The following is a 121,896-nucleotide window of genomic DNA, read 5'->3' on the forward strand; positions in this document are numbered from 1 at the left end:
GAAGTATGACACACACATACAGCCGGTTAAAAAGTAATTGCTAGAACAGGAGGTAAATGGTAAATGAATAGAATAGGTTAACTAAGGGTGAAGAAGACAAAATTAATATGACAACAGAGAGTACAGAATCCTCCAGGTTTTATAATTAAATCGGAACTCCCTCCCCACAGAGGTGTGCCAAGCACCTTCATTGTACAGCTTCCAATGAATGTTGAAGACACACCTCTTTAACCTGGATTTTGACCCTTGCGGTGTACATTTTTAGGGTCAGCTAAAAACTGAACTCTTTTCAACATTGTGTTTTAATGCTGCAACCTGCCCTGTGAACTTAAGGTGAAAGGGGGGCAGGGTGATGAATAAATCACTAATGATTGGCTGGCATATCTACCAGCGGGGATGGTCAAATCCATCAATCACAGTGACATGTGACGGCTGATTAGATTATCTGTCTGGAAATTGTAGAAACGGCTCCCTTTCCTTTCCTAAAGAAGCTGCAGAACTGTGAGTTGAACCCCATAAAAACAGGATTTTTTTCCCTTTGCAAAGTAAGCTCCACAACTTTGAGCTGATCCTCAAAAAACCGGGGCTTTTTCCCTTTGCAAAAGAAGCTGCACAACTGTGAGCTGACCCCCCCCCCATGGGGCTTTCCCCCTTTCCTCCTCTAAAAACTAGGTGCATGTTGTGGTCAGGTGCGTCTTATGGAGCGAAAAATACGGTAAATGGCCCTGCTTCTTTGTTTTCCTCTTTCTCTGATTTCCTCCATGCTAATAGTAAATAGCAAAACTTGAAAGCCTTGTTATCACTTCATTCACTTGCCAGATCAAGGTGGTGTGTGTGTGACCAGGAATCATCCTGGTACTCCAGTTTATGATGTCCTTGCTCCGGCTACGCTTCCCCATATCACCCACTCCCAGCATTCCTGGTTCACTACTCTATTGCTTTCGGCATCACAGTGGGGCAGTCAATATGTACCATGCACAGCCAGCTTCTGCTCCGAGCTTGCTTTTGTTCCAGAGCTCAGCTTGGGAAAGGAAAGTTGTGCTTGATCTGAGCACACCAAGGTTGCTTTCAAAGTGTCCTCAGCTGCTCTAGAAATGTCACATTTGTCTTTGCCCTAAAGTTCCAGTATTGAATTCCCTTCTCGCACAGCATGACAAAAGCCAGACAGGAACATTAGCCAAACATGCGCTGCATATTTTCTGCAAGATTCACATTACAAAGCGCACGACAGCTTCTTGTAAGAGCACGATCTGAGCAACTGTAATTTGCATCTTTAAACAAACACTGAAACCGCAGGAAAAAAGGAGGTCTCTAATTCCAGTTATCATGTAGACAAGGGGCCTGATTTATATTGGAGGGTGACATTTGGTTTCACCCAGCAGTGCTGAAAGGCTCTTCATCCATGCACTGTCCCTCTCATAGCTCTAATCATAATTCCAACGTACCAGACCCTAAAAAGAAAATTTGTAGGAGTATTGTTGCAATACATACACACTCATATTCAAGCACAGATCTAAGTGTATAGAAATTAGGAGGTGGGGAGGATTTATCTCCTAAATTCTGCCACATAGTTTATTTCCATTAAAAGGAATAAAACAGATTGAGCACAACTTCACCTGAGAGGGAATAATGCAGTCAGCAGTTAAATAAACTTTGTGAACCAAACCCCATGAAGTCCTTATAGGTAATGGCATAAATGCAACCGTGGATCAAGACTGCTTCAACTCACTGGCTAGACTGTAGCCAAAATCGTACAAGGCACAGAAGCTCTATCCACTGTCTGCTGGGAATGTGCCCCTTCTGGTTTCTGATAGTTCACCAGGTCCCTTTCAATCTTAATTCCATAAGGACTAGACGCTTGGAGTGGCATTCAATAGAGGGCTCACCCAGACTTGCCCTTGCCCCACTGCTAAACATGGATAAACCTGACCACAATGACTAAACTTTGCCCCTCACCTTGAACAACCTTACATCTTGCCATTATTTGCTCTAGATTTGAAGTGCAAAGGTTTGCCTGGCTAGAAGCTACTTAAGGCTGGGTTTGCATGCATCCTTTTACCAATATGAAACTTCAAGAAACTCTCTCTGAGGTGCGCTCCGTTGTCCAGAGAAGCTGATACCATAGTTTCCAGCTTGGAATTTCCAGCAGAAATTCCCAAAGACCATGAAGGAGGCCTACGTAACAGATGCCAAAGAATTGGTCTTGTTTGTTTATTTCTCAGATGGCCTGTCCGAAGACTCCAACTTAGTCAGCATTAACCGTGTGAAAGGAAGCCTTATGCAGTGAAGGGTTACTTTAAGTACATTGGCTTGGATCCTAAAATAGGTTAACTTAAAGGAAGTTCATTGTAGGAAACTTTCCCGTCTCCTTCTTTCCCTTCAGCCCCCTGTGCCCCAGACTCACGTTGTTTAGGAAAGACCCTGACCCATTGAAGAGGCTTGTGGGGTGCTATTTTATTTACCTCTAAAAACAGCAGGATAATCATGGGCAGGACTAGGCAGCCCAACATGGTCTGATCCTGCTACATTTTGACAGCTCTGCATTCCAGGTGGAGAGGTTTTTTGTGCATGTCCAGGTCAACAAGCTCAGCTGGAAAGCAGAGATGGGGACCTGTGGCTCTTCAGATGTACTAGACTACAACTCCCATCTTCCCTGACCACTGGCTGATGGGAACTGGAGTCCAACCACATCCGGAGAGCCCCAAGTTCCTCACCCCAACTGTAATGTATGCTTAGCTGTAAATTGAGGCTCTGTGGGTCCTGATTTGGCCAGGAACTGTGATACATGAAATGTAGGGTTTGTGATCCATTCCGGAAGCTGGGTCGAAAGACCGCTGCATACAGCTATTCCATGAGGACAGAGCTCAAGCCATCTGCTGCCCATCTCAGCGTCGCTCTGTGCTGTGAAATGAGAAATGTAAACATGAAGTGGCAGCTTAAAAACTGTATTTCTGGAATTTAAAAACATCTCCTGGTGAGTCAGTGGCCCAGCAAAGGCAGCCACAAAGTATGAGCAGAGTCTACCCAGGAATCTTAATGTTAGTGCTCACTGGTTTTGAAAGTTCAGGCTTCTATGGGAGCAGGTCCAATGAGCAGCAATGAAATGTGCATATAACAGTGCAATTTCTTAGCTTTCTACGTGGCTGTGTATTGAGTTCAAGACACATGACTGAGCCTAAGTACATGTAATCATGTAATTGAAAATAAAACTAAATGCTGCTTCCGAGCTGACCCCTTCCCCATTTAACTCTTCACTTTGTCTGTTGTTTCCCGTGTCAAATTTTAGACCTGGCCACTTGTATTCAACAAAACACCGCACACACTGTAATAAGAATTCTAAGGTCCCTAATATAAAATAATGTTCATAAATGTACAAGGCAAACACATACTTAAGCATATATACCATGTGTCTGAAATAGTACAGGAGAGCAATCCTGAAGCCATTTTGTCTCTCCCAAACTAACCTCAAATATTTCTCTGCAAGGAGGAAGGAAACGGGAAAGCCTCTCCATTGTCTTTTGCTCACCTGTCTTAAGGGCAATTTTGTGTATGAATAGGGTGAGCCTGTGACCTGGATTCAGGAAGTATTAACCATCACAAAAGAATGGCCAGGCTGCCCAGGTAAAGCAATCAGTGACCATTAACAGATATCCTTGCAAACAGGATTTCTGCTGTAGATTGCCCCCTTCTGTGATGTATGTATGATTTTTTTGGGGGGGGGGGTTGAGCTACAGAGTGGGCAATTTCAAAAGTCTATATAAGGGGCTTGTGCACTGTTGTTCGGGGTTCCTTCTGCCTCCTGCATATGGTGAGTTAGGACCCTGTTGCAACAGTTTAATAAAGACCAGGCTTACTAGCTGCTTTGCTTCTCAATATTATCTTGTTGGCCTCTTATTTTCTCCTACTGATAGGGAACCCACTTAAGGACTCCATAAGGGAAAAGGAGCAGTTTTTTTTTCTATAACAGTACACATATCTGGTCCCAGCAGCTTTTTCCAGGCTAGCACTGGGGCTCTTGAGCTGGAGCTGCTAGAACCCTGACCTCACTTGACTCTTTGCCCTCAAGAGGAGGATCTTACTCCTGAGGAGGCCTTGACTTCCAGTGATTCCTTGCCTACAGCCAGGCACATCTCCAGATGGGGCAGGTTTCTGTTTGGCATTTCAGGTGCCATCTCCCCTGCATCAAAGTCATGTCCTGATGGTATCTCCAATGGAAAATTGGAGGTTGCACATTCCTACCTTTGACACAGTCTTATGTTGTGATGGGGGCGAGGGGAGACTTTCAGTGGCAGCCAAATCTGAAAACAGGACAAGTTATTCTATTCCCTTTGTGGATATATACCAACAATTTGCCAGGGTGGTTTTCCTCCCCCAATGACAGTAAATGCATTGCAAAATTCGAGATGCATATTCTCCTATCGCACAAATAAGCAAAAATAAAAAATAAAAAATCAAAGGGAACCAACAGAACTAGTCAGACAATCAATGTAGGGGAAGAAGCTACTTATAAAAGTCATTTATTGTTTACACTTCATCGAGGGTCCTGTTTGCCAGAACATGTTTTTAGCGCCAACTTGCTATTTTCCTGTAAAAGCTCTTATGGTTTGTTGATATGGACTCTTGTTAATATTTTATACAACTGCAGATGACATAGATAAGAATCAGTTTGTTGATCTAATTCTTATTGATTGGAAAAAATAAATGATACAGTTTTGTACGGGGCGGGCATGGCCCCAATCAATGCTAAAAACATTTAAGGTCCCATTTAGGAGGAACATTTAAGCACATGCTAAACTGGTCCAGCGAAATCCAGCAAGGTTTTAAAAGTGACTTGTACTGGATTGTACCTTGAAAATGTGCTGGATTCAACTAAGCCATTCTGCTAGTGGAAGCCAATGCCAGGACTCCTGCTAGCATAGGTGCCAACTCCCTGGGGCCCGAGCACCCACAAAATTCCCCATGAAGGGGCTGGGTGTCCACTAATTTCCGCACCAGGGTCATACACGCAGCATGGCACTCACAGCCCTAAGCACCCACGGTCGCAGAGCCAAGTTGGCACTCCGACCTGCTAGCACAGTGTTTCCCAACCACTGTTCCGTGGCACACTAGTGTGCCGCGAGATGTTGCCTGGTGTGCCGCGGGAAAAATTTAAAAATTCGAAAGATTTTTTTTTTAAGTCAAATTTTCGATTGGGGCGCCGTCACTAGATGACCCCTGGGGTTCCCTCCCTCCCTCCCGCTCTGCGCCTCCCTCCTCCTCCGGGGAGGCCCTTCCTGGCTCTCGGCCAAGGCTTGGCGGCTGCCACTCACTCACTCGCTCGCCCACCCGTCCCTCCATCCCTGCACCCGGCCTCTCCCCCGCCGTCCCCGGCGCGGGGGCTGCCGAGATCCGTAGTCCCCTCGCCCTTGGGCTCCGCGCCCGCGCGGGGTGCGTAAACTACGTTTCCCAGCGTGGCCTGGTGGGCCGGGCGTTTTGTTTGAAGCGCTCTTCTCCCAGCCATTGAATGAGCGCAGCGGCGGCGGCCGGGCGGGCAGGGGCTCTTCCGCGCAGACCCCGCGCAGCCTGCCTGCGCCCCCGCGGAGATCGGGTGGCAGGATGGAGCCCGGGGATCCCCGCGGAGGCGGAGCGGCGGAGGCGGAGGCTGCCCCCAGGTCGGGGGGGGTTATTTTTGCAATGCTGCATCCGCGCCGGAGGGGACGCATCGGACCGCGGGGAGACCCCTTGGCGGGCGTGCAAGGCAATGCATGCGTGCAGGCGTTGCATGGAGTGCAGTGCAATGCAATGGCAACGCGGCGCCCTGCATGCATGCATGCAACTTCCACCGGCGCTCCGGACTTGGCAGGTGAGGGGGGTCCCCAGTGGGCGGCAGAAAGAGCCGGGAGGGCGAAGGGGAGCCGGGGGGGAGCAGCGCTGCTCCCCGAGCCGAGCCCGGGGGGAAACTTCGGCGTCGTTGCGCCGGGTGTTGGAAGCGGAGGCTGGCGGGGGCCCCTCACCTGCAAAACCTGGTCGCCTCTCATATATTTCGTGCATTGCATTCATCGCCCGCTTTCTCCTCCAAGGAGCTCCCGGGGGCGCGCGTGGTTCTCCCCGTGTTATCCTCGCAACAACAGCCCTGCGAGGTGGGTCAGGTGAGTGGCCCAAGGGAGCACCCAGGGATTGTCCTGGCCAGGTGGGGTGATTTGAACCCTGCTCTCTGCCCGGTCTTCGTCCTTATTTAGCCCCCACATGTGCATGACTGTGCATGACTGAGGTTTTCCCCCCTCGTCTTGGCTATGGTGTGAGTCTGTGCTGTTAATTAATGGGGTTTTGCCTTCGGAGAAGATGAGCCAGCCCTCAAGGAGGTGATTATGTAATTTGCTAGCAATTCATGTCCCTCCCGGCGTGACGCTGCGCGCTGACGTCACGGGGCTGTAATGGTGGTGTGCCTCGAGATTTTTTTCATGAAACAAGTGTGCCTTTGCCCAAAAAAGGTTGGGAAACACTGTGCTAGCACAATGGGGCTTCCCCCCCCTCACCTCATCTGACCCCACCCCCAGTCTGCTCTGAAGGGTTGGGGAAAAGCACACGACAGCATTCATGGGGAGGAGAAGGTAAATGTTTCCACTGAGCAAGCAGAAATACTTGCGCTGAAAGAACAATCTCCTTGGTGCTGCAATGAATGCCACCTAGAGTCAATGGATTATGGGTATCCAATTGTTATCTTAAGTAGTAATAATATTATTTATACCCCGCCCATCTGGCTGAGTTTCCCCAGCCACTCTGGGCAGCTTCCAGTCAAGTGTTAAAAACAATACAGCATCAAGTATTAAAAACTTCCCTAAACAGGGCTGCCTTCAGATGTCTTTTAAAGAGAAGATAGCTGCCACTACCGAGAAGGCCTTTGGTCTGGTTCCCTGTACCTCATTCTTGCAATGAGGGAACTGCCAGAAGGCCCTTGGCGGTGGATCTCAGTGTCTGGGCTGAACGATAATACAAAGCAGCTACATTTCCCAGAGTTCCCTGGGAAGAGGGATTGATTGTTAAAGCACCCTGGGAATTGTAGCTCTGTGAAGAGAATAGGGTTCTTCTAAGAAGAAGAAGAAGAAGAGTTTGGATTTGATATCCCACTTTATCACTACCCGAAGGAGTCTCAAAGCGGCTAACATTCTCCTTTCCCTTCCTCCCCCACAACAAACACTCTGTGAGGTGAGTGGGGCTGAGAGACTTCAAAGAAGTGTGACTAGCCCAAGGTCACCCAGCAACTGCATGTGGAGGAGCGGAGACGCGAACCCGGTTCCCCAGATTACGAGACTACCACTCTTAGCCACTACACCACACTGGCTCTCCTTACCCTGAGCTAACAGTTCCAAGGGTTCTTCTGGGGAAGCCATGGTTGTTTAAAGTGGTATAACACTGTTTGGGTTTTTGGGACAGGGCAGATGAGACCATACACATATGCTTATGCGTACTAAGACTCAATGAAATGCACACTGTGCCATTTCTCAGATTGCTGGTATGTTTTAATTTGCAGATAGGACCGTTATGCTTTGAACAAAAACAAACACTCTTGGGGGAGGTTGAAATCTCCCCACCTAGGATCCAGATATCCGTTTCCACTGGTAAGCTTACCAGGACACTTACACCTAGCTGCAAACTGACTGCAAGGAGATGTGGGTTGTTGTGGCACCAATCCAACACTGCCATTAGAAAAGGAATTTTTAACAAGATATCTCTGTCCTTACCAAAAACCGCACACACAGGGAAGCAACAACGAAGCAATTCAGCATTTCTCCCCAAATCCAATTGCCATGATGAGAGTGATTTATTGAATTAATGTATCACTTACCCAAAATCAACTTACAGTTCAAAACAAAACAATTAGGGATGGAGGAGAAATTAATTTGTGCATTGGGAGAAGTGGGCAGAATTGCAGATGACTTTCCGTGCAGATTTCCAAAATAAAAAATAGCCAACGTATACCAAAACGTATACAGCATCTTAAAAAGTAGAGACATCACCTTGCCAACAAAGGTCCGTATACTTAAAGCTATGGTTTTCCCAGTAGTGATGTATGGAAGTGAGAGCTGGACCATAAAGAAGGCTGAATACCGAAGAATTGATGCTTTTGAATTATGGTGCTGGAGGAGACTCTTGAGAGTCCCATGGACTGCAAGGAGATCAAACCTCTCCATTCTGAAGGAAATCAGCCCTGAGTGCTCACTGGAAGGACAGATCCTGAAGCTGAGGCTCCAATACTTTGGCCACCTCATGAGAAGAGAAGACTCCCTGGAAAAGACCCTGATGTTGGGAAAGATGGAGGGCACAAGGAGAAGGGGACGACAGAGGACGAGATGGTTGGACAGTGTTCTCGAAGCTACCAGCATGAGTTTGACCAAACTGCGGGAGGCAGTGGAAGACAGAAGTGCCTGGTGTGCTCTGGTCCATGGGGTCAGGAAGAGTCGGACACGGCTAAACGACTAAACAACAACAACAACATACCAAAATGGGGCAAACTGAACTTAGGATGAGAGAGAGGGAGGGAAGGAGGGAGGGAGGGAGGGAGGGAGGGAGAGAGAGAGAGAGAGAAAGAGAGAAAGAGAGAGAGAGACCAAAATTACAGATTCATTCATCTTTAAATCAGCCCATACTGATACAGGACTCTATGTGCCAAAATTGCACACATGGGTTGCACAATGTTGTGGGGAAACTGCTTCTGCAGTGCAAAAATGGCAAATGTTCATGAGCAGGTCTAACTGGGATTTTTTTCTCTTTCCCAATAAAATGGCTTCTAAACCAACAAAAAGTTGCTTGTTTAATGGAGAAATGGTTCTATGTTATCTAGAAACTGTCCTACCATTATGTTAAGACCAGAGATGTGGGTTTATCACCTGCATACTTAGCAATTGTGCAAGTTAAAAATTACCCAGAGAATATCTGAGATGCCTCCAATTATTAACACAGTTTCAAGCACAAAACTATCTTATCTGTTTAAATCAGGGGTTGTGCTAATTGTGAAAGGCTACAGGATGTAGCAGACACAGTAGATCTGGGGGCACAGAGCTACTTACCAAGTACGGTCGCAAAGTTTGCTGGTCTGCACATTGACAACGGAGTTTCATTCAACATGAAGTTCAGATTGAGCCCAAATTTCTCAAATGTCTCAAGAGACTCTTGTGGTAGGCCTGTACAAAGGGAAGCACATTTTGGGAGGAGGGGGTTCAGAGAAATCAAAGTAATAGCAGGGGAAAATGTTATCCAGAGTTGGCCTTAAAGGTAAAGGGAACCCTGACCATTAGGTCCAGTCGTGACCGACTCTGGAGTTGCGGCACTCATCTCACTTTATTGACCAAGGGAGCCGGTGTACAGCTTCCGGGTCATGTACCCAGCATGACTAAGCCACTTCTGGTGAGCCAGAGCAGCACACGGAAACGCCGTTTTCCTTCCCGCCAGAGCGGTACCTATTTATCTACTTGCACTTTGACATGGTTTCGAACTGCTAGGTTGGCAGCAGCAGGGACCAAGCAATGGGAGCTCACCCCGTCACGGGGATTCAAACCGCTGACCTTCTGATCGGCAAGTCCTAGGCTCTGTGGTTTAACCCACAGCACCACCTGCGTCCCTACACATATAGTATGTACTTTTCAGCATTTACACATTTCTGTTCTTGTATTTCTTAGCCAGCCTGCACCATGAGTTCTCAGAGCAGGTTACAGTAATTTTTAAAATGCAATATTAAAATCAGTTAAAACAAATTACAGTCAAGAGAACATGGTGAGTATTGTTGTTGTTGTTGTTGTTGTTGTTGTTGTTGTTGTTTCATTTCATCTTCAGAGTCAATTTATCCTCTTTAGGTCTGACTTTCTCAGTTTCCCGTCGGATGTAAAAGTTGTGCTGAAATAAATGGCTTCATATTTCCTCAAGAGAAGGTAGCATTCTGCTGATCTAGTAAATGATATTAAATGTAAAATGAGCCATTGATAGCAGAGCTAATGACTGCCTAAACTGAGTGTTAATTGCTAATGCATCGTCTGTATGCTCTTGGTTTGTGTCAGATTACACAAATTAACTGTGTTTCCAGGACCAGATGTTGAAGCATCATCTTTAAAACAAACTAATTGGCTTTTAGGATCTATCTGAATTGCAATAAAGAGATGGGGAAGACGGCAAGAAGGACTGGCAATGACTCAGGGTGGGAAAGAACGCAATTGCCTTTTTTCTAAAGTAAAGCTCTCTAATTTCAGTTCCATTTATCTTTTTGCACAATGGGGTTTTGAAGAATGAAAGCTGTGTTTCTTCTGGTCCCAGACCTTGAAAATCCTAATTAGTCCCTCCCACCCACAACTCTATTATCCTTAGACTTGTTCACTTATTCTATTGAACACAGGTACAAGCTGTCTCTACACACACACAAGTGATTGTGTGGAAGTGTATATACTGCAGCTCAATGTCAGGAGTGGGTCAGTGATAAATCACATGGAGTAAGTGAAATTAACTCTTTATTCGAAGAAACAGGCTGCTCAGTAGTGCCAGGCCTAGTGAGCACAGCAACTGTTCCTGATAGGTCTTGCCTTCCCATAGCTGCCTAAGCCTCCTCCTCTCCCGAGTCTCTCCTAGGCAATCTGAGACACTGACGGCACAGCTGTCTCTGCTCCACCCTCTTCATGCCTCTTTGGGTCCTGGGAGACCAGGGGAAAAGGGAGCTTGTCACTACATAAGGTGAGGACTCACTACCTCATCTTCAGCAGCCTGCCTCATCTCTGCCTCTTGGCCCCCCTCTTCTCCAACCTCCTCTTCTGCCTCTCAGCCTGAACTGATCACTGCCCCAGCCTCTTCCTGCTCACTAAACCCTGTTGCCCCTTTAGCTTCTGACAACTCCTCCTCCCATTCTGCTCTCTCTTCTCCCTCTGACCAGTCATCGTCGTTCTACTACCAATCCCCAGTCTCTGAGCCTTCATCACTTGGGGGTTCCCCAGCTGGTGCCTCCCACCATTCCTGTGTCCAGCCAGTCCATGGCACTCAACTATTGTGTACACAGTTTGTATACTCATTGAACATTACATGTGAATAACTGTATGAGTGTATAGCCCAGCTGTTTGTGCTCACTTGGAGTGTACAGTGGAGGAGGAGGATAAACCAACTACATTCGTACCTTGGAAGTCAAATGGAATCCATTCTGGAAGTCTGCCCAACTTCCAGAATGTTTGGAAACCAAAGAGTGGCTTCCCGTTGAACGTTTGGGTTCCAAAGAACGTCCACAAACCGGAACACTCACTTCCAGGTTTGTGGCATTCAGGAGCCGAAACGTCAGAGTACCAAGGCATTCGGAATCCAATGTATGATTGTACTTGGAGAAGCAAATGGAAATACAGTGGTACCTCGGGTTAAGTACTTAATTTGTTCCGGAGGTCCATTCTTAACCTGAAACTATTCTTAACCTGAGGAACCACTTTAGCTAATGGGGCCTGCTGCTGCTGCCGCGCCGTCAGAACACGATTTCTGTTCTCATCCTAAAGCAAAGTTCTTAAACCGAGGTACTATTTCTGGGTTAGTGGAGTCTGTAACCTGAAGCGTATGTAACCTGAAGCGTATGTAACCCGAGGTACCACTGTACTTTCTTCAGCAGAAAACCACAGCCTCCCATTTCAGTTCATAAGGAGTGATCCCATCCAAGCGCTTTCCATTCCAAGCCATTCCTCTGGGAAAGAATTACCGCATTTTTCGCTCTATAACACGCACCCAACCATAACACGCACGTAGTTTTTAGAGGAGGAAAATCCGTAGGCATGCCACCCATAGGCATTTCCTCCATAACACGCACAGACATTTCCCCTTACTTTCTAGGAGGAAAAAAGTGAGTGTTATGGTGCAAAAAATACGGTAAGTGCATGGATGTCAGCCAACCACAGTGGACATGCCATGCAGTTGGGAAAGTGGTGAGGAAAGCGGTGCTGTGAGTTGCTGGCAAACATGCAGAAAATGCTGGATACAATGCAAGAACAGATAAGCTGGTGGGAGAGGCAGAGCTGTCAAGCAATGGAAAGGTGAAGGCCTGAAATGAAGATGATAAATCAAGAGGACTCCATGGGAAGGACTTGAATGTTGCATTCTTCAGCATTTGAGCAAGGAGACTGCTACTTTGACAGCCATACATGAGTGATCGTCGGGTGGGGAAAAGTATATTATGACTATGACATCCTTGAATTGTTGAAAGCTCTCTGAATGCCTAGCTTTCTCACACAAGAGAGAACATGTTTTAACCTTTTTCACCTTGAAAAATAACACTGTGTTGATTTTTAGCAATCACAAATTAGATTCATCTGAAAATCTGCAATTCTAGAACTGAGAGAATAGTAACACTGTGGGTCATTAAACTGTAAAGCCTGTTTTGTCTCAGTTTTTAGCTTTGTATTCTTTAATAAACTAATGCCGCAATCCTATGCATGTTTTCTCAGAAGTAAGGTCCAGCACCAAGAGCCTTCTGGCGGTTCCCTCACTGTAAGAAGTGAAGTTACAGGGAACCAGGCAGAGGGCCTTATTGGTAGTGGCGCCCACAATGTGGAACGCCCTCCCATCAGATGTCAAGGCAATGAGCAACTATTTTACTTTTAAAAGACATCTGAAGGCAGCCCTGTTTAGGGAAGTTTTTAATGTTTAATTAAAACATTTAATTAATTAATATTCGGTGGCTGGGGTATAAATAATAAATTACTACTACTACTACTACTACTACTACTACTACTACTACTCCTAGGTAAGCATGAGTATGATCGCATGCTAACAGTGCAATCTTACACATGTCTGCTCAGAAGCAAGACCTGCCGACTAGGTAATGGGACTTACGGTACTCCCAGGCAAGTGTATATAGGATTGCAGCTCCAATGTGTTATTCTTAATGGATTTCATATTTTAAGCCACTCTGGGTGTCTTCGGATGGAAAGATAGGATGTAAATTTGATTGCATGAATAAATTAATAAACAGGTTAATGTGTAAGACTTGGATGTGTTGGAGTTTGGTAAATGTATTGCAGTGGCACGCAGAAAGAAATAGTTTGGCAAGGCTGATGGTTGAAAGGATAAGGAAATTTTTAGATTTATTACTCATATCGAAAAAGGCCATTCTAAGTACAGGTTTTACATGGGGCCGAGGTAGAGCCAAGAAGTTAAGACCGGCACATGTTGACTCATGCTTTAACTGACTTGCATTAACTAAGTAAAAGCCTGGAAGAAATCTACTCTACCAATGAACAGTTACCAAAAGGGAATGAACAAGTGAGGTTGAAGAACAAGTTGCCTTTCTGTCTATCCCCCACCCTCACACCCGGTTGAAGCAACTTATTACAAGAGTTGATGCTTAACTCAAAATAGGCTGAGGAGGACCTGTGTTTAAGTCTCTACTATGCAGTGTTGCTTTCAGCCAGAGCATGCTGCAGCGCAGTTCTGGCACCTCTCAGTTGGGCGCCATTGCGGGCCACCACTCCCCCTGCCCGCTTCTTGACTTTACATACCTCTGAGAAGCCCAAAACAAATATTTCATGTCAAAACAGAAGCTGGCCAGCATGTACGAGTCTACGATTTTCTTTAGAACTATAACTCTATTAGCTCCTAGCTGTGATGGGTGGGGCCAATTCATATTTCCTTTTCTTCAATCCATCTCCTGTGTAGGCTTTAAGTTTTTCAGCCAGGCCCCCTCAAAAATGGTGTGCCTGGGGCCACGGCACCCTATTACCCTTATGCGACAGCCCTGCCTATAGAAATAATGGGGGTGGCTGGATGCAAACAGGCAAGTAAGAGAAATGTCAGGCAACCTTTTCTGTTGTACTGTAAACATCAGGCTTGGAATGTATTCCTAGCATTTATTGCTACTGTGATTCATTTTGAGAACATCAGGCAAAGAGAGGGGTGGACTTTGGTCTTTAAATCTCAGCGCTGCCCAAATTTGGAGCCCTGCCCCCTTTCCGTTCTGCTCAATTCACTACATCCAACTTCCAAGAGACTGCAATCTACTCCCACTATTAAAAATCTGGCAGTGATGTACCCATTGGATTGACCAGAGTTGCTGAGCTTTTGGGGGAGAAGCTTTATCAAAGTTGCTAAGCTTTTTTGGGGGGAGGATCAGCCAGAGTTGTGGAGCTTTTTTTGTGAGGGGGGATAATCGACCAGGGTCCTGCAACCGACCAGGATCAACCAGGAACACCCCGCGACCGGTATATCACGATCAACCAGTTAGACATCCCTGCACTACGTCATAGTTGCAATGCCCTACGATGCCCCCTAGGCTGTGCTGCCATCAATCCGCCTCTGCAAAGAGCAGCTTGCAGGGTCACCAGATAAAAAGGTGGGGAAGAAACAATCCCTCTGAGATCTTGAAACTGGGTGGACTAGACATTAATAAGAAAGCACATAAAATAAAACTTCAGCGGATGTTATTGGCCCAGAGATGGAAAGAAGACAAAGTCCCGACCAGAGAAAAATGGAAGATTAAGTTGGCAGATTATGCCAAAATGGCAAAAATGACCAGAAGAATCAGAAATCAGGAAGACCAAAATTTTATAAATTACCTTAAAAACCATTGTAAACAGTTAAAACCATGAGTAGGATTGGAATAACACTTGTAGTTTAATGCTGAATTTTGGATATACAGTGGTACCTCGCAAGACGAATGCCTCGCAAGACAAAAAAACTCGCTAGACGAAAGGTTTTTCCGTTTTTGATTTGCCTCGCAAGACGAATTTCCCTATGGGCTTACTTCGCAAGACGAAAACGTCTCGCGACTTTGTTTCCTTTGTCTAAAAACAAAGACATGTTTTGTTTATAAAGTTAATTTATTTTCCCTTCAATTTTTGAACTGCTCTTTACAGTATGTGTGACTTTAAAGAGCAGTTAATAAACTGTTGTTGTACCAAATTTGGCTTTGTTTGGACTTTTTTTGACCATAGGAACGCATTAATTGATTTTCAATGCATTCCTATGGGATTTCGTGATTCGCAAGACGAAAAATTCGCTAGACGACAAAACTTGCGGAACGAATTAATTTCGTCTTGCGGGGCACCACTGTAATGCAGATGTAAAAGATTTGGATTATTATAAAAGATGCAGGAAGAAATTATTATCGGACCCACAAAGGGGAGGTGGGAAGCCCAGGAGATTCTTGGGAATCTTGTTTCTGTGTTGTAGGTTGGATATGTGATTGTAAAATTCTAATTTGAAAAACCAAATAAGTAATTTTATTTTTAAAAATATAATAAAATAAAACTTCAAGAAAAGTTCTTCTCTGCTCCCCCAACTCCGCCTGGTTTCTAATTAAGGAGCTTGTTGCCGTTTCCTTGAACATGCACATTTATTTCCAAAGGAAATTGTTTTACTTAGTAAGGAAGGAAATTATGGGGGGTGGGGCAGGGAACTGGAATGCTCCTTTAATCGCACTGGGCAATCGTATCACAATCTTTGGCAGAATAAGGTGACACCTGATGTACAATTTGTTCCCGGTCCTTGAAAAAAATGTTCACTTCAGTGCTAGAATCCCCTGGAGGTAAGAGCAATCTTGCAGAGGTTCCTTCTGGGCCCAGCCTGACAACACTTGTTGTTTCCAATACTTCTGCACCCCCTTGGGCAAAAGCTGTTTCCTTGTGAATGAAACACAACACATGCAGTCCATCCAGCGCAGGATTTGCTGAGCTGTAAACCTCCAGAATCGTAAGTCTGGCTTCAAATTGTCCTTCAACCACCGATAACATTGTGAAGAATTCATTTTAATGTCTCATTGCCAGGATTTCGTCACCATACATTTTTCTTCTGTGTGGGATGCCCTAATTGTATTAGAATATAACTTTGAAAATTTTTGTTACTTGCAGAGCTGTTCAGATGTAGACTCCAGAATATATGTTTTCAACATCACTCGTACATCTTCTTTCGTTACTGCCAGTCATTGGGAAACGTTTAAGGTTGAAAACTGATGCTTGAGTTTTAACATTTAAATGGATGATAAAATATTAAAGTGAAAAAGAATTTGAGGAAACTCTAGCCACTGCTTTTGCCTTTCCAGGGATTAGACGGCAATTCGAATAAAGGAGACAGTTCTAAAGTCTAAGGGAGCTGGGCATGTTTAGCCTGGAGAAGAGGAGGTTAAGGGGTGATATGATAGCCATGTTCAAATATATAAAAGGATGTCACATAGAGGAGGGAGAAAGGTTGTTTTCTGCTGCTCCAGAGAAGCGGACACAGAGCAACGGATCCAAACTACAAGAAAGAAGATTCCACCTAAACATTAGGAAGAACTTCCTGACAGTAAGAGCTGTTTGACAGTGGAATTTGCTGCCAAGGAGTGTGGTGGAGTCTCCTACTTTGGAGGTCTTTAAGCAGAGGCTTGACAACCATATGTCAGGAGTGCTCTGATGGTGTTTCCTGCTTGGCAGGGGGTTGGACTCGATGGCCCTGGTGGTCTCTTCCAACTCTATGATTCTATGATTCTATGATTCTAAAGTAGTTGGGACGATGTTCCAGGGGCTCTAGGATTTTACAAATCTCCTGAGAGGGCCTTTGGCACAGTGCCTGCCAGTGGCTCCCCTCCTAAATTTACTATTTCCCTGCTCCTTTCCAACACAGATTCATAGAATCATAGACCTGTAGAGTTGGAAGGGACCTCGAGGGTCATCTAGTCCAACCCCCAGAATTTCATCTAGAGCACCCAGGAGGAATGAAGTCACATAAGGCCATTGCTCTCATTAACGTGATTGCAGCTCTTCTTGTTGCAAAAAGCAAAAGTACAGGCAAGAGCTGAGAAAGAACAAGGCCATAGATTTTGTTTAAAAACAAAAAAACACCCTGCAGCTCCATTATTATTATTTTTTGGAAGGTTGAGATTTTGAAAAAGGGTTCTTGACCAGCTCAAGATGTTCCAGGTTTAACCGTTTTATGACTCCCACCCCCAGCCCAATGACATCCCACCAGAACTTTCTCCTGTGAAAGCCCTATGGAAATGAAAATATTTGTGTGGTTCTTCATCTCCTAGTCATTTATCTGGGTCTTGGGCAGAAAGACTTTTGAGCAAACCAGGCCCTTTGTGTCTTGAAAACGCTAACAGGAAACACAGAAGTGAGCTTGTGACAGGAGTGTTGCTGAAGAATAGGCTTCCCATATCCTTCGTTATCGCGCGGAAAGGAGGTACCAAGTAAAAATTGCGGAAATGGGAAACAATTACTTACAGTGGGGAGGTGGGGAGTCCCACACTCTGTGAAGGCATCCGCTCCCCCCCTTCCCCTCTTTAAATAAATCTCGAAATCCACATGCCTTTAAAAGCCAGGACAAAATGTCTCTGAGGAATCCTTGCAATGCCAAGTGCCCTGTGTTTCTCGCTTTCCTTTGAAATGACTGTACAACGGAGAAGGTTCCTCTGACTTACCACAGCAAAGTTCGGACCATCCAGATGTCATTGGGGACTCCCATCAGCCCCAGCTAGCATATGGTTACCAGATGTCCCCATTTCCCGGGGACAGACACCAGATTTACAAATCTGTCCCCGGACAAAATCCGTCCCTGGGATGTCCCTGGATTTCATTTAATGTCCCCGGATTCATATTTTAAGTGTTTATTAGATTTATTAGTAAGCAATGAATGTTGCGTGATTGGTTCAACGGCACAAGACACATCATATGGGGACTTCCGGCAAGGCAAAATGGCAGGGGCCACAGCAGCGAGCAGCTCCTGAAGCCAGCCAGAGCCAACTGCGCTACCAGGCTGGCTCTGCGCTGCTGAGACTGTCACTGCCGCCGCCACTGCCAAGGGAGAACTGGGGACACCCGGCGCATCAACTGGGGAAACCACTGACATACACACCATGACCCAAATCAAACTGGGAGCGAGAGCGTCCGGCCACCCACCCAGCGGCACTCCAGGAAAACCCTGGAGCTGACGCAGGGAGAAGGAGGAGAGGAGAAGAATAAGGAAGAGAAAGAGAAAGAAAGAGGAAGGAGAAAAAAGAGGGGGGCCTTGACCTTGTCGCTCCGCTGCTGCCGCTGTCACTGAAGAAAAGGTAGGAGAGCACTGGGAGGGCAAGGACACATGGCCGAGCCCAGGTCCAACCTGAGCCTACTCCATGGCAGCTAGCACTCCAAGAGAGCAGGCTGGGGCCCAGAGGAAGGCTGCACGACAGAGGAGACCACAGAAGAGAAGATATTACTTATATTTTTAAATAATTTTTTAAAAATAATTTTTTTTTCTCTTTACAAAAAAAAAGTGTCCCCGGATTCTTTGAAAAAAATCTGGTAACTTTAAGCTAGCATGGCCAGTGTTTTGCGATGATGGGAGTTGTAGTCCAGGGATATGTGGAGGACCACAAGTTCCCCATCCCTGTAGCAGAGCAACCAATCTTCAGCCAGCAAGAAGTATTGATGGCCACCGATTTGGGTGGCCTTTAAAGTGGATTAGACAAAATCATGGAGGCTCTTGAAGGCTACTAGCTATGTTCTGCCTCCACTATCTAAGGAAGTATGCCTCTGACTGCCAGCTTCTGGGAATCGCACGTGGGGGAGAGTGCTGTTGAGCTCAAGTCCTGCTTTCGTGATTCTCACGAGAGTCTGGTTATAGCCACTGTGAGGACAGGCTCCAGCAGGACAGGCTCCGTCCCTACGTTCTTTTCTGGCCCAGGAGGACCCACCTTTAACACTGGTCTTTAACCCATTTTAATGCTTTGATATCACTGCTTTCTTTGGATGTCATGGTGGCTCAGTTTGGGAATGAGCCTAGGCAACCTCCCCTCCTTCACCCTGGGCTTTTCTTTCCATTTTTTGATTAACCACAGTTCAGGTTTAAAAATAAAATAAAATAGTCACATTATAGGACTGCCTTTAGATGTCTTCTAAATGTCAGGTAGTTGTTTATCTCTTTGACATCTGATGGGAGAGCGTTCCACAGGGCGGGCGCCACCACTGAGAAGGCCCTCTGCCTGGTTCCCTGTAGCTTTGCTTCTTGCAATGAGGGAACCACCAGAAGGCCCTTGGCACTGGACCTCAGCGTCCGGGCAGAACAATGGGGGTGGAGAAGCTCCTTCAAGTATACTGGACCAAGGCTATTTAGGGCTTTAAAGGTCAGCACCAACATTTTGAATTGTGCTCAGAAACGTACTGGGAGCCAATGTTGGTCTTTCAAGACCGGTGTTATGTGGTCTCGGCGGCTGCCTCCAGTCACCAGTCTAGCTGCTGCATTCTGGATTAGTTGTAGTTTCTGGGTCACCTTCAAAGGTAGCCCCACATATCGCTTTGTTCTGCAGCAGCAGCAGCCCTGCATGTCTGTCTTTCTTTGAGAGCCAGTGTGGTGTAATGGTTAGAGTGTTGGACTCTGATGCAAGGAGACCAGGGTTCAAATCTCCACTCAGCCATGAGTTCACATGAGTGGATGACCTTAGATCAGTGATTCTCTCCCAGCATAACCTACTTCAGAGGGTTGTTGAGATGATAAAATCAGGAGAGGAGAGCCATGCAATGCCACAGTGGAATATCAATGTAATAAACAGTAAATATATAATTTTGGCTCTTTTCTTCTAACATCGACAGTACATCATCTTGGCAGGAAGTGCGGCAGTTGTGATGGGAGAGGTTGGACGATGCAAAGGGGAGAATAAAGGGAGAGCTTATTTGTTGCAGATCAGGAGGAGCAGGACGTAAGTGATAAGAAGAAACCCTTTTATTTGCCTGTTCTTGGTTCAGCACCAGAAGCCCATTTATACCATTATCGCAGCAATGTGTGTTGCAAACCAGACTTCTGATACACTGAGAAGGGACACTTCTATCAGAGGGCAAATCTATTTACCCTTGGCTAATTCAGTCACAGTCTGAGGGTTTTATTGTACTTATTACAATTCTATCCCACCTATCTTCCAAGGAGCTCAAGGCAACATATATGGTTCTCCCCACACCCTTCTCCATTTTTATCTTTAAAAATGACCCTGTGAGGCAGATTAGGTAAGCTGAGTGATAGATAGTAGCTGGCTCATGGTCACCCAGTGATCAGCTGCGTGGGGATTTGATTTTAAAGTTTCAGGTCCTGTTTAATTTTCTTCCGCCTATGAAAGTTCAAAAATAAGAAGAAAGGGCTGCAACCGAGTAAATACGTTTTAATCAATTCATCATAAGAGGTTTAATGGATTGAATCTATAAAATTTCACCTGGTTAAAATCTTATTTCTCAAAAATATTTCTATTGTTCTTAGCTAATGCAAACATGTGCCATTGCAGGCTATAAGATGGGTCCCACCACGTGCAGTTTTGATTAGATCATGTATTAAAATTATATTTCTTATTTTTAAAAAATCCACTGCCTGATTAACCAGGGCACCCCCCCCCATGACCAACAGTGCTCTCCTGTGCATATTTACTGGGAAGTAAACCCTACTGTGTTCAACAGAGCTTACTCCTGCTTTAATTGATTAAGCTAACTGACTGACTGATTGAACATTTCAGCTCTAAGAAAAACACAGAGCACATTTAAATAGCACATTTCTTTTTTTTAAAAAATATTATTAGGGATCCCAACATAACGTAAATAGCACATTTCAAGTATTCCTAACAGGAATATATGAAGCTGCTTAGGGGCCCCTCCGGATAAGCTATTTATTGAGAATACATCCTGATTTGCTTGCTCGAGGTTTATGTGGAGCTTAGATTACACCCAATCTTTATTGAGCATTTCTCCTGATTTCTTTATGGGGCTCTTGGATGACAATGAGCAGCCATCCTGGTCTGCGGAGGGGGCAGTATTTGCTCATCTTCGCATTAGTCATTCATTCATCCCACTTTCAGTGCTCTCCCCATTGCTTTTCCAAACCACAGAAAGTATTAAAAAAGCAGTCGTGTTGTGCTTGGACGACGCAGAGCTGTAATATATTTTAATTGCCCCAAACCTACAGTTTTGATATGTGATTGAATCATTCCCACAAAATAGCGGCAGCCTGAAGGAGGCCTTAGACATTGATCCATCTAACATCAGCAACGATTATCTAGGGTTTCTCAGAGAGGGAAGACTTTCCCAGCCCTGTCCGGAGATGCCAGAAATTGAACCCAGTACCTTCTGCATGCGGGTGGCGCTGTGGGTTAAACCACAGAGCCTAGGACTTGCCGATCAGAAGGTCGGTGGTTCGAATCCCCGCGATAGGGTGAGCTCCCGTTGCTCGGTCCCTGCTCCTGCCAACCTAGCAGTTCGAAAGCACGTCAAAGTGCAAGTAGATAAATAGGTATTCCGGCGAGAAGGTAAACAGCGTTTCCGTGTGCTGCTCTGGTTCGCCAGAAGTGGCTTAGTCATGTTGGCCACATGACTCGGAAAAACTGTCTGCGGAAGCAGACAAACGCCGGCTCCCTTGGCCAGTAAAGCGAGATGAGCACCGCAACCTCAGAGTCGGTCACGACTGGACCTAAGGGTGGGGGTTTCCTTTACCTTTACCTTACCTTCTGAATACAGGGCATGTGCCCTACCACTGAGATGTATCCCTTACTCTCCTGCAAGAAAGCCCCACGGGAAGCTGTCTTTCCTCGTCAGACCATGGATCCATCTAGCTCAGTGTTACATGACACTGGCTGGCAGTGACTGTCCAGTTGTTTTCGTTAGACTGCTTTGGGAACCGAACCTGCAGATCTGTGACATGCAAAGCTTGTGCTCAGCTAATGAGCTACAACCCTTCCCATGCTTGATGTACCTTATCCCAGCAATATTTACAACAACCCAGCAGGGCAGGCCACTCTTATGATCACCCCCCATATTTGCAGTGCAAAGCCTGGGAGCAGAATCACTTGCTCAGGAATTTGCCTATGGAGTTCCTGGTTAACCCCTTTGAACTAAAGACCTCCCATATTCTGCTGTTCAGCTACTTTGCAACACCGACTCTCCACTGGTGGTCACACTCACATACCCAGGATTAAGTCCCATTGAACTGGTGGAGCTTACTTCTGAGTAACCAGGCCAAGAGATTTCAGTATGGAGCAAGAAGTTTCTCCAAGTTCCAACTGTGGATCTGTGTTGTGATTATCTAAAGTTAAAGGTAAAGGGACCCCTGACCATTAGGTCCAGTTGTGACCGACTCTGGGGTTGCGGTGCTCATCTTGCTTTATTGGCCGAGGGAGCCGGCATACAGCTTCTGGGTCATGTGGCCAGCATGACTAAGCAGCTTCTGGCGAACCAGAGCAGTGCACCAAAATGCCGTTTACCTTCCCGCTTGAGCGGTACCTATTTATCTACTTGCACTTTGACGTGCTTTCAAACTGCTAGGTTGGCAGGAACAGGGACTGAACAATGGGAGCTCACCCCATCGCGGAGATTCGAACCGCTGACCTTCTGATCGGCAAGTCCTAGGCTCTGTGGTTTAATGCACAGCGCCACCTGCGTCCCTGTTGTGATTATCTACTTCCCCCCTAAATGAAGAAAATGTACAAATGCAAAAGAAGGCATGCCAGTCCAGAAGGGAGAAAATCCACAGTCAGGCAGTACCTTTATTTGGACCACCAAAATGCCACAAAATTGTTAGATATCGTGGGACAAAAGTGTGAAGGGATAAAGCTGGGGGAGCAATCTCCATGCTTGCTTGTAACACCCATTCAGTTCAGCAGAGCTTAAACCTGTTACTGTGTTTGCACAGTTACTGTAACTGGGAGCAAGACCTATTGAACGTAACTGCTCTGGAAAGTTGCAGTGAAACTTTTTAAGTACATGTAAAAGCATTTCAGCACATTGATTCCTCCTTTGTCCCTTATTTTAGCCAGTAGACTCCTTGAGGGCAGAGACCTATCTAATTTGCCTGTTTAACTGCAGGGCACTACCTGAATGTGGAAGGTATTGTATGATGTTTCCAGTTCACTGTAAGGTATTATGTGCTTTTCACACGCACGTGCATTATGATCACAAAGGGTTTTTTTAGTTTTACTCAGAAGTCCAGAAAATAAATGCAAGGAGTCTTACTCCCAATACGTACAACTCATGATAAGAACACAGCTTTTCTTGCCGCCCGTGGCTAGGTATCCAGACACGTGGGCGCTCCGGCGGAAAAAAGATGATCCGATATGAAATACGGGATTAGTTAGCCCTGTGGCGTTATCCCACAGTGGCGCAGCTTAAGTGGTAATTTTAGACTTTGCACTGCTTGGTCTGACAGCGGAGGAGGGGAAGCCTTTAGTTGTACTTCAAAATGTGCCCAGTTGAGTTTGGGGGTCCTACTGCGCCTTCTGCTGAGCGGACCCCTGGACTGGTTCTGCCCTCCAAGTCCTGCCCCTGAAGGCCCCACCACTGGGATCAAGGGGCGGCCAGGGGCAGCGCGACACTTGGCAGCTCGCAGACAGCCGCACAGAAGGCGCTTGTTGCTTGTCCCTCTCCAGCTCCTCCTCCCGCCGCTGGAGCCACAAGCCGAACCTTTTCCATAGGCTGCTGCTGCTGCTCTTCTGAACTGCGCTCGCCGCCTGCCAGGCCTCGGAGCCTCTCGCTCGGACCCATCCGCCGTCGCCACCTCTCCAAAAAGGCTCCCCAGCTCCAGGGCGCACGAGGCCCGGCGCCAAAGCGCACAGCCCGTCTTCTCGGTCCCCGCGCGCCCATCCCTCTCGGAGGGCGCCGGGCTGCTCCCGCTGCCTCCCCGCCAGTCTCCGGCTTCCTGTTGGGGCTGCGCAGGAGCCGAGCCCAGCGGAGGTGGGGCCGGCCCGGCCCAGCACGCCTGGCACCGCGGGTTATGGAGAAGCGCGCCGGCGGGGCGGAGGAGAGGCTGCGTGAGAAGGTGAGGGGCGCAACCGGGGGAGTTCTTTGGGGTGGGCGGGTGTGTTTCAAAGAGGGTGTCGGGCTTGGAAAGCCGTGGGAATGGCAGGGCGATCCCGGTCTCGCCGGCGCTGGCACAGCTTTCGGTTCTGAAGCGGCTTACTCGGGAGTAAGTGCCCAGGACTCCTATGGGATTTGCGTCCAGGGAAGCTTGGTGAGACCTGGGTTCGTGGGGAAGGACACTTCGGTCCGAAATTATTGGGCAGCGACTTCCATTGATTCGGATTCCACTTCTGGGACGGGAGGAATGCTTAGAGACGCAGCTTGACACTCCCCCCTCCCCACATCTCTCTCTTTCATTGCACCCCCCCCCCCAACATCTCTCCCTATTTGGGACGCTATTCCCAAAGTTGCTTGCTCACAGCTGAGTCCTTTTTGCCTCTTTTTGCCCTTTTTTCTGAACAGCGACTTCTCCCCCCCCCTTTCCCCGCCCCCAGCTGTGATTATTTTCCCAGAAGGGAAACCGATTCCCATTTTCCGCCCACCCCGGCTGTTGGATCAAAGCCTTTGGAGGGGAAGCCAGAGAGACGACCCAGTCTAAGCTGGGCTCTCCTAAAGGTCGAGACGCTGCTCAGAGACGCGGTCTAGAATTGACAGCCGCAGCTGGATAATCGATTTCTCCGTTTGAATTCCGGGATCCGCCAATCGGCGGTTCCCTAAGCACCCTCGATCCCACTGAGAGTTGCTTTTAAATTTGTATTTATTCAAAAAGCGCTTAGGACCGTGGGAGAGTAAATCAACACTTCAGTTTGCGAGTATAGTATGTTGGTTTCGGTTCTGATTAGTTGTTTTCAGTGTAATGGCAGCGAATGCAGAGAAAGATATTTGTGTTCTCTCTTGTCTGTACCTGTAGACCAGCCTTTCACAACCTTGGGTCCCCAGATATTGTTGGACTACAACTCCCATCAATCCCTAACCTGCTATTTTGATATGATAGGAATTGTAGTCCAACGACAACTGGGGACCCACCATCCCTAACCACTGGTGCTGCTAGCTAGGGTTGATGAAAGTTGTAGTCCTAAAAAATATGGGGACCCAAAGTTGGAAAAGGCTGCTGAAGACCCTTGCCTGGTGTGTCCCCCCATCTTTTTTTCCTTTCTTTCCCAAGTTAAGCCTTTGGGAATATTGGATTTTGAGTTATCACGGTTGTGGATTGCAGATGGCCTGTGATACATTGGAGAGAGTGAGAGGGCAAAGAGTGACTCAGAGCTATTCCTTTTCCTCTCTGGAGAGATCATCTGGAGGTGGTATTGGCAGAACATTCAGTGAAAGTAATCCAAGGTCACTGCCAGGAGTATCTGGCTCCAACAGAGTTGCTTGAAAGCAATTTTTGGACATTTCAGTGAACCAGTTTGTTTTAATTGCGCAGGAAGGGTTTCAGGTAAGAGAAAAAGGCAGTTAAGCCCTGTGCCCCCAAAAGGCATCCCAATTCCACCCCTGCAAAAGAGGTGTTGGGGTTTTCTAGAAATTGGGGGGGGGGGTTTCAATTCACTTTGCATTTAAAGGCAAACCAACCTAATTCTCACTTTTCAAAACAATAGGCGAACTGAAACCCAAAGGCATCCTTCGAAAATCAACACTTTTCTGAATTCTGCAGTGCAGCTCCCCAGCCGAGTAATGGGTGTAAAAATGGAGATATTAAATGAAATTGCAAACATGCATTTGCTTTGCTCTGCGGAAATGGGTATATCTAGCAAAGTTGCACCCATCCGTTAATAGCAAAGGACAGTAGCACTAAAATGCTGATGGATTTCCATGAGGACCTAAACAAAAAAATTGAAAACGGTTAACGGAACTGCAGAGAACTGAACTTAAAAGTGAGGGAATGAGAAATTGGCAGATTTGCCAAACTGCCTTCTCGGGGCAGTTTTGAACTTTGCATACTGTGTGTACAGTCTTGAGCAGACCTTATATTGTGAGAGGGCTGCAGGTGGTGCATGTTTTCTTTCTAGAAAAGGCTTCTCCGGTGCTCCATAGCCTCCCTAGCTTCAGAGTTCATGTGCCTTTCAGGAAGCATGGTCCCCTGGGAAGGCTGCAGAATTCTTACCTGATAAAGCCCCATGGGACTCTTCCCCTGGGCTTTAACTGAAGCCTGGAAACCTTGGGGAAGTTGGTACAGAGTGTCTGTACAGTTGGTACAGAGTGCCTAAGAGCAGTGGGTGAGCTGATTTTCTATTTAAAGCAAGTTGTTTTATATGCCGTATTTTTTGCACCATAACACTCACTTTTTTCCTCCTAGAAAGTAAGGGGAAATGTCTGTGCGTGTTATGGAGGGAATGCCTACGGGTGGCATGCCTACGGATTTTCCTCCTCTAAAAACTACATGCGTGTTATGGTCGGGTGCATGTTATAGAGCGAAAAATGCGGTACCTTTTCCATAGTGGTTTCTTTTTGAATAAAGTCTTAACTTAAAAGCAGCAACAGCAGACTGCCAAGTACATGAACTGTAGCTCCCCCACGTTCCCACACCTACAGGAAAGCCCAGCCTGGGACTTCATGAACTTTTCAGGAAGCGCAGGGCCCCTGAGAAGCCTACAGAAATTAGACCACTGAATTTAGACCACTGGCTTGTTGAATGAAAGAAATGAGACTTGCAAGCTCCCTCAAAAGATATTACTTTGCATGAAACCCCTGTCCCCCTGCACTGAGTACTTTGTGAAAAGCTTCTCTCCTTTCTGCTAATTTTTAATAAGGTTAATTGATGGTGAATGTTGTTTTTTTAAAATGGCACTAGGCAGCAATAAAGTTTGTAGGGAAATTCTGGGATCCTTCCCCTCAAATGGGCTTACTCTTAAAGTAAGCATGTGTAGGATCAGGCTGTAAAAAAAAGCATAATGAGCCCACTGAGCACATGTAAATAATGTTCATGAAAGGAGAACCGAACGTGTAGTCTCGCTGGCATAAGTTGTGTATTTGCACTTTATTTCGTTTGTACTTCACCTTTCAGTGCATTCCCCAGGCAATTTGGTTCAAGTGCCATTTTAAAACAAGAACATTAAGCAACATTAAATACACAGTATCAGGAGTGGCAGTTGAAAGGGTTTAAAAACAAAGCAGGGAACAGCATTATGGCAATGCACAGAGGTTAGAAGGGTTTGCTAAGTACTGAAATTGCATTAAGGTAGGCAGCCAGGGAAACCTCCTGGAGATGCCATTACAAAGTGGACCTTGTAATCATATCTTAGCTGGAGGGGCACCTGAAGATAGACCTTAGTATATGAGCAGGCCCGTGTGGAGAAAGAGACACCTTTAGGTGTCCTCGTTGCAAGCCATGAAGAACTTTAAATGTCAAAACAGCACTTTCAGTTGAGTGTGGATATCTTACTGGGAGCCAGTACAGCTGGCAAAACCCAGGTGTAATGCGATTGTAACATGTAGTTCCATTTAAGACCCTAGCAGCTGCATTTTGCATTGATTGAAGCTTCCAGGCCATCTGTGAAGGCAGCCCCATGTGTAATGAATTGCAGCAGTCTAATCTGGATAATGAGGCCAACCAGTTGGGGATGCCCTTGGTTGGTGTATCAGCAGAAGCTGGAATGCCATCATAACCAGGTAGGAAATGGTCTAGTCTATGGCAGTAACTTGCACCTCCAGTGATAAAGGTAGATCAATGAGCAGAGCACCCCCAGACTGGGAATGTCTTTCTTCAGGGGGCCTGCAACCCTCTCCAGTGCTGGGATGACCATTACAGATGTGAAGGTCTGGAAGAAAAACCAGAACAAATTGTTTCCCAAAATTTGGAGACCTTTCCGTTTCCATTGACTGGTCACTAAGCTGGTGAGATGAACTACCCAGCAACAGGATCTCCAACCTTGTCTGGATTGAGCTTATGTTGATCAGCCCTCACCCGTTGTACTAACACATACCTGAAGGTACATGATGCAACAGGTTTGCTGAATCAGAGCATGTTTGGGTCTCTGCTGCTTGAGTTGTATGGGTGAAAGGCAGGATATGTATGCATGTAATAAGCAAATGTGAAACCAAATTGAGGTTTGCATGTGAGAAGAGGCCGTTGAAAGTGGAAATGATTTAGCTGGTCGTGTGGTCATTTCATGATCTGTGTGGGCTTACTGTGGGGAGTTTCTCCCTCTCTGAATACAGAAGACACCTTAAGTTGAAATATTTGTGGATATGTTTTGATTGCAGATGAAATTCAGAATGATTACTCATGCAGCCTTTTCTTTTTTCCCTGATTACGTCTTGCTTAGATAAATACAACAAGGTTTATTTGGCTCAAAATACTAGTGTAGAGGTGTGAGCAATTGCCATGGAACTGCAGAGGTGTTTTGAATTTCTGGAAGGTTCCCCCGCCTTTCCTCTTGCCTGTGACAAAATGGAACAGAAAACCCTTAAGAACTTGTATTGAATGTTTAGAATTCAGAGTAGGGTATTGAAGAAGTGAAGGGCTTTGAAACCGTATGCACTTTTGGCCAACAAATGTGTATTAGATTTGAATTTAGGAGGAAGGAAATGTAGACAATGAGATCCTTCTTATGAAAATAGCCTTGGTTGTTAATATCTGTTTAAAGTCAATTGTAGCAGCAACTCAACTAAAGCATCCATTCATGCCAGTTCTGGAGCTGGAAGAAGGACTTCCAGAAGCTGAGTGGAATTTCCAGGCTGATTCATGCAGGATTAGGTGATTCCTGAGAAAACTCAGCAAATTGAAGGTGGAGATGGGGAACCACTGGCCTCCAACTCTCATCACTCCCAACATGTTTGACCAGTGGTAAGGAGTGATGGGGAGTTGTAGTTCACTTGTAACATCTGGAGGGCCACAGCCTTAGAGCTTTGGAGGTGACAGCTAGCACTTAGAATTGTGTCCGAAATGAAATTGTTCTTGTTCTCTTCGAACCCTGTGTTGATTCTTTGGTTCTGGGATGCTCCGCGTCTGGATTGTGGGGAAAAAGAGAGAAAGAAAGGAACGTTATAAAATGGTGTAACTGTATAGTGACAGGAGATGTTTCTATGCAAACAAGAGAAACATGATTCTGGCTGTGTATCGGTTTGGATGCTGGCTTTGTCCCTGCATTAAGCCGTGGCTCTCTAAATATAGTGCTGAAATTTGCCTAGGAGCTTAGTACTTTTTCCAGGGAAGCTTGCTGTGCTGTTGAAATGGATAGAATGTTAGGTATGGATTTGATTCAGTCTTTTTTCTGTGCCTTGAGCCTTTTTGGGTGACCTTGGGTCCCGGTGCCAGAAGTATGTATACTTCTCTCAGTTACTGCAGGAAAAGAAAACCTCTTGATTAAATAGAAATCTGTATTTTCATCCTTGGCAATGTAAGCAACCAAATAGGGTCAGAAGCCTCATATTGTTACCCTGCAACAGCAGACATTAACTTCAGAAATTAAATGCCTCTTGTACGGGAGAAAAGAGGAAAAGGAATAAAACTTTCTTTGTGTCCCAATTCCGTATTGAATATTCCCTCCCATATGAAATTGTGCAGAAAATTCCTGCATTGCAGGGAGTTGGACTAGATAACCCCCCCACCCCCTGTTGTCCCTTCCATATCTACAGTTCTCTGATTCTATGACTTTCTCGGGGAGATGCAACACTCTAGTTGTCTAGTTGCAAGGGTCTTAATTGTGATCATCTTCCTCACCTTGCCATGTTGCCACATTCCCTTTCTGGTTCAGTTGCCTCTGTGTCTGGAGAGAAACACCGTTTGGGTTAGGCTGACGTGGGTTTAGCAATGAGGCTGTTTATAAAAATGTATGATGATGGAATCAAAGTTTAGTCATTTTTCTCAGCTTCTTAAACGTGTAACTGAAAACTCCAGTGCACTGGTAAAAGCAATGGATGCAACAGAAATGTTGGTGTTTGGGGAGGATATTTTTCCAAGAGCATATGCAGATTGAACGTTTTCTCCTTCGAATTTATGAAGTTCTTTGGCACCTTTGTCTGTCATGATGCATTCCTCCAGACATTTTTAATACCATACGTCTGCACATTAGGCAGACCTCTGTGAACCAAAGTCAGTGATACTTCTCAGCGGAGACTGCTGCAGTCAGTGGCGTAGCATGGGTTGTCAGCACCCGGGGCAAGGCAAGTAATTTGCGCCCCCAACCCGTGGATTTTAGTAGGGGCAGAGAGCTGCGAGTGCGAGCGGGCCCCCCAGATGTTGCAGCCGGTGTGGCCGGCCCCCCCTGCACCCCCCACACTACGCCACTGGCTGCAGTAGAAATGTTAATGACATGCAGCACATGTAATGGTTGTAGCAGAAGCCAAGTCTGTTTTCTAACCATGTGTATACTTGAATCTGAGGAACAGAGGACTCTGCTTTAGGCAGATTATTGGTCCATCTAGCTCAGTACATGTCTACACTGATTGGGGTCTCAGGCAAGTCTTCCTAGCCCTTCCTGGTTAGAATCTTCTGCATGCAAAATGTACGTTCAGTCACTTCACTACTATGGCCATTTTCTAATCTTCTGGTATAAATCTTAAATAAGTATATTTGGTGAACTGGGTGGCAGCCAGCACCACTATTTTATGTGGTTTTATGGGAATTAATGAGGGAGTGCAAATATCACTTTGTTTTCTTGTTGATTTCAGTGAAAGATTTGGGCATCCTTCTGCTGCGGCTAACTCTGGTATGTTCAGTCCAATCAGATTCACCCCTGAACATCAGACTTCCTAAATCTCAGATGGGTTGGACCAGAGGTCGCAATTTTATAGGGCACAAATGCAATCTAACAGCTGTCTAAACCAGGGGTTGTCAACATGGTGGCCTTAATTATGTAAATAAATCAAATTTTGTTTATTTAAAAGCATTTATATAAACCACTCAACAGTGTACTGTATTTAAAAAAACACACACAATGTAGTTTAAAATGCAGCCCAAAGCCAATGAGACAGCAATGTTAAAAGAATATAGAATAAGAATTTGGGGCATTCTGATACACAAAACAGGGTCTTGAATGATCTTATGGGTCAGAAAACGCCTGCGCAAAATAAGGATGTGTGAAGCAACTGATGGCTTCTGTTCTGTGTATGGCAAAATGAAGGGCATTTAATGATAAAGGGCTTGAAGTGGCATTTTGTGGTGCCTAAAGTGCCCCCCATGCTGAAAGTAGGCTTGAAAAAAGCCGTCTGCTGTAGCCAATAGCATTGGGATGTGGTTTGTGTGCAGTGCCCATAGCAGTTTCTCTTGTTTGCAAAAGGGCCACTGGGCCCTCGAAGTTTGGTCACCCTGACCTGAACTAAAATAGATATCTCTGTTCTGTCAGTTTCATGTATCTCTTCTTTTTCCTCTCCACCCTTTACATGACCTTTCTGTGAACTGTACATAGCATTCTAGCCTATTTCTAAAACACAAAACAGTGCCTGCCGTGCAAAGCGGTTAAGAATGAATTTATTTCATTTTCATTCGTTCAAATTGCCACTTGTATTGTACAGCAAAAATGAATGGTGGAATAATTTGTTTAGATATATATATATATATATATATATATATATATATATATATATATATTAATGAGAATTGCGCAAATTGCTATTTGTCCAACTGGATTGTATGTTACTGTTTTCTTTTGCATCAGATGAGCTACTAGACTCAATTTGTTGGTCTTTATTGTTTTTGTTTAGAAATGTATAAAGCTCTCTTTTCTGTTTATACTGATTATCAAAGGGCCAAAAGATCGGAAACTAATGTAAAATGTAACCCTCCAAGAAAATTAAGATTTTAAAGGAAACAATGTGATCTAAAAGCAAACATTTGCAGGGAAATTCCAAAAACCAGAGAAACACTCCAGCGTTTAGGAAAGGCCAAATGTCTGCTTGAGTAGGAAAGGCTTAACTGCTTGTCTAAACAAATCAAACTCTTGAAGCAGGCAAATATCTGATGGAAGGAATTGAAGCCGGGTGATAATGAGAGACAGAGTTGGACCAGAAATATCAGCCTATTTAGAAATTAGGAGGAGGACAGGGGAAAAGAGAGCACCCCAAAGACTGAGGGGTGCAGGAGAATGTTTGGAGAATTTCAGGAGTTTTTAGAGAAAGTAGGAGGGGGGCAATGGTTTTAAAGTTAGTAAGGCTTTTTAAAGTTTACAAAGTTTGTGTGCATGAGTGCTCTCTCTCTCTCTCTCTCTCTCTCTCACACACACACACACACACACTCACACACACACACACACACCTGCCTGCCCCCCCCCCATTTTTTCACATTGTCTTGAAAAATTAAAACTAAGGTAACAGTCTTCAAAATTTTCTGAAATTTCTCTCCCCTTTCCCATTTTGATTGGGGGAAAAAATGTTGCTGCAAAAACAAAGAGGGGCAATATTTTTTTTTGGGGGGGGGGGGGTTGGCCCTAGCATGAATTCCATAAACACATAGAAAAAATTACGATAGTTTCAGGACAACTTTCGGTGATGAGAATTGGCCTCGGCATTTATATAGCAGCTCTTGCAAGTGTTCAAAGCACTTTGTATCATTTGTAATCCTTGCAATAGCCCTGTAAGACAGGTCAGTAGTAATTTTATCTCCATACTGCAGAGAGGTGACTTGTCGAAGTCCAGATAGTGTGTTCATGAAAATTTGAGTCTGTTTCAGCTCCATATTTAAGGAGGACTTAGATAAGACAGCGGTACTCCCCCTTTCCCAAGCTGGTGGCCAATAATGAGTGAGTAGGCAGCTAACCTTTGCCCACCCTCCCTTCAGATGAACTACAACTCCCATCTGCCTCAGCCAGCGCAGCCATCAACATCTGGCCACCCATAAGTTCCTCATCCTGTGCTATTTGAAAGTGTTCTTTTTCTTTTCTTATCTGACAGTTCTGGAGGTAGTAGGAATCTGGCAAGGTTGAGGACCTATTCTTGGAAGTTGCTAATCTGTGCACAGTGTAAGGCCATAAAGATAAAGTGGCTCAGAGTGAACCCAGCCATCAAATGTGTGCTTTGAACATCTGCTTATCCTGCAATTGCTTTTTGTAATGAATGAGGTCCAGTAACAAGAAGGCAACACCCACCCACAATTTTTGTCCTTTTCAGAGAACCTTTGGGTTCCTATTGGTGCTCCATGCTGAGTGCATGTTATGTTCAAAGCATCTCCTCCTTCCTCATTGGGGATGTCTCTCCCCCTACACACACACATCAAGAGGAAGTTGGCGCCATTTGCACCTCTTGTCCCACCTGATTGGGCTGTTGGCGAATGCTAGTGGTGAGTGATTCCAAGTAGAGCTGGCTTCCCCTGATTGGTGGACCTCCTTCACACATGGTCATTTCCGACCCTCTGAGATAAAAGGATTAAGCTTTCAATGTTCTCAATATTTTCCATCAATGCTTCGTAGAACTTGCCTGGGCTGACTCATGCCACTTTGTTGACTGAAGAAGTTTTGTAAGTTACTAGGTCTTCCTTAGACATGTTTTCTTTCTCTTAAAGCAGCTTGCTGTTTTCTTCCTCTCTCTTATACTGATCTAAATAAGAATTTTTTGTTTTAATTCTTTAAGAAAGAAGAACACTGGAGGTGGGATCTGGTGGGGTCTTGTATTGCCTAACCAGTCGGTCTATGCTCTGGACCAGGCTTCCTCAAACTCGGCCCTCCAGATGTTTTGTACTACAATTCCCACCATCCCTGACCACTGGTCCTGCTAGCTAGGGATCATGGGAGTTGTAGGCCAAAAACATCTGGAGGGCCAAGTTTGAGGAAGCCTGCTCTGGACCACGAGTGGGGAACCTGAATGCTGTTGGACTCCAGCTGCCATTGTTCCTGACCCAGAGGGTTTGGGAGTCCCAACAACATCAGAGTGGTTGCACAGGTTCCCCGTTCCTTCTCCAAACTTTCAAGGCAAAAAACTGAGAATGACTTATTGTACTCTGCCTGCTGGTAAGCAAGGTGGGAGTCCAGAAAACCCTTTCTCCCTCAGTTTGCAATGATACCGCAGGCCTGACAAAGGGGACTAGTTAATGATTCCAAAATGTGTGAGATGGTAAATAAAACAGGACTAGGGTATGTGTGTTGTCCTTTCATTTTCCCTGCTGTCGAGAGGATGTTGTAGGACTGCAACAACCCTGTCCTCTTAATTTCAAGAGAATTCCAGTGCAATCATAGTCATGTCTACTCAGAAATAAGTCCCAGCAAGGTGAGTTAAGTCTCCTCACCCCACCCCAAAAAGCCAGGAGGAGCCGTGTTTATTTGCTTCATGGCTATCCATACATTGGGCACTTTATAGCACAGAGCTTCAGCTTTCTTATGTTTTCACGGCCAGGAGTGCTGTTTTTGACAGTGTACACATGGGCCTCATTAACCTCGGTGATCCTACTTAAATATGGAGTTGAAAGAATTCCTTCCAGTAGCACCTTAAAGACCAACTAAGTTAGTTCTTGGTATGAGCTTTCGTGTGCATGCACACTTCTTCAGATACACACGAAAGCTCATACCAAGAACTAACTTAGTTGGTCTTTAAGGTGCTACTGGAAGGAATTTTTTTATTTTGACTATGGCAGACCAACACGGCTACCTATCTGCAAATGGAGTTGAAAGATCACTGGTGTTGGTTTCCGGGGGGCAGAAACTAGGGAAATGCTCATTGCTGGTTTGGAGAGAACCATTTGTTTTGGAGGAGGTGCCCAATCTTATAGACAGTGGTCGTTAAAATGAGCTGCATTCTATGCAGGAAACTCAGAAGAATTATTTTTAGAGTTGGTATAAAGCCAAAAATGGATTTGTGCATACCATATATATTTATATATAATACAGTATGTACATTTTAAGAATGGTCATGGTAATTATGGTGAAAAGAAGCTTAGCCACCCTTCTGAGGTCTGCAGGCAACTCTAAGCTACGGAAAATACAGAGTAGCATGTAATGAGCACTGTAGTATTTTGAGAGCCTGGGAATATTTTCCCTTGGCCTCCAGTGCTTTGTTATTTTTGCTGCCTAGAATTTTTGGGTACATGGAGTACAGGGTTGCTGTAGCAATGTGGCTCTGCCGATTATGAAAGCAGCGCTCTTCCCATGAAGGACGGCGTTTTTCTTCTTCTGGAGCAAAGCTTTCAATCCGGCCGATGCTCAAAAGGCAACCGAGCCAACGATGTTAATCTTACTGAACCGTGCAGTGTATTTTGTAAAGCGTCTGTCTTAATAGACATAGCGCTCTCGTTTTTCATCCCTGCATATCTGGCTTGGAATAAGGCACACAAACAGTCAGTTGAAGGTGCCGATTCATGTAACTGGACTTTGAGAACCTTGGTGATATGTACTGAATTTGTACCTAATGCTGGTGAATATATTCAGATCTGTGCAGCTTTCTTGGGTCCATTTTATACATTTTACCTGGAACTAAGTTGCTGTGAGTTCAACGTGACTTTCTTCTAGGTAAGTACACATAGAACTGCCCCTTGTAAGTTTTCTTGTTTGTGTATTCAGCCTTGATGTCCTGAAAGTTTTGTATGACATCTAAAGTGTATGGTATCGATCGCCTACAGATTCAGACTTGTGAGATACATTTGGGACTGTATCCACTGTTGCATCTTGGTTTCTTTCTTACTTTCTATGGTAAAGATTTTAATCAAGCCTTAGACTGATGTATCCTCCCAGAATGTCAACTTTGAATAATAAGTAACAAGGTAATGGATTTGTTAGAGCCCACAAAAAAGATCAGAAAGGTAAGCAAACTCTGAAAAGCTTACTCACTTTTATTTTAGCATTAACAACATGATAGGATTTGACTGTTACTTTTGAAACTTTTTCTGATGGGCCAGCAGGTTAACGGTAGTTCTTAACTTTTCCCCCTTTCTGACTCATGCAGAGATTGCAAAGGAACGCTTTGGGTATTGAATGACTCTGTCTTGCAAAAGTTATTTAGAAGCAGTGAGATGGGTGAGGAGCTCTGTATACTATTGTTGCATTTCTTAATACTGTGCCTTATTATTTCCAAAAATTAAGCCTTTTTCAGATTTGCCATCACCGTGAGCAGTCTGCTTAAATAAAAAGTAAACTATTAGGGTGGGTGCATCATGTGGCTTCTGAATCCTGGCTTATTTTGAAGCTGTTAATCATGGTTTTCTGTTACATGTGAATGAAGAACTATGGCCAGTTATGGCTTCCTAGTTTTTCTATTGCCACTCATGTGAAGGCCTGCATTTGTCCACACAGTTTGTGCATATCCCGGTTTGCTAAGATGGGATTTTGGATTATTGGACATTTCTTGCCACCAGCTCTAAGATTGAGATTACACCAACAGCCTCCGCAATGCACTATATATGTATTCTGAGAAAAACAGTTGGTGTAGACCCCCTTAGGATAGATTTCAGAGGAAAAACCTCTCAAATAAATGGTGGAATGCTCTAAAATAGTCAAATATTTTCATAAATGGAATAATTATTAGGGAACCTAATGAGGTTTCATTAGAAGGACTGTTCCTTTTTACCACTCTTGCCCTTTTATCTCCATATTTGTATCATTCACTACACCTTGAAATATGGCCACTGGCATCAGGTTTATAGTCAACTGGACAGTAATGTTCTTAATCCTATTTTGATGTCGATTATAACAGTTCAGAATTGCATCAGTTTTAAACATTTTCCTGAGTAGTTAGATTTGAACAGTTACCCTTGTTTTATTTTTAAATCACCAACAATACAAAGCTGGTATATCACTTTTTGTTTGGTTGTCCCATATGTGAGATAATATTTCACACAGATTTCCTGAGCAACACTGGCTATTTCAACAGTGAAGAAATAAATGAAGTCTTTTAGTGTATTACTGGCTAGAATAAAACTAATAGCATATTACTGCCTTCTGAAATGTGGAGGTAATGATGAACGGTTATACCTAACTTAGTCAGTGAGCAGACTCACTGAAATCAATGGACAAGTCCTGATTTATTTGGAAGCAACTCAAAGGCTTAGCTTTCTCCAGACTACATTTGTTAACCTGCATTCTTTCCCAGCAGGCTGTTACATTCCTGCTTTCTTTCACCTTTTTCCTTTTTGCAAAATCGCCACGTGAAATTCCGCTTCAAAGAAGAAAATAATTGCAGGGCTTCATGCTATGGAAATGAACTCTTTAATCCTGTTAGACTTGGTGTGACCCAAGGTTGAATTCACCTTGCACGGCAGCTAGTCAGCAAAGTGAAGGCAGGGGGTTAAAGTTTTTGAGTATCAGTTTAGTTAACGTGTACCTGAGATGTCAAAATATTGCCACCTAGTGCTATTAATGGCAAAGCCTGGCAAACAGGAATCCTAGCTGATCAAGTGGTTTGTAGTTAAATCCCACCTTAGGGTCCATGTTTTTGCCAGGTCACAGTCTACAGATCTTTTCATCAAGGAGGAAACTTATATAGCAACACTTGCTGGCCAGTGCTGCTTCTGTGGACTCATTGCCCTCTGATTTGGTACAAATATACCACACTACCTGCAGGGTCAAGCTCTGGAAAATGCAAGCTGTTGTGTAACTTTTCCCTGGTTTTCTTCAGTAAGTTACAGGTGAATCGCTTAAGATTGTTCAACACACATACAAACTATTTTTCTTAAAAAGAAAAAAAAGGTAGGCTAGCCTTCCCATCTGATGCATGGAGGAGCGGGACAGATGGGTGGTGTGAGGGTTTGATTAGCTGCTTGTGCGTGAAAACGTGCTCCCTCAGAGTTTGTGTGCCCCCACAAACCTCTGTGTGTGACGGAGCTCCTCAGACATGTCTGCTCTAGTCACTAGTAGAGTCCGACAGTGGCTGCCTGCGGAAGCGTTTCCAGCAAAGAAGTTCCTTAACGGAAACGCGTCTCCTGGACTCACGGCGTGACAGTTTCCTGCGAGGTATGGGTCTCCCTATGTGAGACTCAGATACCTCCCCACTATTTTCGCTGGAAGCGTCCCTGAGCCCTCCCTCCTGCTCACATTCCCTCAGAGAATCACTCCTCCCCCTGCTGGTCCCTGCTTCAGCAGTTGAGTCTCTTTCATCCTGCCTGAGTCCCTCCACCACCTGATGCTCTGATGGCAGTTCCCTGACATCCACTTCCCCTCCAGGGCCCCCCTCACCCCCTCCCAATTCCTCCCCCCTGGGAGGTGAAGGGCTAAAACCCCGAAACGAATCTTCCTCATCTTCTGACGTCTCGAACAATTCTCTCCATCGATCGTCGTCCTGGCCAGCTGAATCCTCCTCCTCTTCAGAATCTGGGAACCCCTCCAACTCCTCTTCCTCGTCGGTGGTGGCAAAGTATTCCCTTCGGAACCTCGCTACAGGCTGAGGTTTACGTGGGAACCTCTGATGAAAAGTCTCTATTAAAACCTCGTCATTGACATCCTCTGCCCTAACCCAGGTGTTTTCCGACTCCGGTTCCCCTTCCCACATTACCAAATACTCTACTTGATCTCCCTTCCACCTGGAATCGAGGATCTCTGCTACATGGTAGCTGTGTTCCTTCTCCTCCATTGCTGGTCCCCTAGTGACCCTCCCCTCACTGTCTCCTCTATACGGTGACAGCAACGACCTGTGAAAAACTGGGTGCAGCTTCATGTGGTTCGGTAACCGGAGCCTGAAAGCCACTGGATTGACCTGCTGTATGACTTCAAATGGACCCAGCCTTTTGGGTCTTAATTTCTTACAACCTCCTTTGAATGGCAACCCTTGGGTAGACAGCCACACCTGGTCCCCCACCCTGATGCTTTCACCTTCCCTTCTGTTTTTGTCTGCTTGCCTCTTATATTCCTCCTTAGCCCTGTTTAAGTTGAGTTGGAGCTGGCGATGGATCGCTTCCATTTCTTCCACGAACTGTTCTGCAGCTGGAACGCTCCAGTTCTCCCCCTCCCCCCCTGGGAAGGCTCTGGGATGGCACCCGTGATTGGCCAAAAAGGGGCTCATCCCCGTGGACACGTTCTCTGCATTGTTGTAGGCAAATTCTGCCAACGCCAGCTTCTCCACCCAATCATTCTCCCTGTCATTAACATAACACCTCAAATATTGTTGGAGAACCCCATTTGCTCTTTCCGCCTGCCCGTTGGTTTCAGGATGACGGGCCGTCGAGAAATTAACCTCTACATGCAGTAAGCTCATGAGCTTCCTCCAGAACCTGGAAGTAAATTGTTTCCCTCGGTCTGAAACCACCCTCAAGGGGGCGCCATGCAACCTAAACACATTCTCTACAAACAATTTGGCGGTTTCTTCTGCTGTAACCGCATGTGAGCAGGCTATGAAGTGGGCCATTTTAGTTAACAGGTCTACTACAACCATGATGGCTGTTTTCCCTCTAGACCTTGGCAGATCAGTCATGAAATCTATTGCCACTGCTTCCCACGGTCTCTCAGGTGTGGGCAGTGGTTCTAATAAACCAGCCGGCGCCTGCCTCTCCCCCTTGGCTCTTTGGCATTGTTCACACCCTCTCACATACTCCCGCACATCTTCCCTGACCTTGGGCCACCAAAATTCCCTGGTAACCAGCCACATGGTTTTGTGTTGCCCAAAGTGCCCTGCTGTGGGGCTATCGTGCAGCTGCTTGAGTACTTTCTCCCTCAATTCCCCTTCAGGTATATATAACGCTCCCTTATAATACAATGCCCCATTTCTCTCCTCAAAACCACCGGGTTTGTCTTCCTCCCCTCTGAGATCCCTGAGTTTCCCCTGGGCGTATGCATCCTGCACCGTACCCTCTACCAATTCCCTTTGCCCCACCAAAGTCGCCCCACACACCCAGCGGTCCTCTGGAATGATATGGGTTTCTTCGGGTGCTCCCTCCCCCTCCAAATATTCAGGTTTGCGTGAGAGAGCGTCCGCCCTAACATTCTCTGGGCCTGGCACATAACAAATCTCAAAGTTAAATTTGGAGAACTCTTGGGCCCATCTCAACTGCCTTTGGTTGAGCACTCGCGCCGTTCTCCAGTACTCTAGATTTTTATGGTCCGTGCACACTTGCACTTTATGTTGTGCACCAACCAGCAGATGCCTCCATCTCCGGAACGCCTCATGAATAGCAAGCAGTTCTCGGTCGTACACCGTGTAGTTCCTCTCGGATTTGTTCAGCTTCCGCGAGAAGAAGGCACACGGACGCCACTCCGACTCCTCCTTCCCCGGCTGCAGAAGAAGCACCGCCCCTATGGCTCTGTCAGATGCGTCTGTTTCCACCCTTAGCTTCTTTCGTAAATCCACATGCAGAAGTTGTTCTTCAGAGGCGAAGGCCCTTTTCAGTTCCTCAAACGCTCGCTCCGCCTCCGCCGTCCATACAAACTTCTTCTTACTGCTGAGACAGTCAGTGATGGGCGCCGTCAGATGGGCGAAGTTGCGGATGAACTTACGATAAAAGTTTCCAAACCCTAGGAACCTCTGCACATCCTTCTTGGTTTTGGGTGTTTTCCATTCCAGCACTGCCTGTACCTTGCCGGGATCCATGGCCAATCCCTTGTCTGACAGGCGGTACCCCAGGAATTCCACCTCCTTGGTATGGAACCGACACTTCTCCAGTTTGACCCACAGCCTGTTGGCTTGCAGTCTGCTCAACACTTCTCTGACGTCTCTCACATGTTGCTCCTCATTCTCAGAATACACCAACACATCATCTAGAAAGGCAACGCAATTCTTGTAGAGCAAAGGGCCCAGCACGTGGTTCATAAAAGATTGAAAACACGCGGAGCCTGCTTGTAATCCAAATGGCATAACGAGGTATTCAAACGCCCCCAAAGGGGTAAACATGGTGGTTTTCCATTCATCCCCTTTCCTTATGCGTATCAGGTTGTACGCCCCCCTTAGATCCAGCTTTGTGAAAATCTTTCCCTTCCTCACCATGTTCAAAATATCATCAATTCTGGGCATAGGGAACGCCACCGGTTCAGTCACTGCATTCAGCCGCCTAAAATCACATACAAGTCTCGGCTTGTCCGCATTTTTTTTGTCCACAAAGAACACTGGGCTCCCCCCTGCTGCTTTGGACTCTCTGATGAAGCCTCTCTTCAGGTTCTTGTCAATGAACCCTCGCAACTCCTGCATTTCCCTGTCTGACATGGCATACACCTTGCCCACGGGAAGCTGTGCTCCAGGGAGTAAATTGATCTGACAATCAAAGGGTCTATGAGGTGGTAGTTGGTCAGCTTCCTTCTCACTGAACACGTCGCTGAGATCTGCATACTGTGGTGGTACCTTCACCTTCCCCATTACTTCAGTCCCTGCTAGGGTGGCTTGGACCCCTACTGAACCCTTCTCCCCTTTGCAGTGTTCTAGGCAATGTGCTGAACCAAAGGACACCACTCTTTGATGCCAGCCAACCAGCGGATCATGTAGAGCTAGCCAGCTCATTCCCAAAATAATGGGAGCGCCTCCCAGGGTGGCCACATTAAACGCTATCAGTTCTGTGTGCCTTGCCACCCTCATTATCATTGGGACAGTCTGCAAGCGGACTCCTCCTCCCAACAACTCCCTGCCATCAATCGTGGTCACCTGCAGGGGGTTGCTTAAAGGGATGGTCTGTATCTGGTGTTCAGCAGCAAACTCCTTGCTCATAAAATTGCAGGAGCTGCCTGAGTCCAATAGCGCCTTTATTTTTAGGGGGTGCCCATTCTGCAGCTCTAGCGACACTTCAATCACTAGAGCAGGTCGAGGAGCTTCTGGCACGGGCACTTTCACTGCTCTTTGGCCTGGCTGCAGTGCCCCAATTGTGGCAACCAGGCGTTGGCTTTTACCTGCTCCTCTCCCCCTTCTTCTCCCCCCTCAACAGCTCCCACCATCCCTTGCCATTCCTTCCTCTGGGGGCAGACTCTGGCAAAGTGGCCTGGCTGTTGGCAGAGATAGCATTTCCGGGGGCCCTTTCCCTCCTTCTTAGCTCCCTCGCTGGTTTTTGAAAATGCGCGCGCGCGCGCTGTTCCGATTTCCATCGGCTCTGCCGGCGGGAAAGCTGGCTCAGGAATGTCTGGAATGCGGAACTCCTTCCAACGTTCCCCTCTCCCTTCCCGCCTCTCCAAGGCTCTTGCCTCCTGCCGCGCTCCTATGGTCAGCGCAGATTTGGTCAGCTGATCCATAGACTCCGCCCTGGGGCTCCGTGCCAGCTCGTCTTTCACCCCCGAAGAAAGACCTTCTTCAAATAGCATTTGAACGGGTGCCGCCGATAAATCCCAACTCAGTCTGTGAATCAGCATGGTAAACTCAGTCCAATATTCACGGACAGATCGACTCCCCTGCTTACAAGCCATTAGCTGTCTGCGCACCACCCCTTCCTCAATATCGCTGGAAAACATGATATCCATTGCACGAAAGAACTTCATTGTGTCCTTTAGTATGTCATTGTGCGTTGCCATTAGGGGTCGAACCCAGTCTCTAGCCCCTTTCTCAAGATGCCCAATTACAAAAGCAACTCGCGATTCCTCATCAGGGAACTCATCGAACTGCACATTAAGGGCATATTGCATCTCTGTCCTAAAAGCATGGTAGTCCTTGGGGTCCCCCCCAAATTTCTGCACCAATCCTGGTACCTTTCTGGGGAATTGAGTGGCTCTCCCCTTCTTGTCTGCATCCTGAGCCCTTCTCTCCTCCAGCCTCGCCGTCTGCAGGGCCAGTTGAACCTCCAACGCTCGGTATCTATCTTCCAAGCTTGGACCAGCTCCAGCCCCTGCTCCTCCGGTTCCGGTTGGTTCGCTCATGATGCCTTCTCTTGCACAGGCAGCGTACAAAGACTGTCGGACTGCTGTGAGGGTTTGATTAGCTGCTTGTGCGTGAAAACGTGCTCCCTCAGAGTTTGTGTGCCCCCACAAACCTCTGTGTGTGACGGAGCTCCTCAGACATGTCTGCTCTAGTCACTAGTAGAGTCCGACAGTGGCTGCCTGCGGAAGCGTTTCCAGCAAAGAAGTTCCTTAACGGAAACGCGTCTCCTGGACTCACGGCGTGACAGTTTCCTGCGAGGTATGGGTCTCCCTATGTGAGACTCAGATACCTCCCCACTATTTTCGCTGGAAGCGTCCCTGAGCCCTCCCTCCTGCTCACATTCCCTCAGAGAATCACTCCTCCCCCTGCTGGTCCCTGCTTCAGCAGTTGAGTCTCTTTCATCCTGCCTGAGTCCCTCCACCACCTGATGCTCTGATGGCAGTTCCCTGACAGGTGGATATTTATTTATTTATTTATTTGTTGCATTTGTATCCTGCATTTTGATGGTGACAGCAGCCACGAAATTAAAAGACGCCTGCTTCTTGGGAGAAAAGCAATGACAAACCTAGACAGCATCTTAAAAAGTAGAGACATCACCTTGCCAACCAAGGTCCGTATAGTAAAAGCTATGGTTTTCCCAGTAGTGATGTATGGAAGTGAAAGCTGGACCATAAAGAAAGCTGATCACCGAAGAATTGATGCTTTTGAATTATGGTGCTGGAGGAGACTCTTGAGAGTCCCATGGACTGCAAGAAGATCAAACCCATCCATTCTTAAGGAAATCAGCGCTCACTGAGTGCTCACTGGAAGGCCAGATCCTGAAGCTTTGGCCACCTCATGAGAAGAGAAGACTCCCTGGAAAAGACCCTGATGTTGGGAAAGATGGAGGACAGAAGGAGAAGGGGACGACAGAGGATGAGATGGTTGGATAGTGTTCTCGAAGCTACCAGCATGAGTCTGACCAAACTGCGGGAGGCAGTGGAAGACAGAAGTGCCTGGCGTGCTCTGGTCCATGGGGTCACGAAGAGTCGAACACGACTAAATGACTAAACAACAACAACAACAACATCCTGCATTTTTGTCCAAGGGCTCAAGGTAGCACACATGGTTCTCTCCCCACCCCCCTTTCCATTTAATCCACCCAACAGCTCAGTGTGAGGTAGGTTAGTTGAATTATCATTGGATTTGCTAGAATGCCTATTTTGGGGGAAGGGCCATAGTGCAGTGGTAGAAGCTCTGCCTTGCATGCAGGAAGCCCCAGGTTCGAAACCCTGGTGTCTGCAGGTACGGCTGGGAGAAATTCCTGTCTGAAACTCTGGAGGGCTGCTGCCTGTCAGTGCAATAGACAATACTGAGCTAGATCAACCCATGGATCTGAGGCGGTCTTAAGGCAGCTTCCTCTGTCATTCAAATTGTGATGCTGGGAAATGAGCCCGTTGGGACTTCTCTTTGAAGTTATTGGCATCTGTCTGTCTCAAGAGACAATGGAGTGCACCCACTTCCCTTGGTGAAGTCAAACTACTGTATTAGCATCACCAAAGTGACCTCCTTGGGGCACAAGCCTGGGCACTGATGTGGTCCAAAGGAAAGCACAGCCGTATGTTTGGCACCAGCTTGGCTGCAGGAGATGTCGGAAGGAGGCATACTGTCCAACCATCTTAGGGACTCCACTCTGGACTTTACTCCTTAGCTTTATCTTTTCCCGAAAATGTCTCAAAACTGTTTACAGGGAGTATTTAATATAAAAATAAGCCAGAAGTTCTTAAACTTTGAAAAGCAGCCTATGGAGGCGATGAGTAAGCTACATAATGCCTTGCTTGATGTTCTAGTTTGTGTGTGTGCAAGAGCATCCATTCTGATGCTCAGCCTGTATTCTAAAGTGGTGCAGTCCCAGGAAAGAGGTTCTACAGAGGTAAAGGTAAAGGCGACTATGGGGTTGCAGCGCTCATCTTGCTTTCAGGCTGAGGGAGCTGGCATTTGTCCAGAGCCAGCGTTCCGGGTCATGTGGCCAGCATGACTACTGTGGCCTAAACCACTGAGCCTCTTGGGCTTGCTGATTGGAAGGTTGGCGGTTCGAATCTCCGCAATGCCGGAGTGAGCTCCCTTTGTCCCAGCTCCTGCCAACCTAGCAGTTCAAAAGCACACCAGTGCAAGTAGATAAATAGGTGTCACTGCAGCAGGAAGGTAAATGGTGTTTCTGAAGCGGTTTAGTCATGCTGGTCACATGACCCGGAAAGCTGTCTGTGGACAAATGCTGTCTCTCTCAGCCTTAAAGTGAGAGGAGTGCCGTAACCCCATAGTTGCCTTTGACTGGACTTAACCATCCAGGGGTCATTTACTTTTTACCTGGTTCTACAGAACACATAGCTGAGCCCTTAACACCAAGTAACCACTATTCAGCTGCAGATTCTGCACCAGTAGGGGTAACTGAGTAAGCCAGTGGAAAAGAGCACAAATGTGCACTTACAGAACAACAGTCATACAGGAATGTGTGGCAGATGAGATTCTTAGCTTAAGCAGATGTAGTATAGGGTCAATTTGATGGGCACTTGCTGACTTTAATACCAATTTGGAATCTGTCTACTTTAAAAAATATGCCGGTCCCTTACTTCTAAGGCATCTTGGCATGGTCAGTGTACCGTACAGATAACTCCCAACTTGTGCATGCGTTAAATTCTAAGTAATTTATTGTGTACGGGGCATTGTGGTCATGGAATATCCTTCTAGCTGAAAGTGGTTTTTAGAGTTTTATTAGTAGAAACAAGAGCCATTTACAGTAATTTAAATTGATTTCTTGATATTCTGCGATTCCTGAAAGCATAGGTCTATGCTTTCTGGTAAATCGCTGCTGGCTTAATATATTGTTGGATTTTTTTCCAGTTTCTTCCCAGAGCTTGAAAGTTATGCTTACCTGCTGTCATGTTTTGAAGGCGTGGAGTTTAAGTTAGACAAAATCAATCATGTTTCTTTACCACCATGCTTTTATGGCTATTGATTTATGTTAGTAACAGAGGAACAGAGGGAAAGCCTTACTGGATCCCACCATGGTCAACCAGAAGCCATAGGAAGCGATAAACAGGGCAATAGCACTCTTTTGTCCGTGATCCCCAGTAAACTGGTATTCAGAAGTATAGCGCCTCTTGGAGCCACCGTGCCTCATTCTCCTTAAATTTGTCACACTCCCCTTTTTAAAGCTGTCTTTAAAATGGTGACTGTATCTTGTGGCAGTGAATGCCATAGTTTAACATGGTTTATTAAATGTACATGTCACTTCACAGTAAAAAAGAAAGTCCTGAAATAATTTACAATGCAAGAAAAAAAACCAAAACCCCACAATAATATTTCATAAAACATAATAAAAACAGATTTAGCAGTACAATGTATCATTAGTAAAGGTAAAGGGACCTCTGACCATTAGGTCCAGTCGTGGCCGACTCTGGGGTTGCGGCGCTCATCTCGCTTTATTGGCCGAGGGAGCCGGCGTACAGCTTTCGGGTCATGTGGCCAGCATGACTAAGAGCAGCGCACAGAAACGCTGTTTACCTTCCCGCTGGAGTGGTACCTATTTATCTACTTGCACTTTGACATGCTTTCGAACTGCTAGGTTGGCAGGAGCAGGGACCGAGCAACGGGAGCTCACCCCATTGCGGGGATTCGAACCGCCGACCTTCTGATCGGCAAGCCCTAGGCTCTGTGGTTTAACCCACAGCGCCACCCAGGTCCTATTACAATGTACAGTGGTGCTGCCCAAATGTCCAGAAAAACAAAAACACCTTTGCTTGGCTCTGAAATGATGACAAGACATGGGCCTCTTTGGGTAGAGCATTCCATAAATTAGGAGTTACTACAGAGAAAGCCCATTCTGTGGGATAGCTCAGTAGATCATGAGACTCTTAATCTCAGGGTTGTGGGTTCAAGCCCCACCTTGGGCAACCCCCCCCCCACATTGCAGGGGGTAGCATGAGATGATTCATGTGGTCCCTTCCAACTCTCCATTTCTCTGATTCTCATCACCACCCTTTGGATATGGCTTGGAGGTGGCATGCAGAGACAGGTCTTGTATCATTAAAGAAGAACTTCCTTTTGTCTCTTCTGAATCTCCCAACATTCAGCTTCACTGGTTCTCCATTATACAGGGAGAACACCTCTTTCCACATCCTCCATACAACACACAATTTATACACCTTTGCCACACCCTTTTTTCTAAAGTAGGCAGAAAGGAAAAGTGAGAGTTCTAGGAAAAGGAGAGGTTCCTGGATGAGGCAGAGCTGGAATACTTTCTTCCCAGAAGCAAAGTTTTAGCATGACGGCATTCTGAAAGCAGGTGTCCCTTGTTCTCCCTATAGAGGCTCACCTGGTACCCTTGATCATGTTTCAGTGCCAGGTTTTTAACTTCATTTTAACCTTAGTTTCAACACTTAAAATTTCATCCTCTCCTTAAACTGATGGTGCTAGGGAAACGGATGTAGCTTGGTGGTTGAGCATGCACATTCAATCTTTGGCATCTCCAGGTAGGGTTGCCTGGAAACCCTGTCTAGAACTCTGGAGCTTCTGTTAAGAAGGACCAAAGATTTGGCTCAGTATAAAGCACTTTCTCATTATTGTTCTTAATTTCCTCTTCTTTTTAGTTTTATACGTTTGTGCCAGAACTGAAGTGGAGCCAGCTTAGCTTTCTTACAGACTGTTTGTTGAATGCTTTGATATTTCTATCGCTTACTATCTATACATCATTCCCCAAGGCTTCCGCCTGAAGTGGATGACATGAAATATAATGCATTGTTATGATAGTACTGTGCTGCTAAACCTGGAAGCTGGGGGAAAGCAGGGAGTGTTCTGGAATTTCTGGCTGCAGTAGCTCCTCCCTCTCATGACTCCATTTCTGGTTGGTTTCAGGAGCCAAGCTGCGATACCCTGTCCTACTTCTCTTCCAAAGCTTGAGAGTTGGGTTAGTGACCCAGAAAACCCTTACTTTAATTTCAGGCCTTGGGAGTCTGAGGCCCTCCAGAAGTGTGTGTGTGTGTACATGTTTTTGCATACATGCTTTATTAAAAGATTAAAAAGTACATGTCAGAGCTGCTTCCAGATCCTAGCTCACAGAGGATCACGCTAGCCAGCGGTCATTAAGTAAAAGTCTTTATTGAATTACAGTTTCCATTCTCACGCTGCTGTCTGCAACTCTACGTCTACTAGCTAGATCGGCGAGGCTCCGTCTGAGTCTCCGCCCCGTGCGCACCAACTTAATATCCTAGCCTTGCTCCACCTTTTCCTCCTGACTGTCCTCCTCTGGGTCCCTCTACCCCCCGGGGCTTCTTCCTTCCGGGATTCTTCTGACGCTGACCCGGACCCTTCTGCCTCCTTGCGCCGGGCTTTAGGACCTGGTTCCCTTTCGGGGCTGCTCACTGCGCCGCCTTCCTCTGCATTTGAACTTGGCGCGCGCGCCCAACCTTCCACTTTCCTCTTAACCGTTTCTTCGCTCCCTGATGGAGGTGTGGCCACTCCTGACTCCTGCCCTCCCTCCTGTGGTGAGCTGCCAGCGCTTCCCCCCTGGCTCCTTTCCTCTTCCCTGCTTCCTGGCGGTGACGCTGGTCCCGATTTCCAGCTGCTCCCCCCTGAGTCTCCTCTGGCTCTATCTTCCTGGGGTGCCTCCCTAGACTCCCCCCTTGCCCTGGCCACTGGTGCTCCTTTCTGTGAATCCTCTGATTCACTGGAAAGACTGGGAGATCTCGGGTCGTCGTCATCACTCATCCTTTCCTCTGTCTCCTCCCCTTCGCTCTCTGTTTCCTCCCTTGCCCGTGCCTCTGCACCTAAACCCCTGACAGTACATAATTGCAAGTGCACAGAAAAAGGAAGAAAAGAAATAATACCCATGTAAAAAAAACAAAACAGAACAGCAAAAAAATGTATGCACTAAAAAAGAAAGAAAGAAAATAAATTACTCATAGGAGATAAAATGTCTAGAGGGCTACATGTTCCCCACTCTAATATATCTATGTATTGTACACAATGCACAATAATTCTAAATATTTGTCTGCGAAAGAGGCAGTGGCTGGGAAGCCCAGGGAGTAGAGTAAATTCAGAAGGAGACTATAGGGTTCAAGAGAAGTTTGAGGAAGTCCTGAACTGGGCATAAGCACCTCATTATTGATTGATTTATGGAAGTATTAAGCTTTATTGTTTTGTATTATTCTACGCTTTCTCTTTCCCCCATCTGCTTCACCTAGCAGTAATAAAAATTGTGAATTTCCAGTTCTTGCCGGAAGTTGAATAATAGCTCCTTTTTAGTTTTCAATAGCTTCTCTTTTCACTGTACATTTATTAATTTCAGAGGAAGAGAAGTGGCCTATTTAGTTCTTACCTGACACACCTCTTAACAGCCAGCCTTCAAACTATTTTTGTGGGCACACATCATTTTATGCTAGGATGGCTTTTTATCCACGCAGGTGGTTGGAAGCAACTAATGGAAAGGACTCGTCTTGCTGTAGATGTAAGTCCTAGTTCACTTCCAACCCTGTACAATTTTTCTCTTACTCTTTATCTGTAGATAGTAACCACCCTTTTGGTTCCTTCCCCGTTGATGTTCTGGACAAAATTTAAGTCTTTTTGTTCCACCAAGCTTTTTGCTGGTGGGATGATCCAATTCTGTTTGCTGGTGTTTTGCCTTGATCTCTTTTTGTATTTTGGTTTTATTTTATTGTATTTTATTCTATTCTCCTACATCTCTTAAGGGACGCAGGTGGCGCTGTGGGTAAAACCTCAGTGCCTAGGACTTGCCGATCGTATGGTTGGTGGTTCAAATCCCCGCGGCGGGGTGAGCTCCCGTCTCTCAGTCCCAGCTCCTGCCCACCTAGCAGTTTGAAAGCACCCTTAAGTGCAAGTAGATAAGTAGATAAATAGGTACCACTTTATAGCAGGAAGGTAAATGGTGTTTCCGTGTGCTGCGCTGGTGCTGGCTCACCAGAGCAGTTTCGTCACACTGGCCACGTGACCCAGAAGTGTCTCCGGACAGCGCTGGCCCCCGGCCTCTTAAGTGAGATGGGCGCACAACCCTAGAGTCGGACACGACTGGCCCGTACGGGCAGGGGTACCTTTACCTTTACCTTTACATCTCTTAAAGTTTGTAATTTTTGTATATTTGATTAATCTTGTGAGTTAGTTTGTAATTGTTGTATCTTTGAATAAATCTTTTGAGCTGCCTCGAGCTGCTTCCACACTGAGGCAGAAAAGTTGGGATAAAAATGTTTTAAATCAACAAAACAACCAGGAAAGTCCCATCATTCAATAGGATGATGAAAAAGACAGTGGATACATGTGAGATTCTTATCAAGCTGATCTTGACATGTTTTGAACATATATGTACCTCCTTGGAGGAGATCACTTTGCAGTTACTTTATGAGAACAATATTTTGATCAAATCTGAATCTCCTCTAGTTTACTGCAGTGTGGATGGAACACGTTCAACAGTTTGGCAGTTGTAAAAAGATGTAGTATTTATTGACTGTAAAACATACTCTCTCCAGGCTTGGCTAGGATCTATTTAGGTTAGCCAAGCTTGGGGAAAGCCATTTCTTTTATAATCTGCATGTTTGAATAGAATACACTCTTTATTTCTCTCTTCTTCTTTTTTCCATTCCCTTAATTTTTGGAAAACTGTTGAAGAAGTTAATCTAAATTGGACTAAGTTGGAGAAGAGTGACTGGAATGAAAATATTGTTTTCATAAGTTCTAACTCTGCTTAGCATTGTTGAAAGCTCATCAGCACTTGGATGGGAGACGCACAGGGATTTTGACTGTGAGCTGCTCAATCCTGCTTTCCCGGAAAACTCAGAAGTTTAATAAATGCTTGAAACACATTGTGGAAATATGGAAATAACTATAGTTCTGAGGTATAGCCTGCTGCAACAAAACAGTTTGTGTTTTAACATCATACTAAAACCATAGAGAAATTTAGATTTGAGAATGAGCCTTGGAAAGCAGGCACACTGCCCTCCCATTTTTTCATTTGACAAATCTGCAAGGTCCTTTAAGAAACCATTTCCTCCAAAATGCTGAGAGCGAATGGATATGACTCTTACCATTTCGACACATTCCAGCCATGTAGAGTTCAGAGGTTTGTATGTATGCAAACACGCTTCTCCAGGCAAGCAAGAGGCATGATTGCAGTTCAAAGACACATTCCATCCAGCAGAAGCACTCAAGGAATTGGTGGGCTGAGGAGGGCAGTGTGACTTGGGAAGAGTCCCAACTCTGAGGGCCAATACAGACATCTGCAGGGCCACATTCCACCCCCAGTGCTCCCTGCCAGTGGGAGGTTTGCTATCTCTGCCATCTGGGCTTGTTTCATCAGGATCTTTGCCTTTTCAGCTTGGAAATCAATCTCTCAGTTGAGGCTGCATTACTTTCATGTGCTTATTAATGGACCTATTCTAGAGTATTTTTGTGCATTCTCGAAATCAGTCTTGGGACACCTCTGGCATACTATGTGGTTTGTAATCTTTAAAGGTAAAGGGACCCCTGACCATTAGGTCCAGTCATGGCCGACTCTGGGGTTGCGGCGCTCATCTCGCTTTATTGGCCGAGGGAGCTGGAGTACAGCTTCCAGCGAACCAGAGCAGCGCACGGAAAGCCGTTTACCTTCCCGCCGAAGCGGTACCTATTTATCTACTTGCACTTTGACGTGCTTTTGATCTGCTAGGTTGGCAGGAGCAGGGACCAAACAACAGGAGCTCACTCCGCCACGGGGATTCGAACCGCCGACCTTCTGATCGGCAAGCCCTAGGCTCTGTGGTTTAACCCACAGCGCCACCCGCATCCCACTTGTAATCTTTAGAGGAGAGAAATTGCCTGGCATGCCCTGTCCATTGAGGAGTCTGGGGAAAGAAGACCACAGGAGTGTGCTATGTGTCCTCAGGCTACTCACAAAAGGCTCCCACGTTGCCAAATCTTTTCTTTCTTTTTTTTTTGCATTTTAAAATTTTATTAATTTCCAACTATTTATACATTATATCCATATTTCAACACATCTCATTCATTTTGAACTTCCTTCAACGTCATTGACAATCATTCGTAGTTATATCTTTAGTACACATTCCATTCTTTCATATTGCCATTTGTTCCTCCCTTCGTGCCTTATTTCTAATAAACAATACTTATTAGTTCTTTACAGTGCCTCTTTAAATCCCACTAGCGTTGTATTTACAGAACATTTATTCTCCAGATAACCCACAAATTTCCCCCAGTCCTCAATAAACTTTTGATCCTTAATGTATCTGATTTTCCCTGTAAATTTGTCCAATTCTGCATATTCTGTCAGTTTTGCTCTCCACTCTGCTACCGTTGGGATTTCTTCCTGCTTCCACTTCTGGGCCAAGACAATTCTGGCTGCCGTTACCGCGTACTGGAAAAGTTTGCAGTCCTTTCTTCCGATGTCCTTTCCCACAATACCTAATAAAAAGGCTTCTGGCTTTTTTACAAAGGTATATCTTAACATCTTTTTCACTTCATTGTAAATTTCGTCCCAAAAGCTTTTAACTTTCTTACACTCCCACCACTGATGGTAAAATGTCCCTTCTTTATGTTTACATTTCCAGCATTTGTTATCTGCCTTATACATCTTTGCCAGTTTTACAGGTGTCATGTACCACCTATAAAGCATCTTCATCACATTTTCCCTCAATAACGTACATGCCGTAAATTTTATGTTCACTCTCCACAGCTTTTCCCAGTCCTCCAATTGGATGTTGTAACCAAAATCCCTTGCCCATTGTACCATCACTGATTTCACTTCCTCATCCTTCATATTCCACTCCAACAGTATTTTATACATTTTTGACAAATTTTTATATTCGTTATTTATTATATCTTTTTGAAATATTGATTCCTTTTCATCGTAACCCCTTTCCTTCACCTCTTTTTTAAACATTTCATTTATCTGAAAGTAGTGCAGCCAATCATATGTGAATACTTTAACCTGATCGTTGCCAAATCTTTGAATTCCTTTCATTTGTCTGACCCATTTGGTTTTAAAGATAAAACAAGAAGAGCCCACTATTGCCCTGCTATCATGGGTGTCTTATTGATGTAAGCCAGGTGCAAGGTTTAGGGCCATCTGCTCTCATTCCCCTGTCCCCCTCCACATCTGGTCTTAGCAACTTTGTGTTTGCATGTCAATCACCCTTCCCTGGGGACCTGAGGCAGATTGTCTTATCATGGCTATAATTAGCTGTTATCGATCCTCTGTCAGAGACAAGTCCTGTGACAGATTAGTTTATCTTATCTCACAGGAAACTCTGGGGAAGGAAAGCGGGGAAATCAGGAAAGCAAGAAAATGCTGGGTAAAATATTAAACGGTTGCTTAACTCGGGCTGCTTTATTGTCCTGGCTATGTTTTGGAGTTTGTGTCATAAGCGAATTGCTTTGGCCAAGTCTGCTTCGGTGGCCTCAAGTTGTGTGAATGCCAGTTCAGTCCAAAAATGTGCCCTTGCATTCTTTTACTGCATGGTTGGTAATAAATGGTTGTTGTTGTGACAACAGGTAAGTGGTATGCCACTTTGACTTATGTCTGGCTTGTAGTATGGTAACAGAACAAGCCAAATTCACACACTTTTTTCATGGGGCCTGTTAGCTTACCCTGTTAAATAAGTTCTGGAATATTTCATGGGGCCTGTTAGCTTACCCTGTTAAATTAGTTCTGGAATATTTCATGGGGCCTGTTAGCTTACCCTGTTAAATAAGTTCTGGACTACCAATCTTTCTCTCTCTTTATCCTTCCTCCAAGTAGCTGACAGCATCGTACATGGCCTTGCTCTTTTAGCACCACTGCAAAGTGTATTACTGGGGGTGATATGAGAGAGTATTCTGGTTCAGATCATCATATCTCTGCCTTTTTGGTCCTCCCAGAAAGTCTGAAACAAACCATAGTTTCCTGGCTAGAGAAACTATGATTAGCATCTCTCTGGTTTGATTGCTTGAGACTTTGGGGGGGGGTGTGCAAAAAGGCTCACACATATATCTTGGCTTATGGAGCAGAGAGATGATTGTCTAAATCCAGTCAATAATTGGCTCAAGGTTGCTCAGTAAGTTGCGTGACTAAACAGGGGTTTGGCCCTGATTCTCTTTAGCCTTAAGACCAAACTAGATGATACGTGATAAGCATGATCACATTGTACTTTCAGGCACATGCCAAGCTTCTTTTAAAACCTCTTTCAATGAGCCTCTTTGAGAGTCAGTACATTAGTGGACCTCTGTTGCCAGTGGAGCAATTATTTCTATTTCAGTTTTTTTGATTGACTAACTTTTATTCTGTCTCAAATGACTAAACTACGTTGCAGAAAAAAGGAGGAAAATGTAGGTGGTAAAGTAGAATTTCCTTTTCCTTTTCTTTTTTTTTTTACCCAGGGGACTTGTTTTGAAGTAGCACAATCTCTTAATTATAAAAGATAAGAGGGAAGGCATTGTCCTGACAGCTTAGAGCACAAAACCAAGTTTGATGTGATGGAAGTCAGGGGCTGAAAGCTGTAGGTCAGCACAGTTTGCTCTTAAGAAAACAAGTTCCTCTTCCATTTCTGTATCGTTATTGTTGCTGTCAGCCAAATTGGCAATTTGCTTTAGTTTCCCAGAAATGTGCGCTACTTCTGGCGTGGACTTCTAATTAGGGGAAAAATTTGGAAGCTTTTTATGCTGGCAATAATAACAGGATGTGTAATATGATACTTGTATCTCTTGAATGCCTTCCTTTTCCTGCTGAAACAATGTCTACTTAATACATACGCCTGCATGCAATTCTATATTATCCTCTTTTGTATGGGAGACTTTTCTGAAAGGGTTTGATAGCATCTCTGGTTGTAGCACCTATTTTTCCTTTAACTATATCTGGGTGCCAGCTCAGATCATTTCAGGAATGTGACAAACGGGGACCCTTAGTTCTGGCTTTTGCAATCACAAAATGAAACAAATCCAGCAACATTTCAAAAACAATTGCAAAACTCTTACAGGAAAATGGGAGCATGGATACATTTTATCACTGAGCTGTTTCTTTTCAGAAGTGTGTGTTTGTGGATCAGCAGTCTTCATCTTGTTGGACTACAACTCCCATCATCCCTAGCTAGCAGGACCAGTGACCAGGGATGATGGGAGTTGTAGTCCAACAACAGCTGGGGACCCAAGTTAAAGAAACTTCTGTAGGCAATACAGTGGTACCTCGGGTTACATACGCTTCAGGTTACAGACTCTGCTAACCCAGAAATATTATCTCGGGTTAAGAACTTTGCTTCAGGATGAGAACAGAAATCGTGCTCCAGCAGCTGGAGGCCCCATTAGCTAAAGTGGTGCTTCAGGTTAAGAACAGTTTCAGGTTAAGAACGGACCTCCTGAACGAATTAAGTACTTAACCCGAGGTACCACTGTACTGAGCTAGATGCCAGTGGTCTGACTCTGTGCCATGCTGATTGGAGAAATTGTTCCCCTGGTCATATCTGTGGTGTATCCAGGAATCGGACTGAGGCATTCTCAGCAAGCAAATCTTTATGGGCCCCAACCCTTTCCCTGACCACCCCTCATTTCAGCCTCAAGTCTATCTTTTTCTATTCCTCCGGGGAAGGCTGCAGTAGTTCCCTGCGATGGGTCATGGCTTCCTGGCGCACGTTTTTTGCAAGTGGGATCGACTTGGCAGCCCTGAGCTGAACTGCTTGGAAAAGGGAAGGAAGAGGGTGATTTTTCCAAGCATGTAATTTTAAAGATGGACGCACACCAGCTTTCTCTCCTGGGGGCCCCCTATAAGTCTTCTGACTCATTCTGGCACACTTGGAGGGCAGGTTCTGATTATGGGTCAGGCAGCAGGTTTGCTGAAGGGGGAGAAATCCCTGCAGGGAGAGACGTTTATGTGCACTCGGTCTGAGCTCTTCTCCCTTGTGAATTTGCCCTGTTCCCTCAGAAATGCTCTGCTTCCAACACAGTCTTAGATAAATATTATTGTATGCGACTCCCTAATTATCCGCCTGTGGAATGTACTGCTTTTAGTAATCCCAAACAGATAACACAGATACAACAAAAATGTAAACCTTCTTATCCAACTCAGCACAGTTCTTTAAAAGGCTTGGCAGAAATGAGAGATGTCAGGGGAAGCTCATTAACCCAGGACTCCAATATAAGTTTGAGAGGTATGTATTTCAAGCCTTGAATTTTTCAACTTGGAATTTAAACCTGAGCCAGAGAAGAATTCCTGGATTATCCCAAGTTGAACCCCCAACCCCAAACTCTGCTTACTGGCCAGCCTGGAGGTGGCAAAAAAGCCCCACACAATATCCCAGTGGTGTGGAGAGGAAGAGTTTCCTCTGTATCCCCTCTCTGGGGCCAGGATGAAAGCTGTCCAGTAGCCTTGAGGAAACATAGTTTTCCCAAGATCTAGCAGAATATCAGCAGCTCTTTGTGGGAAATGACATTTCTCTCTCTCTCTCTCTCTCTCTCTCTCTCTCTCTCTCTCTTTTAGAAAATCTTTATTAATTTTCACATAGACAAATATACATAACATATAATACAAAAGACGATACAAATGAATAAAAACAATAAAGTAAGACATTTCTCAAGGCAACCACAGCCTTTTGTCATGCCACACTACCGCACAATTTACCAGAAACCATAGAGAGATCTCCCTTTCCCCTGTGGTTGGAGTGTTGCTGCCACTGCACGGGGGCAGTAAGTGATGCTTAGAGGGAAGAGAGGAAGGGATTAAGTAGGCCTAGCTTTTTTGAGGGGTGTGTGACTTTGGCTTAGAAATAAGCTGAAATATTCTCTGGTATGTCTTGGCGGTAACTTTCTTTGGCTTATTTCTGAGCCAGGACCAAAGTGAGGCACGAGGTTGGACTGGCCACCCATTACAATCCATCATCGATCTTTCTCTCTGTATCTTGCACTGTGTGTATGTTGGTGGCCTGGCTGCTCATTATCCCTTTCCTCTATAGTTTACACATCTGTATCTTGCTAGCCTTCAACAGCTTTTGTGAGTCAGAGCTGAGTGGGAAACTGCTCTGTGTGTTCAGTCGGCATCTTGCTGTCATGGGCTGTTCTTGCGCAGGAACCGTTGTGATAAATGTGCTGCCGGTCGGTGTTGAGTTGACCGGTAGTATTGTGCTGATAGCAGTGCCATATGCTCATTACAGCTTACATATTTTATTTATCTGTTTTTCTTTTCTTTTTTTAAAAAAATAAAATTTATTGCTTTTCCAACAATTTAAACACTACCAAAAAAAGAATAGACAATACAATACAATGCAAAAACACTACATAACACTAACACTAACACAAAACACTAACACATAAAACTAACAAAACAAAACAAAAACAATTTAAAACACATCAAATAATTTCAATATCTTATCTTTCATTCACTTATTTCAGCGACCTCCTCACACCTCCCTTTTTGTATTCCACTTCCGTTAATTATTTCAGCAGTTCCTTTCCATCTTCCTCTGTTTTCTATCCTAAAATTATCTTAACATTCTGACCTTATTTCCCCCCTTTAATATTCTATTAATCTATTTATACTTAATTCCTTATAACATTTCTACTAAAGCCATATATCTTCATTTCAACATTCTTCTAACATTCATTAACTTTGCAGTATTTCTGTAAATAGTCTTTAAACTTTTTCCAGTCTTCTTCCACCGACTCTTTCCCCTGGTCTTGGATTCTACCAGTCATTTCCGCCAATTCCATATAGTCCATCAACTTCATCTGCCATTCTTCCTGGGTGGGTAAATCTTGGGTCTTCCTATTTATCTGTTTTTCTAAGTCCTCAGTAAAGGTTGTAAGTGTGGGCTGAATTATGAAAAAGAAAGGCTGGGGGGGTTTTGGTGTGTGTGTGTGTGTTGGGATTCTTTAAAGAAAACCAAACTCCTCTGCCTTATAGCAGTGAAAATAGAGAGCAGTTGTGTGGTTGTTATCCTGCCCTCCCCACAAAGCAGGACTCCTTGAGCATCTCTCTCCCATTTTCTTGCAGTAACCCTCTGAGGTAGTCTCAGTTGGAGAACGATCACTCAGTGAGCTTCATAGCTATGCAGGATTTGAACCCTAGAAGAAGAAGAGTTTGGATTTGATATCCCGCCTTTCACTCCCCTTCAGGAGTCTCAAAGCGGCTAACAATCTCCTTTCCCTTCCTCCCCCACAACAAACACTCTGTGAGGTGAGTGGGGCTGAGAGACTTCAGAGAAGTGTGACTGGCCCAAGGTCACCCAGCAGCTGCATGTAGAGGAGCGGAGACACGAACCCGGTTCCCCAGATTACGTGACTACCGCTCTTAACCACTACACCACAGTGGCTCTAGTCTTGCCAGCTCTTGTTCAACTTAACTACCACATCATGCCTCCTGAGTCTGTGAGGAAAGTTGAGGAGCCATGTCACCTGAAATCTCAGAAACTGTACTGAGTTGGGTTTCCAACAGTTTAGAGAATCGGGCTTTTTGCAGCTCTCCCTCTCGACTAGACGCAAGAGCCCAGTAAATATGTTTCTTGGTGGCTGAAGTATGCTTAAGGAAATGGGAGCTCCCAGTGGCCTCATGGGTTCCCATGTGCTGTCATGCAACGGTTCCCCTACTAAAGTGTTGTTGCAACGGTTGGGCACCACCATTTTCACTAACCATGGTTGGCACTAAACTGCATGTGAAACCAAGGTTTGCAAATGGTTGTTTGAATTCCAGCTGTGGTTGTCGAACAGCAGTGGTGCGCCTCATCCTAATGGTGATGGTTTAGCTCCCATGTGACAAGAAGAGAGAGAGAATGGAAAGAAGGATATGAGCCGAGGAAAGGAGGTAAAGACCAGGCCTTGGCTGTAGCCATGTTGACAGTATTGATAGCCTTCAACCAGACAAGGGCAACAGTGAGGATGCAGGTCTCAGGCTTGCTGAAGCAGGTGATGTGGGGAAAGTGTGGGTGATTATGGGGTGGTCCTGTCCATTTGGCCTCACTCACTTTTGATTTGGCCTTGCACCCTCCCCCCCCCCAGCAACATGCAACCCCCCCCCCCATAGTTGTAAACTTGGACCATAGAAATTTAGCCAATCTTGGCTTGAGGGGTATAAACCATCTGTGAGTTGGAGGCAAAATTACACAGTCGTCTTTTCCACCCACTCCCCCAAGACCACAAAGCCCAGTAGCTCAATGGCAGATGATCTTGCTTTGCAGGGAGAAGAGGTCTGAACCATTCCCTGGCATTACCAGGTAAGACTGGGAGAGCACTCTGTCAGACCAATGATCTGACTCATTATAAGGCACTTTCTCATGTTTTTATGACTGCTAATCGCATTGCCTCGCTTGTAATCAAGCCTGCATTTGTCACATCACTGTCAAGCTAAAAAGCAGGCTCCCTGTATCCAATGCTAAGATTTTGTGTAGGCAAGCACTTTAAAAAAGCAAGTAAATAGCAACACAAGTTCATTATCGGTTTGCTGAATTTCTCTTTCTAACTGCTCTTGTTCAGACACGCTGTGCTGAGGCCAAATATATATTCAAAAGCATATATTCAAAGCCTACCTGCTGCATTGAGTGACAGCACGCACCTGATGAGTTATTTTACTCTTGCCTCATCTTGTCTGTGCTTCAGCAAACAGAAAAATGTCCCGCTTGAAGTATCATGTATTGTAGCTATGTACTGTTAGTACTATCTGGCTTGGCAGGAGCCATTAGATATAAAAAAAATACAAACGACATGATGTAACTTTTGAAGTGCCCACGCCATCCAGGTTTCCAGCTTGCTCAAGCTCTGCCTTCCCAAATCAGTTCCACAGCCAAAAGGCTCAGGAAACAGATCTGGAAAACCCCATGCGATGGGTGCCTTTAAGTTTCATCCTGGCTTCTGAAAATATTATTGGCATCTATCCATTCCTGATAACAGATCAGTTGTGCTACGTGTGTGAGTGAGGGGGGTGTATGTATCCATAGTTTTTTCCTCAAGAAGGTATCTGAGTCTGAAACTACTCATGCCCTCCTTTTACAGAAGGTTCCTTCCTCCTTGCTTGCACCTTCTTCCTCCATCACAACTGCATTCCATTCTGTCTGATTTACAGTGAATTAGGAGAGGCTGTTTTTGCTACTTCCTCTGCTGAGGAGGTAGCCACGTAATCACCACCCTGTGGCAACTTAGTATTTTCCCTTCTAACTCCACATTTGCACCTTACATTTAAAGCACTACAATACCACTTTAAACCACCATGGCTTGCCCCAAATAAGTTATTCATGGGGGAACTCTGGCAGATGTAGCTGATTAAGAGGATTAAGGGTTTCCTAACGACTCTCAACACCCTTAATAAGCTGCAACTCCCAGAATTCTTTGGGGGAACCCGTTACTATTTAAGCTGCATTCTTAGTGCTTTGAATGTATTGTGTGATCTGCCTTAAGGTAAGCTAAGAGCATGTGGAAAGTCTTTTACAATGTGGTGTGTTTGTTGACTCTGTTTTCAGGGCTGCAGCTGGCCAGTGCTTGCCGTAGCTCACAGGTGGAGTGCATGTTTTGCAAAATGTCCAAAGCCCAGGCCCCAGCATCTCTCATTTACAGTTTTGAATTTGGGGACTGGGAAGGGCTTTTTGGTCCCAAGAACTGGGAGGTCAACCCTCAGCTGGAACAATACAGCTCTAGGCTATGTGGTCCAGTGGTTTGACTTGCTATAGCAACTTCATGTGTTGAAAAAAGTGCAGGTGGTTTCAGTTTCTCCATGCCCCAAGGGTGGGGAAAATTCTCTGCTTTATAGGTTGGAGAGCTGCTTCCTATTGCGAGAACTAACATTATGTAGAGGAAGCATGATATGATGGTAAACCACAGTGCCTAGAATTCCTCGAGGAAAAGAATTTGCTTCAAAAGTGCTTTAAAGGTATTGAGTGTACACAGCTCTAGTTCTCCATAATTTAGGGAGAATTCCAGGTCATGTCAAACATGCATCTGGCCTTGGTCATCTTGTTTTGAACAACAGGGCACTGCTGTGTGTTTGTTCATGCTGATGATACCCAATGGACTTTGAACAGGAGTGAAATTTATCTGAACTTTCTAAAGTTGATTAAAAAATGTGCCTGAGTTGCATTCTTGCAATATATAATTGCACAGCTGAATGCTGCTTTCTGCTGCCTTCTGCAGTCTTTGTAAAAAATATTGATAACCAATTTTTCCCCTCTGCAAGACAAAACATTCCCCGGCCTTTTTCTAGCCTTTAGAAAGACTCCTGTTGTCTTCTTGAGGAGCAACAGGAGGTCCAGAGTTCTTTGCTTTTGGAAAATTTGCAGGGGACATTGGGTTAAAATGAGTGTGGTCAAATGGGAGGTGCTGCCAAATAATTGAATTTTATGAAGCTGTGGTTCTTTTTAAAAATAGCATAATGTTCATTCCTCTGCTCAGATGACTCTCTTTGAAGCCAAAGGCTGATTCAACTAATTGCAAAGAAATGCTTTGGCCCAGAAGACCCAACCACAGTGCACTTGCTTTGCTGGCAATGGTGTTAAAAAGTAAACATATACCCTGCGCATAAAATTTTATAATGCACTATAGTGCAGTCTTAGAAAGGATGGTCAAAACAGATGTGATGTGGAAAGTACTGGATTGGATCTTCTGATGCATTTAGTTTTCTTTTTTAAAACCAAGAGCATGGGAGAATTTAGACTGAGGCAGTGGGGTGGCTGGAGCAGATGTTTACCCTTCTTCCCTCAGAATTATGTTGTGTCTGTTTTCCTTCCTGCCCCTTGGTGTTAATAGGAGGATCATGAAGAATTTGGTGAAATTGCCTGTTCCCACATGGGTCCAGGGAGCTGCCACAGTTCTGTGTTAGGTTTCTTCCTGCCTCCTTCCAACTGTTGTCTCTCTGGGGAAGGGTGTAGCTCAGTGGTACAGCTTGCATGCAGAATGTCCCAGCATTAATCCTTGGAATCTCCAGAAAACACTGGGAACTCTGGAAAGATGGTACCAGCCTGTGTTGACAATTACTGAGCTCGGTGGACCTGGCTCCGAATAAGACATGTCCCTATGTTTGGTGTTTGTGAAAAGGGGCACAGCCTGGCGAGGTGTTTGAATATGTCAAAAGGCTGACTTGCCCTAGCTCTCTTTCAACGCTGGTTTAGAAGTGTTGTTCAGTTCAAACGAAAATACAGTCATACCTTGGAAGCTGGACAGAGTCCGTTCTGGAAGTCCGTTCAACTTCCAAAATGGTCGGAAACCAAAGTGCAGCTTCTGATTGGCTGCAGGAGCTTCCTAAAGCCAATCGGAATCCCCATTGGACATTTGGCTTCCAAAAGAACGTTTGAAAACCGGAGCAGTCTCTTCCGGGTTTCGATCGTTAGGGAGCCGATTTGTTCAGGAGCCAAGGCGTTTGAGATCCAAGGTATGACTGTAAAATAGAATAAACACAGTGGAGAAACTAGGATGCAGTCAGCTGCCCCTCCACTGCAACCAATGCTTGTAATGAATGCTTTTACTTCTGTTGTTTTTCCTTACGGTGCTGCTAATTAGACTAGACTAGCCCTAGGATACAGATAGACCAGTTGTCTGAATCTGTGTAAGACATCTTCCTACACTGGAGGAAAGTCCCTGGTCTCTTCCATGAGATGCCTGGCTTAGACAGTTTGAACTTGTTTTAAAATCCCGACTTGTTCTGATCTTGCCAATGCCAGTTTCTAGTTTGGTTGGTTGCGTGACAATTTTCCTGGGTTAATTGTTGTACCAGGGGGGTGATGTGGGGAGAAAAAGAGGCGGGGAGATCACACAATATTTGTGAGCATCTTGCCTCATCTGAATCAGGCCAGAGGCTCCGTGGGAAGAAGTCTTGGAAAAGATCCCACTTGAGAATCTGGAAAGAGGAAACTAGTCAGAGGAGACAGGGCCAGGCTTACAGACCTATGCCTTGGTCTGTAGTGATGCAGCTTCCTCTGTGTGTGGGTGTTTGGGTGTTTTGGAGGATTTTAAGCAGATGGCCACCTGGCATGGATGCCTTAGCTGGGATTCCTGCATTGCAGGGGGTTGGCCTTGATGACCCTCAGGGTCCCTTCCCATTCTACAATTTTGTGATGCTATGATTCTGTATGGGCCAATGGGCCCATTTGTTCCAGCATCCGCTTCTCACAGTGGCCAACCTGTAGGAAACCTGCAAGCAGGACCCCAGCACAGGAGTGCTCTGCCTCCTCCCTGTGGTTCCCAGCTTCCCCATTCTAATAAATGGACTCCTTCAGGGTCATGCCTTTTCAATACGGTCACTAACTGTTTGAACCAATTTAGCAGCATTTCTTTTATTTATATTCTTTTATTTCCCTTTTCTTCCCTCCCCCTCCCCTTTTATGAAGATTACCCGCTCTGAGACCCCACAGCTAATTCTCCCTTGGCCTCCTCGCTGGCCCAAGTAGGACCAATTCAGCCAGCTAGCCCTGGGGATTATCTAATGCTTATTTCCCCTAAATTGATTGCTGAATTTTGAATTTTATTGTTATTCATGTTTTTAAACTGTATTTTATGCTGCTTTTATCCCGGGAAGGGCGGGGTATAAATAAACATTTATTTATTTATTTATTTATTTATTTATTTATTTATTTCTGTCTGTCTGTCTGTCTGTCTGTCTGTCTGTCTGTCTGTCTTGTAACCAGATCTATGCCTGCTTTGGCTTTCGGTTTATAATGGGAAACTTCTTCTGGTAACGCCAGGTGATTTCTGTTCAGTTCAGCTTTTTTTCTTTTTCTTTTTTTTTGGCATCAAACCATCAGGCATCACAGAAGATTAAAATGAAAACACTTTGGGGGGGGGAAGCTACCTCCATAACCCTGACACAGCATCGTCCTGTGCTAAATTAGTACTAATTTGCCTTACTGCTTCTGCAGAAACAATTCCTGAGCGGACAATAAGGAACAGACTTTGTCTAAATTTGTTTCTCCCTATGAGGCAGCTTCCAGCCAGAAATAGGCTCCAATACCTACTTTTAAACATTTTTCTCCCCATAGGCTGCTGTCCAGAATTGTACAGGCATTGTGCAATACATTGGCATTGTGTATATTTCAGGTATATAAACTAGTGACGTTCCCTGAATATCTACAATTCATTCTCTCTCTTATCAATTTTTAGAGCCTGTCTGTGTGAAAGAGGATGATCTTTGCTGCTTGAAGTGACCCATTCTCCATCTCCGTAGTGAATTGTAGAAGAATGTGGATTAACCAAATTCCCTGCTGTCTATTGGCAGTAGTGCACTTGTGTGTCCTGAACCAATTGGCCCAGTGTCAGGAAACAGGTTGGTATAATTTGATATCTCTCACTCTCTCATTACATTTTGTACATGCACTGCAATGTAGGGTTTGCAGTTCTGAAGGAATCTCGGTTTTCCTTGTTTGTTTTCAAAAGTCAAGGTTCTAGGCCATAAGACTATAAAGATTATCTTTGAGAAGAAAAAAAAGGCTGTAAAGATTATATTGAAAGAGGGTGGATAATGCTACGAGCCAAGAATTTAATGGGAGTTGTAGGGAAGGTGGTTGAGAGGCTTTTAGGTGGGCAGAGATTCAGTATAGCCTTGATAGCTTTTTGATCTGTATCACCAGTTGAATAAATAAATGCATAAGAAAATCAATGTAAAGCCACTTAATTTTCAAGTTCCATGTAATCTTTTTTGGATATAGATGTTTTGGATATACTTTGCCCAGATTTTTTTTTTTTTTAGTGCAGATTTGCAATAACCTTATAATGATATGTAGATGAAGTACAGAAAGCTAAGAAGGTAAATGGCTCCCCTGACATGTTGGTTTCTCTCTACCACCTTATCTCCTCTCCCCCCCCCCTCACCCCATCAAATGGGGCAGCCAAGTCAGCAGCTCCTGAGATGAAATCTGCTGTCCCGTCCCCTAAATCTGCTTAAGACTATGCGGGTGGCACTGTGGTCTAAACCCGTCCCCTAAATCTGCTTAAGACTATGCGGGTGGCACTGTGGTCTAAGCCACAGAGCCTTAGGGCTTGCTGATCAGAAGGTCGGTGTTTCGAATCCCCACGACGGGGTGAGCTCCCGTTGCTCGGTCCCTGCTCCTGCCAACCTAGCAGTTCGAAAGCACGTCAAAGTGCAAGTAGGTAAATAGGTACCACTCCGGCGGGAAAGTAAACGGTGTTTCCGTGCGCTGCTCTGGTTCGCCAGAAGCGGCTTAGTCACGCTGGCCACATGACCCGGAAGCTGTACGCCGGCTCCTTCGGCCAATAAAGCAAGATGAGCACCGCAACCCCAGAGTCGTCCGCGACTGGACCTAATGGTCAGGGGTCCCTTTACCTTTAAATCTGCTTAAGAAAAGCCTGCTGGATTGGGCTAATAGCCCATCTAAGACAGCAACCTGGCAGACCAGATACTTGTGGGAAACCAGCAAGCATGATTCAAACACAAGATCATTCTCCTCTCCTGTGGCTTCTCATGTGGTTTGTGTAGTTTACCTTACAGAAAGCCCAGCTCCGTCTTGAATGATTTTTGGGCATGCATGCATGTTCTGTGTGTCTGGTTTAGTGGACGGCAGCTGCTGTGCCCCTCGTGGCACCAACAGCAACTGAATGCCAGGAGGAAAAGGAGTTCAACCGAGTTCACTACCTTACTTGGATTGCACTGTGCACATCAAAAGTCATTGTGGGGAAGCCATGTAATTGGTAGTGACTCATTGTGGTGCCTTGGATTATTTTTAAGACCTAATAATGTGGTCAGTTGTACATTAGAGGTAATGCTTTGCTTCCTCTTGCCAGTCTGAAGACTTTTTAAGAAACCAAGAAAAGCCTACATTTTTGGGGAATGTGCATGTTTTCCTTTTATGTAAAATGTTTGCGTATGCTGTCCTGTGAGATATTTAGTTGGCTGATACTGTCCAGCCCTAACCTCCCCTATTTCTCCAGCATCAGAAGTCTGGAGATGTGCTCCTTCCAGGGACATCTTACCCATAGAGCCTAGTGGTGTGGGGCACCAGGGCACCAAGTTCTGGAGGGTGCCAGGGGAGAGGCGGAGGCTGGACACGGCACCTCCTGGCATCAGCTCGCCGCCCTCGCCCGCCTCTGCCATGCCATGCCGCGCCGAAGCAGCACTGCACCCAGAGCCTCCATCTGCCATGGCCACCACGGCGCAAAGCAGCCAGCTGAGCCGGGAGGTGCTGGGTCCAGCCTCTGCCTCTTCCCTGCTGGAGGAGCCGCCCTCCAGCCACTGCCCACCTCCTCCAGCTCCATTGGCAACACAGTCCTCCCTAAAAAACTGGGAAACGTGGGGAAGCTTTGCACCACGGTGCCGGAAATGCTTAAGATTGCCCTGGCTCCTTCTAAGCTTGGAGATACTGCTTAGCTCAGAGGTTTTCAACCTTATTGAGTCCACGGCTCCCTTGACCAATTACCTTCTTTCTGCAGCACCTCTGTGGGGCTCGGGAGCCCAGTTATGTCACTCCTTGCCTGCAGAGCTGGCGGCCTCTCACCCTTTTCAAACAGCCTCCCTTGTGGAGTGTTTCCTCAGCCTCCTCTCCTCTGCACTCTGCTTGGGTCTCTGAGTCTCTGAGCTGATCCGCCTGCCCCAAAGAAAGGTGTCTCCTCGCACTGCCCCACATGAGACCGACAAGTCCCCCTGGACTTGTCTATCCATTCCCAACAGCAAGGGCTGTAGGCTGGCTGGCTGGCTGGGCTCCCTCACCCGCTTGCTTGCTTACTCTGAGGCCGCCTCAGCTCCTGGCAACCAGCACCCCCTGGCCAGAAGCACCATTCACCTGTGGAGTATGTAGCCAGGGCTGCTGCAACAAACAGCTGTGCAAGCCTTTGGGAAGCAGAGATGCAAGAAGGCATCAGAAGTGGGAGGGAAGGAAAGAGGGACAGAGGCCAGTGTTGTCCGCAGCACCCCTGACCGTCATTCAAGGCACCCCAGGATGCCATGGCACACTGGTTGAAAACCACTGGCCTAGCTAGTTTATAGATTTAGGCAATATAATTAAGTACAATAGAAGATGAAGAAAACCTGGGTAATGAATTAAAAATATTAACAACATTAGAAAACAAGAAAAAGGAAACCAACTACAGTGGTACCTTGGGTTACAGACGCTTCAGGTTACAGACTCCTCTAACCCAGAAATAGTACCTCGGGTTAAGAACTTTGCTTCAGGATGAGAACAGAAATCGTGTGGCAGTGGCACGGCGGCAGCAGGAGGCCCCACTAGCTAAAGTGGTACCTCAGGTTAAGAACAGTTTCAGGCTAAGAACAGACCTCCGGAACGAATTAAGTTCTTAACCCGAGGTACCACTGCACTACAGTGTTTTTTTTTAAATCTTATTTCTGTTTTGTAGTACTAAAAAACCTAAAAGTTGCAAGGGAAAAGCCTTTGAGTTATGTGGGGAGCAAGGTGAACTTTCAGTACATGCTCAGTTGTTTTACTCCCAGCCTGCCTCCCCCCCCCCCAACCATGAAACTTTATTCATTGCAGCTGAAGATTGACCACTTGGATTATAGTCAAGCTTCTAGCTGTGTTTAAAAGGAATGAGGCATTTTACAAGGCGCAAGAAGCCAAAACACATTCCTGTCCAGCCGTTTCCCTGGGTTGAGATGCTTGGTGAATGCATTCTGTAGCAACATACTGAAAAGATCAGGCAGCTGTCCTCATGGGTATAAAGGACACTCTTTTTTTAGCTCTTAAACAAAACTGAACAAAATGGTTTTCCTGGCTTCATGTCAGAAGTCTCCATGTGGCCTAGTTTACAGAAGGCAATTCTCTATGTGAAGGCATCCTATATTTGAAGGGTTAACTGGTCCCAGTCCTGGCTTAAATATAAATAACGATATTTATGGAGGAAGAGCCAAGGGTCCATTGATTGGCTGTGAATATTCTCCTGTTTACTTTGCACCCACTGTGCTTTGATTTCTGGTTTGGGAAGCAGTGGGCACACAATGTTGGCCACAATCCATATGGAAGACTGTGTTTTGATGAGTTTCCGCCCTCAATCAGATTCAGTCCCAATGGAGAAAAAGAACAGCCCAGCTATGTTTTATTTATCTATTAATTATAATGTTGTTATTTATTTTCATGGTACAGAAGATAAATTCTGAGAACACAATTATTACAACAGTAAACAACAAATAACATGTCCTGATGAAATTACAGACTTTTATCATGCCATACCCAGCTATGTTTTAAGCTGATGGAGTGTACACGATCAAAGTCAGAATTTAGACATCAGATTGACAGCAGGTCACAAGCCTTCCTCGCTATAGTGACATGCATTTTATTTCTGTTTTATTTTGCAAATTTAAAACCACTTCAAAGCCCGAGGCCATCAAAGTGATGTGCAGCAAGAATCTTAAAATGATATCTATCTCTATATACAGACACAAACAAATTCTAGAAACAAAACCATTTCTACAAACTCTAAAAACAATTAAAACCCTACTGAACTAATTTCGGTTGGAGCTATATGTAGAATGGGAGCTGAGAGCTGCTCAATTAACCACTGTACTTTTTCTTAAACGAGGTGCAAATATCAATTGGTTCCTTTAATTGAAGAAAGTTTCAGTTCTAGATAAACTTAAAGGAACTTTGGCGCACACAGATGAGATTTCACATAAAGCAGATAGTAAAATACTTCCTGTATTTTATTCTACTTTTTGGTTGCGGTTTGTGGCTTGGTGGTTTGTGGCTTCTGCTACAATATAGCAACTTGTCCCGTCCCCCCATTAGTTACCAGTGTTGGTTGGTATTTAGAGTCCAAGCAGCAACTTCGAACCCTTTTCAGCCCTGGGGACATTTGGAAGTCTTACGAAACTGTTGGTTGTAGAATGGAGATCTGTTCAGGGACAGAGTGAAAGAAAGCGAAGGATGGAAGAGAGAGATTGAAATGTTCATGTGAGGGGAAACGTAAGGCCTCTTTAAAGGGGCCCAAAGCTTTTCTAAGGAGAAAAGTGCCACCTTAAATGCTCAAGAAGCTTGCAGTCCTGGCAGTGGATGGACATTAAAGGTTTAAAATGGTGCCAGTCAGCAACAGTTTGTCCAAATTGAAATTGTGGAGTTGGAAGGGACCCTGGGGGATCATCTAGTCCAGCGGTTTTCAACCTGTGGGTTCCCAGATGTTGTTGGACTACAATTACCATCATCCCTGAGCTCTGGCCTTGCTAGCTAGGGATGATGGGAGTTAACATCTGGGGACCCACAGGTTGAGAACCGTTTATCTAGTCCAACCCCCTGCAATGCAGGAATATGCAGCTGTTCCTTACGGGGATTGAACCAGCATCCATGGCATTGTCAGCCCCATGTTCTGACCAACTGAACTATGGCTTTTAAAAATGCATCTTTATAGATGAGTAAGGGGAAAAGAAATCCACCTGTCTCTCAAACTCTTCTGATGGGAGCCTCACACCCACTGGAACTGCTTGCTTAGTAATTACGAGGAGGAGAAAAAGTAAAGAGTGCTATTTAGGGTTCTCATACCATGGCTTAACACCTCTAGAAGAAGTCCAGTGTTCTTTTGTTTACTTCAAATTTACACATAAGGGAGGATGATCAGAGATTTACACTGGAAGGAGACAATCGCCTGGGCCTACCAGGTGTTACAAATCAGCTGGCTAGGAATGTGATGGAGTCTCTTCTCCAGGCCAAAACAGAGGTATCTTCTCAGGGGTGCTTTGTTACATTGGGGCATCCCCGTCCCCTCTTTTTGGCTACCTATTTCCCCAGCCCCCCCCAACCTCCCAGCCACTTGAATTTAGCAGCAGGAATAGTTTGGGCTATGTTGCTTTCCAGGCTTCCCAGTGGTGCATGTTGCTGCCAGTTACCGAAAAGGGGAGGGGAAATGGAGTTTGGCATGGTGTTGACGTAGCATCTGGAGGGTTGGATTGGCTCAGGCTCTGTACCTGCACTGCACCAAGTTCCCCACTGGCTTGCCCCTCTCCTTCTCAGTAAATGGCAGTGACACAGGGTGTTAGGACGCCAGGTCTGGACCACAGCCAGTCACAGTTGTTGCTGGAAATTTGGGTGGGACCCATATATTGCCCAATCCTTCATGGGACTTCCGGTCGGTGCCAGCGCTTAATGGCGGTCCTACCTCCGAGCTCCGGAGAAGGACTGCTTCGCAAGTTCGGGTCTTACCCGCTACGGCGAGCGGGGGACCCCTAAAATCCCAGGCGCTGAAGCCTGAGAACAAGGAGACTCGGTGGGCACCTTCGCGCCCCCCCGGTACCGTGAAAGAGCCTTTTTAAAGGCTACGGATCGACATCGGGAGAGAGCGCGGTGCTGAGAGTCGCTACCCAGCCTGCGAAGTGAAGCCGCGTCGCCATAAGCGGAGAGCGCCGATTCCTTCCTGAAAAGAAAATTTGGACTGAATTCCCGTGAGTAAGAGCTGGACAATAATCGGGACCCTTTAAAATTTTAGAAATTGGGCTAAAAACGGGGAGATTTAAGCAAAGGAAGTCTGCCTCCCCCCGACTGCATGAAAGTGAAAGCAACGGAACTCTAAACTTGCATCCGTTTAAACCTGCTCTTTGATCATATAAACCGGACATTTAGACCTTTGATCTCCCCTCTAGCAAGCAGGGCAGAGGGGAGGTGAATCTGACCAACAACTGCATGATCCATTTGGAGGAAAAAAACCTCTGCTATCTCACCTATTTGAAAGCATGAAACGGTCTGCCTTGTTAGTACACTGAACTGTCTTTTTCCTGTGAAGTGATACTTTGATACAAAGTTTCCACAGTGCCTGATCACTGTATATCATAAGAAGAAACAGTATAAACTGGGCAACTGTGGCAATTTGGAGTTATAAGTTTTTAGCAACATTGACTTTGACTGTGTTAATCTCCTTCTTTTTTACATCTTGGACTGTCTCCTTTGTTTTTGTATTTGGAAATCCTGTTTTATGGCCATTTTGATTTGCTCCCTCTAGAGGATAAAGTAAAACTTGACGGCCTAAGACAGTGGAATTTTCCAAGGGAGAATAATCCCGTGGGAATTGACCTTGACATGAGTGGCCCACAAGAAGAGATAGTTACAAGAGCCAAGATCAAGCAACAACAACAACAACAACAGCTGCAGCTGCAACAGGCAAAGAAAAGAGGCTCAATTTCAGGCGCAACAGCCGGATCAGCAGGAACAACAGGACAAGACAAAGGAGCAGCCGTCTCTATGGAAGCTGTGACAGAGGCCTTGCTCAAGATAAACCAAACTCTGGAGTCTTTGACAAAACAGACTTCAGAGAACACACAAAAATTAACAGAAATATCAGCAAGATTAAACCAGAATACAGAATCTATAAATAAATTGGTGGAGGAAAACGCCACCACGCGCCAAATTGCCGAAGAGGCAAAAGCCACTGCCGGAGAGACACAGGAGAAATTAGAGCCACTTGCCAAGAAGGTCTATGAGCATGATGCAACTTTGGCCTTGTGGGAGTTACAGAGGAAAGAGAGAAATTTAAAATTAAGACTGATTCCGGAGAATGAAAGAGACAACCTTGTGGAATATTTGACACGGGAGTTTGTGGATTGCTGGGACCTTGAGGAAGACGAATTTAAAATTACGACTGCCTTTAGACTGGGTAAAAAGCAAGATAGAAAGACACCGAGAGACTGCTTGATTACATTCAGATCCAAGGAGGAAAGAGATAAAATATTAGGACTACATTTTGAAAAGGCCTTGCAAATTGGAAATTCAGCTGTACAGATCTTTAAAGACATCCCAAAATACATTTTGGATTTAAGAAACTTCTACAAGGACTTGGTTCTTTTGCTAAAGAAAAATTCTATCCGTTTCAGGTGGGAGTTCCCACAAGGACTGTCATTCGACTATAAGGCAAAGAAAGTGAAAATAAAGACAATTCAAGATAAAGACAAATTTTTGGCAAGATACCAGGAGGACCTACAGAAGGGGACTGTGGACGTACTTGCAGAACAGAGGAGAGCACTGGATATCCTGAATCTCTCGTTTGGACAAAAACCACCACCATCAGAAGAAGAGCAACAACTTGGAGCTGTTGGAGGAGTCTTAAGAAAATAACAAGATGGCTTTGCAATTCCTTAGTTGGAATTGTAATGGACTGAATGGGCCTTTGAAGAGAAGACAAGTATTTCATATTTTGAATAGAGAACAACTGGACTTGATATGTCTACAAGAAACTCACATAACTAGAGCCCACAGGAGATTACTCACAAATAAAAGGCTAGGACAAGAATTTATCTCATCAGACAAAGTTAAGAAGAGAGGAGTGGTGATATATGTGAAGGAGAAATGGGCTCCAAAAATGATATTCAAAGATGAACAAGGGAGATATCTGGCTGTGGAGATACAAGTACAAGGAGAAAAACTTCTAGTTGTTGGAATTTATGCACCAAATGAAGGCAAATCTGACTTCTTTAAGAGACTTCATGAAACTTTGACGGACTATCTGGATTACAATATGATAATCATGGGAGACATGAATGGCGTGGTCTCCACTAATATGGACAAGGCACAAAGACTAACAGTCACTAAAGAAGGGAGACTCCCTAAGACTTTTTTCGAAATGACAGAAAATATGGACTTGATAGACATTTGGAGAACAAGGAACCCTCTGGAGAGAGAGGGAACCTTTTTCTCCCAAGCAATGATGACCTGGACCAGAATTGACCAAATCTGGGTTACTAGTGGACTGGCTCCAAAAATTAAGAAAGTGGAAATCTGCCCAAAAACTTGCTCCGACCATAACGCCGTGAAGATGGAGATGAAACTCACAATAACTGGTCAATTTAGATGGAGAATGAATGACACCCTCTTTCGAGATAAGGAGATTCTCACGAAGGCCCAAAAGACCCTAAAAGACTATTTTGAAATAAATTTGAGGACCGACGTGGAGAAAAGATTGATCTGGGACGCAAGTAAAGCGGTTATGAGAGGATTTTTGATTCAACAAAATTCAATAAAGAGGAAAAAACAAACTGAGAAAAAAGAGAAGATTTTGGAAATGATAAAGGAAGGAGAGAGGAAATTAAGAACAAAACCAAAGTCTCAGGACATTTTAAGAGAGATCAAGTTATATCAAACACAATATATGGAATTGATGAACCAAGAGATTGAATGGAAGATAAAGCAAATGAAGCAAAAGACTTTTGAATCAGCAAATAAATGTGGTAAACTTTTGGCATGGCAACTGAAGAAAAGGCAGAAATTAAATACAGTTACAAGCCTAGAGGTGGATGGAAAGAACATATCTAAACCCAATGAAATTAGAAATTGCTTTTTAAGTTATTTTAAAAAACTTTACACTCAAGGCCCGCAAAATGAAGAAGATATAGATAAATTCCTTGGAAGATATGGACTACGAAACATCTCTCATCAAAGTAAGATGGATTTGAACCAGAGAATCTCAGATCAAGAGATAGAGGCTGCCATTCAGAATATGCAATTGGGCAAATCTCCGGGACCAGATGGACTGACTTCCAGATACTACAAATCGCTGAAGGAATGGCTGACTCAACCATTAAGAGAAGTTTGTAATGAGATTCTTGAGGGAAAAAGGGCACCTGAATCGTGGAAAGAGGCATATATTTCACTCATACCAAAGTCAGAGACTGAAAAGACCCAACTTAAGAACTACCGCCCAATATCACTGCTTAATGTGGATTACAAAATTTTTGCAGACATTTTGGCAAAAAGATTTAAAAGAGTCTTGATGGAGAAGATTCATAGAGACCAAGCAGGCTTTCTCCCTAATAGACACCTAGCAGATAATGTAAGGAATGTAATAGACATTCTGGAAAAGCTAGAGGTGAATATAAACACTAAAGCAGTATTGATCTTTGTGGATGCGGAGAAAGCCTTTGATAATATTTCTTGGAGTTTTATGAGGAAGAATCTTCATGGGATGGGGGTAGGCCAGGGTTTTGAGAATGGTATGGCTGCAATATATTCTGAACAAAAAGCTAAACTGATTGTAAATAATGTTGTGACTGAGGAACTTAAGATAGAAAAAGGAACACGACAGGGGTGCCCAATTTCCCCATTACTTTTTATTTCAGTTCTGGAGGTGTTGCTGAACATGATAAGAAATGACCAGCAGGTCAAAGGTGTGCAGGTCGGAGCTAAACAGTATAAGTTAAGAGCGTATGCAGATGACCTAGTATTGACTTTGCAAGAGCCAAACACTAGTACGAAAAAGGTCCTAGAAATAATACAACAATTTGGCCAGGTAGCTGGATTTAAGTTGAATAAGCAAAAAACTAAAGTTTTAGGGAAAAATCTAACAGATATGGAAAAGGAGAAATTTCAAGAGGAAACAGGTTTGACTGTGGTCAAGAAGGTGAAATACCTAGGGGTTTATTTAACATCTAAGAATGCGAATTTGTATAAGGACAACTATGAAAAATGTTGGTCAGAAATTAAAAAAGATCTAGAAATATGGTCAAATTTGAAACTGTCAATGTTAGGCCGAATTGCAGTAATTAAAATGAATGTATTGCCTAGAATGTTATTTTTGTTTCAGACCTTGCAGATTCTTGACAAGATGGAATGTTTTAAGAGGTGGCACAAAGACATCTCGAAATTTGTCTGGCAGGGCAAAAAGCCCCGAATTAAATTTAAAATATTGACTGACGCTAAAGAAAGAGGGGGTTTTGCCCTGCCGGACCTAAAATTGTATTATGAGGCAGCAGCCTTTTGCTGGCTGAAAGAATGGATGCTCCTCGAGAACACGGATGTCTTGGATCTGGAAGGTTTCAATAATGCTTTCGGTTGGCATGCATATCTTTGGTATGATAAAGTTAACAGCGCCTTTAAAAATCACATTGTTAGAAAAGCATTATTTAATGTTTGGATAAGATATAAAGATCTATTGGAAAATAAAACCCCTAGATGGGTGTCACCAGTGGAGGCTAAAGCAGTGAAGAAACTCAATATGGAGGTCGGATGGCCGAAGTATTGGGAAATCTTAGAACAGGATGGAGATAAATTCAAACTACAAAGTCAGGAGAAATTGAAGCATAAAGTAGAAAATTGGTTTCAATATCGCCAAATAATGGAATTTTTTAAACAGGATAGGAAAATCGGTTTCCAGGTGGAAAAATCAAAACTAGAGACCGAACTGTTAGAACCCAATACTAAGAATTTATCTAGAATGTACAACTTGTTGTTGAAATGGAACACACAGGATGAAACAGTTAAATCGGCTATGATTAAGTGGGCTCAGGATGTTGGACATAACATTATGTCAGCTGACTGGGAATGGTTATGGAACACCGGTATTAAATTTACGGCATGTAATGCCTTAAAGGAAAACATTATGAAGATGGTTTACAGGTGGTACATGACCCCAGTCAAACTGGCAAAAATCTATCATTTGCCCGACAATAAATGTTGGAAGTGTAAAGAGACTGAAGGTACTTTCTATCACCTTTGGTGGACATGCCCGAAGATAAAGGCCTTTTGGGAAATGATCTATAATGAAATGAAAAAGGTACTTAAATGTACCTTTTCTAAAAAACCAGAGGCCTTCCTCTTGGGCATTGTCGGCCAATTGGTGACAAAGAAAGATAGAACTTTCTTCATGTATGCCACAACAGCAGCAAGAATACTTATCGCAAAGTATTGGAAGACACAAGATTTACCCACTTTGGAAGAATGGCAGATGAAAGTGATGGACTATATGTCACTGGCCGAGATGACAGGCAGAATCCGTGATCAACGAAAAGAGACGGTGGAAGAAGAATGGAGAAAATTTAAAAGTTATCTTAAGGACTACTATAAATTTAATGAATGCTAAAATGTTGTGGTTTTCAGAAGCAAAAGGGTACAGGGATACAAGGTTAGACTATAAAAGAGACTAAGATGACAGAGATTAGAAAGTAACAACTGGGAGTTGCTTGTTGAACTATGGACATTGGGATGCAGAGAGGGGGGGTATGGGGAAGTTCAAGAAAAGAGGTTTATGAAAATATGTTTGAAACTATACATGTATGTCTGTCACTTTTTGTGTTTGTTTGTTTTTCCTAAAAATGTTGTAAAACCAATAAAAATTTTATAAAAAAAACAACAACAATCCTTCATGGAATAATTCTGTACGTGTGTGGCCATTTCCCCCCAAGTCAAATTCCTTTAAAGCACCATGACTTTAGACACTAAAATAATTAGAACTGTGTTTACTTGTTCAATAATTGTTTTTTATTACAACTTTCCCCAAAGAATCCTGGAAGCTAAAAGAATATGGCAAGTGGGCTGAGTATTATCACTTAGGGATCACTAGCACCCTCCTCACAGTTGCAGCTCGCAGGGTTCCCCCAGGACAGGGAACGACTATCCAAACAGCTTGTCCATGATGTAAATATGCTTCAAATGTGTTTGGAATATTTGAGCATCCTGGCTAGACTGCTAAACAGCTGCAAGTGTTTTTTAAAGTTTCAGACTGTCCTTCATTTCCTCCTGTTGGAAAATGTGTTTGAAAACAGGAATGTCGGATTGAGTTTGATTTTATTTCAGATTTCAGAGCATGGATTTCTTCTGTTGTTCCATTAATGTTCAATTATCTATAGGGAAAAAATAATAATGATACTGTTCAGTAACCTTCATGTTCAACCTCATTTGTGTTGTAATTCCAGATCCGTCACACACGCCTCAGAATTTGACATGTGTAACACACGACTTCAAAACGGTTATCTGCACATGGACAACTGCCTCCACAGCTAGTCATGGAGTGGAGTATTCTTTCTGTCACAGTGGCAGGTAACACTGATTTCCTTTCCTTCTTGGGCATGATGCCCTATAAGCTATGTTCCTGGGTGAAATTTGTAGTCATTGTTTAGTAAGCTGGAGGGTGGAAGAGCCATAGCTCAGTGGAGGAACATCTGCCTTGTGAGCAGAAGGTCTCAGGTTCAATCTCCAGGTAGGCCTGGAAGAGACTCTTGCCTGATATTTTGGAGGGCTGCTGCCAGTCAGTGTAGACAGTCCTGAGCTAGATGGACCTAATGGTCTGACTCAATATAAGGCAGCTTCCAGTGTTCCTAAGCTGGAGTAGAGAAGAGCTGAACTATAGATCCACAACTTGGATCTCATCACTGTCATGAACCCCGGAGGTGGCTTTAGGCCTCAACCCCCCAAATCTGCAACATACAGTGGTACCTCAGGTTACATACGCTTCAGGTTACATACGCTTCAGGTTACAGACACTGCTAACCCAGAAATAGTGCTTCAGGTTAAGAACTTTGCTTCAGGATGAGAACAGAAATCGTGCTCTGGCGGCGTGGCGGCAGCAGGAGGCCCCACTGGCTAAAGTGGTGCTTCAGGTTAAGAACAGTTTCAGGTTAAGAACAGACTTCTGGAATGAATTAAGTACTTAACCTGAGGTACCACTGTATAGAAAAGCAGTGCTGTCTTGACTTACTGCAGACGATGTTAGTTGTGGAAAAGGTGGGCATGGCTTGTGAGGAATAGCCTGCTGGTTCAAGTCTGACCTATAGGCTAGGGTTTCCCCATACCTGTTTTAACCATTCCTTCTCTTGGGAAACATACTCAAAACCGGCCAAGCGCCAACCAGGAAGAACAAACATCCTGGGCTCCCCCCCCCCCCAGTTCTGGCATCTCTCAGGTGAGCACCATTGCCATTCTAAGAACAAGGGAGGTGTTCATGGTGAGTTCTGGGACCTTTTTCTAGAAAAACAACACTGCAAACTTCCAAAGATAAAGATCATTGGAACAGATCCATTTGGCCTTTCCCAGAACTTTCATCCCCATCCACGGGCTAAACTCACCCAAGCGACAGCAATAAGGCAATGTGAGGATACCTCTGCATTATCAACAAAATGGCCAAGTCGAGACAAGTCAAGTGCAAGGTCAAGTGTGTTTAGCAAACAAGCCACAGCACGGTTGCCGAGCAGCCCGACTTTGTCAGATAAGGGCTTGGTTCTGATTAAATCTCGTGCTACTCAGAAGAGTTGCACTGTAATGACACTGAGCAGGTGGGAATGGCGGTGAAGAGCAATCACAGCAGTGGAAGAGAAACTTTGGTGTGAAGTATAGGGAATACTTAGTACTCCTGGCATCATATGGACACCAAGTTGTTTCCATTCCTACGTTTTAATATGACTTTATTGTCAGCATCTTTTGTAAGCCGTTCTCAGAACCTTTTGGGACCAGAGCCATAACTAAAAGAGAGCCAAGGAGCTGAATGGCTATATGCAGCCTGTGTTGAGGGGTGAATCTGGGATTTTCTTACATGCACATGTATGGGCTCTTATCTAGATATGACAAGAAAAGTCTAGGTCAGAGTCTGCTGCAAACCCCATCTCATTTGTCCTATCAAACAGGGTGGATTTGATTTCAATCAAATTGATTTAAATCACTAGTCAGTAAGACTTGATTTAAATAATTTTTTCACAGAAAGACTTATTATTGCTGGTGTAATCTTAATATTTACAACCAGATGAAGGTTTCATTTTTGGAATAATAAATTTTCAGAGTAGCTTTTACAGTTATATAAAAAATTACTGATTTAGTTATACTATTAGAAATACATAGACAGATAATTATGAAATTATTGTGAGGTTTAATAAGTTAAGTGTTTATATTTGGATGACTTTTCTTCCGTACTTTCTACTGGAAGGAGAAAAATAATCATTTCCTTAATAACAATTTAAACCATTTATTTAACTAAAACAATAACATTATAGCATATGTATACATGTTTGTTAATTGATGTGGTTAAACAGGTTTTTTTATTAAAAAAAATTTAGACCGAGTTTTAGCACACATGAAAAACTTAAAACAAATCCTTATTTCCTTTGGACTATAATGTAACTTAAATAGAAAACAATCTTTAGGAACATTTTTCCTCAAAAGCATTTTATATTAAAATCCAAAAAAAAGTCAATTTAAATAAACAATTTATGTTTTAAAATCAATTATTTTTATTCACGCTATCAAACCAGTCCATGGGAAGGGTATGCGATTCAGTCCAAAGGATCTATAAACCCTTTCTGAGGACTTTTCGAGTGCAATATTTACAAGCTGAACAAGGTGAAATATTTACTGAGGGATTGCTCGCTCTTTTTTCTTCCTGGAACACTGTAAAACTGCTTGAAGAGCAGCTCAAAAGTACAGCACCTGGAGGTTTTGGTTTAAATGCTTTTAAAAATAGTGTACAGAAAGGGGAAAAAATGTGTAGGAAGCTCCCTGTGTAATTGTACATATATGAAGGGCAATTGTATGTCTTTTAAAAAAGGCTCAGCAGTACAACATTTTCTACCCACAATGTAAAATTACATAAGAAACTGTGAAACTGTGAAATGGCTTCCTTTGCTTTTTTCCAAATATTTTAAAAATGTTTTTTTACATTGTGTGTCAGGGCTGCAGTGTTCAAGCAAGTGAAAGAGAACAAGGTGCTGTACGTATACCTCAATTTGTTTTGTTTTTTAGTGTGTCGCTGTTATGTACTGAAGTTCTCACCCTGGGCCTGTAGGGGGATACTGTAGATAGTTATGCAAATAAGGGATCGAAAGTGACGTCCAGTGATTGGATAGTTTTAGAAAGTTGTTACAGTAGCGTACTGGAGCTCTATATAAGCAGGCTGACTGAACCCTTCAGTTCAGTTCTGTCCTGGCTTGTGAATAAACAAGTGCTGTTTGAAGAATTCCTGTGTCGTCTGATCTGTTCACCCACAACTTAACAGTCGCCCCCCTCCCTGCAGATTTTTAAAGGACTTCTCTGGAGTTATCCTTAAAAAATCTGCATGAGAAGGCTGCAAGGCCCACTTCAAGACATCCACAAGTGGAAGCAAGGCAGTAACGACTGAGATAGATTTGCCCATCCCTTGCTGTGCACCCTGAACTATGGCTCCCATCCCCAGATATTAGTATTGGGATAGCAATGACGGGTGGGGGGAGAGAATAACTTGGGATCAGGGGCTCCTAATACTCACACGTGCACACACCCAGCATTTTGCATGAGTTTTCCCTGGATCTCTTTTGGGATTCGGTTAATCACCGTGATGAAATAAACACAGATTTTATTCCTGTGGCAAAATTTTCTGTGGCTTCTTCCCTCATTAGCTGCTCTGATTTAAAAGCAACACAAATGAAGGAGACAGCTGGAACATTTTGCCGCATAAATGCAATTTCTGCTTTGTTCATACATTTACAGCAACACACATAAACATTTTAAACTTTCGCTTTAACACCGCTAAGTGCATAATTTGGGTAGCGAAGGTGTTTGCTCATACACAGTAAGTTTCAATTCTGAATTATAAATTGTCGCAACATGTTTGATGTTTTATTCTGTTTAATCTTCTTGTTGGGAGCCGCCCAGATGGGTGGGGTATGAATAATATATTTTATTTTACAGTGGCACCTCAGGATGTGAACGGGATCCATTCCGGAGCCCCATTCGCATCCTGAACATAACGTATGACGCGACAGTGAGTGCACGGGTTGCGTTTCGCCACTTCCGCGCATGCGTGTGACGTCATTTTTACAGCGCCACGGAGCGCAACCCGAACGCATTCAACCTGAAGCATATTTATCCCGAGGTATGACTATTTTATTTTATTATTTTGGCAGGCTTTGATATGGAGATACCAAGAGAGGGAGGATGGCGCTCTGCAGACTTCTCTGTTGTTTATTTTGCTGGTCTTCCATGAATGTTTCTAAAATGCTTGATTTCAGCCTGTCCCTACCTGAGTTGTGACATGACTAATTTCATCTTAATTCCCCCCACCCCTCCAGGACTTCCTGCTTAACAACAAAGGAGAAAACGGCGCAGATTGATAAACTGATCTCATTTGCCTCTAATCAAATAAAGATATCCACCGTGAGTCAGTCTGGAAAAGTGATAGCCGAAAACACATTTGAGCTGACTGATAAGGATATTGGTAAGCTTACGCTGTCTTTATACAAAGTCTGGCCTTTCTTCTACACTGTTAACAAGCTGGTTCAGCTGATGACATCTCAGTTCATCATTAAGTCAAGATACATCCAAGCCTTTGAGTAGCTCACAGAGCCTTTTCATCCCTCCTCTTTGCTCTTTGCTCCAAGCTCCTATAATAACAGATAGGTAGCCGTGTTGGTCTGCCATAGTCAAAATAAAAAAGTTCCTTCCAGTAGCACCTTAAAGACCAACTAAGTAACTTAACTTAGTTGGTCTTTAAGGTGCTACTGGAAGGAACTTTTTTATTTCTCCTATAATAAGTTAGAGCTAGTTAGTATAATAAGCTAGAGCTAATAAGTTAGTAGTTTCCTTTAAACCATATTTCCTTTAAACAGAAAATCTACAATACACCCTGTAGGTCAACCAATGAGGTAGAGGCTATATTTCACCTAAAGGCCTAGTGTTTGGATAGGGGATCTATGGCCATCCATAGGTTGTTAGACTCCCTATTTCTATCAGGCCTAGTTAATATGATGAATACTGTTATAGCTGTGAGAGCCATATTTTGGCTCACTGTGATGTGTGGACCAGGCATGAGCCTATATAAAAATGTAACAGACACATTGGACCTCTCTATCCACATGGAAGGTGACTGTTCCTGGTCTTCTAACTCATACACATGTGACGTGAAGCAGGGTGGCTAACAAGCAGAGGGCCTCATTGGTGGTGGCGCCACAGCTTTGGAGCAGCCTCCCCAGATAGGCTCTCCTGTGTGTCTTCTCTGTGATATTTTTGGCACCAGCTGACAACCTTTTTATTCATCCAGACTGTACAATTATTTTATGCTGTGTCTGACACAGATGGCAGAAAACCTCCTTCTGATTGGTTTTTAATGATGTGGATGTAATATTTTGCTTGTAAGCTACAAAGCTTGTTAAGTTACAACCCAGGTAATGTTTACTGATGGGCAGGTATACATATCTGATAAATAAATACAAAATTAGTGTGCAGCCATGCCTTTTCTCAGTCTCTTTCTGTCACTCAGGACCTAGGGTGTTGCATAAAAAGTTATATGTTGGAGTTTTAAAATTTGATGGTCTCAGATTTCAATGCGTAGCACAAAGTGTGTGAGTGTGTTTGTATGTAATCATCATATCCCCAGAAGTATAGTCCGCTTTGGGGCTTTGCCCGTCATAAAACCATATTGCAATTTCTGTTTAAAAATTGAAAGGGAGAGTTCTCCATGTTGAGAATACAGAGGTTGTAGAATTAACTAGAAGCGATTTTCTGTCTTGGAATTCAGCCAGGCAGTAATCTTCCACAAAAGCACCTCATCTTTCATAATAATTTGGCCTCTAATTATATGTTTGGAAGTAGCCCAATATTGTGTGAGCATAAAGCGCTCTCTCTTCGCCACTGCTCTTTCTAGCTTTTGAAACAGTAATGTTTGACAATGCCGTAATGTTCAACAGTACAGGTTTTTCAGGGTCTTGCTATATAAGAGCATGGCTTGGACGCTGCTGCCTGCCTTGAGGTACTTATAGCAGATCTAAGCTGAAAGAGGCTATTGTGTTCTTTGAGTGCAGTCTGGCCAAAGCTGAGCACCTGCAAATTCCATAGTCGCCAACCATGTGCTTAACTCCCTTCTGTTGGAATCAGTGGAACTTAGCTGTGCTTTAAACTTCTCCTGGGCTGTGCCCCCTATTTAATAGGAAACTTACTGTAGGGCAGGGATGGGCCAACTTCAGACTAGTGAGATCTACTTTATTTTTATACCAGAAGATCCACCTGGTGCATGGTCCCCCCCCCTTTTAAAGTATATCCTCAGTTGCTCTCATCAGCTGACACATTCCTTCTGAGAGTTGCATCAAGCTGGCTCATGTAAAGGGTCAGGCACACTGTGAAAAAATACACATTGGGGAAACCTTTTTTTTTAAAAAAACCAGTTTCGGGGGGAATTCATGTTTTTCCGCACTGGACAATAAGTGGAACTCTACCTTGTGGTAGAAAAACAGCTGAGGGCATCCAACCTTATGAATAAGCACAAAGGTTTCATGTAAATAATTTTTTTAAAACTCAGATTGGGGAGGAGAAGCAGGAATTATGTGGTGTTCTTGCGACTGTTATTGGCACTGAATTAGTTCTGAATTGGGTTCCTGTCCCTTTCTCTTCCCCACACAGCCTTTGTCCCTCCCACCCCAGTGATTCACAACCTGACTGCCAACTTCTCAACTGACATATTGACTCTGGAGTGGTACGATGGCGGCTCAGCCTTTCCAATGGAGATGGAAGCTACTTGGCAAATTCAGATCCTGCGTAAAGATCCCATGGAAGAAGTTGCACTAGTACGTGGTCCATCTCTCTCTCTCTCTCTCTCTCTCTCTCTCTCTCTCTCTCTCTCTCTCTCTGTGTGTGTGTCTCTGTGTGTGTGTGTGTGTGTCTGATGGCCTATCTCTTTTTCTCAACTTTATATTCCAATGCTTTCCAAAAAATGAAGTGCCAATTGTATTGCTTGAATTCATTCTTTGTATATGTAGACATTGTGGTTAATGTCAGATATGGGCTAGGAAGATCTGGATTCAAATCTCTCTCTCTCTCTCTCTCTACACACACACACACACACACACACACACACACACACACAACTCACTAGGTGATCTTGGAACAATTGTGGCCTGTCAGCCTAACCTACTTTATATGGGTGGAGAAACACACCAAACAGCATGTCAGATTCATGCTCAATTCAGTTTCATTGAATTGAGATCTTTTTTCATACACTGCTTAGAAGTTATTGTAATTAAACTGAGTATATACATTGTTTAAATAAATAAGTAAGTAAGTAAATATCTGCAGCTTATTAGCCAGAATCTTAAACCTAATCTGAAAATAACAATAGGAAGCTGAAATGTGCAGGTTTTCTATACACACAGGCACACAGTGACATTTCTTTTACATCTTTAGGAGACCTATCACTCCAACTTAACTCGTGAGGACAGCCTCCTCCGGTGGAGCTGGAAATCTGACCTGGATTTTCAGTGCACCACACACTATGTCAAGATCCGCTGTTTTTTCCGCGAGGACACATATCCTGGGGACAAGAAGTGGAGTGAATGGAGCCAGCTCGCAAATATTCCCGGTAAGATGCTCAAAATGGGAACAAAAATTGTGAGTCCCGATCCCGATGCACAGGATGATTGGTGTGTTGAATGAATGAAGGGTGCTGCAAAATAAGTTGTTATGATTCTATGATTCTGTGAAAACCCTCAAGCATCCCTGAGGCGAGGGCTGGTGACCTCTTCTTGCAGATTTGAGAGTGTATTGCCTTCCTTTTTCACAATGTAAATGGGTAAGCAATATTTGTTTGCCTGACCGGGTATTTCGGAACATCTTGCTGGGGGGGGGGCACTCCATATTTTTGCTACTGTATTGATTGACAAAGGACCCGTTCCCTTTTCCTGAGATGAAATGAAACGACTCCTCAAACACACAATCTGTAGAGAAAACGAGGACAAAGAATGCAGTTGTTTGAAAACTGCTGATTGGAAACAATTCCTTCCTCTGTCTTCTGGCACACTTTCTTCTTGTCCCTGCTGCTTACCTCAGAACAATTCCTGAGAGATTGTGGCTACAAATGTCATTCTGCTGCTGCTGCTGCTGAACTGAACTTAAATAACCTAGAGGATGTGGTCATCCCTGTTCCTTTCTGTTTTTAGGGAATGATACGGGCTCTTACAGAGCAGTGTTTCCTCAAGACAGAGTGGTGCCAGTAGGTTCCAATATGACGTTCTGTTGTGTGTGGAAGAAAGGAGAACACCTGGACTACCTGACGTATGACATTCAGGTCTTGAATTACTCTCGACTCTCCAACTGGAGCGTGTCAGGCCACGTCCAAAACGCCATACCTGGGGGTTCTGGCAAAAATGTAGTTTGTCGACTGGATGGGATTAAATATGAAGGAAGCGTTCTCTTTGCTGGCTGTAAGTATATAAACTTTCGGAATGGTCGCTTCTCTAGTGATAGCTGCAAGTAATGTCTGAATCGGGAGAGGCTGTGAAAGCTCTGGATTGGTGGTTGAATTGGAGAAGGCCCAATAAATTGCATGAATCCTGGAGACTCTTTGGGTGGGGTGGTGCTTGTGTCTGGGAGATGGGCAAGCTTAGCTGTTCTGGATTGGGTTTCACTCCCTCTGAAGGAGCATGGGGATAACTTGGGGATCCTCCTGGATATACAGGTGAAACTCGAAAAATTAGAATATCGTGGGAAGGTTCATTGGTTTCAGGAATTCAACTTGAATGGTGAAACTAATATATGAGATCGACTCATGACATGTAGAGCAGAGTGAGATGTGCTTCTACTTCTCAGAGGTCCAATCTTGCTCAATTTGCAATCCTTGTTTTGCTGATTTCATTGAATATTCTAATTTTCTGAGATTGTTAATTTGGGGCTTTCAACTTTAGGCTTGACATATCTCGCTTTGCATGTCATGAGTCTATCTCATATATTAGTTTCCCCTTTGAAGTTGAATTAGTGAAATAAAGGAACTTTTCCACCATTTTCTAATCTTTTCAGTTTCACCTGTATCTGTGTGACTAGAGGCCCAAGTGTCCCATGTGGCTAGCAGTTCCTTTTTACCAGCATTGTCTGGTTCCCCAGCTTAGATGGGGATAGACTAGCTACTCTAGCCCATGCGCTGGCAACCTTGAGCCTAGATTACTGTAATGTGCTGCCCTTGGCTTGGTTTAGAAGGTCCAGCTGGTGCAGAATGTGGCAGACATATTGCCGGGGTGGGCATCTGGTTGGCAACATTGGACGCCATTGCTAAAACATTCACACTGGCTGCCCATCTGCTGCTGAGCCAGGTTCCAAGGGCCTTGTTTTATTCTACAAAGCTCTAAACAACCTTGGTCATAGGTACTTCAGGAACCGCCTGAATCCTGATATTCCAGCTTGATCATTGAGATCATCTGCAAGAGCATTGTGAGCCATTCCCTGAGCTGGCGAGGCTCAAGTTTAACAAAAACAAGAGACGGGGCCTTTAGAGTTGTTATTTTCTGGAATGCTTTGCCAATAGAGATTCAGCAAGTGCCTTCTGTTTCAACTTTTAAACGCCCAATGAAAATCTTTCTGCTTCAAAGAACTACACAAATTTTAGAAGGCATCTGAAGGCAGCCCTGTATCAGGACATTTTAATATGTTTTTGTGTGTGTTGGAAGCCTCCCAGAGTGGCTGGGGCAACCCAGCCAGATGGGTGGGGCATAAATTATTATTACTATTACTCAGTGGCGTAGCGTGGGTTGTTAGCACCCGGGGCAAGGCAAGTAATTTGCGCCCCCTAACCCATGGATTTGCACCCCCTAACCCTAACCCCCAGATGTTGCGCCCGGTGCGGCTGCCCCCCCCTGCACCCCCACGCTACGCCACTGCTATTACTATTACATATTTCCATGATAGCTAGCTGGTTTCTGATTTCTTCATATGTTTTTTATTGCATGATTTTATGTGCACTTGTTGTAAACTGCTCTCATTTCTTTTGTGAATAGTAGTATATAAATAAATAAGCAAATTTCAGATTTCTGTGATATCACAGAAGAGACCTTCTGACTTAAACACTAACTTCTGAAGATGAATGTTGTAAAGGGTTCAGCAAGTGTGTGCATCTATATTTTAACTGCTAACACACGCCGCTCCTTCTTTCTTCTTTCCTTATAGACCCTCCTGATGTTCCTCAGAATTTTAGTTGTGAAACCAGGGACTTGAAAAAAATAACCTGCTCTTGGAAACGTGGAAGGTCCACTTGGTTATTCGGCCCATTAAGAGGAACACGTTACAGATTTTCTGAAAGGTGAATGTTAACGGTCTCCTTAAACATGGTACAGTTTGCAGACATGTCTTGTGAGATACCCTTTTATGGATAAAAAGTGCCATTTGTTTTAAACTGCTTTTTAAGTCTACAGAATGGGGCTTGTCTAAAAACAAGAAATCTAAAATCCCAGCAGTGCTGTGTGCTTGTGCAGTTCATAGTGCTATATGTACCACATATCTGAACTATGATGGGTGGAAATTATTGGTGCTTAATTTTTTTTGCTAAGCTCAGGATCAGAAACAAATCTCAGGGAGTTAGTAACGCTCACCTTAGAGGAGAGTCGAGCATGAGAGGCCCCTGAATCCTTCTGTAGCTCAGATGAAGTTGTCATCATGAGAAGACTTAAGGAGGGAATCACAGGAGAACTGATTGGTTGGAACCAGTGGCCACCCCAAAAGGAGACCCAGTTAGCCCAAGGATCCTCCACAGAGGAGAAGCTGTTTGCCCTCCGGTCCAAGATTTCCTTGCAGATGGCTATTCAAACAGTCATCCTCACAAACCAACACAGCAGCTCTCTCAAAAACACACCCACCCTCCCCTCCTTGGAATAAGAATTGCCCGTGGGGGGTTAGATTTTGGCTACCACCATTCCCCATCTCCCACCACAAAGTAGATATTCAAAGTAATGAATAGAGATACGGAAGTAGCCACCGAGACCATGTAACACCGGTCCTGAAAGATCTACGCTGGCTCCCAGTATGTTTCCGAGCACAATCAAAGTGTTGGTGCTGACCTTTAAAGCCATAAATGGCCTTGGCCCAGTGTACCTGAAGGAGCGTCTCCACCCCCATCGTTCAGCCTGGACACCGAGGTCCAGCTCTGAGGGCCTTCTGGCAGTTCCCTCCCTGCGGGAAGTGAGGTTACAGGGAACCAGGCAGAGGGCCTTCTTGGTAGTGGCGCCCTCCCTGTGGAATGCCCTCCCATCAGAGGTCAAGGAAATAAACACCCTTCTGACTTTTAGAAGGCATCTGAAAGCAGCCCTGTTTAGAGAAGTTGTTAATGTTTGATGTTCTATTGTGTTTTTAAAATTTTGTTGGAAGCCTGCCAGATGGGCAGGCTATAAGCAATAAATTATTTTACTTACTTACTTACTTACTTACTTACTTACTTACTTACTTACTTCTTTTCTGAACTAATGCTATGGGAATGAAGGAATGTCTTCCCATATCTGAAATAAAAAAATTCCTTCCAGTAGCACCTTAAAGACCAACTAAGTTAGTTCTTGGTATGAGCTTTCGTGTGCATGCACACTTCTTCAGATACACATATTCCCATATCTGAATAAGGCACATCAGAGGTGCCAACTTGAATAAAAATTGGGGCAGCCCAAATAAGCCTACCATGCATAATCATTCAAAAGGCAACTTCCGTCAACTTTGAGGGACCACGGCCCCCTCAAATATTTTATTGAGGGGGGCAAAGTGATCTCAGCCCCTGGAAGTTGGCCTCATTAAGTCACCTCTTAGGTGTGCAAAAGGCAGCTTCATATGTTCCCATAGCTGCTGCTTTTCTTGCTGTGTTGACCTCTCCACCCCAATCCCAGCTGCTGCTTTTTCCTGGCCTTGTTCACTTGAGTGATCCTACCCCATCAGAGAACAGAAGTATGCCCTGATGACATCTAGTTAGTCAAACTTTGCTGTGCAGTAACAGCACTTAGGACAATATACACAACAACAAAATCGTTGTGCCAAAAAATGGTTTAAAAGATAAGGCCCTCTTGGCAATGCTGGGAAGAATTCTACAAAACCTTTAGTAGTCAAAAGGCCCATTGATAGTCCCTGGGGCTCAGCTAAGTTTTTAATTTGGGTTTACTTAGTAAGAATGGAGGAAAGGAAAAATGAAGAGGAAGTAAATATTAAAAATATTTTGTGAGTACATTAGCTGAGCCAAGATAATTACTCTGCGTCCTTAAAAATGAAAGTAAAGATGTACTTTTTACAATTGGTTACAGGAAATTGGTTACAATTAGTTGAGAGGAACCCAGGACTTCTAGGTTCTTTCACACTTAAATTCAACATCTTTTCATGAACGTTCCCCAATTTTCTTAAAGCTGATCTGACGCAATCTAACTATATACATCTTCAGCAAATAACAAAAGGCTTTGAATTAACTTTTTATCAAAGGTATTGCTTGGATATTGATCTTTTCCCCCCTTTAAATTTTAAATTTGCAGTGTATCTGGGATTAATGTTACACTTTTCCATGTAAAATCCAACGTAGAATATAACTATACGATGCAAGTTCTGAACAACCAGACCGTCTATAATTTCACAGTCCAAGCTTTCAATCAACTTGGTCGGTCAGCAACCTCCCTCTTAATTGATATACATCGTAAAGGTAAGAATCTGTTTCTTGGGCTTACTGTATTTTAGAAGTTCCCATTCAGTAATCCGTGCGCAACCCTATAATGATCATTTTACAAAAAACCAGAGATATCCCATGTATGTATTCAACGTTCATTATGTAGTTCTTCTCTGTCTCAGTCAGAACTAAAGCTTATTTTAACTGTTTGTTTTAACTGCTGGATTTAATCTGATCATTCTAGGGGCATCCTATTCATATATTCAGGATGCAGGTAGCGCTGTGGTCCAAACTACTCAGCCTCTTGGGCTTGCCAGTCAGAAGGTCAGCAGTTCAAATCCCCGTAACGGGGTGAGCTCCCATTGCTCTGTCCCAGCTCCTGCCAACCTAGCAGTTCAAAAGCACACCAGTGCAAGTAGATAAATAGGCACCACTGTGGTGAGAAGGGGAACAGCGTTTCTGTTCGTCATGGTCCTCCGTGTGCCAGTAGCTGGCCACACGACACAGAAAACTGTGTGTGAACAAATGCCAGCTCCCTTGGTCTGGAAGCAAGATGAGCGCCTCAACCCCATAGTCTCCTATGACTGGACTTAACTGTCCAGGGGTCCTTTACCTTTTACCTTATTCATATATTCTCTAAGGCTGCCTTGAAATGGCCCTTCTAATTGGGCAGCCTAATTTGCAGACCAGAAAATCAGGGCATTTCAGGCACCATCAGAGGTGAAATTCTGTTGGTAGACGCCATTGCTGAAATGACCTCATCGCAAAGTGTCATTTCACTATAATGGCACCCACCCACTGGTGGCAGCAGTGTCCTGTCCCACAAATTATGTCCTTATATACCTTTATATTGGCCAGGCAATTGGTGGCTCCCTTCCGCCACACTCCCAACTCCAAGCCAGATGTTTTCTGTGGATCATTTTTTACTCGGTGTTAGGTTGTTCTGCCCTTGGGAGCATACTTCTGAATACTGGAATGGAGAGGAGCAAGGTGAGTGCAGGGCAAACACACCAGCAGAACCTATCCGATGTTACTGCCAGGATGTTTGCATCCTGCTGACCTCATTGCTCCCTTGCTGCTGCCCTTCTGTGTCCTGGTGTCCAGCGGTGGCTAAGGCAGAGAGAAGTCAGGCAAGCGATACTGCACCAAGTGGCTTACGTGATTCTCCCGTTCCCTGTTTTATCATTGCAACAATAGCCCTGTGCATTAGGCTGGGCTGAGAGACTGAATGACTCAAGGTCAACCAGCAACTTTCATGACTCGGTGGGTATTTGAACAAGGGTGGATTTGATTTAAATCACTAGTCAGTAAGACTTGATTTAAATGATTTTTTATAGAAAGACTCATTCTTGCTAATATAATCTTAATGTTGACAACCAGATGAAGGTTTCATTTTTGGAATAATAAATTTTCAGAGTAGTTTTTACAGTTACTGTATATCAAAAATTACTGATTTGGTTAAACTATTAGAAATACATAGACCAATAATTATGGAATTTTTGTGAGTTTTAACAGGTTCAATGTTTTTCTGCTGTTCTTTATTGGAAGGAGAAAATAATCATTTCCTTAATAACAATTTAAACAATTTATTTAACCAAAACAATAACATTATAGCATATGCATTCATGTTTGTTGACTGATGTGGTTAAACACATGAAAAACTTAAACAAATCCTTATTTCCTGATGTATAGCCTTTGGACTATAATGTAACTTAAATAGAAAATTATCTTTAGATATTTTTTTCCTCCAAAAGCATTTGATTTTAAAAATCCAATTTAAATCAAAAAAATCCGATTAAAATAAAAAAAAATCTGATTTGTTTTACTTTTTTTTCTTAATCATTCATTTTTATCCACCCTGATTTGATCCCTAGTGTCCCAAGTCCTCATCCAAAACTCTAAACCACTACACCACACTGGCCCTCCTTTAGCCCACCTTTCCGTACTGCACCTAGCACATGTTTGGCATGAAATAAATAAAAACAAGGATTTGTTTTTAACACTTTGCATCTTTTTTTTCACCAGTTCATCCAAGACCACCTTCTCGGTTCACTGTGAGGAACGAAAGCCCAACTAATGTCACTTTGTCATGGCACTTGGATGGCAATTTTAAGCAAATCAAGCTGCAGTGTCAGGTTGAAGTTATTTGCGGGGAGAAACAGGTAGGTGTTTTCTGGTTTGCCTTGTACACCAGTGGCATTTTATAATAACTGGGTTGTGGGGTTTTGTTGTTGTTTTTACAAATTTATAAGCTGCTTTGCAGCCTAACACAAGTCAAAGCAGTCTGCAGCAATGTAAAATGTGAGATAAAGTAGAAAGTCTAAAATCAATCAAAACCTAGAGTCCAGCCTGTTCCAGTGTTGCCTCTTACCGCTGGGTACCTATTGGCTGGGAAAGACCCGTGTAGGATCCATGCTCATGTAATAGCATTCATCATTTGCAGAAAGCCCACAATTGTAGGATTGAATGCTAGAGGGAAGACAGTTTACCACATTGCTGCATTATATAAGAAATAAGGCTATAAGCTTCATGGGTCCAGAATCTATTCTACTCTTCTTGCTGCAACCTCCCTCCCTCCCCTTTTTTGTTCAATCTAAAGCACAATGTATAGAAATGATAACTGCCTCAAGGTCCATAAATAGCAACACCCTAGTGGACCCAGGCCCTAAGGAAGTTAGATTAGCTTCAACCAGAGCCAGGGCCTTTTCAACACTGGCTCCGGCCTGGTGGAACGCTCTATCTCACGAGACCAGGGCCCTGCGGGATCTGATTTCTTTCCGCAGGGCCTGTAAGACAGAGTTGTTCCACCTGGCCTTTGGCTTGGAGCCAATTTAATTCCCTCCCCCTCTTTCTTCTTTCTTTTTCCTTTCTCCTCCTGTGATGAGGCTGCATTTTAATATTTTAATGTTTCAATATTTTAATTGTTGTATTTTAATCTTGTTTTTAAGTTGTATTCATTCAACTTGTTTTTATTATTGCTTGTTAGCCGCCCTGAGCCCGGCCTTGGCTGGGGAGAGCGGGGTATAAATAATAATTATTATTATTATTATTATTATTATTATTATTATTATTATTATTATTATTATTATTATTATTTGTAGCAGTAATATGAATAGTGATTTATAGCAGCCCAGTACTTTTTGTCATAAAGAAATTTCATTTGTTTGTTTAAGAAGAAAAAGACCCTGAATGTGCTGCTGGATGGTGCAGAAAACTCCTTTTACACAACCTCTGTGAGCAAGTTGCGTCCCTACACAACCTACACTTTCAAAATTCGCTGCTCAGCTGCTCCACCCCTCTTCTGGAAGTGGAGCGACTGGGTCGAGAAAACGCGGCACACAACCCTGCAAGCCCGTAAGTTTATTGCATAATGGGAGAATCTATGGCCCTCCAGATGTTGCGGAAGTGACATGTCCCATCAGGGATGGAGAGAGCTGGAGTCCAACAACATCTGGATCCCTGGAGTAATGGAAAATTCTGAAGTATAGGCTTCATCAGTCCTCTTAATGAGTCGGGAAAAGTGAGCAAGAAGCTTTGGGAAGACCGTTCAAAATCTATTCCTTAATGAAAACACACCTGGAATATACAAGTGTGAATTTTCAGATTACAAATATCTGCCCCCAGAGCTTCATTTTTTCTTCTTTTTTTGTACATTTTATAGCTTATAAAATTCTGAGATTGAAACCATAGCTCCAGTGCAAACTAAAATTGCAAGCTATCTTCATCGGTCCGTTCTAAGAATTACAAAACTAACAGTTGCGTAATAAACTTACCGGAACCAATTAAAATGTTACAAAGCAGTGGGCAAGCCTTTGAGTTCATCATAACACTTTTTTTCTACACCCACCCTACAACCCCATGGGCAACCTTCCTCCGAAGGAAACCTCAAACAATTAGGGACTCTTATAAGTTGCTAAAAAACAAACAAACAGGGGCCTCTATGACATTTGGGGTGAAGAAAACCCAGGAGACACCAGCCTGACCGGGCACCATGACACAGTGTCCAGATTAGATGGCATTCTGCTCACACAAGGTTTGATACCCTTGGTTGAATCAACAAACATAGGTAGCATTAAAATCACAGATCATGCCCCAGTAGAAGTTACCCTTAAAATAGGAGAAGAAACACAAACCACCCCATCATGGTCCTTCAGTCCCATTCTAACCACAAATAAACAAATTGGTGAGAGTCTCACAAAAACTCTCAAACTACTTCAAAGAAAATGATATCGACAATATAACACACACACCCGCTATGGGATGCAATGAAAGTGGTCACCAGAGGAGCTTGCATAAAAGAGAAAACAATCCTTAAAAAACAAACCACCTCAAAAATTAGCAAAATAGAACAAGACATCATGGCCCTCTCATCATGCTACAAACAGGAGCTAAAAAAACTCCTTAAACTTATAGAACAAAAAAGGAGGGAACTAGACTCCCTAGAAATCATCAAAAGAATGATCAACATTCTATACTCAAACCAACGCTTCTATGAGTGTGGAGGGAAAAACTCCAAACTATTAGCAAACAGGTGTAGGAAAAAATCACCCAAAACAAGAATACATTGCATCACCAAAAAAGACAGCAACTTAACATTCTCCCCCTCAGAGTTTTACCTCCAACCTACACACCTCCCACTACCCACCTGAGGAGGAAATCAGAAAATTCCTAGCAGGACTGACCATGCCAGCCTTAACTGATGAGGAACAGGAATTCATGGACAGTCCTATCACCCCGGAGGAAATAGATACGATCCGCAAAAACCTGAAGCCACACAAAGCCCCAGGCCCAGAAGGCTTTACAGCAGAAATCTATAAGAAATTCAAAGAAGCTCTGATGCCCTACGTGACCCGCCTTTTCAATGACATCATAAAAGGGGCCCCCATTCCTAAAATCTGGACCTCCTCCAATATAGTCTCCATCCCAAAACCACTCAAAGACAGCCTCAAAGTAGAATCATACCACCCAATCTAATTAATAAACCAAGACTACAAGATATTCACATTAATCTTGGCCAACTGCCTAAAAAATTTCCTACACAAGTTTATAGCCCCAGACCAGACTGACTTTGTCCCTGGTCACGATATAACAGACCCCACCAGGAAACTACTGAATCTGATAGAACACAGCAAGGCAACTAAGCTCCCACTGGCAATTATGTCCCTAGACATCCACAAAGCTTTTGATTGCTTAGAGTGGAAATACTTATTAGCAGTACTAACATGAAATTTGGTCCCAACTTCTTACAAACCCACAAACAAATATACTCCTGAGCTTCAGCAAAATGCAGGACTAGCAGTATAGACTCTAATGCCATAGCAATCCAAAGAGGCACAAAACAAGGATGCCCACTGTCTCCCTTCCTATTTATCCTGGCTCTGGAACCTCTAGCAATCCGAATCTGAGCAGCCACAGACAAGGGAGTGGAAATAAAAGGCAGAACCTATAAATCAGGGCTCTTTGCAGACGACCTAATGGTCACAACACCAGACCCCATAAACACAGCAGCCTCCCTAATCAGGGATCTCAACCTGTTGAGTGTTGAGGCTATGTGCTTCAGCACCCCCCTTCATACCCAAAAGGAATTCACCAACATCACCAAGATAAAAGTTTGCTGCACCATGTTCAGATACCTAGGGGTACAAATAACCAACAAATTATACCTCCACAACTACAACCCCTTGTGACGACAAATCAACGAAGACTTGAGGAAATGGAACAACACTGCAACTTCACACTCTGACACAATAGCCATGCTCAAAATGATCACCCTCCCAATCTGGATTCCCCCAGCCCAACTTCGCAAATGGCAGAAAAAAATACTCATTTATCTTTTCACACAAAAAACCAAGAATAAGTCCCAAATACCTGCACTTCCCCTCTTCAGAAGGAGGATGGAGAATCCCCAACATAAAAGCATCCTACATCACCAACCAAGTACGTCACATAATCCCATAAATCCTAGAAGACGAGACGGAAAAATGGGTACACCTGGAGAGAGACACAATTGAAAATACCCGCACCTCTGCATACCCATTTCTCCCAAACTAAGGAAAATCCCCACAACGCATCACACAGACCATGCTTAAAGCATGGAAAGAAGTAGGTAAACTGTCCCCAACCCCATTCCCACTATTTCCCCGGCACACCACCCACTATTTCACCATGCAGCACAAAACTTCCAGATAAAACCAGGCGAGCCAAAGGCTTATACTGCCTAGCAGACTTCTAAAAAAAATAAGAAACCCATATCAACGCAAGAAATACAAGACAAACTAGGGGACACCCAAATGTCCTGGCTAACATACCACCAATTACATGCCCTCTTAAAAAAATCCATTAGTAAAATCAGCAACAACTAGGCTCTTGACAACCTTTGAAAACCTCCTAACAACAAAGGGACATGGCAAAGGGATGGTATCCACAAGATACAAAATACTACTCCAAAATCCCACAAATCCCCTCGATGCAATCAAAAAAGCAATGGGGGAATGTCAATAGGCTATGAGATTAACCCCACCCAATAGACTAGAATGTGGTCTAAAACTCCCTTTAAATCCATATCGGCGAAAAGAAAAGAACTCACTCTGAAACTCACAGGTGGTACCTAACACTATGGAAACTAATGCTAATATGTCCAGGAACCTCACCAAAATGGTGGAGAAGGGTGCACCTCCACAGGCACATACCTCCACATGTGGTGGGAATGTCCTAAAATCCAACTCTTCTGGACATCAATCATACAATAAATATGCAAGATAACTAAGCAAAGTATTAGAAGTCACCCCAGAACTAAGGGAAGATGGCCCTACTAAACATCTTCCAAGGTAATAATGCCCACTCACATCATAAAGAGCTCATAACCCAGCTACTCTCAGCCAGAAGCATCATAGCCAGACACTGGAGAGACCTGTCAGAAGTTAGCATGGACCAATGGCACCAAATAGTATGGGAAACATCCTTATTAGGAAAAACTAACCAATAAACTGAAACTGACACGGGGAGAAATAGAAGACGCCTTCACCCCGGTATGGTTCCCCTTTATCACATAGATAGCGCAACAAGACAACAAGGACCCGCCAATAGCATTAAAATCAATATGGCTAACTTGGTCCAAAAACACACACACACTCCACTCACACACAAAAACAAATTTTATTTAAGCCAGGGGTCAGCAAACTTTTTCAGCAGGGGGCCGGTCCACTGTCCCTCAGACCTTGTTGGGGGCCAGACTATATTTTGGAAAAAAATAAATGAACAAATTCCTATGCCCCACAAATAACCCAGAGATGCGTTTTAAATAAAAGCACACATTCTACTCGTGTAAAAACACACTGATTCCCAGACCATTCGTGGGCTGGATTTAGAAGGCGATTGGGCTGGCTCCGGCCCCCAGGCCTTAGTTTGCCTGCCCATGACTTAAGCCAATCAAAGACAACCAACCACACCCTAGAGCTAGGCCACCCACAACCTCTCTCACCACCAAAGAATTACAAGTGAATCGTAAAGAAAACCCACACAAGTGATGCTGACACAAAACCCCACACATACACTAAGTAGAAGAATAGAAGCATTGCCACCCCACCCCACTCACAATTCCCCCTCCCCCTCTTCCCCCTTTTCTTCCTAACCTAACATTGTGAAGGGGAAAAACCCCACTTTTAAAAATTATATAGCCATAACTCTTTTTTCCCGTTTGGATGAGGAGGGGAGGAGAGGTTTTTTGCCTTGATGAAAAAGCCCCACTCTGCACTTTATAATAATTACAAGAGTCGATAAGACATTGTGCAGGCTTGGATAGGTTTTGGGATAAAGAAGTATCAGCTGTTTGAGATGTTTCTTCAGTGTAAGAGTTCTGGAAATTGTGAGTCTTCTTCTTAAGCAGCTGTCTCTCTTGGTCATTGTTACAATTTGGCAATTCTGTATACGTCAGCTGATAGCAACAAATATTTTCTTGAGTATAATCGAAACTCTCCCCTTTCAGCTCCAACAAGAAGTCTAGATCTCTGGAGAGAGAGAAGTCTTGATGGAGAGACTGTAAACCTCTTTTGGAAGGTATGTGTACGGCTGCTTTTGCTTTTAATTTGTCCTTAAATTACTGGCTCCCAGACAATACTGCTTGTTGCTTGCAAACTTTGCTCCTTCTGAGCCAATTCACACAACTCATTTTGCAGTGCAATATTGGCCATAAGGTGAACTTTTTCCTCCCAGTCTCACGAAAAATGGTTTTGTAAAAAACAACAACCCACAATCCACGTGGTAAGATGGAAAGTTGTGGTATCATTATTGCTACATTTATAGTACTGAAATTTTGTTATCTGTATGCTCTTGAATTTGTTATATGCTGCTGTTTTTATTATTGTTGCTGTTATGAAATCTCGCAGTTCTTGATTTTTGAGTTGAATTGTTGCTTGGAGCCTAGGTCTTTTGTGTGTGGACACACAAATACAGTGTTGGTGGTGGTGATCACTGAGGGGGAGGCATCATCTTGTGATAATGCATACCTTTGCGAAGGTGACGCGATGTCTTCTGCAAGAGCAGCTTTATTCTACTCTTGTTTTGTGAACTGTCTTGACAGCTTTGGATAATAATTTAGTACAGGACCAACCGTCTTGCTTGCCCCTTTTCTGTGTATTTATTCAGCCCAGGAGTGGGGAACCTGTGGCCTTCTAGATGCTGTTGGGGACTACAAATCCCATGATCCCTGTCTGTTGGCCATGCTGGAAGGTCATCCCCCACCCCAATACAGCACGCTTACTCATGTACACAGTTCCAATCACAGCATTGCCTGGAGTGTTTTGCCTTCTGCCTCACTTCTGGTTGGGTGGCCAACCTGTGACCTTGCAGGTCTTAGACTACAGCTCCCATCATCCTTTAACCTTGGCCCTTCTGGCTGGGGCTTCTGGGGATTGGGAGCCCAACAGTATGTGTCCATCATTTTGAGGTCCGCAGGCCACACACGCTGCTGCAGTACTTCCACTTTCATTGGATTTGACAGATTATGTGCAAAACAAAGTTTTACTCCCTCTCGCCCAACGATCTGCCACACTTTTGCATGACCAAGAAAGCGTCTCCTGAGAGAGACTATGCAGGCAAAATGGGCAGACTTGATTCTCAAGCTTTGGCAAGTTTGTGGTTGCCACTTGTGGCGGCATTTCTAAGTGTGCCCCTTTTAGCTACTCCCATATCAGTTAATGCCAACTCGCCCTGTGGGGAAAAGTTAAGCAAGGCATTCTCTTAACCTGTAGGAGATAGAGTGACCAAGTTTGGAAATTACCTGCTCTTGCCTTCCATATAGCACATGAAAATAGCAGCACCTTATATTGCTTCCATCCCTAGCAAATGTCTGAGCATACTGCCTGGGAGCCAGCCGTAGGACTCAGGAGAGCCAGTGTGGTGTAGTGGTTAAGAGCGGTAGACTCGTAATCTGGTGAACCGGGTTCGATTCCCCGCTCCTTCACATGCAGCTGCTAGGTGACCTTGGGCCAGTCACACTTCTCTGAAGTCTCTCAGCCCCACTCACCTCACAGAGTGTTTGTTGTGAGGGAGGAAGGGAAAGGAGAATGTTAGCCGCTTTGAGACTCCTTAGGGTAGTGATAAAGCGGGATATCAAATCCAAACTCTCTCTCTCAGGATAAATGCCCTCTTGGTCGTGTCTCCTTGCTATTGTATTTGGAGAAGGGTCGTAGATCAGTGTTAGAGCATCTGCTTTCCATTCAGAAAGTCCAGATTCAATCTCTGACATCTCCAGGACATGCCTCCTGTCTGAAACCCTGGAAAGCTTCTGCCAGTCAGTGCAGACAAAACTGAGATGGATGGACCAATGCTCTGGCTCTGTAGGAGGCAGCTTCCTACGAGCCTTTGTTTGATGGCCGGTTTACTAGAAATATATAAATGGGTTGCCCAGCAGTCAGCGGGTAAACTGCAACGAGGCCCAGCTTATAGGGCTGTTTTAAGTACCTTTCTGAAAGTGGCTTTGTGACAGCACGCTTTTCTTGCATACTTCCTTTTCTATTTCCCTTGAACCTGCTATCTCTCTCTTTCTTTTTACAACAGCCACTACCCGTTTCCGACACAAATGGGTTGATAGAGGCTTACGAAGTGTCTTGGTCCCTACCAGAGGGGTCCACTTACAACAGGTCGGTTTCTGCACCTGCCAGCAACATCTCAATAAAGCTTGGGGGAAATGATTGTGCATTCTCGGTGGTGGCGAAAAACAAGGCTGGCCACTCTCCTCCTTCTCAGATAAACAGTGCAGATATTCCAGTCAGTAAGTATGAAAGTATGTCAATTGTGGTTTCTATATGTATGCCCCATTTGGGGGGGGGGAATGCATGAAATGTGTGTATTTTGTGTACCTATCTCCTAATACAGTGATACCTCGGGTTACATACACTTCATGTTACATACGCTTCAGGCTACAGACTCTGCTAACCCAGAAATATTACCTCAGGTTAAGAACTTTGCTTCAGGGTGAGAACAGAAATCGTGCAGTGGCAGTGCAGTGGCAGCAGGAGGCCCCATTAACTAAAGTGGTGCTTCAGGTTAAGAACAGTTTCAGGTTAAGAACGGACCTCCAGAACGAATTAAGTACTTAACCTGAGGTACCACTGTATACTGTTAGGTTCTGATGGATTGTTGAACGATGCTTTGTTTGATATAAATTGTTTTAAAGTTATTGTGACTTTTTGTATTGGATCAAACTGCTACTGTTTCATCTTTTTATTGTGTTTTAATATGTGTTGGAAGCTGCCAATTGGGATGGGGTAATACGCCGGAGAATATGTGGTTGAAATTTATACGTACGCCCTTAGGCCCCATCTGAACTATACATTTAAAGCAATGAAGAAGCCTGGGAACTGTAGTTTAAGGATGCTAAGCTGCTAGGAGCTCCCCTCAGTTCCTTCCCAGAACCACAATTCCCAGAGTGGTTTTTAACAGTCAATTCTGAAATTTGCAGCTTCATGAGGGAAATAGTTGTCTCCAAACAACTTTCAGCATTCTTGAACTACAGTTCCCAGGAGTCTTTGGGAAAAGCCATGGCTGTTTAAAGTGGTATAATACTGCTTTAAATTTATAGTGCAGGTGGGGCCTTAGTTGTATTTGTTTATTGGTTCTAGGGTGGGGGTGAAAAGGTTTGGACTTGCTGGTATAACTGAATATGATGCAAGATACACAGTCTTCATGCTGTTCAAGATTTCAGGGTTACTTTTTTTGTTGTTCACGCTCATTGGCTGAACAAGTTGATGCAACTTTTATGGAGTTATGTAAGCACTCTTGGTGAGTAATACAGACTTGTAGGCTGCTCCAGGTCATGCACTTCTGTGGCTCTGACTGAAGCGAGCAGCTGGCAGTTCTTACGCCTCCTCAGACTCTTCTTAGAAAAGAACTTTTTGAATGACTGGATGCCTTGCTTTGCGTTACCCGCAGCACAACTCAGTTCTGAGGCATTGTGAGTCACAGATCGTAGTCATGGAGGGTGACTCATCCGGAAAGCAGCACTAGGAATAATAAGCAGGTCCTTTCAGCCTGGGTTCCGTTACATTCTGCAAATGCTTTGGATGCCTGGAAGAGATAATAGTGTATTTGTGTGTTCCTCACCTTGGAAAAGGATATTGTAGAGTTGAAAAAGGTTCAGAAAAGGGCAGCCAAAATTATCAGGGCGGGGGAGTGGAGCAACCGCCTCTGAGGGGGAAAAATACAGCATTTGGGATTTCTTAGTTTAGAGAACAGTCAAGAAAGAGGTGGCATGATAGAGGTTTATAAAATTATGTATAGCATGTAGAAAGTTAATAGAGATTTTGTATTTTTTTTTTTTACTATAAAAATCTAGTTGTGTTTAGAATAATCATGTGCGTAATATAAAAAATACAAACTGAGACATTAAGGAAATCCAAAGGGAAAATATGAAGAACAGAGGATCTGATGGAATGGATTATTAAAAATGCGTGAGGCAAACGGTCTTTTAAAAAAAGTCTTTAAAAAGATGAAATTATACAATTGAATATAAATATAGATGGGAAACGGCTATGTATAGTGAATACTTATCTACTTTTAAATTTTTTCACTTATTATCCTTTTCTTTTACTACTTTATTTTTTCTTTGTTCTTTGTTCTTTTTTCTGATATCTTTCATTTCACTCCTTTATTGTGAATAGCATTTTATAGAGGTATAAATAACTGTAAATATGAGAAGAGGCAAGGTATTCTCTAATTTTTTTCCTTGGTTAGAGATACACATATGAGACATACAGCTCCAGGTTGATCTGCCAGTTGATGCTAGATCTGTGACACCTGCGTAAAGAAAGCCAGGGATCCAGGCCGCAGAAATCATTTCAGTGCAGGCTCTTACATTCATCACCCTCTGATATTGCAGTGGGTTGCAGATGGCAACATTCCAATCGTAGGCCATTATTATGAGGAAGGTGAAATCGTTTGCTTCAGACATGTTTCCTCCTCCTCGTTCCATACATTTGGGGAGTTTCTCTCCTTGGGAGATTTCTTAGGTTCCACCTGGAATTGTGCACCTGCAATCGGGAGTTTGTTGCCAAAGTAAAACATTTATTCATTGCATTTCTCACTCAGCAGTATTTCTCCTCTGCTGCTCCCCCCCCTTTCTCTGTAGCAAGCCTGTAGCAGTTCTATATTTGGTATTTGATGCCGTTCCAAGTTGAGCAGCTCGTGACTTGGCAGTCGTTCACTACTAGCCCAAGCCATATGGGGAGAAAATGTAATTATACAGTTAATGTAACCCGGAGGTGTTTTTCATGGAAGATCTATTGATTTCGTTGGACCTGATTTCCGTTTCATGCACTTATATTGTGAGAGCCACAATCCAGTTCATCCAGGCTGATTTGTCATGCTGATTTGGAGAACCTGATTTTACGCTGCTGTATCCCATTGAACTTCTCACAGAACTTAATCCAATTATCAGCAGGTCCTCCAATGTAAACAGATTTTAGATAGACATGTATTGCCAGCCTAGTGTGCTCTTAAGACTCAAAAACAGTGTCTTGCTTATCTCTCTCACACTCTCTTACACCGCCACCCAAAGATCAATACGATATTCCCCATAAGATTTTATTAGATATTTTGTGAGGAAAGATAAAGCTTAAATCTTTCTAGGATGTGCTGGCATGCAAAACTGAGGCTCCTGGTCATGTCAGTGTCCATTGACCAATATTTCTGGAGGTGCTCCAAACTGAACAGCAAAGCTTAGACTGAGATTACAGAGATCCCAGGAGCTGGTCTCTCTTAAATTCTGGTTGTCTTCAAGAGGGCATAGATGCTGCACCTCCCATTACTGCCAGATGTGCCCAGCTTTCCTTCTGTGGTTGTCTAAGAAGACAAAAGGGACTCCTTGGTAGTGGCAGCCACCCTGTGGAACAGCCTCCCATCAATTGTCAAGGAGATAAATAACTATACAATTTTAGCAGACATCTGAAGGGCAGACCTGTATAGGGAAATTTTTGATGTTTGATTATGCTTTATATTTGTTGGAAGCTGCCCAGCGTGTCTGGGGCAACCCAATCAAGATGGGCAGGGTACAAATAATAATATTATTATTAATAATGGGTTAAAGGAAATAAATAATCTTTATGAGGAAGGATGAATGAAGTTGGGAAGACCCGAATTAAGCATTGTTTGGATTTGTTTCTCTTTAACGAGAGCAGTTGGACCAATTAGGTTCTTTTTAAAAAATATTTTTATTAGGAATTTCAACATAACAATTTATCAAAAACATGTCATCTTCATTTCCCCCCTATTTTACCCACCCCCTCCCTAAAAGAAAAACCCACCCTCCCACCCCACCCCCCCAGCCTTCCCTCAGCTACTCTCTCTGTTTTTTCAGCACGTGTTATTCTCTGCATATTAAAAAATTGTAAAGATCCTTCATTTATCTATCTATCTATATGTTACCAATGATAAATTTGTGTATGTTTATTCTGGACCAATTAGGTTCTTCTGTATTTTTATATGTGTAGTTTTATTGCATGTGTCTTCAAACAAATTGGGGGGGGGGGAATAGGGAAGGCATTATGAAATGCATTAAGAAGGCCCCAGGAACTAACTTTTGACATTATCAATGTTGCAGGCGATGCCCCAACAGAGATCGGAGTTGCCAAAGGAGATGGTATTTACGTTGCTTGGGAGCTTGACCCCAACGTCACCTGTGGCTATACTGTGAGGTGGCGTCAGGGGCCTGAGCCCAGTGCTGCTGTGAGTTGGGAAACGTTTCCATCAGGCGTGTCAGATGCTGTGATCAAATCTGGTAGGAAATAACTGCTTAACATTTGTTTCTGCAAAGAACTGTGCTTGCATGTGAAAGTGAGAATCACCATGATTTAGGGACAGGGCCATAGCTGTCAACCGTCCCTTATTTGGCAGGAAACTCCCTTATCCCAGCGCCGTGTCCCGCTGCTGTCCCTTATGGATGATGTCCCTTAAATTTCCCGGGTTTCAAAGGAAGCAGCTCCTCTCCTTCCCTGCCTGCCGGCCAGGGAGGAGGGAGGCGCCAACTGTGTTGCATGGCTGCGTTGCTCACCCAGTAAGGAGTCTAAGAACGACTGGGGGGTGGAGCTTGCATGCCTTGTGCCAATCAAATCGGCCGCGTTGCCTGGGGACTCGCCTTTGCTCAGCGCTTCCCAGCAGAGAGGTGACGGTGGTTTTCCTTGCTGCATCCCCTTTGCCGGGTTGCTGCGCTGTGGGAACCATCACTTGAGGCTTTGTTTGGCTGCTGGCTGGGCTTTCTGCCTTTGGCTCAGAGCGGCTCAGAAGTTGAACATACCTGTGCCCGGAAAATCCCTTATTTTGGCTGCTGGTCCCTTATTTTCAAATCTGTAAGTTGACAGCTATGGACAGGGCATGTGTTTGAGACTCTGCTGTTTTGGAGCAGGAGAGTTTACATTTCAAGCTGCCATAGCTAGAGCTTCTTCCTGACACCCCCCCCCCCATGATTTTCTGTTTTATGTATTCCTATGTTAAGATAGAAATTACCCTTTTAATGGTAGCTTGCTTGTAAAGTTTGGATACTTATCCACATTTGTCTCAGGAAAGCATTTTTGTTCTCCAAATGGAGTTTATTCCTTGGCTGCAATTCTTACCTTTTCTTTAAAATATGCTTATTTATGTAAAATCTTAATAAACCACGCTTTCATGAAAAAATATCAGCATATGGTATGCAATCAAAGAAACACGGTAAAAAGAAATTTAAAATGCCAGATGTATCTGTAGAAGCTGGTTGGCAAAAGCATATTAGGTTTGAAAGCCCTGTCTGAGCAGTACAGTTTTTAGAAGAGATGTAGAAATGATTAGGGATGATTCCTGCCAAACTTCTGGAGGCAAGCAGTTCCACAGAACAGGGCCTGCCACACCTTGTTCAAAGCTTGGGATCTCTGCTTGGTTTAAACTCATGCAATCCAGGATCAGTCTAATCATAGTTCTAACTTGGGGGGGTGATGACGACAACTCTTTGTTTAAATATCGCAGGCAACTCTGTGGAGCTTGAATGCAGAAGTCAAAGCTTCCAGTCTCCTTGTTACTGCTACAGAGGCTGAGGTTGGGTGTGTGCAAGCCTCATGCATGTAATTCTATAAACTGTGGTTTGGTTTGGCTTTGCATTTGCAAATGGTCCGTGTGTCTTTAGAGCTGCTTCTGAACTTTAGTGTGTTGTTTGTGGAGATCTTAAGAGCCTGTATCTGAAGGTCAAGGTCAGTTTGTAAATAAGCATTTTATCATCATGCTGCCATCTATTCACCTGAGGCTTGCTTTTTAGGCTTTAGGTGAGTGAAATTGGTATTATGATGGTGATGGATACCCAGGCATTGAATAAATGACACATTGGGTAGAGTTGGCCAGCCAGGAAATATTGGAGTCACTTAAAGGCTTGTTGCATAGAAGTGGATATTGATCATATTTATTACAACTGCCCCAAGGTTGGAATCTTTGGGAGCATGACTCTTGATAGGATGAAGAATATGATGGGTTGGGATTTACCTTTGAATCCCTGGGTGGAAAATCACTTTATTGAGAAACGGACACATTTTGCAATGTATCAAAACATTAAAGTCATAGCAGGGTTGTTGCAAATAAATTATAATTTACTTGCTAGTGCCTGATAAAATAATATAAATAAGACAAGAGGCAACTCTCAGATTTGATTTGGGGAAACTGAGACACATTATTTTCATGGTTTTAAGAGTTGAATTGTGACCAGATTTAGCCATAAAGGAGCGACTCCCTGCTTGTAAAGGACTGAATGTCTCTATTTCTTCTCAGAATGTAGAGCACTGTAAAATAAGATATTTAATGATTATTTTGTCCCACAGATCTCTTTCAGCCAGGAATCAGGTACAGATTTTCTGTCCATGGCTGCAAAGACAATGGATATCAACTACTGAAGTATATAAATGGCTACACACAAGAGCTGCGTAAGTGCCTTTAATTTTGCTAAAGGTTATTCAGATGCAAGAGAAAATGTGTTGACACTTCTAGGGTTTATTGAACCAAAAGAAAAGAGGGAAATAGGGACAGACTGAAAGTGCATTATCTTTGCAATTATCTTAGGAAGGTTCATAGCCTAGTTTTGGATCAAGACCAACGAGGTGAGTTAGTCAATTGTGTAAATATATCCTAAGGTGAGTTGCACCAGCAGGATTGCAACTTTCAATATCAGTCTCTCTCCATTTTTAATCCCCCCCCCCCGTCTTAAATTTCTCCAACGTTCCACATTTCTGCAACAATTTGCATTACACAAACTTAATGAAAATCTGTACACATTTCTGTTAACCAGCTCCTCTTTGTAATTCGTTTTGACTACTATTCACATTTTTGCAGTCAAATTTCCCTAATAATATGCATTTTTCTCCAATATATGCAGTTCTATGAACATTTCCCCCTAAAATGTGCAGGGTTCAACTGTGTCTGAAATAACCTTGGGTGTGCATTACCACGTCAGTTGTTTCTGGATTGCATTCCTGTTCCATGATAGATTCTCCTGCTGAAGATGGTTCCCTGGCATATCTTCCTATCTAGAGCACAAGTAGGAAGAGTGATGTTGCACCCCAGGTCCTACTTTCAGGCTTCCCATTGGCATCTGGTTAGCCACTGGGAGAACAAGATGCTGGATAACATGGACCTGTAGTTTGATCTAGCAGTCTTGCATTTATGTCGGGGTAGCCAGTGTCATGGCCTCCAGGAGTTGGACTACAGCTCTCGTCAGCCCCAGCCTGGATGGCCAGTGATGAGGGAAGATAGTCAAGGGGCTGTCAGGAATGCAGGCTCATCCTCAGGTCAGGAAAAGGACTCGAGACACAAAAATGGAATCGGTTTTTATTCACAAAAATAAAAACACAACAGAGTTCATGTAGGCTAATCTGCCCTAGTTGAAGATGTTGCTGGGACTGACATCTGGCCCCTCCTTTCCTTTCCAGTAGTCTCTCTCTCTCTCTCTGACTTCTCCTCCCAAGCAGACATAAACTATGGCAAGATGGAGGAATCCCCTCTGGGCCTGTCTGGCTTGTTCCTCAGCAGCATGCAAGGCTCTCTGTGATCTGAGTGTCAGTGGAGAGCTAGCTGGAGGACTGCCCAGCTGTTGGGCAACTGAAGCAGCATGACCCTAGACACCTAGCCTGGAACGGGTTTCTTCTTCTCATCCCCTGTGTTCACTCAAACCTCCTGCTTCTGTCACCTCTCAGCTTGTCCCTTCTACAGACTGGTCCTCAGTGTCCCACCACCACTGTCCTGGGTCTAAGTCTTCTTCCTCTGTGCCATCCCTTGGGTGGGTGGGTAGGAGTTCTTGGGCTGGTGTCTCAACACCACTCAATGTCATCCAGCCAGTCCCAGACATAGAGGTTGTAGACCCGTTGGCTCGACAAAGTCTCTACAGTAATGTTTGCATGTAACACATCTTTTTGTCAAAACACACCTATCTCGGGTTTGTTAAAAAAAAGTTTTCCCTTCCTTCTTGCTTTCCATCTAGAACCTAGCGCTGCACCAGTTTTCAAAGTGGAGCGTGCCACCTCAGATTCCATCGTCATAAGATGGGAGAACATGTCTGTCGAAGATTGCCGGGGCTTTTTAAAAGGTTATCTGCTTCACTTTGGGAAAGGCGACGAAAGCACCACAAAGCCGAAAGCTTTTGAGCCAGGTAAATGATGCGTTTTTGACTGTATCTCACCACTGGCCAAATGCGCTTCGTTAGAAATCTCATCTCAGGCAAGGCAGCAAAGTTCATTGGCAAAATAAGGAGGCAGAAAAATGTTAATAGCTTGGCTATCAATAAACCCTTTCATGGTTCAAGTTACAAGAAATGAGATTCTGAGGAAGAACTTTCTGACAGGAAGAGCTGTTCGACAGTGGATTAGTCTCCCTCAGGAGGCGGTGGACTCTCCTTCCTTGTGAGGTTGGATGGCCATCTGTCATATATGATCTAGTTAAGATTTGGTTGGACTAGATGATCCTCAGGATCCCTTCCAACTCAACAATTCTGTGATTTTAGCCCCACTGCAAGGTTTGCGAGTGCTTTATCGTGAGAGGCAGTGCTGTCACATTTATTATCTTAGTTGCCGTGCCAGTTGCACTGCCAAATCCAAACATGATGATGGTGCTCAATACGATCAAGTTATAAGCGTTCAGCAGGGTATGTCTGGCTTTGGCAGCGTAACCCTGCCAAATGTAACTCGTACTCTGGTCTTTGTGTTCTAGTTCAGGGGGCTATAAATCACCAGTTTTTGAGTGCATCCTGTAGCTTAGGGATACAGTGTCAGAAGATCATAGATGAAATGAAAGACCTTTGCCTGAGACCCTAGAAAGTACATAGTGCTGGACTAGCATGATGGATCAACACTCTGACCTGATAGAAGTTAGCTCCCCATGCTCTGACCAAACTCCGATGTGATTATAATATGGCACTCACAAACAAAAAGCAACGTTTTTAAATATAATAATAATTTGGCAGAGGGAAGAAAAAACTCATGAGTGTGATCAAAACACTAATAAATCTGTATTCCTGTTGGCAGTGTTCAGACCCAACACTAAGCCATGGTTTGGTTGGTTTTATACATCTGAACCTGCCCTGGCCAACTAGCTATGGTTTGTTTTGGGGCAACAAACCATGCTCTGATGCTATGGTGTGACATTAGCTAGTGAATATTTTCTTGTGTTAACCCAGGTTTGCCATTACACCCGAAACTTCTTTCCTGTCTTAATCCTAGCTTGTTGTGGTATGTTGCACTCAACTACAGAGTTAATAGAAAATAAAACCTGCTGGTCTCACTGTCATTTTCCCCAGAACTTGCTCTCTGGTCTCATTCTGCCTGGAAACAGCCACCCCCCCCCAAAAAAAAACTTCCCACTCACTGATAATCTTGTCTGCCTGCATACCTCAGTAGGAGCCTTGCAACGGGAATAATATTTAAAGGGACCTCAGGACAGCTTAATTGCATCTTTCCAGGAATACTTGTTGAAAACACAGCTTTGCTCTCAGCAACATGCCCCCTCCCCCGCCAACTGACACAATATCACAGAGACCTTGAAAGGATGTACACAATACTGATCTTTGACCTTCACACTTTAAGTCATTTTATGTTACTGGGAAAGTCACTTTCTTGGCTCAGCCGTCTTTAACACCTTGCTGACCAAAATGTGACCCTGGAACTTGGTGTGGGGTGGAGCGTTCAAACGTAGCCATTAGGGCTAGGATTCACTGAAAGCTATAAAGGTAAAGGTAAAGGGACCCCTGACCATTAGGTCCAGTCGTGACCGACTCTGGGGTTGCGGCGCTCATCTCGCTTTATGGGCCAAGGGAGCCGGCATACAGCTTCTGGGTCATGTGGCCAGCATGACTAAGCTGCTTCTGGCAAACCAGAGCAGCGCACGGAAACGCCGTTTACCTTCCCGCCAGAGCGGTACCTATTTATCTACTTGCACTTTGATGTGCTTTTGAACTGCTAGGTTGGCAGGAGCAGGGACTGAGCAACGGGAGTTCACCCCGTTGCGGGGATTTGAACTGTCAACCTTCTGATCAACAAGTCGCAGGCTCTGTGGTTTAACCCACAGCGCCACCCGCGTCCCTTTTTACTGAAAGCTATATTCTACATTAATTTGCCGAATCCTCTTTTAAAACCACACTGCGTTGGTCACCATCACTACCTCTTGCGAGAGCAGATTGCATTTTTTAAAGAATGCACTATGTGAAGAAGTGCTCTCTTTTGTCTGTCCTGAATCTTCTAGCATTCAGATTTTTTAGTTGTATGGGACTCTAGCCACACAATGGCCAACACCACTTGAAAAGGCAACTCAGTTGGGAGTGTGTTGCTGATGCCCTGAATACTTGATCGATGATCGTCCCCAATTATTCCTACCAATGCGATAAATGAAGCATCTCTGGTGTGCAAGCACAGAAAAGCAACCACAACCATCGCAGCTCCTGTAGAACAGGATGTGCCTGGGAACAAGAAAGAGCCACCTTCGGGATTCTTTTAGCCCTGCCCTTGATAGCTGCTTTGTGACTGGGTGTCTTATGGGAAATAAACTTATTTCTGTTTTGGAAAATATAGCTGGGAGGAATCGTTCCCCACAGAGCTAGATAACAGCAGCTTGACAGCACATTTCAAGGTCAACCTATTTTGTACAGGAAGTGTCTGGTGATAGGCTCTTTTTTGGGGGGGGGGGGTATTTTCCTGTTAGTATTTAGTCCCTCTGTCACTTTCTATTGGTAGAAGTGCTCAGAGCTCCTCCTGAATCTGGATGTACAGCAGCACCCAACTACCTTTTTAACATGCTACTTTACTTAGAATTTTCTAGGGGGAAATGTTCAAGTACAGCCACAGTCAGTGGTCTTTGCCAATCTATCCTCAAAGTCAATTATGGTTGCCTAACACAACAATGCGGCTTTTCTTGCTGCCCTTTTACAAGAAGGGGTATCTATCCTCTGAATGGAGGGTAGAGTAAGTTTGGCTTTAAACCATACAGCTTGGAGCAAGAGGAGTGCAGGAAAGGGCTTTGTTTGTTTGTGGCAGGAGGAACACCCAAAGCAGCTTAATGAAGTCTGAGCATGCTCAGTGGCCATGGATGTGGAGTTTGGGGTTTTTTAAGGGGGGGGGATAGAATGGAATATTGTGAAAAGGGGCAAGATAGTAGTATTTGAATAAATATATATGTGAGGTGATAGGACTGGATTGCCTTTTAATCTATATGCATTTACTCCCTTCCCCTTTGAAAGTTCATTTTACAAAACAGCATGTGTGAATCTGCCCTGTGATAACTGGTGCTTTTCTTAAAATTCTCCCCCCAACCCTAATTCTTTTCTTTCCCCCCTAACACCAGGCCACTCAGAGACCTACATGAATATTACTGACTTAAAGCAAAACACCTTAAAAATATCAAGCCTTCAAGGGAAAACAAACTACCATCTGAATTTAAGAGCCTACACAGCTGGTGGAGTTGGCCCCCCAAGCAGCTTATCTGTGGTTACAAAGGAGAATTGTAAGTTTTTTGGGGTGAAGGAGGGTGTATTTTGTTGGGGGTCTTTTTTGCGGGGGAGGGTTGTTTTGGGGTGGCATATTTAATTCTCACCGGATAATGGCGTAATGCACAATGAACACCTCTCAAATTCCTGAATAACCCTCAAAGATTATCGGCGGTGGTGTTCAGGCACCATTGGTGTAGAGCAGTGTTTCCCAAACGTTTTTGGGCAATGGCACACCTGTTTACCGGAAAAAAATCTCGCGGCACACCACCATTAAAGCCCCGCCCCGTGACGTCAGCGCGCAGCGTCACGCCGGGAGGGACGCACAAAAGTGAAAGTTTTTTCCCTCCTCCTTGCCGGGGTGGGAGGAGGCAGCAGAGCGAGGGACTGAGGGACGGCGGCAGCTGAGGCGGCCACCCCTCGACGCCGTCCCAAAAGCCGCCAAAAAGCCCTAAAAAAAGAGGAGCAGCACAAAAAACACACCACACACGGGGGGCGTGTTCTAATTCGCTTCTAACTCCGGGTTAGAGCGCAGCACGTGGAGGATGGGTGGGGAAAGAGAGAGGAGGCGCACTGATAGAACGCCAGGCACGGGGGCCGCCAGGGAGAGCCAGCGCGCGCCCCACCCCGGACGCTCGCGGCCACCGCCATCCCTCCCTCCCAGGGAAGGCGGGATTAGAGCAAGCGCCCGGGCAGCAAGAAGCGCGCGCGCGCCGGCCCTGCCCTGGATCCCTCAGAACCGCCAGTCTCTGGGAAAGTGGGCGTGGCTTCAGAACTCTCAGGCAGCAGCACCCGCCGCCCGGCAAGGCTTCCCATTGGGAGGCGCGAATGCTTTAGTGGGCGGGGATTGGTGCAAATATAGGCAGGGCGGGCTGAGAGGAGGAGCCGCCGCCGAGGAGCAGCGACACCAGCAGCGTTTCCTCTCCCCCCTCCCCTCCCGTGTCAACAAGCGGGGCGCCTGCGCCGGGGGTTTGCGCGTCAGGCAGGCAGCCAGCGAGAGCCCCGCGCTGGGCGGCCGCTGCTCGCCGCTGCCGCCCCGCGTCTCGCCGCCCGACTCGCCCGCCTCCCTCCCACGGCACACTAGGCAACGTCTGGCGGCACACTAGTGTGCCGCGGAACACCGGTTGGGAAACACTGGTGTAGAGAACATGTTGCAGGATTTCAGAAGCAAATGTTGGGTGGGTCCCTGCCCCATGGACCTTACTGAGTTTATGGTCCGTGAGGGAGGGTGGGTAGAGCTCAGAGTGTGCATATGATTGGCTGCAGCATATGGGGGTGAAGATTAAGCCAAAATTCTGCAGAACAGGAGGTTCTTGAGGGTTTTTAAGGTGGTGTACAAAAAACAACAACACATGCACAACAAGTTTGCAATTCAGAATAGAATGACAGGTGCTTGGACAAAGGGAAACATGTTTAAAAGAAACTGGTAATAGCAAAGGTCTTGCAACCCTGACTCCGGGGTCGCCCACACTTCTGCTTCTCCCATGCTTTCAAGGTAAAGGTCTGAGCAATTTTACCTTTGCCCCACCAACTTTCCCCTGGAAAACCTGCTCTTTAGTGCTAAATCAGAACAAACAGCAATCCGTGGGAAACCCAGTGGCTGTTTGTTCCGATTCAGCTCTATGCCATGGGTTTTCCAGGGGGAAATCGGCAGGGCAAATGGATGTGGGGCTGAGCCTTGAGAATAATGCAGGAGTTCAATGTGGGTTTGGTTTTTTTTAGTGCACAGGCAGCAGGAGCAAAATTGTGCAGCTTCTCATCAATCTCTTCTATTTCCAATAAGCAATGTCTAATGCGAGGCCAGCCATTTCCTGGAAGCATGCTTATATTACAAGCCACCCAGTGTCGGAAGCCTGTAACTTGATCCTGGGTCACTAAGAAGCACTGCTAGTTACTTGAATTATTTCTGCTTTGCTAGTCCCCTCCACCTCAAGTGCAGTCCATGAAAGCTTCTGCTGTATATATTTTTAAAAATTATTTCAGGTGCAGCAGGACTGTTAGTTGATTGTATTAGCTTTTCTCTCTCTTAATTTTTCAGCTGTGGGATTAATCATTGCCATCCTTGTCCCAGTAATTATTGTTATTGTGTTGGGAGTGGTGACCAGCATCCTTTGCTACAGGAAGAGAGAATGGTAACCTTTTTTTTGTGATCACGTCTTTTTAATTGTAAGCTTTGTATCTGTTTTTAATGTTGTAATTTTAAATGACTTGTGACCTGCCCTGGGCCCTTAGAGTGAAGTGTGGGTAATGTGTTAAAATAACAATAACAACAATAATAATAATTAATATTTGGTATTCAGCAAACTTTATTTTCTTGTCAAACAAGGATAGGCCGCAGTTCTCCTTTTTTGTTTGGGTGATGCTATATGTTCCACACTCTTAATAAACTTCAAATTTTTGGGGAGTGAGTTTCAAATTAAAGGTTCTTTTTTTAATAAGTGGAATATTAGTCTGTAAATACTGTAAATGGCCCTGTGATCTGTTAGCCCTTAATGCTAAACTGCTACACCAGGAGTGGAGGACATTTTTAGCCAAAGGGCCTCATTCCAGGGGTGTTCTTTCAGTGATGTACAGAACAAGAGGCAATAATAATAATAATGATTGAGGCAAAAGGCCAATTGAGGGACACAGTCTATACAGAGGGGTGCAGAATCCACATCCTACTCTGAAGTAAATTAAGAAAATGTAAGGGTGTGTGTGGCTCTCTACATATATTGAAGCCCATGTTTGTGGGAGCAGAGGAAACGCCTTACATGTAACTAAATTATATGCTGGATTTTTTCCTATTTCCTTTTGCAATGTGGTGTTGGATGCTACGGCATATAAAAGCCAAGACGCTGCTTGAATATGACCCACACAATACTGTAGAACAGGGCTATAAAACCTCTGGCTTGCGCAGCAAATGCGGACCACCATGTTCTTGACTGGCCGTGCTCTGATAATGATGAATCCTCTTGCTTGCCTCGATTTGTGCAGTGTGTGTGTGTGTGTGCCTCTGATTTCAGCAAGATTAGAATATAGCATGTTGTATAGGTGTCCCGACTCTTCCCCTTTTTGCTTCTATGCCCCGGCCCCGCACTAGCATACGGCCTCCAGAATGTTTACCCTGTGGGAATGTGGCCCTCAAGCTGATAAGCATCCCCTCCCCCAACAGCTTCTCAGAGATTCCTGACATTAACACCTGTTTTCCTCTTTCCAAAGGATTAAAGAAACCTTCTATCCGGACATTCCAAACCCAGAAAACTGCAAAGCTTTAGAGTTCCCAAAGGATCCAGAGGTAACCTTACACATTTTACCATTGACTGATGAGATGTTTGACACATAGATTCATAGAATTGTTGAGTTGGAAGGGAACCCAAGAGTCATTTAGTCCCAGCTCCCTGCGATGCAAGAATCTCAGCTAAAGCATCCATGACCATTGGTCATCCAACCTCTGCTTAAAAACCTCCAAGGAAGGAAAGTCCACTACCTTCTGAGGGAGTCCATCCCCACCTGGAAAAGATGGGTCCAGTTCTAACAAAGAGTTACTGGAAATTCTCTCCCAAATGTTGGATGAATTTTCACGAGGACTTTAAAAAAACCCAGACCGGTGCAGAAATGTGGAAACTGAATTGAAGGCTGGTGAAATTCTAAACTGAAACCAAAATAGACAGATTTCACCCATCCCTGGTTTGGATCCAAATCCTCCCAGCCTAGGACTGCCCTGTGTGAAATACAGAAAGTCAGTGATTGTTCTAGAAAGTTGTATTGTTTTTAAGGTCTCTCTCATTTTTATGAGATATTGTGAAGCAACACCTTCGATTTACAGCCTAGGCAGCTTGTTTTTAGGGAGGAGGTGGCAGAGTTTATGACTGTATGGGTTACGTTAAAAGTACCTTACTTTCTTATTCTTTTAAGAGTTTTTAGTAGCATTTTTTATTTTTGTTTTTGTCACCTGCCGTCAACCTTTGGAGAGAAAGGAACAGGGCTGGTAATTGGTGATGTGAGATTCACAGTATTTAGTTAGCTTTTGTGCAAGACTGAAATCAGGGGCAGGCAGGGAGGGGACTGGTTCTCACTGGTCGATCACTGGGGGAAAAGGATACAGGATTAAATGAGCCATTTGTCTGATCCAGCAAGCTCTGCTTATGTTCTTAATGTTGATAGCTATGAATTAGAAATATTCATAGGAACAATCTGTATATGAACAGGTTATTTGAATAACAAAATAGAGAGTTTTCAAAATTAGGTTCTGTGATTTCCCTCCCTAACCCAGAAGAATCCAGTTCCTTTAAACTTGCAAATGCTAAACGTTCTTTGCTTTGTTTTCCAATTTATAGGGAAACCCCAATTCCAAAACCCTGGAGATGAATCCCTGCACCCCCAACAACATTGAAGTGGTTGAAACACAGTCCCCTTGCCTGAAGATTGAAGATACAGCCATTACATCACCCGTAGCAGATGAGCTTCCGGAAGATGGTGCTGACTCTGACACAGAGAGCCACATTGTCGTCTCCTACTGCCCGCCAATCATCGAGGAGGAGATCTCTAACCCACCAATCGATGAATCGACGGGTTCTTCCCAAGTTGTCTACATTGACATCCAGACTATGTACCCGGCTCCAGTGAAGCTGAAGGAAGAACCAGAAGTTGACTGTGTGGCGGCAGCAGGCTATAAACCTCAAATGCAGCTGCCGGTGAATAGCTTGATAAAAATGGAGGACTCGTCGTCCGTCGAAGAGGACTTGGACAAGGCTGCAGGCTACAGACCTCAAGTGAATACTTCCTCCTGGAATACAGACTGCCCAGATTCTCCTGCATCCACTGGGAGCAACAATGAAAACACCTCCTTTGGGAGCCCTTGCTCCATTAATTCTCGGCAGTTTTTGATCCCACCCAAAGAGGACGAAGACTCTCCCAAAGCCACCAACACAGGCTGGTCCTTTGCTAACTTCTTTCACAACAAACCAAATGCTTAGCAGCCTTGAGGTGGTAACAAGTTGCTCTGGAAAGCAGAAATTGCTGCAGAAATTGCTTATCAGCCTTGGAGACACTATACTGGAGGGTTTATAATGTCATTCGCTGAAATTGAACGCTGGCCTTGCTTTAAGTTAACAGTGGAAGTGGCAATATTTGTTTCGGGTGACAGAGATGCTAATTTATTGTGCCCCAGTAGGGGAACAGGTGCTCTGAGGTAACCCTTTATGAAACCAAAGAGTGGCGGGAGGTCTGTATCTGTTGGGGGAGGGGCAGTCCCCTCCTCAAATCTGCCTTGTCAACAGAGCATGGCGCTCTCCTTTTGCGACTGTTTTTTTCCTGGTTTTCCATTTTGAATAGCAGGGAGAAATTCTTACAGAGATCACGCACTTGGATCGTTAGGCTTTTAAAGGCATTGACGCACGTCAGGTATGTGCAGTATCGGGGCCTTGCTGCTTCGTCAAAGGTATATATTTTTTCTTTTTTTAATCCGTTTTTCTATGTTTCTGAGCAACCCAAACACTACAGTACCCAAACACTACCATCTTGCAGTTGCTGGCAGTTTGAAGGCTCCGTTCCTCAACCTGCTCTGTAGAAGCACCTTACTGCTTCAGGCACGGCATTCCCTTTGACTTCTATGGGACTTAAACCGGTTTGTGTGGAAGAGCTCCATCTTCCAACATCTGATCAGCCATGGTTACAGCTGATCTGTGGGGTGGGTGAGTTTGACAAGCCGGGACGCGAGTTCCTGTACCTACTGTATAAACCAATTTGCAATAGATGACTCAGGGGTGCAAAAACAAAAGTGTAACACTGATTTTAAAATCTCAGTCAGGAATAGATAAATGTGTGAAGCTTCCAGCTTTTTAAGCAATGTTTTTAAAATATAAAATCATCTTGACCTCAAGTAGTCATGCTAGGCAGGAGGCCACCTCCCTGACATGCTATTTTTTCTTTTCTGTGGGGGCATTTTCTTGGTTTCTTTGTTGAAGTGCAGGGTGAAGGCACCGTTTTTGCAGAGGCAGATTTACCATCCTGGGTCTTTAGTCTTTAGCTTTAGTCTTCCAAAGCTCTTTCCATGCTTGAGCACGAAAACCATAATCAGGGCAAACTCAAGAACGGTTTTCCGTCCATCATATCTGTGGGAAACTGTTACTCATGGGGGAGTGGCCACCTGTGAATACATTTGCATGTGTATTGCAATGAATCCATTTCCATGCAATACATTTCATGCATGAATTAAAAAAATGTCATGCATGGTTATGTTTCCATGCAAATGGAGTTTCCCTCTCCTGAATTTATTTGCAAATATTTGCCCAGAAAACAAGTGGTGAGGATGTCTCGTTTTGTATACATATACTCTGGAATTTGCACACTGAAGCTCTTCTTTCAAACCACAACATATTTCCCCCCTGGGTTGCAGCCTTAAAGCAAAGCTAAATCAGATCCTTGCATTTACAGTATATTTCTTGCCCATGCAAGTCTATAATTACACACTACTTATGGAAGTGGCATTTACATACACATAGAATATATATATGTTTGTGGTATATAAACTTATTTCAGATGTCCTCATTGGCAACTGCCTGTTGAACATTTTGTATGTAGCAAATTCTTTAGAAATCGAGTCAAGGGACCAATGTAATAGGCCTGCTCTGAGCTACTGAAGCCTACATGTTAGCTCGACTGATGGGGATTTTTCATGGAATGGTCCTGAGTTTTCCAGCTGCTTTGAAATAATTTGAAATAATTCAGGTCTATTATATTTCGATTGTCCATTTTAAGTGCAAAATTTGGTGGAGGGGCTTTATAGGTTTAGTTCACTGTTGTGAGAAGGAAGTCACACTTGCAGAGTGCCTTTTCAATATGGAGGAGTCTTCCTTTATTACTTTTGGTAACTGGGACATCCCCCCCCCGACACATACACACAAAAACACAAGGGTGTTTCTAGTATTAATCACTATCCCTATTTTTTCACGTGGCAATAGTGCTCGTCCCTCAGGTGCTAAACACAGTAGTCTTGTTTACCCTATTTTCAAGGATTGTAAATAGGCTGTAACGTTGGCTAGTCGTGACACCAAACATTCCTTAAAATCTAGATGGGGTGTGTGTGGCGCTGATGGGTTTTTTTAAATTAGCAGAGTGCCTTTTATTTTCTTAAGCTGCTTTTTCAAGGCTTTCCCCTCAGGAATTAGATTTGGTTTCCTCTGATCCCTGGCATGTGGTAAAACAATATGTCTTGTATGAGGTTGTTTGTATCATCCTGCACAAAGTGTTACAAGAGAATTTTGACCACACATTTGCTGCATTTCTGTGGTAAAACATGTGGTGCAATGGCAGCCTGTTATCCACCAGTGTGAGATTACCATGTGGATTTGTTTTGGTCCGTTAAGCGGATAGGAGTGACTTCTTTCCAGCTGAATATCATGGTAGTATTCCCTCTCCAACATCCTGTCCCACCCTCAATTTTATAATTGCCTCACATCAAGAAGTAGTCCATTGCAGCATATCAGAGATCTTGAAATGCAGAAACATATCAGAAAAATGCCCTGAAACATGTAGTAACTGCAAAACCACAAACTGAACTAAAACTTTTTGGAACAACATATTGTTTGGTAAATAATGCATGTGGTGTTTTCTTTTTTTAAAATCGCTGTCCCTGAATTTTGCACTGAACTTTCATCTGCAAAGCTACCCTGTTTTCCCATTCTGCTGCTTCTCCAGTACCATTTTGGTTTCCCCTCACGATGCCATTCTAGTCTATTAGGGTTTAGATAGCAAGCTGGAATGGTGAGATGCTACATATAGGCTAGCTTATCAGGGTTTAGACACTACATAGCCGATTGGATGTGCTTATTATGTGGCGTTGCCACTAGGGCAAACAAGCACCATTGTCCTTGCTCACTCGCATCCTTTTCCCATGCTGCACCCTGATAGTCTTTCAACTAGATGTGACACGTCATGTGAATGCCATTAATGTGCATGAAGTTTGTTATGTAACAAGCAGCCCTGGGGGAAACCTGAGCTGTCTAAGAATAAGCGGCTGGGAATGGGAAGTATAACGCTTCCTCTCCCTGCCACAATCCCCACAAGGCCCCCTACGTCCTGTGGTGCTATAATAGGCACCTGTAGGTTAGGAAGTCTTCTGTGTTTCGTGTGAAGCCTGAGGCCTTAATCATCTTGTGCTTTCTGCCCTAAAAATTGAAAGATTAGCTGAGTGGTTTTCCAGTGTCTGGAGTATGTTTCATATAGGTTCAACTAAAATGTTTAAACCATCTTTTCTAGAGCAGTTCTGAGAAGTATTTTTGAGGCGGAAGTATGGCACCTATTTCAGAAGGTGGGGAAAATTAAAGCGTCTGAGTACCCTTTTCATTTTAACATTTTAAACCTATTTGTCCTGTTTAGTATATAATGTTTTTTTCTGGAGGGTTCCTTCCTTTTGCTTTTAATTTGAGCCATATGTTTTTAATACTTTTTTGTCATTTTGTTTTTAAGAGCAGAATTTTTGAAGGGCATCATGGCATTTAAGTCATATTTGTTGTTTTGTGCTGACTGAATGGGAGGAAAGGGACTGTGAATCCTGTGTGTGTGTGTGTGTGTGTGTGTTGTGTGTGTGTGTGTGTGTGTGTGTGTGTGTGTGAGAGAGAGAGAGAGAGAGAGAGAGAGAGAGAGAGAGATGGCACTTTTGAAGTGTTGTAGGATGTACATTTTTTTTAGAACTTTTGCATACAATATACCTCATAAACAAGATTTTTTGCTGGCTTCCTCAACCTGTTGCTTTCCAGCTGCTTTGCACCACAACAACTACCATCAGCCTTAGTGGTTGATGGGAGTTGTATGCAAGGCCTTCAGGAGGGCACCAGGTTGAGGAACCCTGATTTAGCAGATAAGAGTAAGCTATAATGCTGAAAACATAGTAGTGGTTTCTTTTCACCCTCTGAATCACTTTCTTCCCTTTATGTGAAGATCTTGGAATAATTTTGTTGTGTGGCAATTCAATCCAGTGGTGACTATGCAAGAGGAGTGGGCAGGTGGATTCTTCCCTAAAATGCTTGCAGGGGAAGCAGCAGGGACAACACCAGTGTGTATTTATATCTCCATTTGGGTGCCCATTATTGTCTTTTAGAGTACACTGCCCAAAGCAGTTGGGAAGGGATTAGAGTGTTTCTGATGCCTGGTGTCAGAAAGCTGCTATCCCCTGCCTGTCAGTAGCATGGGGCACTGTGGGCGACTAGCACAAGCCATCAATTTCCATGGCAGACAACTAGGTATTTGCTGGCTAGGAGGGAGCATCTGAAGGGGAAAGGCGCTTATGTCTTGCTGCTCTAGAATGCTTCCTGTAATCCAGCATGACTGCTGAAGTGCAAAACAAAGTATGTGAAAGCTACTGTAGAGGAACACCCAAAGATCCGTCGTGACTTGTCTCTGAAAAGCTTTTTCTCGTATGGAAGGGAAATGGGCAGGAGTTTGGGGCTGCCTGCTGTTTTGGAAAAGTCCTGCTTGAAATATTTGATTTTCCCCTAAAGGACTCTTTTCGGCAGCCTCCATTTATTTCAGTAGGGCTTGTGCAATTGTACTTAAGAGGCTTCAGCAGGAATGTGCCTCTAGCGCTTCAAGCCACTAAAGGTTAATGGGCTCCTCGTGATCTAGGGGTCCGGCCCAACCCGAGCAAAATGTTGCACCCACCTGTCCTCCCTATCCCAGTGTTGTCTCGGTCCTTCCCCCCCCTTTAAACCCCAAATTTAAAGGAGGGAAAGGCCTTAGGTTGTATGCACAAATTTCAGTTGTGCTGTTCACTGAGAGACCCCACACTTGCTGTTTATAGATTGTGGCTGTGGGTTAGCTGGGCTGCAAGTTAAGATGTAGGGACCTGGAAAAGAACGGTCTGAAGAGGGAGCAGTGGTGTTCAAACCACAGTTCAAAGATGAGCAGTGACAGCCCATCTTATCTGAAGATCTACTACTGATCTTACAGGTGATGTGCATATGCAGAGTTGTTTTGTTATTTTAGGGGGCACTCTTAGTTCACATGGAGCGATGCCAAACAGGTGCTGTGCGCTGGATGGTCCAAGCGCGCATCCATGCATTAAAATGTGCTGCAAGATCCTCTGACAGGCTCAGCGGGATTGCTCAGCAGACCTGTTGGCGTGGAGTGTGTTTCTTAATGGGTAGGATGCTTGCAAACCACTGACTTGCACCGATTTTGACAGAACCACACCACTGTGGCTGGTTTGTGAATTGTCCCCTCTGTGTATAGTAGGGGGCGGAGAGAACTTTCCACGTGGCTGTGTGGTCTCCTTTAGGCCTTCATTGTGAATGTGAAATCTCCTGCAGTGAGATGAAGCATAGACTCGAAGGAAGTAAGGATGGGGAGTTGTGTTGGGTGGGAGCATAAATGGGGTTAGGGGAGGGACTTTGTAAGTAAAGCCGTTACTTGTGTGATATATGCTGTGTTTTTATAGTTCAGTACATTATGATGGTTTTTATTAAAAGTGTACATAGCATATTAAATGGATAATGTGTAATAGATGTGAAGCTAATCTCAATACTTTTTAAAATATTAAATGAGCATTATAATATTGAACTGACTGGAAGACTGAACCATTGCCTGTGTTTTTATTCCTATGCAACCAGTTTGCCCTAACTTAGCCTTGCTTCCTATCTTTGTACTTTGGATTGCTGAATTTGGTGATTTGAAGCCAAAACAGCTCAGGTATTGTTGTGTCTCTTAAGCAAACCTATGTGATGTATGCAAATGAATGTACTTATGTTGTGCATATTTAAATCTCGGGGATGTCTTTTTGAGACTACTTTCAATCTCACACAGTGCCCTTGGAATTTAGAAACATTGCGCACCAGTGAAAGGAGGGCGTGCTTACTTTGGGAAAGCTGCAAAATTTGAAGTGCATGAGTGAAAACCCAGCCATCCTGTGATAAAAGTGCATCCATTCCAAAGCTGATAAACCTCCTTGGGGTTACGGGGACTTTGTAGTAATGAACATCTTGACTATTTGCGCAAAGCAAGCCTGGGAAAGGGCAATGTTTCCTCCCCATAACATCCAAATGATAGAAACAGTACTTTAGCAGCTAAATATTTAGCCTTGGTGAAATTTCCCAAGTAGGCAACTTTAGTGGAGGATAATATTGTGGAACACAACTGGGGAGGAGGGAGTGGCAAAGTTTAAGTGATATAGTATTGATATACTGACTTTAGCATGAACATAAATGGCAATGTACTGCTTATGCCTGTAATATGCATGTATTAAGAATTTGGCAGAATACTGTCATGGAGTTAAATAAATGTGTATTTTCTTACTCTTCAGAAGTTTGTACTACTTTCCCCTTGCAAACCTGTTTTTATTCCATTTTTTGCACATAGTCTTCTCAATTCATACAAGCAGCAAGTTTGTGATAAACTATGGTCTGTTTTAGACACCATAACTTTGCGCTATGTGTATCTAAACTCTTATCCTGACATTGTTCCACTTTCTTTACTAAGGTAAAAAGGTAAAGGACCCCTGGACAGTTAAGTCCAGTCTAAGGTGATCATGGGGTTGTGGCGCTCATCTCGCTTTTTGGGCCAAGGAAGTCAGCATTTGTCCACAGACTGCTTTCTGGGTCATGTGGCCAGCATGACTAAACTGCTTTTGGCACAACGGGACTTTGTGACAAGTGCCAGAACACACAGGAATGCCTTTTACTTTCCCGCCACAGAGGTACCAATTTATCTACCTGCACTGGCATGCTTTTGAATTGCTAGGTTGGCAGGAGCTGGGACAGAGCAACGGGAGCTCACCACCAACCTGATCAGCAAGCCCAAAAGACTCAGTGGTTTAGACCACAGTGACACCCGTGTCCTTTTTTTTCTTGTACTATGAATTCATGACGCATTACAGGCACCTTCTGAAGTTACCCCATTAATCTTAACTTCTACCTAAGCTTACGGTGCTCAATTTTTTAAAAAAATAAATGATACTCGATGGCCAAATATCATAGTAGAACAGAACTTTTAACATCTTTTCAATACTTCAAGCCAGAAAAGCTTCATTAATGTACATTTTCAGCAGTCTAAATTTACAAAAACGAAGATGATGATTGTAAAACCAGTTACATTTCACAAATATTTCCCACTAAAACTGTAGAATAAGCACAAGCAAAACATCCTTGCCCACCCCAAACGTAAGAATCTTAGCACTCCTTATTC

The 121,896-nt window shown here is 44.2% G+C and overlaps 1 protein-coding gene across 11 annotated transcripts; it reads left to right on the forward strand.

The window, feature by feature from the left end:
- The first annotated feature begins 15,569 nt into the window (after positions 1-15,569).
- Positions 15,570-121,017, forward strand: LIFR (LIF receptor subunit alpha). Of its 11 annotated transcripts, none has more exons than XR_014012841.1 (21): positions 23,291-23,718; positions 63,384-63,546; positions 75,847-75,970; positions 79,963-80,108; positions 82,286-82,449; positions 83,066-83,240; positions 83,818-84,081; positions 85,814-85,946; positions 88,141-88,304; positions 90,294-90,430; positions 91,442-91,622; positions 96,253-96,323; positions 98,325-98,538; positions 102,364-102,540; positions 104,597-104,698; positions 106,249-106,416; positions 109,596-109,754; positions 111,776-111,869; positions 112,939-113,014; positions 114,057-118,300; positions 118,362-121,017. XR_014012841.1 is itself a non-coding variant. In XM_081212706.1 (20 exons), exons 2-20 carry the CDS (start codon positions 63,462-63,464, stop codon positions 114,693-114,695), a joined length of 3,273 nt encoding a protein of 1,090 aa, XP_081068832.1. In that variant the 5' UTR covers positions 15,570-15,672; positions 63,384-63,461; the 3' UTR covers positions 114,696-121,017. The 11 variants fall into 11 exon arrangements, 6 of the variants coding, with proteins under 6 accessions (XP_081068832.1, XP_081068830.1, XP_081068829.1 ...); XR_014012842.1 differs by having other exon boundaries at positions 114,057-118,297; positions 118,346-121,017; XR_014012843.1 differs by having other exon boundaries at positions 114,057-118,295; positions 118,336-121,017.
- The last annotated feature ends 879 nt before the right edge of the window (positions 121,018-121,896 follow it).

This window comes from Podarcis bocagei, assembly GCF_964188305.1.
Source record: "Podarcis bocagei genome assembly, chromosome: 11".
Lineage (NCBI taxonomy): Eukaryota > Metazoa > Chordata > Lepidosauria > Squamata > Lacertidae > Podarcis > Podarcis bocagei.

Coding starts and splice junctions, on each gene's coding strand:
- LIFR (XM_081212706.1), top strand. CDS start 63,462: ATGTGGATTAACCAAATTCCCTGCTGTCTATTGGCAGTAGTGCACTTG. Junction 91,623..96,252: donor GCACACAACCCTGCAAGCCC/GTAAGTTTATTG, acceptor CTCCCCTTTCAG/CTCCAACAAGAAGTCTAGAT. Junction 111,870..112,938: donor TGCTACAGGAAGAGAGAATG/GTAACCTTTTTT, acceptor CTCTTTCCAAAG/GATTAAAGAAACCTTCTATC.